We start from the raw sequence: 136,356 nt of genomic DNA on the forward strand, positions 1-136,356 counted from the left end.
CACTCTTTACATCTTTTGACATCTAAGAACCACCCACTCAATTACGGAAAGTCCCACAATGTTAGTCAAATGTCCTTTCATCACGAGGGAGCTGAGACAAATTAGTTCGTGTTCCCATTGACCGAAGATAAGTTATATGGAGTAAAGATCAATATCATAAACTTTTTAATGAAGAACAAATAAAGACTATATGTCTACTTATAATGTTACTTTGAAATTTAGATTTAAAGAGAGAAATCAAACAATAAATAATCCATGTCACTTATTAAATTTGTGTAGTTTTATTTTAAATGGCCACTCGATATGAGATGGTCACCACCGCCAATAGGTTGGATGATGACCATGTATGATCATCCCATACATGGTCAGTGCGTGTAAACTTAGGAACTAATAAGTTATGATTGCATAAGCTTTACGTGTTCTAACAACTGTCCAGTCTCAGCTCACTTGTAAGCAAAAAAATATTATATGGGAAATTATTATGAGTTGTTACTAATAACAAGGTCTTACAAAATATTAAGAACATTTTTTTATAGTATAAATAGGTGGACGAGTTACGCTTATTTGTAGTGAGTTATATAGTTCCTTATAAAGTAATTTATTTTCTATTTTTTTCAACACAAATACTATCAATCTTTGACGTAAACCGAAATAGCGAAAGCGAGCTAAATATATAATTAATATGCTTAGATCTCTTTCGCAACTAACTTCGTAGTGTTTGAAACTTCGATAGTGCAATGGTTTACGGGCCGCCCATCGATGTAAAGGTCGCAGGTTCGATCTGACCCACTCCTATGCTTAATTAGAGAAGTAAATAGGAATATCTGAAAAACGTAACTCCTTAAAAAAAGGCATTGCTAATATTATTTAAATAAAAATAAAGAGCAGAGAGAGTGAAGTTTATGACGTCATTTCCGTAACATCGTTAAATTTCGTACTAAACGCGCTTAAAGAAGTGTAATTTTAATAAATAAAACGCAACACAGTACACATAAACGAAAAGTGTATCAGAAAAATTTCATATATAAGCCTCGAGCTCAAATTTTTCCTTGTAAAATTGCTCTCGTTATGCCTAAAAGAGTTTCACTTAAAAACCTATTAATAACTTATTTATTACATTATATCCATTTCGATTAAATCAAATCGCTCGACCGATTAATCGTCACAGTGTAAAATATAGTTAAGTATCTGCGTCCCCTGTCGGTGTCGACGCTAATTATCGTCCGCTCGGGTGAGATGGCGGACCACGTGACCGGCTTTATAAAATAAATTATTTATAGAGAACTGTCAGACGCCGTCTACACGCTAGCGGATAACTGGCCAGTGGTTGTATTCTGTAAAGACAGATCTTTAACAAGACGATATTATGTTATTTAAAAATAAAAAAACAACAATAAATTTTGCTTTTCGAATGATATTATTGATGTAGTGTGCTTATTTATTACTACCGTAATCCCATGCGATAATAGAAGAGCTATTATTGAAATGTCCTAAATATAACAAACAAAGAATAGACAACAAAACAAACATAAGATATTAACTGCATTGTTTCGTTTGCTTGACCTTGTTTTGAAGAAGAAAAACGAAAATTACATTGGCGTGCTTTGAATAGGATATATTATATCACGGGCAACACGTCTGTAGAGATGCAGGTACAAGAAAAAAAAACTATAACCTTGGAAGCTAGCGCTTACGAGACACAACAAAATATATACAAAAACAATATTTTTACAGATTAGGTAAAAAAGCTTGTTCTTGACAGCCCTTGACTAACAGTCATAATGTCTGGCTAGCTTGGAAACTTTAAATAGAAAAGACCTAGATGTACATTTTGTCAATGTGATAGAGAAGCCCGGCTAGCTCAGTCGGTAGAGCATGAGACTCTTAATCTCAGGGTCGTGGGTTCGAGCCCCACGTTGGGCGTCATAATATTTTGTAGATTTGATTCAATATTTATTAATATGAGCACAATAAAATTATATATCGAACGTGATAGATTCCAAAGACACATCTGTATAAAATTAATTTTAAAAATAAACATGAAGCGACGTTCGTAATTATGTTAATCTAGCTGTAACTATATAGAATTTTCATATGAAAACGTAGATTTGCAGAATTCATTAAGAGCAAGGAAGTTCTCAATACATTCAACTCTCAAGTGTGCGACGGAAACGGATCCAGGATCCATTGTGATAGCGGAAGTAGCGAAGACTTCCTCCTTGCAATAAATCTAGCGATATTTTGGCAACCTCTCCTTTGATTCGATACGAGAAACCCTTAACATAATCTAGATTTTAATCCACAACTTTCCAGGGCCCTAAAACCCTAATGATTCCCTACATCATATTACTTTAAAACAAAATAATATTAGACGACATTTTATTTATATTTATTTTAGATACATAACTTTTTTAAAAAAAAAAACATCGTATTAAAAATGACAAAAGATTTTTACATCCCTGCCGAATAAAAAAAAGTTAATCCCCTCGAGGCGAATGGCGCCGACGTTGGCGGGAAAGTTCTTAACCTCATTAAATTCCCAATATTTCACCGCCATTTACATAAGGAAAAGATAAAGACAAGACGCCGCGGCCATTTTATATTTTAGCTTTTGAATTTCGAAGGGGAGATATTTTGGGGTCGCAATTGCAGATTATAGGCGGACCGTAACGTTCGCAAAAATAGCAAATTCGGCTTTCGATTCATTGAGTAAATATAAGGTTAGGGTGATTTCGCGCGCAAAAAACGTACTTGATAATGTTATTTTTCTTTATTGCCATAAACAGCTAAGCTGTTATGATTTTTTCAGTTTTATATGAAAAAAATCGTTAATTATCTCAATTTTTATAAATAAAATGGAAAAACTAAAATATTTTGAAAAGCTTAATCTTAAAATATTATTATACCATTCAAATTATGACAAAAGTAAGTTTTCAAAATTATTATTTTGTAATAAAATCAATACATTACAAGGGAATTAAAAAGTTCCAATGGACATTAAATAACTCGTATTGTCTTGTTCAAAGCTTATGTGAAGTCGCCGCGACTACAATTTGCTACATTTGTATATTTTTACACAAATGATATAAAACCCTTTTTTTGTAATTACAACAACAAAATATAGTATTATTTATTTTAAATTAATCAATATTTGTCTGAACATTGCATGAGTAGTTGTTTGAGCAGTCGACAATTATGTCGATAAAGATATCGATATAACGGAAGTTTGCCACAATATTGCTTAGCGCATTGAATTCAAGACAAACTATAAATCTCCACAAATTGTTCAAACTATTTGTCCAATAAATCGACAAGTTGCAAACTTGCCAAGACCGGACTTACGTTCCAAGAAAGTATTTAACTTCATCGGACGCTTATTGACCGTCTAGTGTTGACCATTTATTTATCGATATTTTATCGATGATACTATTGTACGTAATTTAGTATATAATTAAATTTTAAAGTTATAAAAAACATTGATAAGAAAGCGAAGGCGTTCGAACATTCAGGCTAATATATATAATAATAAGTAAACACTTTGGTTTTAAGCATGTTGCAAGGGATTTGGGAGCCCGTCTGGGAACTAAGATGTTATGTCCCTTGTGCCTGTTAAACTGGCTCACTCACGCTTCAATCCGGAACGCAACTACTACTAGCAAACCTAAATCAATAAATAAAAAAACTTATACTTTTATAGAATTATAAAGAAAGTAAAAATCTTTTATCTGGATCTGACATTAGTGTAACCTATATTTTTCTAATGATATATATAAATACATGACTTGTACATATAATATGTACGTTTTAAGTACTTCTATCATTCTTATATGTATGTGATATACAATAAAGCACTGTCCAGTTATCCATGTAAAACTAATATAAATGATTTGTGTAATTTTAATACATATAAAATATGTAATATACCTTACGTAATATTCTTCCTCTAACTATTTTAATTTATAATTTCAGATGCGAGTTCCACATCCCTGCTGTACTCGTATAATGGAGGCGTTGTTGTTGATCAAGTTTAATCGTTTAAGCTGAAACACTGGCTCCATACCTGAGACTGCGAAACTTACTCCAGCTTTATTTCGTACAGAGAACCTTAATTGTAAAGCCTTTAAGTTAAAATAATATTAAATTATCAAAGAATACTTTTATATTAAAAATTACATTAATATAATAAAAAAAGGTATTGTGTATTTTAATCGTTGATTAAGATTGAGAGTATAGTTTTTTTATTAAAAAAATAGATAGAAACTACTGTTGAGTTTTAGTTTCAGTCACTTGGAAATAAGTCTTAATAAATGTTACGAGACGTATCAATGGTAAGAACACGTAAATATTAATCGTACATTACTTATTAAATTCCGGACAAATAACACTAATTTTTTGTGTGCAAAGTTTTCTTTACGTTATTATATTAGTACATTGTGAGGTGCAGAGTCGGATAACAGACAGATTTCTCATCAAAAAAGTCAAGGAGATAACTTAACTCGTGGGAGTTTCAATGGCTGTTATATCTGCTGCTAACTGTTGCTGTGACAACATTGTGACTATTACTACATAGAATTTATCTTAAACATGAATTAAAGCTTAAACATTGTATTTAAATAAGCTACAACAATTCTATTAAATTTGAAAATTTCAGTAAATAAATCAAATCTAGGTTGAAATTTTCTATGTTTAAAATGTTCTACAATAACAAATTACCCACACAGCACTATCCTTTGTTAGCGTCCGCCGTAAGCCAGGCTCCGGTGATCTAAACACGCCAAAGTATTAATAACTTAAGACTGCAACTTGTTCACCAGTTGCCGACCTTGCTACATATTACTTTATACCAAGGACTAGCGAGCCGAGCTGACTCCGCATCTATATAACTAAATTTTACTCCAAAATATTAAATATATAGTTATATAGATAAATAGATTTCTGTAAATGATGTTTTCGAAAGAAATCCCCAACAACTTTGTATCGATTTGACCTAGGGCTTGAAACCAGGACCTCGCTATCTTTCGCCTTACATCTAGCCACTATATCCCGATGGTACTTTACGGTATTATAAAAGCTCGAGAGCGTACCGCTGACGCAGCCAACTTCCTGACTTCGAACTACCACTGGAAACTTCTAGTCATAATAAGCCCAATATTTTTTACCGTCTCGTCCCGCGATTAGAACCCGGATTTACCGCCTTTTAAGCTTGCCACTAGAATAATTAGTACGACTCTCACTTGTAGGGCTGTAAGGTTTGTACCCAGTACCCACCCAGATATGTCCTTAACCAGCCTTAACACCGGTGTAAATATTGCCAATGGTACTAAGCTAATCCGCGCTGCATAATTATATTTTACATAGCTTCCTCGTTATTCTTCCCATCCTAAGAGTACACGTAAAGCCATCTATCCCGTTCGTAACCACAACATCTGATAATTCATTGACTTTGTAGAACATTGATCTAAGCCAATGTATAACTGGGTTTCCCGTAAGGGTTGGAATGTACGAAATGGCACATATGAAATAATTTATTTATGTATATTTATATAGTTGTAGTGATTGTGTACGTTCAGATCGACTTCACTGTCGAGGTTATATTAACTAGCCAGCCGAGAGATAAGAACGCGTGAATCTTAACGTTTTTTTAAATGATCGAGGTGTTCAAACCCGGGCAAGCACCACTGAGTTTTCATGTGCTTAATTTGTGATTATAATTAATCTCATGCTTGACGGTGAAGGAACACATCGTGAGGAAACCTGCATGTGTCTAATTTCACTGAAATTCTGCCATATGTGTATTCCGCCAACCCGCATTGGAGCAGCGTGGTGGAATAAGCTCCAAACCTTCTCCGCAAAATGGGAGAGGAGGCTTTAGCCCAGCAGTGGGATATTGACAGGCTGTTACTCTGTCATAGTAGAAAGACTCTTCCTCAAAACTGCTCAAGACTCTTTCTCTTTCCTTTTGACATAAAAGTTTATAAATTCGCTGTAGTCATGTAAACATTTCGTATTTATGGACTAAAATAACCGCATATTTACAATATATTTATATTTCTCTACGATTGAGTTCTCTGAAAGGGTTAACTAATTAGCCACAAACCGGAGATTTCTTGGACAACACAACTATACTAATTAATCCAAAGCATTCATTATTCTAACTTTGTGGTGCACAACAAAGTAGGTATATTATTGGTAATGTATTTTGGTATAGTGCGAAAATTAAGTTCTTGTATTCATAGTAATTATTATTGTTAGGGAATCGTTCAAGTAGATAAATGCGCAGTAGCAGGACCCGTCTGGGTCGCAATAGATTCCTAATCAAAGATGCGGGCTGCACGAATCTTAGCAAATTAGTAGGGGAGCCGCCTTCGGTAACATAGGGTTGTCACTTAACATATTAATTATAAATTTAGTTAATGAATAACATAACTTTCGTCTGATTATAAGTAATATTCTTAATTTAGACTTATAATTATTATAATGTGATATAACCCTAAAGCAGCGCTACTCATCCTGCGGCCCTCAGGGCTTTTGTGGTTAGCCCACCTGGTGTTATTTTATTTTTAACTATTTTAAATTTCAAAAGGTTTTACTGCAGTGCTTTAAACGTCTGGATATTATAAAAAAATTTAAAATATATGCGATAAATTAATTCATAGTTGTTTAATCCAATTTGTAACAATCCCAAAACCTAAGAGAGCATTACTTAAATATTTTTTGTTTGCGGCCCGCGACACCTTGACTAACACGTGTTTGTATTACCTAATAAAAGGTTAGTATGGCTGCTAAGTATCAAGTATAAGTATTAAGTATCAACTGTAATAGTTATATAATATAACTCTAAAAAGCCTCATATAATGTTTTCATTTAGAGTATTAAAAGTTTTTCAATAAATATATATTTTTTTTATATATTAGATTAATTATTATTATAATTTAAATGAAATACACATTTTAGTCTTACGTTCTAATATAAAGTTCCGATGTAAATCAGGATTGGGTTAAAGGTGGAAAGTACATTCACTATTGCTAGTTTAATAATAAACGTATTCGTATAGAATATCAATTATTTATTATTATGACGTAACCTCTTTAAACGCTTTACTTTGATTGTCAACAATCAATGACGAATTATTTTTATTACTAAACAACATCAGCAAAAAAACTGAATTTCAAAATAAATAAATACAAATTGTTTTATTTTTAGTAGATATAAATATACATTGCTTAAAAACTATATATAATATTTTAAGCAAAGACTGTCATTGTATAATATTTTTATAACCAGCATGTTGAGTTAGCCTATAAGAGCATTCATGTCCTAATTAAATATATTAAATCAAATTGTTTTATTAAAAAAAAACATATATACTATTGACACAATATTGATAGAATTATCTATGCTGAATATTTTGACAGCCCTAGCAGGTGAAAGCCAAGGAGGTCGCATCAGGGCGTCTTGAGTGGACACAACCAACTTCCCTCTCAAAGAGCCCATCTATTATAAATGTTGCGATAACCACACACTCACATGATCATTTTATAGCAAAGCATATATATCTTTGAAAATTCTGTAATTTAATTGCAATATTTAAATAATATTTTTTCTAAGAAAAACAAATGTTCAAAATGATAACCCTTAACTCCACACATCTTTTGTTTAGGCCGACGATCAAATGGACCACCTGATGGTAAGTGGTTACCGCCGCATATAGACATTGGCGCTGTAAGAAATATTAACCATCCCTCACAAGTCGCCACCAACCTTGAGAAAAAAGATACTACGTCCCTAGTGCTTCTAGTTATACTAGCTCACCCTTTACACCGAAACACAACAATTCTAAGTACTGTTATTTGGTGGTTATATTATAAAAACAAAAAATATGTACCCGACATCTGGTGTCTAATAGAAAAACAAAAGCTATTTTATTAACCCTCTAGTATAGAGTTGCTGAAACTTTATAGCGCCATCTGTTAATGAATAGTAATAAGTCACAATATTAAGGATATGTTAAGTTTAAAATTTAATAGTATAATTAAGTATTTTAAAAATATATGTATATCTGAATATATTTCCACTAAAATAATTGATGTTTAATTTTTTTTTAAATTTAAACCTGTTTTTTTTAAACATCATTAGAATAAACAGCATATTCTAGAAATAAAAACAATTCTGTCAATACTTGACAGACGTTACGATAATGTTTTTATGTATTTTAAAATGAATAATAACTGTAAACCGAATATTTATGCTTGATAATAATTATAATATGTTTAGAAGTAACATAACGAGATCCGTAAGTATATAATAAATACATTTATTATAGTTGTTTGTTTGTATTAATTCAATTAAATTAACCAAATTTAACCATCCGAATTAAAACATTAACCATCAGAATTAAAATATTTCGAAATAATTACTTTTTAAATCACAATTTAATATAATATTAAATATATTTAATTTATTTAGCTTAAGAAGTAAGAAGTTTTTGCAACATATCAGTAATATGATACTTAACCGAATAATTAGCAAAAAATTAAAATATTTACGGAAGTTTTTCTTTATTAAATATTTTTGTAGATTTTCCGAGGCAAATCAATATGGAACTTATTTCAATACTTCACTACATTACAAAAACGAAAAACAATGACACATCTAACAAAGTAAGTACTTAGTTAAGAAATCATTATTATAAACGTAACTACCTCGTTGGTCTAGTATCTAGCTTATACTGTAGCCAGAGGTTTTGGGTTCAAATCCCGAATCGAGCTAATAAAACGCATAGAAATGCGCAAGCAATCCCAGCATTCAGATGGACCCCATTTTTTTTCCGACGTTGCTATCTCTCTTACCATCTCTAGCACGCTATATAGTTTTTCTCAATACCAAACATGAGATAAAAAGTAACGAAAAAGATGTAATTAAAAAAAATGAAATATATCAACAATTTAACAGTCATTCGAGAACTTTGAAGCTAGAATTCAATCATCTGAATTTAAGACGACAGTACATTCAAACGAGTTCAAAGCTCCGCGCCGTGGAAGACGTCAAGGCTCCTACGTTTCCAGACTCGATAACAAGCGGAGATGTTAAGTAAGTTTAAACGAAATCATTAAACACAATTTGTTAATTCGCAATGTTGAACACAATACATTGATTCATTCGATCTTAGGTATATTAATAACAGTCGTAAAAAATACGGTATATTTAGTTTATTTTATAAAAAAAATCCACATATAATTCGATTATTTGATAAGAGTTATGGTGAAAAGCGCAAAAAAATACCATTGTGTTATTTTTGTATTTTTCCATGCTATATTTGCATCTAATAGGATTTACTTCATTATTATTAATTAATTTTCGTGTGCTTAATTTATGATTATACTTCGTCTTACTTAACGGTGAAGGAAAACATCGTGAGGAAAACTTGCATGTGTCTAATTTCAAAATTAGAAATTGAAAATGAAATTCTGCCACATGTGTATTCCACCAACCCGCATTGGAGCAGCGTAGTACAGTAAACTCCAAACCTTTTCTTCAAAAAGGGAGAGGAGGCCTTAGCCCAGCAATGAGACATTCACAGGCTGTTACTGTGAAAATAAACTCAAATTATCCCTTTAATCCCTTAATTTTGGTCCTATTTAAGTTTTACAATAGACAATTATGTTTGACTATACATAGGTTAATAAAAAAGGAAGGTGATGCAGTAGCGGTAGATGAAGTGGTACTAGAAATAGAAACGGACAAAACAGCGCTTCCAGTGATGTCACCTGGAGACGGCAAAATTGTTAAAATGCTTGTTAAAGACGGACAATCTGTTAAATCGCAGCAAGTGCTATTTCAAGTATTTTTTTTTTGTTTTTTTTTATAGAATAAGAAGGCGGACGAGCATATGGGTCACCTGATGGTAAGTGGTCACCAACGTCCATAGACATTGGCATTGTAAGAAATGTTAACCATCGCTTACATCACCAATGCGCCATCAACCTTGGGAACTAAGATGTTATGTCCCTTGTGCCTGTAATTACACTGGTTCACTCACCCTTCAAACCAGAACTCAACAATACCAAGTACTGCTGATTTACGGTAGAATATCTGATGAGTGGGTGGTATCTACCCAGACGATCTTGCGCAAAGTTCTACCACCAGTAAAAAACATTTTTTAATATATTTTTTATAAGGAAAATTTTCATGCTTACGTAAAATATTTTTTCTAATCAAGCAGTATTCATGTTGACTTTGACTTTGAACTTAAGAAAAATAAATTATTTTATAGAAAACTGGGTAATCATATTCATACATATAAATACACATACATAGATACGAAAGTACATAAATATAGGTGATTTTAATATTCGTCATTTTTTTATAAATTAATCCTATAAGGCTAAAAGTATTTTTTAAAGGCTGAATTGCGCAACCACATTAACTTACCTTAGGTTGACGTGACTGGTGTAGCGCCTGCCAAAGCAGCAGCACATACAGCAGCCCCCGCAGCAGCGGCACCTGCACCTGCAAAAGCCCCTACAACAGCCGCACCTACTGCACCTGCCACAGTTGCAGCTAAACCAGCACAAGCTGCACCAATTGCAGCAGCTAAGCCCGCTGTACAAACAGCGGTTGTAAAGAAAGTTACACCACCAGCTGGTCCTACAGTATGTTGACTGACGTTATATTTTTTCTTATATTTGTAGTCTCCATATTTGCTCCACGATTTGTAATTTCATGATTTTTTTCATGAAAGATCTGTAAATTCCCAATCTATTCATTTAGAAGATTGACTTTCACAATTATCGATCTTCATTCAATTTTTGGCGAAGTAACAGTCTACAGCTGGACATAAGCGTTCTAGTGATATGACAAAGTTTAAATTTCAGTTTTCTGATTTAATAATATCATAAATTAACATTTTTTTCTATTTTAAGAAGAAAAATACAAAGTGTAAATATTGTAACTTAGGTCGCAGCGCAAAAAATTGGCGATCCAACTAAAGCGATATCAGGTACACGAACAGAACTTTCAGTGCCTATGAATAGGATGCGCAAGCGCATCTCTGAGAGGTTAAAGGAAGCTCAGAATACTACCGCTATGTTGACGACTTTTAACGAATGCGATATGAGGTATTAATAAACATTAAATAAACTCGTTTCCTTCTTTTATATAATATTTTCTTAAAAAGTTTACTTAGAAGCATTTTTATTACGTGACACTAAGTCTACCGTTTGTTTAATACATATTGTCTAAATAAATACTGTTTTTTTTTTGACCAATTTCGCGTGCTGTGTTAGAGAAAATATAGCGCACAAATATGTGCGCAAACAGACGAAATAACACTCCCTATTCCATCATTCTCATAACCCCATTGAACCGACTGCTTTATGTATTTTCCGGTGTAATCCAATTTCATAATTTTTGGACTGCCACTAAGAATTTATGGATATAAAACTCAGTTATTATTAGCTGACCCGGGGTGTGAACCCAAGACCTCGACCTGTGGCATTATAAGCTAGCTACTAGACGCAACGAGACAGTCAAACGCATTAACGGATAATAATTATAAATTCACAATTATTACAATACTAATGCAATAATAAACTATACGAATGGCTGCGCATTGTCAGCTTGAATGTAATAAATATCTATACAACTACGTACGTACTAATTATTAGTTATATGTTCCATGACTCCTACCCAAAAAAAAAAAAAAAATGAATACTTAATTATCAGCAAACTAATGGCATTCCGGAAAGCGAATCTTGATACATTTACAAAGAAATATGGCGTAAAGCTATCGTTTATGTCGCCGTTTTTAAAAGCATCAGCCAACGCTCTCATGGATCAACCGGTCATCAACGCAGTTATAATGGCCGATAACATTGTTTACAGGTAATGGGCGCGTAATGTTATTACTTCTAGAAAGATGGACAGGGCTTTTACACGGCCGCTTGTCCCACCCTTAGGCCTAACGACACCCCCAACCCCCCTACCCCCTGTTTCCGTTTTAATTCGATATTTGAAATATAATTTTAAATTAAATAGAACTACAATAAAAGTATGATTTTAATTTTTTTTAATAATATTTTTATGATCATTCGACCAGTAAAGCTTATCAAATAAAACCATTGTAATAAATAGAAATATTTTCTATAAGAAAGAGAACTTTTTGAAATCGACTAAGAAGTTTTTTTTGGCCAGTTTGTTTTTAATATACATTTTTTTAGAGATTATGTAGACGTATCAGTAGCAGTTGCGACACCAAAAGGCTTAGTAACGCCAGTAGTCCGGAACGTACAAACCATGGATTTCCCACAGATTGAACTAACGTTAGCTAATTTGGCGGCTAAGGCGAGAAAAGGTAAACTTAGTTTTATAAAGTTCCTCCTAAAAGTAATTATTAAATTTATATAATTTGATTTCAATTTTGAATGATAAAGAAAAAAGCAAATTACTGGTGGTAGGGCTACTGGTGGTAGGGCTTTGTGCAAGCTCGTCTGGGTAGGTACCACCCACTCATCAGATATTCTACAGCAAAACAGCAATACTTGATATTGTTGTGTTCCGGTTTGAAGGGTGAGTGAGCCAGTGTAATTACAGGCACAAGGGACATAAAATCTTAGTTCCCAAGGATGGCGGCGCATTGGCTATAAGCGATGGTTGACATTTCTTACAATGCCAATGTCTAAGAGCGTTTGGTGACCACTTACCATCAGGTGGCCCATATGCTCGTCCACCTTCCTATTCTATAAAAAAAAAAAAAACTTAATACATATTTTTCAAACTTAGATATACCGGTTTCGTAACATTCCTCATATTTCTATTTAAAAGTTCTACAACCTATAAAAATTAGGATAACTATAAGTTCTACATTTGAATAGTTTTATCGATCGATTGATATTCGACAAAAGAGTGTAATAAAATTTTACATATGCCTCATATAAATATATTATTCTTTTAATAATTCTGATCACGTTAACAAAAATAGCTACACAATGCTTTTGTCATTGTCTTAATAAGTTCATGCCAATTCAGTATTAAAACAACCCTAAAATATATATAGAGATATATACTAAGTATATAACTTGAGCTTATGTAAACGTGTATTTATAGTACTATTTGATACGCTTTAAATTATTTTTGTGATATGAGTTTATGGAGGTTCGTAAGACATTTGGTTCATTATTGGGGATACAAATCTTATTGTCACACTCAGAGATTTTACTATTAAACTCTGTACTAAGGAGTGCCTTAAGTAACGTTAATTGTAGTTACATAACTATATATACATCAATATCTGGAGTTTGAAAAGTTTGAAAATACGCTCGCACGGAATAAAGTTTTAAATTTTTAAAGGAACGCCTTCAGGGTGACATGTCTGATGCTAAAAATAGCATCCTATTCGAGCAGCCAATTTTCTATTTTCACACATTGTTAGCACGTTTACCAAAATAAACGACCCCATTTCTATGCATGTATAAGTTCCCCCCCCCCCCCTAAAATATTTTAATACTAAAATAAGTAATCGCAATGATTCTTTAGCTATTTTTTTTTTAATAACGTTATAGTATTACAAACCGATGATATTCTGCCTGAACAAGTCATCGATAATAATAAAAAAATATATATGTTCTATCTCGTTTTTGAATATTTCATTGAAAAAAACTATTTTAGACTAATAAAGACGTTTTTGACACATTTGGACTGGTCGACTGAAGTTATTTGGAGACAGATTTAAATCTGTTCCAAATAGATTTTTATAGGCGTTTATATTACATATTTTTCTCTTTTTTATACTTTTCTTTAGGTTTATTTGATTGTACTTCATTTGATTGATTGATTCGATCGTCAGAATATAATAAATTTTTATTGGTATATCTCGACTACTTATGGAACAACTGTATCCCTATGATGACCAGAAACGGTTTTAATAAAGATAATTATTTTCGATGACACATGATGTTAACAAAATATTTTAGTTATACGTGGTGGTTTTTAAATTTGCGATCATAGAAAATCTTTTAACTATGGACTGTTTGATTGAACATTTTTCAGACCCAGGCAACTTTACTAGTGGAATTCAATACTGCCTTCAATTTCGAATCCCATGTAGTAAAATGATCTATAAATGTGTATTGATTTAAGACATAAGGATTTTAAAACCGGCCCTTGGTTTGATTTGCATACACTTGTCTATAACTTTTTAAGTCTGTTCACAGCGCGCAGAAACGATGGTTGAAATTAGCCGATGTGACGTAGTAAATTTGGTCTTGGATACAATTTTTACTATTTTTAATAATATGGCATGGCATGGCAGCTATTACAGCAGCTCAAAATAAAAACTCGGTTATTTAAGAAACTAAGCTGAAACGGCACACAGTTTATAGAAAGCCCAGTTTTAGTGGTAGCTTTACGACTAATCGTCATTTAGAATCTCCTGGTTACCATTGGTTCAGATTGTACATTATATTTAAATATTCGGCAAGAATTCCATAATGATCTGTTTAACGAATTTAATCACATTGGAATATTAACTGATACATTATGACGATAAATACCTACTAGTTCAACGTATTTTATAATCGAGTCTTGTTAATAATATACCTCGTCATTGTATGATTTCTATATATGTAATATAATTTCTATAATCGGATTATAATATAAGTAACATCAAGTTAACGCTCGCAGGGAGTCTGTCGCCCGGTGACATGCAGGGCGGCACGTTCACGATCAGCAACGGCGGCGTATTCGGCTCGCTGCTCTCGATGCCGATCATCAACATGCCGCAGTCTGCGATACTGGGCATGCACGCGATTGTTCAGCGACCCGTCGCCGTACAGGGGAAGGTAGTAAAAATTGTACGCTGATTATTAACGATACGATGGGTTGTGTGAACGTAACCATTACCTCGACGGTACAAAGAGAGTCGCCTCGAGCTCCGTTTGTCGTATCTACGTCACATTGCAACGGTTACATGTATAGTTTTAGTTTTATCTTAGGTACAAATTTTGAACGACCATTTGATAACGATAAGTCTTAGTTACCTTTATCATTCCGAATGTACATACCCAGATTGGCTTAATTCACATCTTCAAAAAGGTTATAATTCATGGTGAAAATGTCTTTATTCGCACATAAAATCGCAAAAGTTATTAAAAAATTAAGATTCAGTACGTTTTACTAAACTATTTCAATGAGCAATTTTATATATACTTGCATTAGATACTACCGTAATAGAGATTATGTGCCACATAATTTCTCTTCATCGTTTAAGTTATAAGCCAACAGAGATTAGACGCGAGATACGCCCTCACAACAGTCTTTTGACCTATCAGTTGTAAGAGTTGAATTCGATTTTCGAGTTCACTTCGTTCGTTCCCGCCCCTCGCATTTAAATGCACTGCTACTATTGCAGAAATAGCTAATAGACATAGAGCAACCCTTTGTGCGAACTTATGGAACTCCCCTACTGGTTAATTAGACGAACACCTATGTTTTCATTGAAATAAAAAACTTACGCCGCATCAATTTAATATACAATTGTATGATGGAGATTGTCAAAAGTTAAGGATGTCATTGTTCATATTAGGTTTTGGTTCTGGATATGATAACTCTAGACTTCGTAAAATAGATGTAATATAAAGTCGAAGGTGTGATCTATACGGTCTAATGTACAATAACTGTAAATTGTGTTAATGGAATTTTATTGATAAATTTTATTTTACTTAGCCTAAATGTACTATACATTTCTTTAATTTAAGAAAATAGAGTTAACCTACATTTTCATACAAAATTTACAGGTAGAAATAAGACCAATGATGTATTTGGCACTATCATACGATCACAGACTAATCGATGGACGCGAGGCTGTTATGTTTCTACGAAAAGTTAAATCGGGTGTTGAAGATCCAACGTCAATTTTAGCGGGAATTTAAAAAAAGAAGTTGTAGTATGGTATTGTTTAACACCGGTAATCACAATCGTTTTCGAATTTAAATGCATTGGAATTACTTAGTTTGTAATTGTGGCTATAAATATTATATATTTTTCACAATTTGTATGTAACGCACAAACTTTATTTAATGCGAAGTAAAGCGTATTTAATGCAATTTACAAATAAGTTAATGTAGCATAGTTAAATAAACTTAAAAAACTAAATTGTAGTTTTCATTTAATATCCTTTTTAGATTGAGGTGCTCAATCCAATCCACGATCCACAATATTTTGAATAAGTAACATAAAAACACTCACTGCCGTCTACCCGAATCCGTACACAAACATATTTTGTCTGTATGCTTCACGACTCTGTTCCGAAGCGAAGAATACGAAACTAAAGAGCGAGAAGCTAATGGGGTTGGTAGCTATATATGGAATTTATTTTTATTTATTTCATTTACAAAACTTGATATAATTAGGTGGTACATACACGAACACGAAAAAATATAAAAAGTAATATTAAAAGGTATATTTTTGCACCCGACTTAAATTTAAAAAAGCAAAATATTCATTATTAAGTATACAACCAGAAACAAATGAGTCCCCAGTGAGCGCAGAACACTTTTACTCAGAGAGTGGAATGACGACTCCATAGTTTTTTTGAGAAAAATTTGCCTTAGCGACTTGCGCTCTCTATATTCCGCCCACTATAATTAGAGATAGAAGTTAGGGCGGGAATTTCGAACTATAGTGCATTTTATAGATCCTTTTTATTGCATTTTATGCACAAGCAAAGACAGTACAGTGCGTTTCTCGATCAACCGTCGGGACGGCACGGTAGTATGCGCAAGCGATCCCGTGACGTCCCCCGACAAGATGGAGTGCGTACCGCTGGTTTTTAGTGGGTATTCCGGCGCCTTCAGCGCCGGCGAGTCCCACATACCCCCCCACCTTATGTGGGGGAAACACATAAATGTGTTTTTCCAGCGAGAAAAAAAAAAAAAAAAAAAAAAAGTGCGTTTCTCGATAGTTTCCTACAAGATGGCCAATTTTTCCTCAGTCATTATATAGACATCTAACAACAAAACAGAATCACAAACAAAAAACACTGTACTTGTGCATAAAATACAAAAAATAGTCTGTAAAGAGTAGTCTAATAAAACAAAGATGAGAAGAGAAACAAGTGCTTTACTTTTTTATTTACCATGATAATAATTATAATTTATAAAATTACATATACTATTACTGATTTAACAATAATACATGAATTTGTTCACAAATCACAAGTATTTCTATGTAATGACATATAATGAATCATATATTTCAAACGTCGACAAACCTAGAACACAAATTAAACATGAAAAGAAAAATGAACAATCTATACACATTTAATTACTTCTCCCGACTAACTGATCCACCAACTAAACTTAAAATTAGACACGAAATCAAAAAAGAGACTATCTCAATACCGTGTCTATATCTCACAGGTACACATTTACCTTCACCAAAACACAGCCACAGAGGAGCCAGCTGGACTCAACGTTATCAATGTAATGTATAATAAAATAGAACTAGTAACTAGTTTATTAATTATAAATAGAATTTATTTAATACAAGATAAAATGAAACGGTGCGCAAGCGGTGGCAGACATTCTTATGACGTCACGATATACGTTAGTGCTGCCACACACATAATTATATATGAAAGGTATTTTCAAGAAAAATTTACTTTAAAAATCAATTAATAAGCTCATTATTATGGAGAATACAAGATTGTACGTTTTATGACAGCATTATATAAATGTGTATATTCATTTATTTTACTCTGATGTCGTTGTCTCATTCTTATTTACAAGGCCACCTGATAACTGTCCGTAGAACAAAGTCGAGAGGCCCTATCAGTGAGTGATCAAGTTAAATTGGTCATCTGTCACAATGTTACTGTCTGTGCCTGTGGACGAAATCCAAAACTAAGGTTAGGAATGGCCATCTCCTAAAAAACTTTGTCCCTTAAAAATAAATAAACCATAATTTTAAAATATGAAATAACTTTTATTTCATTTTAGTTTTTAAAGGAACAAAAATATTATTATAAGTTGTAAAAACCTGTCAAAATAAAAAAAAAACATTAATTTACATACCCTTCTCAAAATTCTGGTACAGTTGAAAAAAATATAATAAGTAACCTAAATCATGTAAGAAATATATTATTTCAAATATATTTCTTTTAAAGAATAAAATCAATTTGATTATATGTTTTGACATTTATTATTTATTTATCTGTTTAAATGTCATACAGAGTACAAAAGTAAATTGATCTAACTTGTTTGTTTTGTAGCAATAAGATTTAGTAAAAACATTAGAAATTAATATTGTATATATTAAGAGTGAAAAACTATTTCTATATTTCATATAATCGTGTTGTATTATGAAGTAATAGTGACATCATGAGGCGAGGTCATAATAGTATAGGCGGATGGCGCAATGAAAATCCGAGACATTATAGACCTCGGAACGACGGCAATCCGCATTTTAGATCCTCAAGAAGTTATGGCTTACTGGATCCACCAAGGTCTTATAATATTATTTGTATTCTTTACAATATTTATAGTTGTTAACGCTCAAATGATATGCACAGTAAACAGATTACCTACAACTTTATTTAAAAATATTAGTAGGTACACCAAGGCTTATTTTATAAGAAACAAAATGCAAACTAAATTTTTTACATCTATTTTTCTTAAATATAGGGTAAATATTATAGTTACTAAAATATATTACAGATTCCCGCCACCAAATTCAAGGTCAATGCGACCACAATTTCATTCTCGCTCAGAAAAATCTGATCGATCTGAATACCCAGAATGGAATAGATCCAGACGCAGTAGTGGATATCACAGATCACATCAACATGTTGATCGACCGATTATACCAATGCTACCACAAGGAAGGCATAATAATGATAATCACAAAAGCACATTCAAAGAAACTTCATCCTTTTATAAAGATATACGTGTTGATAATTTTCATGTAAATAGTATGGGGGATGTGGATCATCGTCAAATTCCCCAAATGAGGGATGCCTTTGTTCAACCAGTAACAACTTCCTGGCCAACAGAAGGTACTTTGCAGCAAGCCTGTAATAAAAATCAAGTGACAGAATCTGGTGAAGGTTCCAAACTTTCTGCAGAGTACACAGGCCATCGTCCACCTGCATCTGACCACTATGGCAGCAACCCTACTAATTTTTTTTCAGCTATCGATAACTCCCACACATTTAGTCGGTCAGTTGTTGATACTGTTGATTTAATTAGAAAAAGATTGCTGAATCGTAATGAACAACCACATTCATCTGAAAACTTTGACAATAACGAAAACAGTGGAAATGTTCAGACCAAACAAAGACAAAGAGAAAAATCATATACTTTAATAAGCAACCAACAAGACCCTCCAATTAAAAAGAAGTATCAAAGGCAGAAGACAAGTGATAAATCAAACTGTGCAAAAATTAAAAATAAAATTGTTCATCAACTATTTAAGATGGACAAAGGAAAAATTCATAAACTGATGGACAATCCAAACTCTTCAACAAAATTTGAATATGCAATCAGCAGTCTTATAACCGAGTCTCAGAATAGTTTTAACAGGCACTTAAGGTCTGCTGCAGAAAAATCTCTTTGTAGTTCAGGTGCTGAATTTATGCAAAATGATAATAATACAATATATGAGGACACGTTTATGAAACAGATGCAATGTATTCTAGATCCCCAAGACACTGTACTACTTGAAGATATTAAGCCAATTGTTTTGGCTGAACTCAGTAAAGTTTTGGAAATAGATGAATATGGACAAAACTATGATGTTGTTGAAGACGATAATACATATTCTCAACAAAACGAACAGCACTTTTTTAACACATATCGTAATAATGAATTTTCTCATGAGAACTATGATCATGATAAAGATAATGATCTTAATAATATACCAAATGTTGATAATATAAAGCCTGAAAACATTGACAACTGTAATGACAATAATTACAAAGCTTATGGAGATAATAAAGTTCAATATACAGACTCTAAAAAACTTTTTGAGAGACAATCAAGAAGGAAAAGTTATAGTGGAAATGAAGAGGGCTCTTTAAACTCAGACAATTATTTCTATAATCAATCTGTATCGGATAAATCTGCTGATGAAGATATCAGGCCTGAAGCACAACTTTTTGGTACAAGCTCTGATCATATTTCTGAAGATGATGATCCATTTGCTGAATTTGATAAACAATATCATGTTGCTGTAGATCATGATTTTATAGAACAAGATGATTTGTCAAATCCTACAAATGCCAGAAACTCGTGCAATGCAAATTTAATAACAATTAAAACGGAAATCGAATCTAAAACACAGGAAAAAGATTTAGATTACTTAACAGAGGGAGTAAGCAATCAGTTGCGGGATATGTTTAAGTTCACACATACAATAAATAAAACCTGTGAGTCTCAAGAATTAAGAGAAAGTGACAATTTTCAATATAAACAAGAAAATTTAAATAATAATGTATGTACACAGAAAAGTAACATACTGGTTAGTTGTGCAAAGGAAAGTAATAATGAAAAACCTAAGCATGACTCAAAAGAAATGACTAAAGAAAATGAAAACATAGATCATCCTACCCCTGTATTAAAGTCTGCAATGGCATCTAATTCTCGCAAAAGATCAATAGATCAAAGACCATCACATCGTAAAGAAAAACGAAAGAAAGTTGAATCATGCCAATCAGAATCGAATAAGCAAATTTTAAATAAAAATATTATAATAAATGTGAACGATTGTGCTTCAAAGACATCAGATAATTGTGAAACTTCAAAATCAATATTTAATTTATTTTTTTCAAAAGAAGATAATAAAACTACAACGAAAGAAAACAAGAAAGTCGGCTCGAATGATAAAAACTACACTGAAAAACATGTCAAGAGAAAAGAAACGCCAAAAAAAGCAACTGAAAGGGATGCCAAAGTCAGAAAGGACTCAACATCAAGTCAAGTAACAAGTCCAAATGAAAACAACTCCATTAATATCAGTCCAGTTCTAAACAAGCCCGAGGCAAAAACAACACTAAAGACCATAGATATGTTTACTGAGCAGCCACGGAAAGTTAATGTTCATCACGCTCATAGAAATACTGCTCATACTCCAGTTGTGCCTAAAATTCACACTGAAAATTGTACTAAAACAAAGGTCCCTATTGCTCACCAAGTAATTAAGAAACATGTTGCAGTACAGGCTATTAAGAAACTTAATGCAAAAGAAACTCAAACAGATATAAAAAAATTTGCTGTTAAAGCAATACAAACTGATTTTATAGTTCCTGAGAGATTAGGAATTAGAGCAACTGATGCTTTTGAAAGAATGAAAGAAATTGATTTAGAGATACAAGTTTTGCTACAAGAAAAATTTAAACTATATAATTCAATTGAAACCAAAGATTCTGGTACAAAATCTTTGCAAACATTAGGTATGACAGTATTAAACGTAGACCACTTTGATGGTGAAGAAATTATTACAACAGATGAAGTTTTAACTGAAGATGCAATTGTAGACGATTTCACAAATATACCTGTTGAAGAACTTGAACAATTAGCACTAGAGACCGTGCAAGAAAATCAAATTGATACTCCAAAAGTTGAAAGAAGGAATAGACGTCGTAAAATCTCTTACCAAGATTCTATCCACTCAGAGAGTCCAACAACAGTTGGTAAAAGAAAAAATAAAAAAGCCAAATCACCAAACATATCTCTGATAGAACAAATTATTACAGATGATAGACCCCTCGAAGACATCATATCTTTAGACGATCTAGAAGTTCCTCAAACAGCTAAAAGTAAGACACATAAAACAAGGCAAACAGCAAAGACGAAAAAGTTTGGAAGGCCTAAAATAGTAAAGTCTAACGCACCAAAAATTGAAATGAAGGAATGTTCTGTAGTTTTAGTAAGAACGGATTTAAGTCAGTACCTTAAACTAGCAGAACAGTCAGAACCTGAAAAGCCTTATGAGATTATCACCGAAGACTTATTTGAAGAGATAGATCAAAGAGAAATAGTTCAACTTGAAGATAATATTGTTGATGAATCGGTTGTAAATCATATACAGATCGATATGTTAGATGTATCTGAAGATATAGTTGTCGGTGATGATTGTGAAGTAAAATGTATAGACGATAAAGAAATAGTTGAAAATATATCAGTGCCAATCAGCGAAGAAATCATATTAGACAATAGTCAATCATCAATGGAGGAAGTCACAACACCTGCTATGTGTCAAGGAGGCGAATGCAAAATGTATGATTATTCAGCTGACGAGAATCTGCGTCGTGACTCCGTCGTCGTAACAGGCAATGGCGATGCTGTTCTTGCAATTGAGGTAGGTCTTTTGATAGTTATAATATCATGGTATACGAAAAGCTAAACCTGGTCTGTACCTTTAGCACAAGCACCTTAATGATTCCATTACTATTTATTATAACAAGTAAACATTAATATAAGTATTATAAATGCAATTTTAACACAACCATCTGTTAAGATGCGTTCTATTTCACTAACCTTGCAGTAAATAGTTGAATTGAAATGATTTTATTTACAGTGTGTTGAGAACAATTTCTTAGCTGCATGTCTGGATGGTAATGTTTACTATTTCAACCACGAGGGGCAACTTATAACGACATTGCGAGGGTCGAACCTTGCAGTGACGTGCTTAACCATTGTTAAGGAGAAATATGGAACCACAGTGTATACAGGTTCCTTGGATTCCAGGATACGTTATTACGATCTTGAGGTACAGTCAGCAATTGCATTTTTTTTTTCTAATTTAAATTTTATTTAAGAAGACATATTATTTCATAAAATATGTTCTATATTAGATAATTAAAAGCGAGGAATCAAACTTCTTTGCTTTTCATAAAGAACACGGAGAGTTTATAATTCCGCATACTAGAAGAGCCCTTCTCTCGTCAACCAAAGAAATATATCAAGTAGAAATTTCTCTTCGGTACCATCGAAATTGGAAACCCATTAAAAGTATTTACGTTTTGAGGCTATGACGTCACGCCAAGCCCAAAAAGGGTACATCGTCCTAAGAATTTTAATGTCTTAATTAGCCGGAAAGATGTTGAAACAAATATAAATTGTTTGAGATTGTGGTAAAAAGGATTTCCACACTCACTGATGTCACGTTTATGACTGAGAGAATCCATATAAGAAGAATTTAAATAAACAAAGTTTTAATACTTTTGCAACACAAAACTCCGGTTCACAGAACAAATGTTTCGATGGTGATTACTCCGTAGCGACTTTAAGTTTAAAAAGGATGAAAACTTTCATCATAATAAAAATGGAGGTTATTTCGACCCATTTTAAAGGAAAAAACCAAAAATATGTTTCGAAGGGGATATAAATTGAATTTCTTGATTAACTAAATGTGGTGAGATCAGCTCAGCAGGTGACATTAAAAAGGAAGCCGGTTTCATTATTTTATTCCATTATCCGGTTTTTTTGTCCTCTGCTCCACGAAAATCCACGTTTTGTTTTGTTTTATTGTGGTCGTGCACTTTTAACTCCATGAATAAACTGTTAAATGAATATTTTTAGTTAAAAAGTTGATTCTTGATTAAAGGCATTTCTTTTTTTTTTCAGACTGGTATAGAAAAAGGCCCTGAATGCAATGTCTTAAGCCCAATCCAAACAATGGATCGGGCATGGGACACTGTGTTCGTTGGTACAAGGACTGGTTTTGTGCTACAATTTGAGTGCAAAGTAAGTATTGTTCCTCGATGCTTATATTTTTAGTATCAAAATGTAATGAACATGTAAACGTAACGTAAAACGTAACAGCCTGTGAATGTCCCACTGCTGGGCTAAAGGCCTCCTCTCCTCTTTTTGAAGAAATGAATGAAAGAAATGAACATGTGTATAGCTGTTATTAAAATAACCAATCGATTTCATCACAAACAAAAATGATTTAAGTAATAACGACTTTTAAATACACTTATAAAACAACTATACAAGACCAGGGGTGGATTTAATACTCTGGTTGCCCTAGGCCGGTGGATGTTTGTCGCTTTTCTACTAGTTGATTTTTTTAATAATCGTACTCCTATATATGGGTAAAATTTTATGCAACATACTATATATTATATATTATACATATTTTAGTTTTCATATGTTGTTTATGTTTGTTGTGTGGTTTCACAGAGGACGTGACTTCTAAAAAAATATGTCACCAAGTTTTGCCGCCATATAGAGAAATATCTCCCTGTACTAGAATCTAGAACTATATGTTAATATTATATGGTGAACCTATTTTGTTATATTTTTTTCATATAAATAAATACGCGAGTCGTGATATCCAGGTATTTAGAAGTTGAGAATCTAAACCGATGATTACGAGTTCGAATCCAGGAAAGTTACACTGAATTTTTATGTGCTTAATTCGTGTTGATAATTCATTTTGTGCTCAGCGGTGAAGGAAAACATCGAGAGGAAACCTGCGAGTTGGTGGATGAAAATCTACCTATTCCTCAAAAAGAAGAGGAGTCCTTTGTTGGGCAATGGGACATTAAAAGGCCGTTACTTTACTTTTCCATATATAACGCAAATAGCAAATACGCGTTTTTTCGTTCACTCATCTATTTTTAGATACATCAAAGGAGTAAATGAGTTGTTTGTGGCTCTCTGAGGTCTTCTTTTTTATAATATAGATACCGGCAGATATTATATATTTATTTCTTAACTTATTGCTGTTTTAATTTCAGAACAACATGCTTATACCAGTTAGCTCGGTAAAGTTCTCCGACCAATCAATCTTGGCCTTACGAGCAATGAAGGAAGGTCCTCGTAAGGTACTCCTAGTGGCAGCAAGGTCGGAGAATGTAACAATAAAGGATGCACAGACCGGCTTGCTGCTGAGGACACTTGATGGCCCCAAAATGACCGTGTACAGCTTGCTTTATGAAGATGGAAAAGTGTATTCTGGGACCAGTAGTCATCAGATACATGTCTTTGATTATACGGTAAGCTTAATGATTTATATTCATTATTAATTTTTTATTACTTTAAATATTTACATATTCAATTTTATTATATATTTTTTTACTATCTATGTTTATAGAAATGTAATTATAAGTAATGTAAAAATGTTCTAAAAATATTGATACTGTACCTGCATGTTGTGGCTGCTTGAAGAGTCACTATATATTAAGTCAATGTGTTTTTATTGTTACATGTATAAGTGTAGTGTCTTCTGATTGTTCTTAATGAATAAATAATAAATTAAAAATGTCATCTTCACGTATCACCAACTAGAGGTGTCTAACGTTGAAATTTATGTTAATTGAAATAATTCATAATTAAAGAAAAATACTAGTTTCGTTAATAAAATAATTATTTTTGAATTATTAATATAATTAAAAAGATATATAATTATTACAGCAATTAATTGAATAGTAGGAATAGGGTAGGGAAGAGAGCGTCATGCCGTCCGCTGTTACAGCATACGATCTTACCCTAGTGCCAAATAGATGTTTCATACTAAAATAGTTTTTTGAATTGATGGGTATAATAGATATAAATATGTATGTTGGGATCGTTTTTTTGGCTGTCGTGGTTTTAAGAGTGAGAGAGAATTACGTAGTTGGTGACCCATGGACCGTGTAAAGAGTACAGTGCCAAATATTATGATGAATAAAAAGTCTACAAATATTATAAAAGATATGTCCATCCGAAATGGCTTTTTTATTTTAAAGCATTCTACGCCTAACACCTTACGTTTCATTGTCTCTGCCTGCAGATGTTATATTTTTAAACCATATATAAAAAAATATATTAAAGCTCACAGCTGAGTTTCTTACCTACTCTGTTTGTAAGAAAAATCCTTCATAATTAGAGTAGTTTTTTGAGATTATTTATTTATCTTTTATCACCAGAGTGGCAGCCATGTCGGTACTCACGAAGGCGGCAAAGGTGCTGTTTGCTTACGAGCCACTGGGGGCCTCCTATTCGCGGGCTGCTACGACGGCTGCGTGTACGTGTATCGCGAAGGAGAAGGACAACCCTTTGCTCAGATACGAGGACCCAGTTTAATGCTTCTATCACTCGCTGTAGTTGGCAGTAAGGTGGGTCACAAATAAGAATTTATGGATATTATTACTTACATTATTTACTTAAATTTTCCCTATATGCTTGGTGCTGGTCCAGTGTTTTACATTGCAAGAAAAGCTTTTGCTCTGTTGCCAATGTCAATAAAGAATGTGCTTTAAAAAAACTTATATGGACGGCTCCACTAACAACCTATGGATGTCTATGTAGAGATCTATTTACCTACACTGGAATCACCAAGTACATAATTAATTCTGTTTATTGCATAGGCACTGCCTAAATATAATTTATATTACCAGAATAGACATTACTGGGCTCTTTATGAATATGACGTTTTAAATATAACTTGATCAAATGTGTTTTTTAAATTTTAATGCAATAACTATATAAGTAAATACAATTAACGCTTGGAGGTATATTGCACTAGAATATTTATATTTTGTTACAACTAATTTACATGTTAATTTTTTTTTATTACAGATAATAGCCGGCTACAAAGACAGAAGTTTGTACATATGGAAAATACCTCTTTGTATATTACAAGAAATGATACTTTAATTTTCTACCAATTTGTTTAGATTACGCACCACTATGTTTTGTAGTTACATATTCATTAATTTTTTAGCCGTAAAAATGTATATACTAAAAATAAAAGAATTTAAATGGATTATTAATTTTATTTGTTTTTATTTCAAGTCAAAATCAGAATGGAAAAAATTGATTCTTCAGGTAAAATGGATTGTATGATGTCTTGACTGATTTCGCGCATGTCGGCCATTTTCATGCAAAACTAGCCAACTGCACGAAACATTATACTAAAAAAGTGTGTGCGCAAAAATATGTGCACGCTTTGTCCGATGAGACAACATATCCGTGACGACTGCAAAATGTTTAGGAACCATAAAGCTTTTCAAAACAGCACGGGAGTGTTACTGAGTATTTCTCGATTAAAAAAACATTTTTTATTCACACGCTCCGGGGTATGAGTCCTAGACCTCGAGATCGACCTTATATGCTAGCCACAAGACCAACAACGCAGTTAACACGAGAGATCATGTGAAAAATTTTAAAACTAATCATGTTACCTTATCTTTTGTGACAAAATGTCCAGACTTTTAAAGGAGATTACATTAACACTTAATTTTTATTTTAACACTTGTGTAAATGTAAGTGTATTATTATCAGAAAGGATGATATCTCCTTGAGAACGTAATTATATATCGTGCTTAATATGCCTTCGTTATTGTTATTTTAATAGTTATGAATACCTAAAAATAGGTTTTAAATAATTTAAGGCAATACAAAGAAGAGAAAAGTAATTTAAAAAAATGTATAATAAGCCGATAAAAATATATTATTTAAAACAAACTATAATGAACCAAGTACTCCGACGTGTACAATCAGTTAAGCTATCATTTCAAAATACTAATTTTAACAAAATAATAATTTAGTTTTGTTAATTTGATGTCATATTATAAAACATAATTAAAATAGTTAATATTAAACAAAAAAAAATTATTACGCGTTACATATCTGTATCGTTATTTCAGAACGTATTTTATTTTTGCCAAGTGGCACTCCTGCCCTAAAGTGAATTTCTGACTTACGTCAGTGTGGGTGTCTCAGTGTCGGCGGCCATTATTCTACGTATAATATTATATTTTTTGTTTTGCGCTGCACTATATTCGAAACAAAGAACTTAATTATATTCAATATACACTTGTACATAATCATTTTGGGTCGAATAAAATTATAGTACAAAATGAATCCAGAATAGTAAGTATTTTTTTTACTGTGATATGTGAAACAAGGATGGGCAAAATTTCGTTTCATCCTTAACATGTGAATTTAGAGAAATCTAATCTTATTTCCTGTCTATAACAACAGCTATAACAAAGCCTTAAATTAAGTTTATCAATCGCTACTATTATTTTATAATAAAAAAACGAATGGTGACTCATTATGTTCATAGTACCAACAAAATCGAAACGTAATCATGGAAATCTGTGTGAAGGGTGTACAAATGTTTTTTTTTTAATTTGACTTCCGTCTTTCTTACAATATTTTATTAAGCAAGTAATTGCTTTTAAAGCGTAACGCGTTACATTTTCTTTGTTTCCCGAGACAAAGATACGCCTCCCTGACTAGGTCGCAGATCTCTGTGCGTGTTTATCATTTAGTTTTTTATTGACGTCGTTCTCTAGCAGCAGGTGCAATAAAAGTACGTATCATTGTTTTCAGCGATTACCTGTTCAAACTTCTCTTGATTGGTGACTCTGGTGTGGGAAAGTCCTGTCTCCTTCTCAGATTCGCTGATGACACTTACACAGAAAGCTACATCAGTACTATCGGAGTGGACTTCAAAATTAGAACCTTAGATTTAGATGGAAAGACAATAAAGTTACAAATATGGGACACAGCAGGACAAGAGAGATTTAGAACAATTACTTCATCATACTACAGAGGAGCACACGGAATCATCATTGTTTACGATTGCACAGACCAGGTAAGTGCTCTTATATAAACAAAACATAAAAAAAAAAAAATTCATATGTCAGTAAACAAAACAATGAATGGAAGCTTAAACAATGCAAATATTTTATTAAGAGTAAATAAGTCAAATTATTAGTATCTGAATCCATATAAACCATACAATCATATTAATTTTTTGATATCAATCTTACTATTTTTTTTAAAGAAATGGTACATCAATTTAATTAATAAAACAAATAAAACTTTAAATACTATTACTATTATTGACTACTTATATCTATATACGACTAGTATTAACTTATAGTACTTATGATAGTGATCAACCTTAAGTGCTCACACATAAATGACCAATCACCCAAACACCTTACCTTTAAAACTCAGTAAAAAATATATCTGTCATACAAATAAAAATCATAATGACAGATAACTCCATAAAACTGTAATACTTTATAGAATTATTTTAATCCGCCCGTAACAGCTTGTGAATGTCCCACTGCTGGGCTAAAGGCCTTCTCTCCCTTTTTTGAGGAGAAGGTTTGGAGCTTATTATACCATGCTGCTCCTGTGCGGGTTGGTGGAATACACATGCGGCAGAATATCAGTGATATTAGACACTTGCAGGCTCTTTACGATGTTTTCCTTTACCGTAAAGAACAAAATGAATTATAATCACAAATTAAGGACATGAAAATTCAATGGGTCTTGCCCTGGTTTAAACCCATGATCATCGGTTAAGATTCACACATTCTTACCACTGGGCCATCTCGGCTTATTTTAATATCTTATTAAAATTCGTCTGATATAAAATTAAAATACTGACTTCTTTACTTGGCTTCTTACCAAATTAGCAGAAGTGTCCTAAGTAAGAATTTATAACGTATAGTGAGTCACAAAACTACTGACAAACATGATTATGTTAATTAGGCAATGATAGCACATTGTGTATTTGTTAAATGATAATTATCAATTTTATCAACTGTAAAAAATATAGTTCATCAAAGTTGTTTAATGATTTGTGTTTAATCCATTTTTGAGTTTATCTTGTCTACTTGAGAAATGTTTGAGGGTGTATATTGTTAGTTCTTATCTATTTACAATAATTAAAATTAAATACTGAAGTTTAATAATTTCGCTAGGACTCATTCAGCAATGTGAAACAGTGGCTGGAGGAGATTGACCGTTATGCATGTGATAATGTGAACAAACTGCTTGTTGGCAATAAGTGTGACCTCACTACAAAGAAAGTTGTTGACTATACTACAGCCAAGGTAAGTTATAAAACATATAAATATTATTAACAAAACACTAAGCAACTGCTTTTTTTTTACAAAATAGTTAGGGTAATAGGCAATTGAGCACATTGATTGTAAGTGGTCACCATCGCCAATACACCACAAACCTTGACAACTAAGATGTCTGTGATGATTGTGCCTGTAGTTAGACTGGCTCACTCACGCTTTAAAATGGAACACAACAATACTAAGCATTGCTATTTAGTGGTAGAATATCTGATGAGTGGGTGGTACCTACCCGAACGGACTTACACAAAGCTCTGCCCTGCACATATTTTTCAGAGCTACATAACCAATTTTTGTGATTTAATCAATCAATCTTAACATGTCTAAAGTTTTTACTATATTGAATTTTAAGATATCATTTTTATATAGACCAAGATATAGAACTACCTGACAACTTTGTAGCAGTTGCTGATGTCATAATACATTTGTTCTAAATTTCAGTTTCAACTGTGCATAGATAATCAGTCAGCACAAATAACTTAATAAGTATATATACTCAAATTATGTTTAATAAAAGTCTGTTTATTAAAAATGAATTCAATATTATGTCATCTAAATATTAATTCTTTATGCAAATTATACTAACACTTAAACTTAAATGAAATCTTAGTAAAATATAGTAATAAATGAACTTCGCTCTTGTATTCGAGTCTGTATTAAGATAAGAAATGATATGACTCAGTCGGTTATATATTACATTGCATATTAATTAAAATTAGTCTCATTGTTATTACAAGAGTTCATTTACACCTTTAATTGAACTTGAAATATTTATTACTTGATTTATTGTAAGTTACCTATTAGCATATATTAAATTATAATAATGAAATATATTGTGTTTTGTATAATTGTTATTTATGCCTCGGTAACATGTTTTTCTGAACTATATCGTCTTATTTATTTAGTTATCTTGTTGTAGTTATGTTAGGGGATTTTTTAGAACTATTTTAAAGCTGTGTATAAATAATATGTTCTGTCCACACTAAAAGGTGGATATTTTCTCTTAAAAATAAAATTTCATTACATTCGGTCGTACTTGTATATACCAAGTATTTATAGTTAGTTTGTAGTTAATGTAATTACGGGCACAAGGGCCACAATAGTATAGATGCAATGGTTCGCAGCGAGTTGGCAATGTATTATCTTTCCTCTTTGATAACTTCTAATAAAAAATATCTTTTCTTTTTGTTAAAAAGAAAAGTTATTTTTTTATATATAGTTAACGTAAAATATGAAAAATAAAAAGTTTACAATTAACGACGAAAGTAATTATTGTTAAACAAAACAATGCAAAAAACCAATAAACACTTAAATTTCCAACTAGCTACATAGATTTAACTGCTAGTAATCTTTTCATCTAATCCGAAGCTAATCTGTTTCTATAAATTATTTAACTTTATTGACACAGAATAACCTACTAGACATATCCATTATAAAGATATTACTATGTAAATTACATCAAGTAATTATAAAAGTCTATATAAAAACTAGCTATCTCGTATGAAATAATGTACTGCGCAATTTGTATTGCTTTGTTATAATATAATCTACAAGAAACATCAAACATGACCACATTGCAGCACATTAGCATTTTAAGATATATGACAATACACACAAAATACTGAGATACACACGACATATCCCCAGCAATACGCGGAGCAGCTCGGCATACCGTTCCTCGAGACGTCGGCGAAGAACTCGACGAACGTGGAGCAGGCGTTCATGACGATGGCGGCCGAGATCAAGTCGCGCGTGGGCCCGCCCTCGGCCGGCGCCGCGCCGCAGGGCGCCGCCGTCAAGATCGACCAGGGCCGTCCCATCGACACTGGCAAGTCTTCCTGCTGCTGAACGCGCCACTCACGGTACGCCTCCCTCTGTGCGACTCGGTGTCGGTGGAGGCCTCCCCGACCCCTCTAGGTGTACGGTCCGCAGCTACATGATCTCGTGTGTTCGCAGGGTGGCGGCAAGTTGCAGATCGAGAGACGAGCGCGGGTCGCTACACCCAGCTGTTGAAATGCAATTACCACAAAAAATTTCATGATCGCATCTTTATAATTAATTATAAATAATAAATAAAAGTTATATATAGTTCCGAGTGCCGTTGGTCTCGTAATGTAACACCGTAAGCTGACTCCTTTTAAGTTGCTATTGTCCGGTATATCGTTAGTTAAAACGGAACGAGGTGAAATGGATGGGTGTATGTTTATACATGTTTATATATAATGAATATTGTAGGTTAATTTCGTGCTGTATTCCAAAATATGATGCAGATTTAAAATTGATATGATCACGGTCAGAGGTCAAAGTATATAAGTATGTTTGTAATATCAAGTTTGAGACGAAAGCCTTGTACTATCGTAAGATATATACTTAAGGATAGCTCAACTGGTAGATTTATTATTAATTATTTACAATATCTCGCAGAAATAGTTATCACAGTGCACATAGTTTATCTGGCTAAGCAACCGGTTGAGCTGCCACCGTGCTGTTACAAATATCATGATTAAATACAACGTCATGTGTCTCGTGTAAATCTAACTCATGGTCCCTCGGAAGTTGTCCATTAAGTATATAGGATAATTTTATTTAATCTGCTTTACTTGCGTTTTTAATTCTGAACTTCACAGAGGTACTAATATTTTAATAATGTCTGCACTGGGTGTTATTCCATATTAATGTATTTATCATTCGCGTTGCGTACTGGGGTTGTGCTGTTTTCGAAATTTTGTGTTAGATATTCTCATTTTAAAAACACTTAGTATATTTTAACACAAAATTGTAGATATAGCAACTTTGCCTTAGGGAAATTAGACAGATGTATAGTAAACCTACGTAGCCATCGATTACACTCATGCGGGAACATAGTATTAATTAAAAGACATATTCATATACTGATATCACTGGAATAATGTGTAAATTTTAATAATATATATCACTAAGTGTTTTAAATATTGATCAAATGATATAAAATGCTAAGGTTGAAACAAATTTATGGGAGGCTTGGGTATTTAAACTTCATTGAACATATTGGATCTAATAATAAAAAAGGATCTTTAATCTGTGCTCTCCTAGCTCAACTACAAGTCGCTAAGGAAATATATTAATTAAAGTTGCATATTTTGTTTAACTCTGTTTTACTTGTAACTATTTAAAAAAAAATGTGAAATTGGTTCTAATAATGTGTTCCAAGCCTAAAATCCCTTATTAAGTATTAAGCAATGATTGATTATATTATATAAATGAGATTGATATTTAAAACATTAAGCAAATAAATTATTTTATTGTTTCCAACTTATAATAGAACTTACTCAAGTATGTCGTTATTTTTGTACTATTATGTGAAAAGTTAAGTTTACTTAATCGATCCGCTAACCCACTGTAATTCTGTATGAGGGTTTCTTAGAAATTAAAACAGTATGCTATTTAAAGATGTTTTATTTAATCCTTTTATACCAATAGCTCCTTTCTAATTAATAAAACTATTTATACATTTTTAATATTTACTTATAGGAAATTGTTAATACTTAGTAGATATCTGAAAATATTTGAGGTTTTCCTTTATTTCCTTGGAATTTTTAAAAACTACGTATCATGATTGATGTGATATGAGGTTAGGAAGTGGAGTTTTGCGATAAGGAAGGTGAAGTTTAGACGGCTATCAAAATATATTGGAGTTGAGATCTTCATACAGCGAAGGTAAAAGTTACTTGAGAAAAGAAAATTATATTTATTTTCGGTAAAACCAATATTGAAACGTTGATGTTTTTCGAAAACAATATTAACAACAACACCTCATCATGTACTCGTAGTCATGACACAGTCCATGCAAGTTCAGAGGACACTGAAGAAATTCTGGACATAGAACTGGCAATTTATCTGTAAAAAAAATATTAAAATCTATACTTTATAAAAAATTCACTTTAATTTATAAAAATTGTTTAATAATGAACTTATGTTAGCAATTTAGTGTTTTTTTATTTTTACCTGAGTAGTAATCATTATTTTTTTTAATTTATTAATATAAAACACCTAAATACATATATAATAAGGAGATGACAGAGAATATTAACGTCTTTATTATTGTAGATATATTTTAACCAAGCGATGCCCTGTTAAGGAAATCGCCATGAGCAGACTTATTATATTTCAGCATATACAACATTTTTAATTTAATTTTCGTGGGATATTAGTATTTATTGGTTTTCGCCGCACCCGGATCTAGACAGGGCTACATACAATTGGCCATGAGAAAAACAGCATTCCATTAAATCTATTCCGACATACATACTTGAATGTCTTTCCCTGTGCTTTATTTATTGTGACTGTCACGGTAGTCGGCACGTTTAACTGAAACTGATGTAGGTCCAGCATAAGCTGAACCCTATTTAATATGATCATATAGATCTGAGCTCAAACTTACATTGGAAAAATCTAAATATCTGAAACTTTTAATTTTTTAACTTTGATTTGTTCTTTTAAACTTGCAATTCCCATAATTTTAAAGACTATCATTTATAGGTAGCTAAAGTTTCAGCCAATTCAACCGAACAGTTATTTTATAGCATTTTTATCGAATAAATGTTTGACATGATTCTTTAGTGACATAACTTCTTTCATTTAAAAAGCGATTGAAATAAAACAAACACTAAATTTTAAGTGAAGTTTGCATTGCATGCATTAATTAAAACCGCACCCAAATCAGTTAAGCCGTTTCTAAGATTAGCGCACACTAACAAAAATTCTAATTATCATTGTTTTGGGTTCTATAGCGTTGACAAAGACCCCCAATAATAGTTTAACTCATGTATCTTCCATGTACAGCAATCAGTTACATTTTTATTATGTGTATAGATATGAAATTAGACAAAATTATTCGATAGAATAATATTACCCAGGCCATAAGCACACCCACAGCAGTAACCATGGATTATCGCTTCGTCGTCTTCACAGCTGAGCGGCGGACAACCATTGCACCACAGTCCCACTCCTAACCACGGCATATTCCCTAATTGATATAGATTTATGATCAAAATACATATAAATATTTAATGAGACTACGATACCAATTAAATAACTTTGTGTAAAACATATACTACACCTACCTACTCGCTTTATCATGCTCATCCTTTTTCGTATAAGTATTCCAAGAAATGACTGCCTCGTTGGTCTAGTGGCTTGATGTAAGGCCGGAGACCCGAAGGTCCTGGGTTCAATTCCCAGGTTAAGCCAATAAAAAGTTATTGGGTTTTTCAGTCAGAAAATTCGGATCGGATTATGAGAAAGCGGGAAGAGAGAGTGCACCTGTGTTTACGCACACACTTGTGCACTACAATATCTCCTACGCAGTTGGCTAATCTCTCTTCAGATAGGCCGCCGTGGCCGAAATCGGTCTGGAGGACATTATACCAAGAATATTGTCGTGAAACTAAGTAAGGCATTTCGGTAACATTTTCAAGACTTATCTACCATCTAATATATTTCACAAGTGTGTACGTAAGAACACTTGCATTCTATTCCCTAACTTTCATAGTCGGATTGGACGACAATCCGATATTATTGAAGCAAGATCAGATCCAGGACAAACATGTTTGGAACCTTCAGATCTGCAACTGTTATAAGTAAATAGAAAACGAGGCAGTAACAGCGATAATATAAAAAAAACTCGTTTACTTTCTTATTAGTTCATAATACATAAGTGAAAGTCAATATATGAGTAATTGATTATTATTATATATAATATATCGACTTTATATGAGTAATTGATATTTTTTAACTCTCCGAGAGTTAAAAATCCCATTAATAAAATTACAAATTCGTAAAATTTATTTTAGAATCTGTTTTACTATCACACTATATTAAGACGACTCCATAGACAATTACTACTTTTATTAACTAGACATATTCCTAACAGACTAATTACTATTAACAATATATTTATTTTTAGATTTACGAATCGCTACCTGTATTAAAAAGGTTGCTATAGTCAAAAAATAATCCCGAAAGCTATTTTTAAAATAAAACAATTACTTACATCTCGGTGCCTTTTTCACTGCATTCAAACCAGGTTCATGGGAGGGTAAAAATAATCCATACGAAATAATAAACAAACAATCTAAATATAAGCTACAGAACAGTATCCTTTGTAAATACATTGTCTGGAATGTTGAATAATTTTGTAACTGTGTTCTTATATAGTTTCCCATATCTTATATATGAAAAATTTTACTTTGGTAATTATAGGTCATTGTCACGAGATAATTACCGTGAGATAATATTAAATAACTTCTATTTGTATATATTAAACTTTAAAAAGAAGTTGTCGTAGCTACTTTATTACTTAACTATAAGTCGCACTTACCCTTACCCTACTGGTGGTAGGGCTTTGTACAAGCTCGTCTGGGTAGGTACCACCCACTCATCAGATATTCTACCGCAAAACGGCAATACTTGATATTGTTGTGTTCCGGTTTGAAGGGTGAGTGAGCCAGTGTAATTACAGGCACAAGGGACATAAAATCTTAGTTCCCAAGGTTGGTGGCGCACTGGCTATAAGCGATGGTTGACATTTCTTACAATGCCAATGTCTAAGGGCGTTTGGTGACCACTTACCATCAGGTGGCCCATATGCTCGTCCACCTTCCTATTCTATAAAAAAAAATATGATTTTTTTTTATTATCATATCATATCATAAAAAAATATGATTTTTTTTTATTTGAAAAAAAAAGTCTTCCTTTCTTACTTATTACCCAAAACCTCCAGTCCAATGTCGATCTAAACCGAATCGAGTCAAAAAGATCAAGAATCAGATTCAGGCGAGCACCACTTGCCGAATTTCGTGCTTAGTTTGTTTTTATAATTTATCTCGTGCTTAGGGATAAAGGATAAAAACCTAAGGGCAATTTTACTTATTTCGATACGATCTGGTCAATTCTACTAACTGTATCGCAATCGAAGCGTAATCGTTGCCTTATTTATTTATATTTAGGAATAAATTAATTAATATCGACTATTTGTATAAAAGTTAACAATTAAGTTTGGTTTTGAAAGCGGTATGTTGACATCATATCGGTTCGGATCCAATCCGAATAAATTTAAATTTAGCCATAGTTAGATTGGAATTGCATCGGGAAGGTATCGTAATCCTTACAGATCAGTAGAATTTCCTCTGTATTCTATTCCGATGCAAATTCGACCGAACCGCAACTAACAGAATATGAGAACAGTTAGGGTCCGTTCACACAGACCGGCTCGGAGAGCATCGGCCTGCTTTTTTCTTTTCACACAGACCGGGTCGTATACGCTTGGAATTGGCCGGAGCGGAGCCGCCAACTATTTCACATCGACCGGCTGGAAGAGATCTGAAAGCGGGTGCGAGCGAGAAAGAGCACGCAAGCGGAGCCGGTCGGCTCCTTTTATTACTTCACACGAAGCGCGTTCAGGCATTTTTAATGACAAAAAAGGTGCAAATGCAAAAATAAACTTTACTACAATCACTCAAAACACTGTTTCCAACGTGATAAAAATCTGCTCTCCTCTCCGAGCCGGTCTGTGTGAACGGACCCTTAAACGTCAACGATCACGTTTCGATTCGATTGCGATCCAAATTCGATCGAACCTACTTCGGTTCAGGGTTCACAACCGTACGATAATTTCATACCTACGTACGATGTACGACAGTACACTACTATCGTACGTGGATTGTACGATAATTTCTATTATGATGTAAAATTTGATAATTACACAAACCAATAACAATTACAATTGTCTTTGGTATCAGCGCCATCTATTGGCTCATTTCTTTCTTAGGAACCATGGCGGCCGCTTCATATCTTGGTTTAATGCGGAGTGTTGGCAGTTACAATATTTCCAATATTTCGCGGGATCAAAACGAAAACAATTGGAAGATGACCTTTTTTTTAGTGTTTTGGTGATTTACAAATTATTTCAAATATATTGTTGTGATTTTGTATAATATTATTGTATTTTATAATCATTATCCTGTTGTACGATAATGTACGATCATTTTAAGGGCCCTAGTACGATAACTGGCTGGCTTTAGGTGGTGAACCCTGCTTTGGCTACATGTATCTACTGCACTGCACTGAACACTGGAGCAGAGTACATTTACTTCTACATATCAGACTTTTGATTTAAAAATAAAACAATAAATGTTAAAACTTTTATTTGTAAACAAAGTTTTGGCACAAAAATGATAAATTAATACATCAATACAAAAAAAAACACTCAATTGAGGAAAAAATGAGATCAAACAATATCACAGATAAGAAATTATATAAGTACATCTACGACAAATACGCGCGATTTTGATTTTTATTTATTATTCTAAGATAAACTATTACAATGATTTATTTAATACACAATAAGTTATTAATTAAATTATTTGGCACTTTATTTGGCAATCAAACAGACTGTGCCACTTTTGGGCATCGTGTGTACCTTAACATTACTGTGTTTTTACACATTTCTTTTCCAAGGTGTCGTGTTATAAGGAGGCGAGCCGAGATATCCCTCTGGCAATTAAATACTTACCAATATTGTTTTTTAAAAAACAAATATTACACTAAATCTTTGAAAAATTAATATTCAATATAAACATTCGAAAAAATAGTGAAAATAAATGGGATTTATCCCATTTACAACGTTAGTTGTTTGTGTCTTTACTCGTCCTGCGGCTGAAATAGAATAGTAATAATAAATTTTATTGTTTAGATCATAATTAAAAAAAAAATTAACAATACTTAAATAGGACCACCTTAAAGGATAATACCGCATACAACTAATTACTTCCATTTTAAAAATGTATAATTTTTGGCAACAAACGTATTTAGTATATGAATTTACATGCTAATTTTATAATAATATAAAAATGTCATGGGAGAGAAACCCAACACAGATACTTTTAAAACATCATATTGGCACTCGTTTATTTCTTAAATCAATTTATTATGAATATAACAACAAGAAAGAACAAAAAAGCTATTTTTTTTTTAAAAATCACAAGCTTCAGCTGGAATGGAAGTCTTATATACACAAAACTGTAGTGCTATTCTGTAAGAACTCACTTTATAACTTTTCGTGTAATGCTGAAAACCGACTTTTGTTGATATACTATTTTGATGCGTATATTATTGAAATGTTATGATTATAACGATGAATGTCGTATCTGAGATTTCACGACAGTTTTCTGCGACGAGTCACGAGTTTGTTCTTAAAGAATATATCTACAACTTGTGATTATTCTAAAACTAACAATTTTAAAACAGGTAAGATTGTTTGCTTAAAATATGATACGTATCATAAAAATGTAAACAGATTTTTTTTTGTCGCAAAATCATAAGTATAAAAAACTTTATGTATAAAATATTTGTGTTTAACCAATATCGGGTTGATCATTCTTTCTTATTTTGCTCGATGCCTGTATCCATCAACCCGCATTGAAGCAGCGTGGTCGAATAAGCTCCAAATTCTTTTCAAAAGGTAGAATCTTAGCCCAGTAGTGGGACATTTACAGGCTGTTACTTACTTTTATTTCTACATAATTACCTGGTCATCAGCAGACATTAACTGTGGTCAGTCAGAATATAATATATAAAGTGGGTAACACACATCGCAAAAGTTTAAATAGAACAAAATAAATTATAATCTTTAACTTCGACTTACAAACTAGATCATAAAAACCTACCTTAGGTATATTATGTGAATAAACAAGGCATGAAGTGTTGCCATGTCATCCTGTCAAATTTGACTGGTTTCGAGATTGACAACAATATTGGCATCGATGTAATTATAAAATTAAAGTTCGATACATTAGACCGAAGCTCGTTCGACGAGTTCAGGCGCGAGCGAGGCGCGCTTCTTCAGCGCTCGCAGCGGACGAGCCGCCGGCAGTAGGGCTCCGCCCTCACACTGCTTGTTACCGAGACAGTTGCACGAACATACCTGAACCGTTCAACTTCATCATAATAATATTTTCTTTGAAGCATTTCATAATATATGAAATTTGATGAAACGCACCAATATGATTCAGGGGACGAAACACTTGGTATTGCATTAAAGGTCGCTGGCAGGACAGGCAAACAACTAATTTTCACGTGCTGCGTGTACCGAATGAAATTCTATGCCATGCAACATAATTCACGGGACAATAAGTTCTTTATATTAGAGAACTGGGTTTGCCCAGCTGTGATATATTAACGGAATGTTTGTGTATGTAACGGACTCGCTAGGATTTTACATAACTTATTACTATTTACTATCATAACGCACACGACAATTAAGAAGTCACAAAAAAAAACACAGAAAGCACATTGTAATCATGAAATTATGATAGTGATGGAAGTAAAGACATGCAGGCACATAGAACTACAACACTCGAACAAACAATAGAGAGATACATCAAAGGCACGGACAACACTTGTTAGAAATATTTAACAAAGTACTATCGACATCCCGAATCATCGAGAAGCCGAGATGGCCCAGTGGTAAGAACGCGTGAATCTTAACCGATGATCGTGGGTTCAAACCCGGGCAAGCACCACTGAATTTTCATGTGCTTAATTTGTGATTATAATTCATCTCGTGCTTTACGGTGAAGGAAAACATCGTGAGGAAACCTGCATGTGTCTAATTTCACTGAAGTTCTGCCACATGTGAATTCTACCAACCCGCATTGGAGCAGCGTGGTGGAATAAGCTCCAAACCTTCTCCTCAAACCGGTTTACTAATGTAAATTTCTTGACAAATTAATTTGTGTATTATGCAATTAATTTTCTAGTTATTAACACGCTAATAAATATTTTTAAATAGGTGGGCTTATAGAAGCTTATTCCACCAACCCGCATTGTTCTCAAAAAGAGGAGAGGAGGCCTTATGCCCAGCAGTGGGACATTCACAGGCTGTTACGGATTACGGATCGACATCAGTTGAAATAAATGTCGTATTTTCTTTTGTATATTTAACGCAGAATATCAGTCCGTTGATTCTGAAGTGTATGTACGATAATCATGTAATATGCATGCTATATCCTGTACCAATCGAGGAAGGAGTAAAGAAAAACAAACTTTACATTTACGCATTACGATTTATAAACTAAAAAAATAGTTCTTGATTCATATATCTTTATTTATAAAAAAAAAAAAATATTCGATTAAAAGTTAAGTAATCTATAACGAATACCACAGATTATTAAATATCTCGACCAATGATATCGCTTCATTTCAAGATCAATGTCGTTTATTTGTCTTTACTCCTGTGGTTGGAGGCTATACCAACTTAGTCTTATAATGTATAGGGGAGCTTTACATACGGTGACTTCAAGGCTAAGTACCTTCGAAAATTAAACGAGACAATCAAAATTTAGTAAATACAAGAAATAACGTGACAAAAAATTGTAAAATATTTTTTATCATAGTAAAAATGTATACAGTACTTCTAGATAGAAGAAATTTAATATGTGTTGTTATGAATATATGAAAATATATTTATAAATATAATAACTGTATCATTTTCGGCTCTCAAATTGTGTCGAACGAAACGCGAGAACAACCGACCCAGAAACTCAAATATAAAAATTATAGGTTTCACAACAATAAAACTGTTATATTATCATTTGAAATGGCCGGGAGGCGATCGTTTCATTCCCAAGGTGTGTAATCATATAAGTCATTGATTTTGTTATTCAATGTTTCAGTAAAAAACGCGATTCCCTCAGCTTTAATATAATTTCAATGGTTAGACTTACGGAAGCCTGGTCCTCGTGCGATCGCTGCCGCCCTGCGAGCTGGTGTCCGTCTATTGGCAACATTATTCTAGAGCCATCTTTGTCTTCATCGCGAGCGTTCTCCTCCGCTTGCCTATCGTAAAATATTGTGTTTGTATTTTTTTAATTATTATTATTATTCTTATTTTTCTTCGCAATTAAAGAACGAATTTATATTAAAGTGACCGCTATCCTTAATACGCTTACTCTGTCTATACTTATAACCGACGGTAAAGAACAAACTTTTTTTTTCCAACGAGAAAAAATGAGAGAATTTTTTTCATATTGTATTATGTAAATGGTCACCACCGGCCATAGACATCGGCGATATAAGAAATATTAACCATTCCATACGTCTTTACACCATCAACCTCGCTTACTAAGAATTTATGTCCCTTGTATCTTAAGTTACACTGGCTAACTCATCCTTCAAACCGTAATACAACAATACTAAATATTGTATGGCGGTAGGATATGTGATGAGTGGGTGGTACCTACCCAGACGGACTTGCACAAAGCCCTACCACCAAGTAAAAGTTGACTGAGACGTAGTCCCCTAACATCTCATTTCCTTTATCTCACTCACATAGTCATGAACCGCAACACCAACAGATTGATACTGGCCGCGACCACCGCCAGACCGAACAATATAAACACGAGACTCAGTGCCACGTAGCCTGGTTTGCTTGTCAATGCTTGATCGTTCTGCAATTTTAGTGTACATATTATTTTTTATTACTACCTACGTACCCATTAAATAAAACACCATTGACAAAAATTTAGTATTTTTATTCATAGCAAAGGTGGCAAATTAGGGTAACTACGTCGCCCACGTATAGACAACTTCTTAATCCAATACGGTAATGACAGGTATGACCTGTGCGCCTGTAATTAACACTGGCTCTCAAGCTGGTCGTAAGTGGTCACCACCACTGCAGTAGACCTAAGGTTTTTTTATCTCTTGTGACTGTAGTTCCACTGACTGATTCTGCTTCCCAACCGGAATAGAATGCGAAAGCGGTAGAATGTATGATGAGTGAGTGGTACCTACCCAAAGGGGCTTACACAGAACCCTATGACGAAGTAAGATTTAGAATAAGTTTTCGTCCAGTATGATGCAGAGACCAACTAATATTAACAAATTTGATGTCATATCTCGTATGTACTTCGGACTCAAATAGTAAAATGGACGGACCTAATAGTTCCTTAAACTATTTTCATTTATTTTATAAATTAGTAATAAGCATTAAAGTAATGGTAATAAACATATAGAGTGCATTTCTAAACGTTATACGAATACCTGCAAAGCAACATAATCCCCAAAGCCGATAGTTGTTAGCGTTACGAAGCAATAGTAGAAACTGTCGAAGTAACTCCAACCCTCGTAACGAGAAAACACTGCAGCTCCTACAAAAGAGATGCAAGTCATTTATTCTAGATAAATTTAATGTGTAATGTAAGGTATTTTTCCGAGGTACGGGAATACACACAAAAACTTCCAGACTTCAGGGTGCTTTTTGGATTTTTTTGACAGAAAATCCCAATATCTTTTTATCGGTTTGACCTGGGATTCAAACCCAAGATCTCGTGATCTGTGACCTTATATATAGCCACAAGATCAACGGCAAGTATTTAATATATGATATGAGTTTAATAACATGATATAGCTCACCTGTTGTTATAATGATGGATGAAAGCATACCAGTTGCAAACATAAGATTCATCTCTGTGGCTTCAGTCGTATTGCAGCGGAGGTAGCACTTAGCACGCCTAATAACAACTGAAGCGAATTTATTTAGACGCTCGCCAATACTTTGAAACATAACTAGACCCAGTGGTATGCCGACCTGAAAAAAATAAACAAAAAGTTTATTATTCTACAAATTATTTTTATGTAAAGTGAATGTACTATTCAGATAATGTTATCAATGAAATTGAAATGACACTACCTACGAGTTATAATGAATCAAACACAAAAACAATCATTTAAAACCATACACAGAACACAAAATATATATACATATACTTTTGCATACATGAACAAATGTATACACATATATTAGAATTAAGAATATCTACCTTTTACAAGTCATTTAAAAAAAAAATTGTTTTGCATAATACAACATACAGACATAAACAACTTGTTTATTTTTATTAAAATTAGGCAAGCTGCCAGATTTTCCACCCTATGGTAAGTGGTCACTTACTGTGGAAATAGGAAATAACATCTTAGTCATCAATCGCCCTTCAAATCAGAACACCACAGTACTAGTTCAATACTAATTATATACATAGAAGGAATCTGCTTCGTATTAGAATATGTAATGAGGAGATGGTACCCAACCAACCTACCACCAAGTAAACATGTATTTATGCCAATAAAATCATTAGTTGTAATTAACAAGTAAAATACAACTACAATAATCAATGTTTATTTATCAATATTACCATCGCATAAGCCATACAGAATGCCTTTCCCCCCACTGTAACTGGTGTGGAATGTCCGTAGCCAATCATCGCAAGTACAACGGTAGCGAAATAGAAGGCTCCAGCAAACTTCCATTGTGGTCCAGCCTTGTGGGGTTTGTTCTCTATAATAACTATTTCTATCATGTGGTAATCTTCAGGTGTTATATTGTATTTTCGCACAAGACCATTTTTCATATCTAAAATTAAACATAACAATACCATTATTATATATTACCTATAAGGATTATACATTTATTGGATCATCAAGTGATTCTAAGTCATACAACATTTACATTACATTGTAAATTATTTTTATATAATGTAAGTAAAATTAATAACTTAAGTTGAATTAATACAATATAAATTTATGATTCAATAAAATGGGAGAAACTGACAAGTTACTTTAAGATAATGACAGAATATTTTTGTTTTGATGGGACTTTATACATACTACTTATGCTGAAAAAATTAAAACATTTTTTTTATAATGACCATTTTTACCTGATAGTATTTCCCATCTTTTGCTCTCAGTATCAGACTCCAATGCATCAAATACTGCTGCTCCAATAAGAAGATATGTAAATGTACATACGACCAACGAAAGAGTTCGAACATTTTGTCTTTTCATGATGATTTAAGTAAATTTTCATTGAACCTTTCAGACCTAAATTATTTTTATAACTATTTCTTTTTCATTCATTCATTTCCATTTTTTTACAGTAGGAATCACAGTAATATTTATTTAAATTAACGATATGATAAATCTACTGATTTCATTACCTATTTAAGAGTTTGTTCTAAATTTTAAATTGTATTAAAAAGAATCAGTTCGACTTCCAGTTTAATTAATACTAAAATCTTCGCTTCGAAAGCAAGTGTTTCTGGAATTATTGGTTTGTAAATTATGAGAAATACTTTAAAAATAATTCTAATCGTAATCGAGGATTATTAACAACCATTAAAACAAAAACAATATTATCCTACTTTAAATTTGACACTTAAATTTGTACTTGGTGTTGGTAGCACATTCAGAGAGCTTGCTAGTGTTGTGTAGTATAGTGTACACTCGGTTTTTTGACAGATTGAACTAGTGAGTCGGCAACGTAACATTTGATTATGGATTCGATTATTTTAAATTGGTTTGGTATTTAATGTGACAGTTTATATACCATGATTATTATTATTAATTACAAAACAAAACAAAAGTTGCCGCTTTTTAACTTTAAATGCAATTTCAGGACTTTATATAACCATATTTTAAATATAAATATATCCACTTGTTTGGCGTATAGAGTATGTTTGCCATACCCATAACTTACAATTAATTATGTGCAAAAAAGTGATTGAAGTTATTTTAAATAAGACCCAAACTCATCGTTAAAAAACAGTGTTTTTAAACGTACACAATTTATGTCTCAAGGATCAATAACAAACTTCAAATTAATAGCTACTAGACTTCAAACTTCAAAGTATTTGACAGTTCTCTACATCGTGTGCGGTTTTCGTCTAAAAGTACAATTATATGTGTTAGGACTATAATAACTTTTTAACACCTATTAATAAATCTTTAACATGAAAATTGTATGTAACAGAGCTAAGCCACCATTCGGTAATTTTTCTCACTAAACTTATGTTTTTTCGTAGCTTATAGGGTGAGGTTTAAAATAGCACTTTTTAATATTATATTTCAGGTGGTGTGCTTGCCGCAGAATTTTTTAAAGCAGCTGGCAAAAAAATAGACATTGAATGGGGCACTGTATCTTTTGTTAAGTATGAAAGAGAAGACTCGAATTTCACCAAATCTATTCTATTTTCAACAAGCAATGATTTGATAAGAATGCTCGACAGTGCATTCAATAAATCAACGGACCCTGTGCAGAAAGTAACATTGAACCATTGGCTTTCTTTTAGCCTTGTTATAGAAGACGATATTCCAAAATCAATTATATATCTTGATAGGATTCTCGGTCCACAAACTTACTTAGTTGGTGAATCGTTAACATTGGCTGATTTGTCTATATTTAGTGTTTTATATGGTAAGTAAAACGCATATAAAATATCATATTGTTACTGATATCATATCTTATTTTTAATTCATATTAGATAAAAAACACTTACCCACTTACCCCATATACTTTTTTTATTGCAATGCTAGTGAATGGTACTACAAATCGTAAAATATAAATGTAATCTTTATTAAATATATATATGTGTACCGTAAATAAAATATTTGTTATTTATATTTTGCAGAATCTGCAGCATTTCATATAATACCAGATAGTGTTCCTCTACCTAACATAAAGCGTTGGATGAATCTTGTTAAAGCTCAAGCACCTGTTGTTAAAGCTCTAAAAGATATGCCCGAAGATGTCCTAAAAATTATATCTATGGCAAGCTCGAGGTATTGAACTTAATTAATTTTTGGTTTAATTACTACTAATTGTATACATATACAAAATTGTGTGTTCACTTAAATTAAATGTTCATTATACAATCATGTGAACGCACAATTGGACAGACTAATGAAATTTTAAAAGCAGACTTTGTCATTAAATAGGATATAGCTTAGTTTTATTTTAGACCAATCATGCAATAGATATTGCAATGGTAAAGTTTTTTATGGAATATACAAATAAATAAGTAAAGTAATTGAATATTTGATATATCTAATAAACTGTTTATATTTTATAGGAAATTACAGCCAGTTGTCAAAGCACCAGCATCGTCAAACAAGCAAGAAGGCAAATTTGTTGAACTGCCACATGCAGAAATGGGCAAAGTTGTTGTACGTTTCCCGCCTGAGGCATCAGGGTATGCATACATTTATGTATTTAGATGACTTTAGCTAAATGTATCTTGTAATTTAATACATGCCTTGACATTTACAGCCAATCTTAATTCATATTTGAAATGGATTTTGATAATTTTTATATAATTGAATAGATTTTAGCTTGTGTTAGGCCCGTACAAATTCGTCACAGTAGCATGCGAAAACGATCCCGTGGCGCTCCGATTTAAGACGGAAAGGGTACCGCTAGTTTTTTAGTGGATATTCCGATGTTCGGGGCGCACTCGGCGCCTTGGACACCGGCGAGCCCATAACGCGTTTTTCCAGCGTTAAAAAAAAGCCCCATACAAATTCAAAGAAAAAATGAACCTCGTATAATGGTGGATTGAGGAGTAGAAAATTATTGAAATTTTCATTTGTTATGTATGTATCACTGGTAGTAAATATTTAAAAATTTAGTTAAAATTTTTATCCAAAGCACTTACATAAATCATGCTATTCAACATTTATGACTCACTATAAAAGAGGATATATATATCTAAGTATAGGATAGTTTTCATTAGTTTAATGCACTGTCCAGAAAAGTGTAAGTTGCAGGTTTTCCTTACATCTGTGGTATTGTTGTGGCCACATATAGCAGAAGCTTTGGTTTTAGACGGAGACGAAATACTAATAATAGTTCAATTTTAAAAATAAGCATTGCTAGTCATAAAATAAATGAATCTTAATAAATAAAATGACTATTCACATCAATAAAAAAGTGAGTTTGTGACTTACAGTAGTAAAGTTACCGCTATCAGAATCAATAAAATGTTATCTGTTGTGTCAGTTTGTAATAAAAATATTTCAGTGATAGTCAAGGTGTATATTTAATAAATAATTTATGCTAGGTATCTTCATATTGGTCATGCGAAAGCTGCTTTGCTCAATCAGTATTACCAGCAAGCTTTTGAAGGGAAATTAATTATGAGATTTGACGATACAAATCCGGCTAAGGAGAACGCTGAATTCGAAAAGGTAACGGAAATTGAATTGTTTGTTATTATTGTTTATTTGTTGTTTAATTCCTCACCTCTTAATCTCTAACATTTTAAAAATATTTTATTAAGGTTATTTTGGAAATAAAATTTTAAAATTAATGTTTAACTTGAGGGAATTTATGTGATAAATATATATCGCCAAGCCGTTAAAAATTAATAATTAAATTTTCAAGGTCATCCTCGAAGATGTTGAGATGCTAGAAATAAAGCCAGATATGTACACGCACACGTCAGAATACTTCGATATGATGATACAATACTGTGGAAACCTTATCAAGGAAGGTAAAGCGTTCGTCGATAACACACCCCCGGAGCAGATGAAGATGGAAAGAGAGCAGAAGATTGAGAGCCGAAACAGAAACAATTGTAAGTCGCACGTTTATATGATATTTTTATCTATATAAGTATGTATTTTCAAAAGAAAAGTAGTATATGTATTATATCAGTTGTCTGGTTTCCATCGTACAAGCTCTGTACAAGCTTAATTTGGGATCAGATGGCCGTGCGTGAAAAATGTCCCAGAATATTATTATTATTATATGACAATCACCGTAAACATCGTGATATAAATTGATTGAGTCTTCTTTTAAGGTTCACAAATTTTGATTGTTTTTTTTTATATAAGAGTTTTTGTGTGTGTTTAGTATATTTAAAATATCTCTATTATAAGACATCACTTGGAGATCGTATTAAGCAGTCAGTAGTATTTTTTACGAGAAGGATAAACACTCAATAGAAGCATATTATGAATATTGCAGAAGATATATATTTCTAATGAGAATAAAAAATAATGTGACTGTCATCTTCTTCGTTCGTTACTTTATTATCAACTGTTTTTAGTTGACACTTTTTTGTGCTGGTATCAATGAAATTATATAAACAATTAATTTTATTGATTTTAAAATGAGACATTCGGCTAAATGTGTTTATATTATCCTATTTCCTGTGATCTCCAGTTACTGATAAATGCAATGCAAAATTTTTTGTAAAGGTTTTACTATACGCAGTATTGCGATCCGGCGCCAAAAGAATGTCATTATTCTGTCTGCTTTCGCAAAATTTATGGAAAATAATATATATATATATATATATTATTTTTATATATATATATATATATATGTTTTGTAACTTTACATTTCATATAATCTTGTTAAAAATAACGCTGCAAAAGTAGTTTGGTTTTAATATATAAATATGTTTTCCCCAGCGGTTGAGGAGAATCTGCGTCTATGGCGGAAGATGTTGTATGGTACTCCAGTGGGAGTACAGAACTGCGTCCGAGCGAAGATTGATATGCAGTCAACTAACGGCTGTATGCGTGACCCTACTATCTACAGATGCAAACCTGAACCTCATCCACGGACCGGTACCAATTACAAGTGAGTTTGCCTCTCATATACACAATATTCCAACAACAAGATTAAAGATAAAAAAAAAAAAAAATTTGGTTGGTGGATGCTTGCCATTCACGCCAAAAGTTGTGGGTTCGATTCCCACCCAGGACAGATATTTGTGTGCATGAACATATCTCTTAGTCCCGAGTCTGGGTGTAATTATCTTTATAAGTATGTATTAACAAAAGAAAAATAGTATATGTAGTTTATCAGTTGTCTGGTTTCCATAGTACAAGCTTTGTATAAGCTTAATTTGGGATCAGATGGCCGTCTGTGAAAAATGTCCCAGGATATTATTATTATTATTTAGTAATGGATAAGTAATAACTTGACGTCGTGCTATGTCCCCTTAGAAATATTTAAGTTACGTTTATTTTCTAGATAGTCAAATGATGAGCATGCATGTTTCAGGGTATATCCAACGTACGACTTCGCGTGTCCGATTGTGGATTCAGTGGAGGGCGTGACGCATGTGCTGAGGACAATGGAATACCACGATCGAGACCCTCAATTCTACTGGTTTATAGATGCTTTGAAGCTGAGAAAACCATACATATGGGAGTACAGTAGGTATGTATGATATTTTATTGTGATATTTCTTCAAAAATAAAAAACAATAATGAATATTGAGTTCAACAAAAACCAGTCATAATACATTTTTTTTTTAGATTGAGCATGACAAACACTGTGTTATCGAAGAGGAAACTTACTTGGTTCGTTGAGCAAGGACATGTAGATGGCTGGTAAGGGAAGCTAAAATATTTAGTATTTAAACATATATTTGTTTGTAGTTAAGTTACTCAGTAAGCGACAGTAGAATAAAGTAAAGCATTTCAGGCACAGCTATACTCTATCACAGCACGTAACGCGTTTTCTTTATATTTTTGTGCTTTTAACAAATGTTTGCTCAAAACAATAAATTATTTTAATGATAGCGAAATATAAAGCGAAATTGAAATCAAGTGACACTAATATTGCGTAATTGGCAGTCATTTTGGCCTTAAAAATATTCAAGTATCTTAAATATGCTATATCCAGGTACATGCGCTTCTAAGAACTTTTTGATTTACCCATATAACTAATGTCATACTTAGATCGTAGATCACTGGTGGTAGAGCTTTGTGCAATATCGTCTGGGTAGGTACCACCCACTCATCAGATATTCTACCGCAAAACCGAACCGAAGAACTTGGTATTGTTGTGGTCCGATTTGAAGGGCGAGTGAGCCAGTGTAATTACAGGCACACGGGACATAACATAGTTCCCAAGGTTGGTGGCGCATTGGTGATGTAAGCGATGGTTAACATTTCTTACAATGCCAATGTCTATGGACGTTGGTGACCACTTACCATCAGGTGGCCCATATGCTCGTCCGCCTACCTATTCTATATAAAAAAAAGATAAGTTTGATATCTGTGTGGTAACACCCGCGAGACGGCTGACGGCTGTGTGTGTCAGGGACGACCCGCGCATGCCGACGGTGCGCGGCGTGCTGCGGCGCGGGCTGTCCGTGGAGGCGCTGCGGCAGTTCATCCGCGCGCAGGGCTCCAGCCGCTCCGTCGTCTTCATGGAGTGGGACAAGATCTGGGCCATCAACAAGAAGGTAATCTTACCCGTACAGTCAATTGCTCATTCGTTCGGTTATTTACTCACTCATGCGGTCGCGTGCTTATTAGTTGCGTCACTTAGTCACTCATTCGCTTTTACGCACAATTAAATATGTTTAATATTGTTGTTTCTCATTCAAAATGTTTCTTACTTCAATATTGGTTTATTGACCTAAAAATTGACGTTAAAAATATTAACCATCCCTTACATCGTTACTGAGCCACCAACCTTGGGAACTAAAATGTTATGTCTTCGCCCGTTACGCGGTATGTTATGCCTGTATCTACACTGGCTTACGCAACCTTTAAAACGGAACGCAACAATACTAAGTATTGCTGTTTGGTGGTAGGATGTGTGGTAAGTGGATGGTACCTACCAAATGTGCTTGCACAAAGCCCTACCACGAAGTCAATGTGTTCCTGATATTCTAAACTTTACTTATGTAAATGCAATTGAGTACCACTCAAAAACACTATTTGTTGTTTAGGTGATAGACCCGATAGCTCCTCGCTACACTGCTCTGGAAATGAATCCAGTGCCTGTGAATCTTAGTGGACTTAGTGAAGACAGTAGTTTGGTTGTAGCGTTACATCCCAAGAACCCACTTGTTGGTACTAAAACACTCACGGTAACAAAAAGACTCCTCATCGACCAAGTCGATGCAAAGACATTGAAGGAAGGAGAGAATGCTACGTTTATTAACTTTGGAAATGTTATGATTGACAAAATTCACAAGTAAGTAATATCATATTTTATGTTAGTTTAAAGTTAAATTGTAAAAGAAATATTTTTTTTGATTTTTTTTTTTAATTGGACTAATAAAGTATATATAAATTCGAAAGCTGGATAGTAAACCTGGGCTAGGTTAATAGGTAGTATTAATGTCTCACTGCCGAGCTAAGGCCTCCTCAACTTTTGAGGATGTTTGGGATCTCCACCATGCTGCTTCTAGTCTTGAACCATATTGAAGAATAAAAAAACACTCATGTTTTATATATACGGGACGGGTAGCTAGTGCATCATAATTATCTTATTATTAAAATTATAACCAAAATAACCTTTGTGTTATTTACCAGGGCACCAGACGGTACTGTGACAAGTATAGATGGAACAACGAACCTCGAGAACAAAGATTATAAGAAAACAATTAAAGTGACCTGGCTCGCTGATACACCAAGGTCTGATGTGGTCGAGACATACTGCGTGTATTTCGACCATATCATATCAAAACCATTACTCGGCAAGGACGAAGACTTCAAGCAGTACATTGGTCATCCAACTAGGGTAGGTTTTTCAAGGCCAAATTAAATATACATATATATACAAAAATTTGTATTATGTCTTTGAATTAAAGCTAGTGTTCATTTGGAAAGGTACCATATTTATATATTCAATAGACTTTCTATAGGTGAGTCATATAATTTAAAAGCCTGTAATATTAGAGAATTAATATCTTAATAATAATAGATTTATATTTAATAACTCCCACGGAGAGGCGCATTACATGTAATTTTTGCTTGTCACAACAATAACGGACAATCGATAAAATTAAAGTAATTTATATATATATAGTGTTTCGAAGTTACATCTATATTTTAATGTTTTCATGCCAGTGTTCCAGTAGTTCTTCATATTTGGAAATATTTTTTTTTTCAAAACAATTCTTAAATATATATTTTTATCTTTAAAATAGTGTTTATTTTGCTTTCTAATGTTAAAATCTAAAGATAGTACAATAAAATGATCTTAATACAGTGGGAGGTCCAAATGATTGGCGAGCCGTCGATGAGCCAGCTGAGGGTGGGCGACGTGATCCAACTGCAGCGTCGCGGGTTTTTCCGGGTGGATGTGGCCCCCGCACCCCCCTCCCAGCACACCGGACGCGCCACCCCGCTCGTGTTGTTCCACGTGCCCGACGGACACACCAAGGAAATGCCAGGGCAGGTCAGTGTCTCTATGATCGCTTTGCATAACATACTTTAATCATATCATTGCCGATCGAGTCAAGTAAACGTGAAGATTGGTTTACGATGTTATTTTACCAAAAAGAAAAACTAATATCGGTAAGTTTTTAACTTTCTTTTAAATATAAACCCTACATATGACGTATACTAAACAGTACGATACGATAAGAAGGTCCAAAGAGCACTGTTGCCAATATAGCAAACTACATACCATCCTAGTTATCCTGGTGCAGTTAAAGAAAACCATCCACACCATCCAGTAAATCATTTTTATCAGAATAGTATTGCTAGTTAACGAGAACCCTTTGCATTAGCTAATTAGTATTTAATTAATACTAAAATTTTTGTGATTATAATTCATCTCGTGCTTTACGGTGAAGGAAAACATCGTGAGGAAACCTGCATGTGTCTAATTTCACTGAAATTCTGCCACATGTGAATTCTACCAACCCGCATTGGAGCAGCGTGGTGGAATAAGCTCCAAACCTTCTCCTCAAAAAGAGGAGAGGAGGCCTTTAGCCCAGCAGTGGGACATTCACAGGCTGTTACGGTAATACTAAAAGTATTGTATGTATTTTTGTTGATTTATATCGCCGGATCGCCCTTCCAAAAAAAATTTTTTTTTTCGTGTAGCTTAGTAGTTATACAAATAAAAGTTGTCCTTCTTTGATCCTGTTTCATTTTATAACCCTAAAACCATTATTTACATCCTGCTAACCATTTTAACTACTGATGCAAACATAATAAATATTTGTTACGGTAAGCATACATAGCGAAAGTATAAACTTTGTCCTAAGAATTATTATAAAAAAGCTTTTGATTAGTATCACTACACAACAAAATTACAGCTAATAATATATAACACGTCCAATAAGAAATTTAACTTACATTAAGGGACCCCGGTATCTAGCATTTGAAAAACAAGTCGTTTATTTTTAAATTTTTGTAAAAAACCTAAACAGAAATGACATTCAAGAAATAATGTCTTTACTATGGTCAGTTTTTAAATTTTCTAAGCAAATAAAATAATGTATGACAAGATATTTTTATTATTGCAACTAATATAAACATTAACTAACATAAATTCAAGATTAACAAAAATAAACAAATGAGTGGTTACTCTCATAATATAAAATATATAAAGAGTCTTAACCTTAAATCAGTAGCAATTCAACAGACATTTCAACTCTTGAGAAAACAATGAAAATTATTCAACAATCAAACATCTCATATATAAACGGATTTGCATAAACAAATTCAATAGGTAATCTGTGATTCGGATAAATAACTAGCATTTGATTAAGTAAGCTAATTAGGGAATTAATCTTTTGAACATCCATTGACTTCTGCATTTTTGTTCTGGAAGGTGCCCAATGACTGTAGTAGGCATCATGAACTGTTTTCGATATCTTTTCGCTTCTTTTAAATATGTTCTTTACCATTATCTGGAATTTACAAAATAGCTTTTGTAAAACTTAAAATGTTTCAAACATTAGAGCATTAAATGTTCAACACAAGTTGCATTTTTTTTGCGATTTCATGAGCAAGTTTTCAAATCGTTTTCTTAAAAATATACCAATAAGATAAGAGTAAAAGAAAAAATCTTTTATTTATTTATAAAATTGCACGCACAGACAACAATCATTACAACACAATATATTCAGCAGGTTCAAAGAGTGCAAAGGCAATTTAGCAATATCTTCTATTAAAATATTGTTACAGAAACTTAAATATTAAAATTAAACAAAATATAAAACAACTATTGAAGTATTTACTCAAAGTAATCAATATTCAAAAATACATACCTCGTCTTTAATACCAATGTTTTTCTTAAACATTCCATGAACAAAATATTTATTGGTAAAGTATGACCTATTTAACATTTCAAACGGTATGTTACCTAAAGTACACATTTGTCTGTATAAAATATCCCAGTTATGATAGCCAGGAAATAGTTTTTGACTAGTTGCCATTTCGTGTATTATCAAAGCAGTAGACCATACATCAATACTAAATCCAGCTGAGTAACCCAATATCACTTCGGGTGCCCGGTATGGTTTAGAACCTATATGTGGTGAGATTTCAGCCTCACATATATAATAGGAACCATCAAAACCACACAATTTCATTTTTGTGTTAGAACTATTAAGTAAAATGTGAGAAGGGTTAATATCTAAAAAAAAAAAGCATATTTTGAAAATTCTATGAGAAATTTTATACAAATATTGTTTGCAATATGTAATTTATAGTTATAACAAATATTGTTTAAGAGTTATAGTTACCAGAATGAACTATTTCATTATTCCTGAGTAATGTAACAGCTGTTACAAGCTGCCTAGCAAGATCTTGTACCATATTAATGTGAAAAGGTTTCTCTTTCAGTGCTTGTTCTAAATTTTTCGGAAAAAACTCCATCAAAAAGCACCAAAAACCATTAACGTAAAAAGTCTTTTTTAAATACACACAGAATAAATTATCTTTTGGAATATCAGTTTGAATCTCCATTAACATTTTTCTTTTTTTTACACCAAGATTAAATTTATCTGATCTATTACTGAAAAATAAATTGTATATAATATATAAAGTTCGATCAGTTCCCAGCAAACTTGAATGAATTTTAAATAATAAAATGATACAAACTTTAACATCTTAACTGAATACTGTTTACCAACAGAATCTTGGCATTTGAATATCCTAGAAAATCGACCATAATGTATTGATTCCACGCAATATTTTGTATGTAAATAATAAGACATTTTTCTTGCTAGCTCTTTGCATAGATTGTCTTTTTTGTATTGAACAGCATTTATAGGCACCGTTTTATGTTTATTGCATATTGGTGTTCCTAGCAATTCTTTTTTCTCTTTAATATCATTAGGTTTATTTACTTCTTTTTGAGTTAGTTTCATGTCATTCTCGTCTTTTTCTATAACAATATCGTCGTCGAAGCGACTAAGTTTCAACAAACAATCATTATTTTTTGTTACATTAAACTCATTTTTGTCTGTGGTGTCTTCCTTACAATCAGTTTCCTTAGACTTGCTTTGAATTTCATGATTTTTAATTATACTTGCTTCTTTGGATATTTGTTGTAATCTAATATTGTCTTCTAAAACTTGATCAGGGTGCGACTTGTGTACAAGACTTTCTATTTTATCTATATCATCTTTGTTTGTAGTTGTTTCTTTTTCTTCTACATTTTGATTGGTTTTTAGAGAAATATTTAGTACATTTTTTGTATCAGATTCATTGACAATTGCTTCATAATTATTTCCATTATAGTTATGATTGATAACTACATTTGCTATTGATTCTTTACTTAAAACTATTTCATTTTGCTCACTTGTTAGAGGTGAAGTGTCTGAGCCTTTTACTTTTTCTTGCAAAGTTCCATCATTACTATCACAATTAAATAAGCATTCAACTATTTCATCAATATTAAAGTCGTCCAAAAAAGTTAAGTCTACATGTTGTGGTGATTGGCTTTGCTGTACAAAATTAAAGTAATTACCATTAGTAGTTTTATTGCAATTTTCTATTTACAAAATTAAGTATATACTATAGTATATTAAGTATAACACACTTTTATATTTTATAACATAATTTTACTTGATTCTTGTATTTCATTGTATTTCATTGATTGATGTATTTCATTGTAAAGTATGAATCAAGTTAATAAAAGCATATTAATTACTATTAATCTACTAAATGATGTCATACATTTTGATTGAGAGATTGTTGTGACTAATTAAAATTAACACTTATCTACAAATAAACAAACACTCTTGATTATAGTAACACATTTTTTAAGTATTTATATAAAATTAAAAAATACAGCTGGTCGAAAATATTGATTTTTTTTTTTATAATTAATTTGATTTAAATTATGACATACAATTAAAATAAAAATGGTATATAAAAGTAAATAAATACATATTGATATTCACCAGAGGAACTTCCACCTTTTGTCTCTTAGGTGATGGTGGAAAACATACAGCAGTCGGAACAATAACAGTGTTGGGACTTTTATACTGAGCAAAATATTTTTCCTATAATAAAATAATTAGGACATTAATTTTAGTATATTTATTGTATAATTTTTTTTATTTAATATCTATTGACTTATTTATTTTATAATTATATAAATCAAGATATAGTTTCTCACCTTAGACATTTCATTCCTGCAAATAAAAAATGTAATTTATTGCTATATATTATATTGGTTTAAGTATCCAGTGGGCTCAGAATCTACTGTTAAACACTTTTCAAATTAAATGTTATCAGCTTAGTGAAAGTAGTGTATCAATATTTCTCATACATTGCGTACTTTACTTTTGGGTTATAAATAAAATTGCCACAATTTAATTATTTAATATCGTTACTATTACTTTTTTTAAGTTTTGTTTTTATTCGTTAATAATATACTAGAATGTTTTATTACTTTTTTACTTTCCATATAATTAAATTCCTCATCATTCTTAAAGTAAATTAAAGAGTGCACAAACTTACAATCTGTCATTTATTTGTGTAAGTTTCACAGCGTAGTTTTTCTTAAAATATGTTACTGTAAATTCTTAAGATCAAGTTGCCTTATTATTCAATCTGTATAACAAGTACTATGAGAATTATGCTTAATTATTATCAAGTAAATTTATGACAATATTTTTTCTGTTTCTATCAACAATACAATGTTTGTTGTCAATTTTGAGTTTTGACGTTGCTATCAAAGTTGCTTGCTCACAAAAAGGTAGGTAGTTATGTTAGCCCAAAGCATGAAGACAATAGAAGTGAATGCTTAATCAGCGGAATGTAATTCATTGTGTCATTCCATGTTTTGGGATCGTATGTCCTGGGAACCGTAACAGCCTGTGAATGTCCCATTGCTGGGCTAAAGGCCTCCTCTCCTCTTTTTTTTTTTAAGGAGAAGGTTTGTTAAAAGGAAAAGAAACGAATTGTTAAAAGGAAAAGAACATTCGACTAGAGCATAAACCTCTGTTCGGTCGTGTCAATTTTAATTATCATTAAATATTTTAAAATTCAAATATTATATTTTTTTTAAAAAAGTCTGTCTTGCTCCTGTAAACTTGTCTAGGTAGTTTTCATGTCAGTAAAACAATTTTATTTTGATTATATTCTGTCCATTGTCAATTTGATTATTCATTTGTTTACAAATGGAGAGAACTCGATTCATTTATTGACACTAATTGGAATGCAGTCGATTATTACTTTGAATAAAAAAAAATCTTTGTTTTGCTGGCGATTTCTAATGATTTATTAAATTAGAAATATAGATATATTATTAAATTTTGTATATTTTTAAAGCAAATAATAGCGTAAAAATAAAGTATCTACCATTTTGCCGTATCTATTTTGTAAGAATGAATACACATTAATATGGGCCTTAATAGGGATCAAAACACCGTCTGTGCATAACATTTTGTGTAAGTTTTAAAATAACGAAATAAAAAATGAAGTCTAAGGAAAGGACTAAACGATTAAATATATAATACGATTAATACTATCGAATTGGGAAAACAATATATGTTGTTTTCGATATTAATAAATTAAGGCGAAAAATCGTCATCAGACTAAAGTTGCAAGTCGGAAGACGACGAATTCTAATTATGTATTTAAGTTTATTATACTAATATATTTTATTGTCATTATATCTTTTTTTAAACTGATACGTTACGGTATTATTATTATTATATACGCAAGAAGAAATAAATAAGATAGGTATACATATTTCTTTTATTACACATTTTAAAGTTAACTTTTACGTAATTGTTACGCCTTTATTCATTCTAAAATTTTAATTTACAAATACACAAGGTGAAAATACTGTTAAATAAAATAAATTTATTTTTCTATTTTTTTTATTTTATAAAATTACATTTTTTTCAAATGACCTAAAGCTCTTTTTTGATAAGTATGTTAATATTATTTATTCAACACCGAACAATCAGCCAGCTAAATAATATACAAATTATTGTAATAAATGATTATTTAAATCTTGTATATTCAATACATGTTCCTTAAGGGAATATATATATATATATATATATATATATATATATATATATATATATATATATATATATATATATATATATATATATATATAAAATATATAACAGGACACTTTTATTACCTAAAATTTTTAATATTACTAGAACATAATATATCTTTAATAAAGTATTAAAATAAAATACAAAATACTATATATTACATTCTATATCACCATAAAGTTCCTGCTTTATGGGATAATTATTAATATTTACTGTAGTATAACATGGTGTATTTTTATATTTAAAGTTATTTCTTTCTTGTTTTATGATCATTATATTGTCTATTTTGTCATCATTCTGATAATGATTTTCATAACAATTTTCTGTCTCTTTAAATATATACATTGATTCTTTATTATTATTAGTTATAAATGACTCATATTTTGTGTCTTCGGGAGTCATTGTAGGAGAATAAGCTTCTGCTTCAAGTACCAATGTATCGAGGGAGTTTATAGATAAATTAATATCCTCACATTTATTTGAGACAGGAGTAGAAGAAGAGTGTTGTCTGGGAAACAGCTTCCATTCATTGTGTAAATCTTTCATTCTCTAAAAAATATTTAAACACATTTTTATAGTGTGTAGTAAGTATATTATTACAAAATCGAAAAGTTAATTAATTATATATTTAAGTATTTATCTGACTAACAATTTTAAAATGTTATATTTGAATAACATATTTTACATAAATATAATCATAACAAGTTAAAAACAAACCTTTCTAGTAGACTTCAGCAAAGTTTCAATTTCAACATCGGTGTAAGAGCTCAAACTATCAGAGCTAATGTTCTCATATATGAAACTGTTATTTGATTTATCACTCATTTCAATAGAGGATATAGATGACAAACTAATTCCTCTTCTCATTTTTATCTGATGATGATGCTTCATGCCCTGAGATAATAATTTTAACTTAAATTAACGAGAATACATATATAATGTATAATTTTTGACTGAGTTTATTTTAATAAGTTTTATAAACAATTCAATAGAATTGATACTCACTTGTCCTGCTTCTCTGTGTTTGTGGTCCTGTTGCTGAGGTATTTTTATATGTTTCTTTCTGGCTGTACACCTTGCTCGTAAGCAACATGGAACAATTCGCTCTCTTATTTGTGTTTTAAAAACAGGATATTTCTTATTTAATTTATATTTGTTTAGAGACTTTCTTATCTTAGTGTTGCATTGAACTCGTAATGTTAGTTTTTCCTTTCTTCTTTTAACAGTTTTAGACAAAATTAGACTTTCTTTTTTGTCTTTATATTTTAAAAGAACCACCTTCCTTTTATATCTGGTATTTTCATCTATTTTCCCCATTATTTTCGATACCAATAGAAAGAAAAAAAATGTGTCGAGAACAATTTAAATCGTACCCTCACGTAACGAAATTGTATCGATTGTGAATGATTTTATTAATAGGATTTTTGTTTATTTTGTACATCACAAATGAGCCTATAGTACTTTTCTACATATTATGAATAAAGAACTAAAACAATTGTTATATTATATTATATATTTTTAGAACAAAAAATACTTTAAACATAATTTATGCCAGTTATAATAATATAAACACAATATTTTTCTGTAAATAATCAAAAAACAAAAAATTTAATTTGCTTGACATTGAAAGACTTTTAACTTTTGTAGCATAAAAGTACGTTTAGAAATTAAAACTAAATAATCATGTCGTAAGAATATAAATGATTTGAAAATGTATAATTCAATTTAAATGATAAAAGTAAATTATTCGATGTAATAGTATATGTATGATGTACTTATGTCTATTGAAAGTAAGTACTTATGTCTATTGAAAGTAAATGTATAAGCCTGCTTGTATTTCGCACATGCAGCACATTTTCAAAGGTATTTTCATAGATACCATACAACTGATATATCGGCAATTGTTTAAGCGTTTGTGATACATATTCATTTATGATGAATGCGTTAATTAAATTAATGTTTACTTACTTATATTTGAGTAGTTAAGTAAGTTTTTTTTTAATATTAGATATTAGTTTTTTTTAAGTTACGTAATAAGTGATTATTAAATAGTAAGCATACTATTGAATAATTATTTAATACATTTAAATAACTGATATGAGTTAGGCGTCTACGGCCTGATGGTTCAAGGGCCTGCCAACGCAAAAAATTATGTATTTTTTAATCTTTTTTCCAAGATTAATAAAATCCTTGACCATTGGTACAGATCTAAAACATCATATTTATAACGATAAATTACACTGCTAGTCTGTAACTGGTGGTAAATATAAATGGTTGAAACATTTTTTTTATATACTGGTCAAACAAAATTTTGTTGGTGTTGAATATTTGCGCTTCGCACTGATTTCTTATATAAATCCGCTACCGACATCACGCAAAGCATCTCAACAATTAGATTGCGGCACAGCCATGCTATTGCACTGCGCTATGAAAATGACTTCAATTGTTATAATTAAAGATGAAGATTATATAAAGAAGAGCTGTCGTGTTTTTTTTTTACTTTAATAATATGATTTCTGATATATTTGAGTTAAATATGGGTCTCTAGTGTGTACGTAAGTAATTTCTTCGTATTTTCTTATGCATTAAAACATTAATCTTTCATCACTTTGTTAATTTGATTGATGTTTTCTGTATTTTTAAAGTGTCATACTAGTGATACGAAATTCGACCGTAATTAATTGTCAATAAAAATGAGACGACATGATAGAGGTATGTTATATTAATTTCAATTGCTTACATTTTATTCCTGGTAAGTTATAAAATTCGACAACAATTTAGAGATTAATTGCTACTGAGTTTGTATAACTTGCATAGAATAAATGCAATTATTTTCTTTAATAAATATTAAGCACCGAAATTTAACGAATTAAATATGTTAAGGTACGGATTCGGATGAACGTAGTAGGTACACGGCAGTGTAAATGTTAATCGGCTTCGGTCAGAAATCGAGCTTTGATCGGAACATTTAAATAATATGTAAAATAGGAACAATGTGGCTTAATTGGACGAAATAGATCATTATTATTTCGTACATCTCGATTTACTTACGACTTACACGCTTTATATGTCGAAGCGACGCCTAGTTGGGTTGTATTGGAGTCGCCCATAAACCAACGGCATCCTAAAAATGCTACCCCGTTGTAAAATTATTTTGTTATATGTACCTAGCATAAAATGACATAGTCGCTAATTTAAAACTGTTTTATAATTAGCACATATATAATTAAAAACAAAAAATAATGCAGATTGGTATTACGTTTATTTCCTTCCCATCGTATGATCGAACGTTTCGTTTTGGAAAGTGAAAGTAACTCCGTGTCTACCACGTCAAGAAAACGTTCAAATTTAGTCGCTATGGACTAAGAGTACACGTGTGTGTGTGTGTTTTTATTATTATTATTTTTTGCTTAACTTAATATTGTAAATATTTAAGAATTTAACTCAATAAAGATGAAAAGCTTAAGATTTAACATTGTTATTTGTTTCATATACTGAAATTAGTGGTTACATATGGTAAAGTATTCAATTTTAATTTGAAATGTAATGATGTATTGCTTAACCTGATTCTATTTTCGAAAATTTACCGGTTTTATACAAATGTTAAGTAGAATAGTAGAAACATTAAATCAAAAATGCGAAAAGATTTGTTTAAGATTTTTTTTTCAAGCATTTACATATATATATATATATATATATATGTGTGTGTAAATAATAAAAAAAAATAAATATGTACATAGTCTGATTTTATTTTATTTATCACACGAACGTTTTATTTTCGTTTTAAATTAATTATAATAAACTAATGTTAGCAAGTTACGCTTTAAATAGTACTCTATAATTATTTTTCTTTATCGACTTATCTAAAAATAATAATATTCCACATTCGTGGCCCTAGTCTAGATGTAAAGTTAAGGGTGCATAATTTAATTATAATATACTTTATAATAATTTCTAGTTGTAAAAGCATTTTTTGCGGGAAAGGGATTTTTTTTCGTTAACATTTTTTATATGTATCCTGTGATATATGTATAAGGTTATTTTATACACATATCAATAAAGTAAAGTATGTCAGATACATGACAAATTTAACATAAAATATTCGATTTATGCTTGAAAATATGTATAAACTAAATTAATATGGCGGTCACATTCAATAAACTCAAAATTTATGCTAGAATAAGTTACCTACTTAGTGTCGTTAGAAAGTACAAGTGTCCTCACAACGCGTCGTAAGTTTATAACCTGTAAAGTAACCTGTAGGTTTCGATATTGATATTGTAAATACAAAATGAACGTACTGAATAGAAGTAAAATCTAATATATTAATTTTTTTATACAGCCAAAATCCGCTCAAGCAACAAAAACAAAGCAAGTCACAGAAGCTATTAGTAAAACGAACGAAGTGGACAAGTTAATCAACGATATAGCCAAGCAGGGTGATGTTGTTCGAGGGCTGAAAGCTGCGAAATCTGAAAAAGTACAGATCGATACAGCCGTGAAGGTATTATTGGACCTTAAAGCGAAGTACAAAGCAGCTACGGGTCAGGTGTGTATCTCTTTTTATTTTTTTTAATTTTTTTAGGGATGCATACAATGAGATGACACTTTTAACATAATAATATTAAATAATACACATACCAGCTAAGTTTCCATCGATAATAATTACACAATCACAAAAACTTAACAAATACAAATCATACATAAAGTAACACAGGTAAAACATTATAAACTGACTGATTCACTCCCCGTTCAAACTAGAACGCAACAAAACTAAGTACTTATTGCTGTTTAGCGGTAGAATATCAATGCTTTTGAATATATATTAACCGGTTGGCGTGGTTGGTAGATACTTGCCTTTCACGTCGAAGGTTGTGGGTTGGATTCCCATCCAGGACAGACATTCGTGTGCATGAACATGTTTGTTTGTCCTGAGCCTGGGTGTAACTATCTATATAAGTATGTATTTACAAAAGAAAAGTAGTATATGTAGTATATCAGTTGTCTGGTTTCCATAGCACAAGTTTTGTACAAGCTTAATTTGGGATCAGATGGCCGTGTGTGAAAAATGTCCCAGGATATTATTATTATTATTATTATTAGATTTTAATTATAATGTCGAAATATTCTTTGTTCAAGTGGCAGTTTCGCACGCACATTTTTATCCTCATTTTACTTCTTTCGTTTAGAAACGATAAGAAATATTGAGTTAATGGATAATAGATAATTAATTACGTACATCCTACGTGCAAATCAACGAATAAATACTAATTTCGCGCCTTTATCATTCGGTATATAATTTTTCTCGTCTATTAATTTATATTCTCTATAAGCTTTAAAATAATTTATTAAGCAATATAATATAATATCAGCAAATTACTCAACCTTTCTGTATTATTAATGGCTTATATAATACATAAAAAATATTTTTACAAAAGGACTGGACACCAGGCGCAGCGACTGTACCTATAACGTCAGCAGCGCCCTCAGCTGCACCCTCAGGTGATGAGTCTTCGTTGAACGAAGAAATAACCAAGCAAGGGGATCTGGTGCGTTCGCTGAAATCTGCCAAGGCCGAAAAGGCTAAGATCGATGAAGCTGTCAAACTATTACTGGATTTAAAAGCCAAGTTTAAGGCAGCCACTGGCCGAGTTAGTATTTTTATCGAGTTTTCTTTTGCGTAAATATTCTGTTATTCTTAAGAATATGTAGTTATATTAATATCTTTAATTAGCTATTTGATTTTTTTGTAAGCAATTGTATGCAACCTACTCGCGCTCCATCTATTATAAGTTGATGGTACTGTGACAATACTCTTTACGTATGCGATAATAACACATATGTTTGTTGTTAATAAAGTTTCAATTAAATCTAATTGAATCGGATGAACGAAACGTGAACGCATATATGAGATTAGTGATAATTCAAATCAATTTCTTTATAATTATTATTTAATGATTTATGTTTTTTTTCTTTATAAACATTTTCCATTTAAAGGATTGGAAGCCGGGTACAACCACAGCGCCTGCTCCGGGTTCACACTCAGCACCCGCTTCGGCCGCAGCGCCCTCTCAAAACGCCGAGACAATCAACAAAGACATAATCGAACAGGGTGACTTAGTACGTTCACTAAAAGCAAGCAAAGCTGAAAAGGCCAAGATCGATGAAGCTGTAAAAGCCTTGTTGAATTTGAAAGCTAACTACAAGGCGGCGACCGGACAGGTACTCGTTTGATAAAACAAAATTTGATCGAATTGAACTTAGTTTGAAATATCCTAAAACAAATGTCCACATCAGTAGTGCTATTCTGTAAGAACTTCATCACTCACTTCATCACTTATTCGTGAAATGTTGACAATCGACTTACAGTGATATATTATTTAGATGTTATGATTGTAATGGTCAATGTCGCATATCAAATTCTGACAGTTCACGACCGTTTTCTGCGGTGAATCACAAATTTGTTCATAGAGAATAGCTCTACAGGTTAAAAATAAGAATTTAATTAAATTATCTCCATACTTTTTGGTCAATAAAAATTTAATGAAATCATCTCTATAACTCTTTTGGTCAATCTCAAGTTCGAAATTGTGAGTGGGTACGCAGTATCCTACGTACTAATCTATTAAGTATAAAATCTTAGGATTGGAAGCCTGGAGCGGCACCAGCAACAACTGACGCTACAACCAAAGAAGCGAACAAGGCTGCTGCAGTGCAGGTAGTTAAAACATATGATTACATTTTTGCCAGTTTCCGCCCGAGTTTGAGGAAGGAAGGGGTACCTCCAAGGTCCTTTTGTAACAAACAAACTTACTTTCTATTACTGCGTCCCGGTTATGTATATTCCGGTTCTGGCATAAGTTTCATAACATCTTAGTACCAATGGTTGGCGCGTTGACGGCATTAGGAATAGTCAATGTTTCTTACATTGGAAATCTCTAAAAAGTAAAAAATCTATGAGTGGTGGTGGACACTTACCATCAGGTGGTTTGTTTGTGGTATTTATTATATACTCGCAAGTTATGCTCGAATTGTATACTATTTTATAATTGTCTATGAATAAGAATAATGGATGTTTATAAAGTTATTTATTGGATGTATTTTGTCAATAAAAATTCTAATATTTTTATGACGATCGAATCAATAGTATTTCAACTTTCCAGTAATACTTGTTTAATCTAAATGTTTCCTTTTGTCGCACGTATTAATAATAATAATAAAAGCATTTATTTCGACCAAACAAGGATCAAAATACAAGACAATGTATAGTAAAAAGACAAAATTTTACAATAATAATATTTTACGGATTTTATATATTATAAATTAGATTAAATTAAATCGAATTAAATTATAATACCAAATTAAATACAAAATTAATTAAAACAACTCAAATATGATATAATGAAATAACTATTTAGATAGTTTTTACTACAGCTGTGTAAATAATGTTTAATCGATTGCCTACCAATAGAGTAATTATTTTATGATGAAAATTTATATTTCTTTTATAAACATTGATAAATTGGTTCTCAACCTGCTTGAAGTTAAATTATAAGTTAATACGAACAGGAGCCGTGTGGTGACGGCGACGAATATCACCACCCCATCTCATCCCGTGGGGCGTAGAAGTCGACCCGAGGGAATATACACCAGAGAACGGGCAGCAGCGTCTCCCTGAGTACTATGACTAACTTACTGCGATCGCCAACCCGTCTGCCAAGCGTGGCGATTATGGCATATCCCCTCAATGATTCGCGCAACTAAACCACGGCCCCTAGTCCCCGGCAGCCTTGCTATTCCTAGCCTTGGTAACAGCTGTGGTAACGGCGGGGCAGGGGGTGCTAAGAAACCAGAGATGACTTATGGATCAGAGACGTGGTCGCTCACAATGGGCCTCGTAAGAAGGCTCAAGGTCACTCAAAGGGCAATGGAGAGGGCTATGCTCGGAGTTTCTCTGCGAGATCTAATCAGAAATGATGAAATCCGCAGGTGATCCAAAGTAACATAGCCCGAAGAATTGCTAAATTGAAGTGGCAGTGGGCGGGGCACATTGCTCGCAGAACCGACGGCCGCTGGGGCAGAAAGGTTCTCGAGTGGCGACCACGAACCGGAAGACGCAGCGTGGGCAGGCCCCCTACAAGGTGGACCGACGACTTAGAGCGAGTCGCGGGAAGCCGTTGGATGCGGGCAGCGCAAGATCGGCCAACGTGGAAATCCTTGGGGGAGGCCTTTGTCCAGCAGTGGACGTCTTTCGGCTGATATGATGATGATGATGATGACGAACAGGAGAGCCGAGATGGCCCAGTCACGAACAGCTGCATCTTAATAGATGATTGTGGGTCAAACCTCGGCGAGCCATTGTATTTTAATTTTTTTAGAATTTTTTTTTTTTTTGGTATTGGTATAAATTTTTAGTTTTTTATGTAATAGGATAAAAAGCCGAAAAGTCAAACTCCGGTTTCCCAAGAGAGTGACGATTCCAAAGTTGCGCTCCTCTTGGTTCAGATCGCAGCCCAAGGGGATAAAGTGAGGAGAATCAAAGCTGAGAAGGCGGACAAAGGGGTCATTGATGTTGAGGTAAGTAGACTGAACAAACTCTAAACTCGCTGCAGAAATGTCTAATATGTCAGGAAATAATGTGCGATTATGAGGCTGTGTGAACTTGGCACCCGACTTTTGAAAATCGATTTTTTTCTTTTTGATTCTTATATATATTCGTATGTAGTTGATTGTAGTAAAATTTTTTTCGTTTGTAGTAGCTCTAAAAAAAGTTAGAGGACATCGAAAAAAACTCATCCCCCGGTTTTGTCGACACTCAAAATGAATAGTGGATTCTTGAAGTGAATCGTTTGTAGTTGATTGTAGTGGAAAAAAAAATCGTTTGTAGTTGAAGCAAAAAAAAAAATTTTTAAGTAAAAAAAAAAAATATTTTAACTAAAAAATTATAATTTTTAACCAATAAAATTTAACAATCGAAATTAACCGGTAGGACAAGGCGTAGAGTGGAGACGAATATTATTTATACTGTTTATTTTCAAACGAGATTGAATTAATTTTTAAGAGTTTGTTATTGTGTTCTTATTACGTATTTATACTTTTATCTGAGCGTAATAAGTCAGTGCCTTTTTAGTTTAAAGTGATTGGGAAGCGATCTTTGTTTCGTTTGTTTTAACCTCTTTTCGTTTGTAGTAGCGTTAATTTCGTTGGTAGTACCTTCTATTCGTTTGTAGTAGCGTTAATTTCGTTTGTAGTAACCTCTTTTCGTTTGTAGTACCTTCATTTCGTATGTAGTAACGGTCATTTCGTTTATAGTAACTTGGTATATCTCATTATCGTTCGTATTTGTTTTGAGAAAGAAAAATAACTTGTGTAAGAGTTTAAAAAAAAATATTTTTTACTTAAAAATTTTTTTTTTTTGCTTCAACTACAAACGACTTTTTTTACTACAATCAACTACAAAAGATTCACTTCAAGAATCCACTATTCATTTTGAGTGTCGACAAAACCGGGGGATGAGTTTAGTTTCGATGTCCTCTAACTTTTATTAGAGCTACTACAAACGAAAAAAAAATTACTACAATCAACTACATACAAATATCTATAAGAATCAAAAAGAAAAAATTCGATTTTCAAAAGCCGGGTGCCAAGTTCACATAGCCCGATTATGATAACAATTTAATTAATGCTCGAGAATTGACTGTATATTTGTTTGTTTTTTGTTGTAATAGCTTCAAAGAAGCAGTTCAAACGTTGAGGCTGTTATTGAGTGAGTCAGTATACAGGCACAAGGGTATAATCCTAGTTCCCAAGTTAGATGGCGCACTGGCGTTATAGAGATGGTTAATTTTTCTTACATCACAAATGTCTATGGGTAGTGACTATTTATGATCAGGTGACGCATTTACCCGTTCGACTATCTATTTTATTAAAAAGAAGCCCTTCTAAATAAGAGGTGGAGGAGGAGTCAGCCTTTATCCAGTATTTTGGACATTTACAGTATTTTGGCAGCATTTGTTGGTTTTAATTGCAGCGCTATTTTGTAAGAACTTACTATATTGCTCACTCGTGAAATGAATGTGAAATTATGTCGGTTGTTAACATATTATAGTTAAATACTGTTTTGATGCGTGGATTATTGAGATGTTATAATTATTAAAAAGCCGAGATGGCCTAGTGGTTAGAACACGTGAATCTTAACCGATGATCGTGGGTTCAAACCCGGGCAAGCACCACTGAATTTTCATGTGCTTAATTTGTGTTAATTCATCTCGTGCTTGACGGTGAAGGAAAACATCGTGAGGAAACCTGCATGTGTCTGATTTCATTGAAATTCTGCCACATGTGTATTCTACCAACCCGCATTAGAGCAGCGTGGTGGAATAAGCTCCACACCTTCTTCTCAAAAGGGAGAGGAGGCCTTAGCCCAGCAGTGGGACATTAACAGGCTGTTACTGTTATAATTATTAGGGTCAATGTCGCATATCACCTTCTGACATATCACGACCGATTAAATTTTATCTTGTTACGCGCTATTGTCAAACAGCGAGTTAGTACAAATGTGTTAAAGCTTAGTGCAACCCTGACATTCTTTCTGATAAAAGTTTATTGTTTCAGGTGAAAAATCTATTGAATCTGAAAGCTCAATTTAAGGCCATCACTGGCACCGATTGGACACCCAAAACGGGCGTCTGGGTTGCTCCGACGCAGGATTCCAACAAGAAAACCGTCGAGGTATTTATAACATATAAAATATTTAAACTGAATTATATAAAGTTCGGCCGCTAAGAGAATACCGACGTCCGTCAATTGGTCGTTTTCGACCAGTTATTTTATTTATTTTTAATCAACATGTCAACAACGAAGTGTCGATTTAAAAAAAAAAAGTCATATGTCTTTTCCACATATAATGTTATCTCCAATAGTTTTTAAACTTTAAATGCATAATTTAAGACTACACATAAACTTTACTGGTGGTAGAGCTTTGTGCAAGCTCGTCTGGGTAGTTACCACCCACTCATCAGATATTCTACCGCAAAACAGCAGTACTTGTATTGTTGTGTTCCGGTTTGAAGGGTGAGTGAGCCAGTGTAATTACAGGCACAAGGGACATAACATCTTAGTTCCCAAGGTTGGTGGCGCATTAGTGATGTAAGCGATGATTAACATTTCTTACAGTGCCAATGTCTATTGGCGTTGGTGACCACTTACCATAAGGTGGCCCATATGGTCGTCCGCCTTTCTATTCTATATAAAAAAAAACTTTAATTATATTCCTCTACTGGCTTAGTTAATTAAATTTTACAAGTACACGATTATTGTCCAGAACAGCGCCGCTGCGACGATGGGCGGTAACGGGGATGACATAGCAAGTGAAGTGACGAAGCAAGGAGACCTCGTTAGAGAACTCAAAGGGAAGAAAGCGGACAAGGTTTGTATGCAATATATACCTTTATAAATTGGTTTCGCCGAATCGCTCCTATAAAACTTATTAAGTTTTTCTATAAGCGATGTATATTGTATATGTATTGTTTACATTTATATATATATATATATATATATATGTCAGAAATAATAAATGTAAGCGGGTATACGACGTCACTTTTTAGAATAGCAACACCACACAACGTGACGTATGTCATGTAGGTTGGTCGGTTGTCAGACGTCAAGTGTGAAAAATATAAAACGGGTGCCTATTTTATTATGTAGCCGACTGATGGAAATATAAAATATAAAGGAGTATGTCAGTAGCGCTTGTGATCGTTTTGTCGAGCGACCCCCGCGGTCTCTTGGTCTCTCGCTCTCAGGACAGCGCCAGCGCCGGACGTGCGCACTGACTGATTTAATAAAATCAACATATTGGACGACAATGGCGGCCATTAAAATGGCAATCCATTTGAATCCGCGACATATATGTATGTACAATGCACTCGCCCGTTAGGTGTTGCAAGCATCTTAATACAGGGTTGTCTGGAAGAGATCAGTACTTGAGTGATAAGACCTTGCACGCATCATTTTGAGGTCCACATTTTTATTTATATAACAGGGCTTCTCTTGAACTTTTGTTTTTCTTTTTTTTTACTTTTGTCTTTTTTTTGTTGTGAGTGTGCAATAAAGTTGTTTAATAATAATAATATGTATGTATGTAGTATTTCATTGGCGATGTAAGAAATATGAACTATACCTTACACCACCGATATGCCATCAACCTTGGGAACTAAGATGTTATGACCCTTGTGTCTGTAGTTACACTGTCTTACTCACCTTTCAAACTTGAACACACGTTACTTGGTGGTCGAATATATGATGAGTGGGCGGTACCTTAGTCATTGAAATCTATCAGCATTGAAAAGCGTCAGGTCTCTAAATACAGTAAACAATGTCTAATAATAATTTCACATTTCAATGTTTTATTTCATTCAAAAAAAAAAATCAAATCAACAGCCAATCGTTGTCCACTGCTGAACATAGGCCTCTCCCAAGGTGCGCCAAAGCTCCCTGTCCTCCGCCTTCCGCATCCAGTTGGTGCCCGCCACCTTCTTAAGGTCGTCGGTCCACCTGGCTGGAGGGCGCCCTACGCTGCGCTTGCCGATTCGCGGTCTCCACTCTAGGACTCGTCTGCTCCAACGGCCATCGGTCCTACGACATACGTGACCAGCCCACTGCCACTTCAGCCTGCTAATTTTGCAAGCTATGTCGGTGACTCCGGTTCTTTTCCGGATAATCTCATTTCTGATCTTATCCTTCAAAGATACTCCGAGCATAGCTCGCTCCATAGCACGCTGAGCGACTTTGAATTTGTGGACTAGTCCCGCATTTAGTGTCCACGTTTCGGCACCGTATGTCATGGCAGGTAAGACGCATTGGTTGAAGACTTTCGTCTTCAAACATTGCGGTATAGACGACTTGAGGACTTGACGAAGGTTGCCAAATGCTGCCCATCCCAAGCGAATTCTTCGATCGGCTTCCTTCTCGAAGTTGTTCCTACCGACTTGTATTATCTGTCCTTGTTATTTCATTCACCAGGCTACAATCGACGCCGAAGTGAAGAAACTTCTAGAATTAAAGGCGAAGTTCCAAGCGGTGACCGGCGCCCCCTACACCGCGCCCGCGCAGCCCAGAGACACCAAGCAGAAGGAGAAAAAGGAGAAGCCGAAAGAAGTGAAAAAGGAGACCAAACCTAAGGAGCAGGTAAATTATTGGAAGTTAACTGCTGGCATTGTGGCGTGGCAAGATGGCGTGGACTTTATCTAATTTAATAAACTAATATTGTAACAACGTTAGCGAATTTAGAAAAAATAATTTCGTAAATAATACATGTCTCCATTTCCTAATATAATAATGCTAAGGCGTTGGTGACCACTTAACGTCAGGTGGCCCATTTGCCCGTCCGCCTATCTATAACATACATAAATATAAACAATATAAAAATCCCTACAGTAATTATTAAAAATATCACGTAAATATTGATAACAGGCATCAAAGCCGGCTAAGGAAGAGTCGTCGTCTGGCGTCAAGAAGGTCACCCGTCTCGGGTTAGAAGCGAGCAAGGAAACAGACCTGCCGGAGTGGTATTCACAAGTCATCACTAAATGTAAGAAACACACATTACTATTTACGATTCGATTTTAACATTCTTTAGGCGGGACATATAGTGCAGTGTGTGAGCGCAAACACAAGTGCACTCTTTCAATACGATACGACCGGAAAGAGTTAAGGCGCAGGACGAAAGTTTTACGTGCTTTCCGAGGCATGAGTGTAAACGCTTTCAGACTCCTGTCTGGGGACCAATTCTACTAACAAATTGACACTTTATAGCGTAATCGTTATCATTTTCCTATTCTTTAAATTATTTATCGACTATTAGCTTAAAAGTTAGCAATTAAGTTTGGTTTTGACTTAACTGTATATGTTAACATCATATAATATAGAATAATCAAAGTTGGGTTGGAATTGAATCGGGAACATATCATAATCGTTATATAATAGTAGATTTGGTCCACTATTTATGTATTTTTTTTTAAAGAAAAATCAATTATAATTTTATTGACCAGACTCGGGGTCTAACCACAAGACCAATAAATCAAATCAATCAATCAACAGCCAATCGTTGTCCACTGCTGAACATAGGCCTCTCCCAAGATGCACCAAAGCTCCCTGTCCTCCGCCTTCCGCATCCAGATGATGCCCGCCACCTTCTTAAGGTCGTCGGTCCACCTGGCTGGAGGGCGCCCTACGCCCTAAGACCAATAAGGCTGTAATAAATTATATACTCTGTACCACGTGAAAGATGTCTATGGGCGATGATTCTGGAATATGATATTTGCCAGTCTGCCTACCACATTATAAATTAAATAGTTGCAACATTAAATTTTGTCATATTTATATACATAATGGGTGTTTGTTATTTTTACAGCGGAAATGATTGACTATTACGACATATCCGGTTGCTACATCCTGAGGCCGTGGTCGTACAGTATCTGGGACGTCATTAAAAATTTCCTCAGCGCTCACTTCAAGAAGTTGGGCGTTAAAGACGGATACTTCCCTATATTCGTATCAAAGGTACAGTAATAGTAACAGCCTGTTAATGTCCCACTGCTGGGCTAAGGTCTCCTCTCCCTTTTGAGAAATAGGTTTGGAACTTATTCCACCACGCTACTCCAATGCGGGTTGGTAGTATACACATGTGGCATAATTTCAATGAAATTTGACACATGCAGGTTTCATCACGATGTTTTCCTTCACTGTCCAGCACGAGATGAATTATAAACACATGTTAAGCACATGAAAATTCAGTGGTGCTTGCCCGGGTTTGAACCCACGATTATCGGTTAAGATTCACGCTTTCTAACCATTAGGTCATCTCGGCGTATCAAAGGTAAATAAATTGTAATATATGACAATACACTAATTGTAATTTTTTTTTTATTTATCATTAAATGAAATATGTTTTTGGTTGATATATACGAAGGTTAAATAATTTATTTGAGACACTACTAACCTAACGGCTAACGGCTAGTAGCGTCTGAACACTTCGAGATACGGGAGGTATCGCGAAGTATTCGCGCTTCCCCGCACCGCGCCTCGAATCCGATACGTTTAGTACCGACAGCAAGGCTTTTATGTAACACAAGCATATCATTATTTCAATATATGCACTTTTCATTATGAAAGTGTATAAGCCTCTCATTTTTCTGTGTCTATTGTCTATTCATGTATTTGACTTTATTTTTAAATTATTTCTTACTTTTTTTCTTTACTTATATTAATAAATGCGACAGTGTGTTGCCATACGATAAAAATATAATTATTATTTTTTGTCAACAGTGCTAGTAGTTATGCCTATGACGTCATTTTGTAACTGCCGACGATGGTTTTCTCGAAATGAACGGGCAGTAAACAATAATAAACTAAGTTTTCATTTATTACGAGTAAAACACTCAAAGATGGAAAAATAAATATTTCATACAATTTATTTAAGTATATATATATATATATATATATATATATATATATATATATATATATATATATATATATATATATATTATGTACAAGAAACGTCGAGTGGAGTAAACGATTAATAAGTAACGTGTCGGGTGTCAGGCGGCGCTGGAGCGCGAGAAGGCGCACATCGCGGACTTCGCGCCGGAGGTGGCGTGGGTCACGCACTCGGGCTCGTCCGAGCTGGCCGAGCACATCGCCGTGCGGCCCACCTCCGAGACCGTCATGTACCCCGCCTACGCGCGCTGGATACAGAGCCACCGCGACCTGCCCTGCAAGCTCAACCAGTGGAACAACGTCGTGGTACGCACGCACTCGCACACTCCCATAGAATTTACTCTATAAGTAAACGATGTTCGAATTGAAATATATATTGAATGTACCGTAACCGTAACCGTAACAGCCTGTGAATGTCCCACTGCTGGGCTAAAGGCCTCCTCTCCTCTTTTTGAGGAGAAGGTTTGGAGCTTATTCCACCACGCTGCTCCAATGCGGGTTGGTAGAATTCACATGTGGCAGAATTTCAGTGAAATTAGACACATGCAGGTTTCCTCACGATGTTTTCCTTCACCGTAAAGCACGAGATGAATTATAATCACAAATTAAGCACATGAAAATTCAGTGGTGCTTGCCCGGGATTGAACCCACGATCATCGACTAAGATTCACGCGTTCTTACCACCGGGCCATCTCGGCTTAATATTATATATTATATAATTAATGAATGTAATACAATGGAAAATGATCTGTTCGTGTCAGAGATGGGAGTTCAAGCAGCCGCAGCCGTTCCTGCGCACGCGCGAGTTCCTGTGGCAGGAGGGGCACACCGCCTTCAGGGACCAGGAAGAGGCCGCGGAGGAAGTGCTGCAGATACTCGGTATGTATTACACATATTTAATATATATGCATATAGAATCTGTTTAATACGTTAGTATGGTATTATTTAAATTAAAAAAAACAGAAAATTGTTTACGTGCTACTTAAACGTGGCATATTATGTTATGGTAAATTAATCCACGGCTTCCCATACTTTTTCTGTATAGACCCTTTCTATAGATTCTTATAAAGTAAACAATATATTTCAATGTTCTCATTGAAATATATTGTTTATATTATCTTCATATATAGATCTGTACGCGCGCGTGTACGAAGAGCTGCTAGCGATCCCCGTCATCAAGGGACGCAAGACTGAGAAGGAAAAGTTCGCGGGTGGCGACTACACCACCACTGTGGAGGCGTACATACCCGCCAGTGGCAGGGGGATACAGGTACAATCGACATTATCCCTTTTTACCGTTAAATAATAGATGAGATAAGTGGATGATGATATAATGTCACGATTAAAACTCTTTGAATCCGTAACATTAATGAACATTAGAAGTCCATACACTGTATAAGTACATGCACTTTAAGTTAAAACGTTAGGTTGGTTGATTAGGTGAAGCGCCCTCGCGTCCCGCCTGCTGCGTCCGGGCCGGGTTGTTCGCTTTGGTACAATGTGAAGTGGTATCTTAATTCTCTACCGACGGTGGGGACCATGACCAATTCGGCGAACTCATGTGGTACTGGTGGTAGGGCTTTGTGCAAGCTCGTCTGGGTAGGTACCACCCACTCATCAGATATTCTACCGCAAAACAGCAGTACTTGGTATTGTTGTGTTCCGGTTTGAAGGGTGAGTGAGCCAGTGTAATTACAGGCACAAGGGACATAAAATCTTAGTTCCCAAGGTTGGTGGCGCATTGGCTATAAGCGATGGTTGACATTTCTTACAATGCCAATGTCTAAGGGCGTTTGGTGACCACTTACCATCAGGTATATGCTCGTCCACCTTCCTATTCTATAAAAAAAAAAATGTTGTAAATTATGACGTAACTGTAAGAAAATATGTTTTATCAGGGCGCAACTAGTCACCACCTCGGACAGAACTTCTCAAAGATGTTCGAGATTGTCTACGACGATCCCGAAACACAGGAAAAGAAATATGTGTTCCAGAACTCCTGGGGACTCACGACAAGAACAATTGGTTAGTGAGATTAAATGTCACTCAGCAGCCTCCGATAAATGATTAATAGTTCAAACATTATGCCCATACTGTGCATACATTATGTACATAATGTGTGATATATACACCCAAATTACACTTTGATCTTCTATTCAAGATGAAATAAGAAGTAAAAAACTTTGAAACCAGTTTTCTTTTAAACTTACAAAGTAAGTTGTGTATTTGTTTGATATGCTTTTACATTACAATTAGTGGTTAAATAAAAACAAATGTGGTCCAAAAACTAGGCGTGATGGTCCTCGTGCACGGAGACGACCGCGGCCTGGTGCTGCCGCCGCGCGTGGCCGACATCCAGGTGGTGGTGGTGCCGTGCGGCATCACCGCCGCCAGCTCGCCGGCCGAGCGTCGCGCGCTCACCGACGCCTGCCAGCTGCTGGTGGACGAGCTGGTGGCGGCCGGCCTGCGCGCCGAGGGCGACTACCGCGACAACTACTCGCCCGGCTGGAAGTTCAACCACTGGGAGCTCAAAGTACATTGAACATATGTCATACAGCTTTACTAGTTTCGTACCCAGCTACAACGCTAGCCGAGACCAACGTAGATGACCTACAAACTATAATAATAAATAAATATTTTCATACTTTCTAACACGAGCAACGGACAAAGACAAGATGATCATAGTTGCTTAAAGTCGGCGGAATGTGATGGTGTTATCTTGACGACCGTGACTCCCGCAGGGCGTGCCCATCCGAGTGGAGCTGGGCCCCAAGGACCTGGCGAAGGGCTCGGTGGTGGCGGTGCGGCGCGTGGCGACGGACAAGCTGTCCATCCCGCGGGCGGACGCGCCCGCCCGCCTGCGCGCTCTGCTCGAACAGACGCACGACGAGATGCTGGCCAAGTAACATTACTTCATACTATTTTTTTCATTGATAAGATAAGTTATCTAAGCACGTAATTAAAATGAACGATGGACATATTGAGCTTCCCATTGAATTTTATTAAATAATCCGTCCCCTAATCTTTGATAATCAAATCAAATATTTAAAGCTAAAAATTTTGTAGATAATTTCAAATTGGGTAATTTTATTTTTAGAGCAACAAAGGAACGCGACGAACGATTATCATTTGTGACTAAATGGGACGACTTCACAAACGCTTTGGAGAGGAAACATATGCTTCTGTCGCCATTCTGCGGTGAAATACCATGCGAGGATAACATTAAGAATGATAGTGCCAGGTAAATTATTTAAACTGATACTTACAGGTGATATAAAGAAATTGTAGTATAAAAAATAAGTCATCAAAAACTCTTCCTTGTACCTGTACTAAGATTTTTATTTTTTTTTTAATTTCTTTATAATTTGTCAAAATAAAACATCTATACGATTTTTTAAGTGATCAGTTTGAACCTTTTTAAGTAAAACCGTCAAAATTTATATTAGCATACATAATGTTTACTATAATTTGAAATTAAGATTTTTTGAATAACCTAGAAATATATACTTTTTGACTATTTTTTCGGTATGGACAATTGTTATTTATAATAGCTATGAAAATTTAAAACTGTTGGATAAACATTCCTGTTATATTACAGGAATGATGATGACCAAACATCAGAAGTGAAGGGTCCTGCTATGGGAGCGAAGTCCCTTTGCATTCCCTTCGAGCCACCGCGTCAACTCACAGCTGAAGACCGATGCATTCACCCAGCGTGCAATAATAAACCCAAATTTATAACACTCTTCGGTCGAAGCTATTAAATTATTAACATTTATGCAAAATAAATTATTCATATAAATGGTCTTTGGTTTTTTATTTAATTTTATATCAAAAGAAACTTGAATTATATTTTATATTACAACCAAATAGTTGTGCACAATCGACAAACTACATGCTAACCTTTGTAATGCCACTTTAAGGCAAAGAGTAGTGTAACCGGTAACGTGTTACTGTGTAGCCATTAAAAACCCGGGCAAGCACCACTGAATTTTCATGTGCTTAATTTGTGAATATAATTCATCTCGTGCTTTACGGTGAAGGAAAACATCCTGAGGAAACCTGCATTTGTCTAATTTCACTGAAAATCCGCCACATATGTATTCCACCAATCCGCATTAGAGCAGCGTGGTGGAATAAGCTCCAAAACTTCTCCTCAAAAAGAGGAGAAGAGGCTTTTAGCCCAGCAGTGGGACATTCACAGGCTGTTAAGTAGCCTATTATAACCACAAGAGGAGTTAAGACAAATAACAAATTTTATATTTAAATGTCGCGATATCATTGGCCGAGACTTTAATCTATGATATTCAATATGGATTCGCGAAAAAAATGACGTTTTCAATTTCCGCGAAGTTGTAATCGGAACTTAAATTAAAGTAGTTATAACTAGTTAAGTGGAAAAGTGTTGTAATATAAATAAAGGTAAATCATTCAAGAACGAGATGGCCTAGTGGTTAGAACGCGTGCATCTTAACCGATGATCGTGGGTTCAAACCCGGGCAAGCACCACTGAATTTTCATGTGCTTAATTTGTGTTTATAATTCATCTCGTGCTTGACGGTGAAGGAAAACATCGTGAGGAAACCTGCATGTGCCTAATTTCATTGAAATTATGCCACATGTGTATTCTACCAACCCGCATTGGAGCAGCGTGGTGGAATAAGCTCCAAACCTTCTTCTCAAAAGGGAGGGGAGGCCTTAGCCCAGCAGTGGGACATTAACAGGCTGTTACTATACTCAAGAACAAATCGCGTGAATATGTAAATCTAGGGTTTGTTTATCTTTACTCCTTCAATTGGAATAGGGTATAGGTATAGTGCGACAATAATCTTGTGGCAATTCAATCACATTTACAGGGGTCAGGTCACGTAGTTGTAATTTAAGGATTACCAGTTAATAAAATTACCTTACTTTTAGGGAATACATAAATGCTTATAATCGAGTTTTGTCTTATGCATAGAAATCAGCGTCCATGTCTTCAAAAAATTAAGTATAAGAATTAATAAGATAACACGTAACAACAGGCACAAGGGACATAAAATCTTAGTTCCCAAGGTTGGTGGCGCATTGGCTATGTAAGCGATGGTTGACATTTCTTACAATGCCAATGTCTAAGGGTGTTTGGTGACCACTTACCATCAGGTGGCCCATATGCTCGTCCGCCTTCCTACTCTATAAAACAAAACATATAATCATCATTCTTCATATTGTATACCAATAAAATCTTTTTTCTTCTATAATATGATATCTCTTATTTAAGGCTTAGTAGTAAGTAAGGTTAAGTATTAGTCTTTGTGTTCTGAATTGTTTTCTAAAAGGAAAGAGGATAACTAAGCCCTGTTATCCAAGTTCAATTCCAAAAGTGATTGGTATTGATTAGTGATTTCCATTTATTCCCAGAATAAGCATGTTAGTGGAAATAAATTGACAATTATAATTATATGTAAGTTTGCTGTCTAAAAGGCTTCTTTGGTCTAAAAGGGTCCGTTAAAGGAATAGGAAAGTTACAAAGGTATCTATATTTTAACCGTACCGTAACAGCCTGTGAATGTCCCACTGCTGGGCTAAAGGCCTCCTCTCCTCTTTTTGAGGAGAAGGTTTGGAGCTTATTCCACCACGCTGCTCCAATGCGGGTTGGTAGAATTCACATGTGGCAGAACTTCAGTGAAATTAGACACATGCAGGTTTCCTCACGATGTTTTCCTTCACCGTAAAGCACGAGATGAATTATAATCACAAATTAAGCACATGAAAATTCAGTGGTGCTTGCCCGGGTTTGAACTCACGATCATCGGTTAAGATTCACGCGTTCTTACCACAGGGCCATCTCGGCTTCTCTATATATTTTGCTATCTCTTAATTTCACATGTAGTGAAATGAAGAGATAGCAAAATATAGATAGGAGGATAGGATAGGATAGTGATAGAAAAAAAATGTTTTGTTATTTTTTTTTTAATTGAATACATTATTAGTAGTACAGTTAAAGTTTATTTTTCCAAACTTATATGATGCCTTATAATTTTTTTATATATATCTGGCTAGACATGTATTAACAATTTAGTTAAAAAAAAAACTATTTAGATAGTGATAATATCAATAAAATTTATATTTCATTATAATACCTTAGTGTCAATATTCACAAGTTACAATACTTATTTCATTATTATTTTTAGTAGCTACTTGTTTTGTACAACAGATTATTAATATATTTCAATCATTGATAATTATTATCACAAATAATATCTCAATCAGTCAAACATTCGAACCTTCAATTTTAGCAATATGGTTCTCAAGTAACTTAATTCGTCGTTTCTTAGAATTTAAAAGTTGAATAAATTTCCCATATAGATTAGATTCTAAGGATTCTTTAATGTCAATAAGCTTTTCAAGTTCACTCTTGCATTTGTCTATTTCATTATTCAGTAGCTCATTATTTTTCTTTAAACCTTCTATTGCTGATTGCAGCAATTTATTTTCATTTAATAAATAATCTATGACACTGTCTTTGGTTTCTATAGATTCATCTCGTTGGAGAGTCACAAAACCATGAACCAAAACTGCAGTAGAGTCAATAAATATTTTTTTCCAACAAAATTTTGCCTCAAAAGTATTAGATTCGGAATGAGTGAATTCATACTTATACATATCATTGGTTTTTTTTAAGGCATCCCTCACATTTTTTGCATATTCAACTGCATCTTCATGGAGACGCTCTTCAAATGACTTGGCTAGTTCCAAAGAGAAACTGCCTGACCAACTGTGATCATCGCTAAATATCTGGATACAAAACAAACTACTTTCACTTTGCGCCCAACATACTTTTGCATACAAAAAAATATTATTTATCTCAAACTTTGTAATAAATGTTTCTGAATTCATTTTCATCTGATAAATTTATTTTAAATGATTCATTCGGCTAGCACATATTTCATTTTAAAACATTTTTATTCTATTATCATACATCTGTATCTCACACCTGTTTAGTTGTTATTTGTCTATTAATAAATGGTTGAACAAATTATTATCATTTAGATATTTCGTTTATTCGTTTATTGTGCATGAAGTTAATTTAATGTTTGTGTTTGTATATTCTTTGAATTTCTTTGACACTGACAGCAACTCAATTTTTTGTTTCTGTCCTACGAACATTATACTCTGTGTTTCTGTCATTCCGTCTCCAGTCTCCACCAAAACAGCCAAAGTGGAAACTTGTACTATGTGCACCAATTGGCAATGTTTCAATTGTTTCATTTTTAGTCTGATGTACAATCAGAATACTAGATAATGAAAAGCTTAACAATCATTTAAACTAATCAAAAATATCATACATTTTTTTCTTGCTGATAAACGATGTACAAAAATATAATATATTAATTTAAAAAAAAGATACATAGCAATTTATTAAGCTATATTAATATAAAAAAGGATACTTGTATGATACAACATATATTACAATACATTAATAAAATAAAACAATCAAACAATCAACAGTTTTAGCAATGCAGTACAGTTTCTGATATTCGATTAATTTTATCTACATATATTTTATATATGTATCGAATATCGGAAACTACTGTACTGCTTAAACTTGAGGAAACTATTTATGTATATTTTTTACTTTTACTGGTGGTAGAGCTATGTGCAAGCTCGTCTGGGTAGGTACCACCCACTCATCAGATGTTCTACCGCTAAACAGCAGTACTTGGTATTGTTGTGTTCCCGTTTGAAGGGTGAGTGAGCCAGTGTAATTACAGGCACAAGGGACATAACATCTTAGTTCCCAAAGTTGGTAGCGCATTGGTGATGTAAGCGATGGTTAACATTTCTTACAACGCCATCGTCTATGGGCGTTGGTGACCACTTACCATCAGGTGGCCCATATGCTCGTCCGCCTTCCTATTCTATAAAAAAAATGAAAAAATATTTTATAATTTATATAGAATACACCTATATTATATCTATAATACACCTATATGCATTATGCAGCTTCTTATATTGCTATTATCTGTGTAAGTTTTCTTTTAATGTTTTCAGTTTTGTCGAAAGCGAAAGTTTCTCAATGGGTATTTCTGCAATTATTGACCATGTTTGTATGTGTTACTTTAAATATTTTTATTAGAACTTACAGGTTACATCATACATAATTCACTCCAAAATAAGACTTTGTTTTCGACTGGATTTTCATGAATTTGAAAAATTAATTATTGAGCCAGATATATTAAAACAAATACGATTTTATCCGAATTTATCCTGAATAGGATACAATATTAACACTTAATGCTGACTTTTATATTTTGATATAATCATAATAATTATTAATGTATAATAATTAAAATCGTCATATCAGTATGATAAATACTATACATCTAACGTTTTTATACTCGCTAGCGCCAATTTATAGGCAATAAAATTATCACTAATAATTTTAGGATATAAGTTGTACGTGAAAATAACATACATACAGCATACATTTTTAAAAATTTAGTTTATTGATCATAATAGGCTACCTTTACGACATTTCAGACAAATTTTACTACGGGATGATTAAATATTTAGTTTAGACTTTTAAATTAAACAATCAAAATTACTTAAAAATCATTTGTTTATGCAAAAATCATAACTTTTAAATTACAATCAAATTGACGGACTTTTCTGACACGTCGGATAGGACCATATAAAGTAAAAAAAAAAATCTATAAATAGGCAGTTTACATGATTGTACACATAATCTATGAGTGCGTTTTTAAACATTTGTTCAAAATGTTCTGTCAAATTTTTAATAAATCGTTCCTGGCGGCTTTTACCTCAAAATGAAGCGTTTGTCGGATAAGTCCGGCACACATCGCCATTCAGAGGTAAAAAACACTTTCATTAATCAAAAATTAAAAAGTTTATTTACGAGATCAGCTTTTAATATTTCCTAAGTAAATAACACAACAATAAATAATCAAACAAATAAAAAAAAAAACAAAAAATAGACAACATTCATATATTGATTTAAAAAGATAATGTATTCATTTAAAATTATATCGAATTCTCATCACAATTCACAAAAAAGTATTGTACCTCTAACTAATTAAATAATAAATTAATTACCTGAAAATAATATTTACTATATTTACATTCAAATTCAATCAATGGAAATTTAATTTTATTCATAATAGTATTTATTTAACAGTAGCCAAACAAAAATAAAAATGTCATTTATTTTAAGCAAACTACATGGCCTTATTTCGACAATTTAAATAATTGAATACCTAATGGTGATAATACCTGATGCTATTTAGTTAGCTAAAGTCAAATAAAAGCACTCATTGTACAGTAGAGTTTGGCCAGCAGTTAACAATAAAAACTATATCGTGTCGTTATCGATATCTGGATACGGCGAAGATCGGCATATACCGGTCTTTGCCTCTAACAACTAGACGGACTTAACCACTAATGTACTTAGAGGCTATAATTGTATCATTAGAAATAATTTCTTAAAATATGAGTTTTATTCAACTTTGAGATAATTATTAGATAAAGAAATTGTTTTATAAAATTGTAAACTAATGTACTAAGCTGCACAGATCCGAATAACATCACATAAAAATACACAGCGAATTTTTTTTTAATAAGGTGGTATCGTCTTGATGAAAGTTAACTGACAAACTAAATTTCAAATGAAATTTTTTCTCTCTGTGTTTTAACTAACGCCATGTGCTTAAATTTATAGATATTAGAACAGTAAACCGTTTTCATACATCATGCTGCTATGTACGTAGCTGTTAAGAATTAGTCGTATTCCTTAGTGTACGGCCTTACCCGCCCGACGGTCTTCTCCGAATTGACCTTATATATTTTTATATATTGTGTATTTTTCGAGTACTTTTAGTGTAATGCACAATGGGCAGTCCAATGCTCCATACAAAACTACAAAAGTGAAACATGTCGTTTGCTATTTTGCGTTTTCTAAAACGCAAAAATATGTTTTACAAAAGGCAAAAATATCTGCCTGTGTGGCCACACAGGCTGTCCGCACTTTTTTGAATAATTGTGATTTTCATGACATAATGAAAGTTTATAGTACAAATATTGTGTATCGATATTTATTAAAGAATTTGTAATAAAGGTCAGAAATAAAGGTCAGAATTAATATTCATAGATTTTATAATCCTTCTGCAAGGTTTTAATTATTCGGTATTTACCTAAAATAATTAAATGCATTTCATAAGTGTGTTGAACTCTTATTTAAAATTTAATATAATATAAAAAATATGTAATTATATATAAACGGTTAGTTCACGTTGTTTATTTCATAAATACGTACAATAATGAAGATTCTGCTCAAACCTATAAGAAAATCAGTACAAAATAGAAAACACTCGTCTTAAAAATTCACCTTATTTGGTTAAATTGTACGAATGAGATTTTGGGCATTCGATGAAACTGTGAAAATAATAAAAACCATCTTTATTTTTAAGTAATATTTATTACATAACTTATTTACATGCCTATTATTCTTTGTTGTTTTTTATTTAATTTTTTAAGTTTTAACATGGCTTGTATTTTTTCAATTAAAATACCAAATTGAAATAGGAAATCTAAATTAAAATTTAACCATCATTGTAATTTATACGACGATTTAAGTAACATAACGACTTCATTTTTTTTTATATTGAGCAAATTTAAAAATTTCTTGCTTAGTGTTTTTTCCATGTCTACTTTTAAACTTAAAAATTCTTCTGTATCGTTCAAGCATTTTTGATATTCTTTTTGAATATTTTCAAATTTAGATTTATAGTTGCTTATTTTGTTACATAAATGCCTATTCAAAGCTAGTGAAATATCAATCAAATCTAAACGGGTAATGTTTGGAGAAGTTTCTAATTCTACAGGTAAGAAGCCTTCGATTATTACTGATTCGTTTTGTTTTCTTTTCCAATAAAAGAAACCACTTTTTAACTCATAGATATAATCTTCCCTATATTCCGATAAACACCTTTTTATACTAGCAATATATTCTTTTTCAGGCATTTGCAAATTTTTACTGAATCCTGTCAGTCGATGTGCCGAGAACTTTCCTTTCCAAACATTATCATCGTGGTATATGAAAATTTCAAAGGATTTTGATTGCCATCCTATTAATATGTAAAGCGGCCCGTTGTGAGTAAGTAATTTTGTTACAGTGATGGCATCTTCCAGTTCCATATCTTCTTATTTTAGAAGGATATTAATTCGGAGAAACATTAATTTATTTAGATGCATATTGTAAGCCGGTTTTGAGTACGTCTTGATGACATTTGATGAATTGTTGTTACTTTTCAAAATTAGATAATTATATTATGATTGAATAAAAAGTTGAACTGATTGATTGAATAAAAACTAAAAGTATAAAGCTTAAAACTTTTTTCGTATATAAATGACATTGAAAGAAAATTTATCCCTTCATTCGATGCAAAATGTTCGTTTTACTTTACTTGATATTTATAAAATATTCTTAAAGTCAAAATTACATTTTACATTTTGATTGTTGCTTTTATATTAAGTCAAAAAAAAAACTGACATTGACAATAAATCTGTCGGAATTTAGGAATAGGTTAACAAAGTGTATACAATATTACTATCACTATATAATATGCGTTTTTGTTTTTCAATATTATATTGAAGTTAATAAATACCGTTATCCATTTTTTTAGTACAAGTCATAAACTCTGGGTAGTAGTTTGAAATTATAAAAAATATGAAAGACAGCGTTGAATGTATTAATAATTCTGATGAGGAACAAGACGATGAGCGTGTAAGTAATAGCCAAAGTTCGACGAACACATGATCGTAATAACTTATAAAATGCGTTACGTTAATATAAAAAGTTACACATTTCAGATAGCTATAAAAAAAGAATTGTCTTCACTATCCTTTGAAGCTCTTCAGAAACTAAAGGAGAAAGTTGGGTCGAAAGTATATAAACAAGCTATATTTGGAGAAAATAAAAAAGTTCCCAATGCACCAAAAGTCTTTAAGAGAGAAAATAAAAACAGGCCGAGAGAGATGAGCTCGAAGAGGCCGGTGCCAATGTTACAAGAGGTTGTTACTATTAAGAAAAAAGAAATTCGGGATCCAAGGTTAATATTCATATAAAACAAGGTTTTAATATAGTGCATGCAGTGCACTATACAGCAGGTTTTGTTATAATTTTTATAAAAAACTCTTTTTATTTAAGTTAAAATAGTTACACTATGTAAAACGTAACGTAACAGCCTGTGAATGTCCCACTGCTGGGCTAAAGGCCTCCTCTCCTCTTTTTGAAGAGAAGGTTTGGAGGTTATTCCACCACGCTGCTCCAATGCGGGTTGGTGGAATACACATGTGGCAGAATTTCAGTGAAATTAGACACATGCAGGTTTCCTCACGATGTTTTCCTTCACCGTAAAGCACGAGATGAATTATAAACACAAATTAAGCACATGAAAATTCAGTGGTGCTTGCCCGGGTTTGAACCCACGATCATCGGTTAAGATTCACATGTTCTTACCACTGGGCCATCTCGGCTCTTACACTATGTACAAAATGTATATAATTGATACCATAGCAAATTATATAACTTTACAGATTTGATCCGTTATGTGGCACTTTTGATAAGAAGGAATTTTCTGAAAACTATGGGTTTCTCTCCAACATTCGTATAAATGATATCAAAGCTATAAGAGCAGAATTGAAGAAAACAACAGATCCTGAAAAAGAACAGAGTCTGAGAAGGCTATTGCAGCGTTTGAATGATCAACACAAAGACAGCAAAAAGAAGAAAAAAGAGAGAGATGTATTACAAAAACAAAAGGATGAAGTTGATTCAGATTTCAGAACTGGAAAGCACCCACACTTCAAAAATAAATGTAAGATTTTTTTTTATATAAAACTAAACAATCACACAAAATTTCATGTAGCAGTTTTTGTCAGTCACTTTGTTTCTGTAAGTTTTTTTTCTAGTTAAAAGTAACCTGTATTTCTCTATGGCCAATGAACTACCTCTGTGCAAAATTACTTTGTTTCATTGCCTGTGTTGCTGTGTGAAAGCAAGACAAACCCGAGTAACACACTTCATATTCTTTAAGCAAGCTGTAGAAAAATTTCTTTGTTATTTGGTTCATTAAAAAATCCTTATTTCTGTTCATGTTTGAATATTAACAACATTATGGTAATATTAAAACAGTACAATAAAAGCTAATTGACTCACATTAATAAGAATTTTTATGCCATTTTTAAAGGTTTGGTAGCTCAAATAGAAGTAAAAACATTAACATTTTTTACATGGTTATAACAAAAAAAAAACTGACTGCCTCGTTGGTCTAGTGGCTTGATGTAAGGCTGCAAACCCGGGCCAGTAAAAAGTTATTGGGTTTTTCGGTCAGAAAATTCACAGTGGCAGCCCGGATTTTGGACGTTGGGAGTGTGTACTCTCCCGTGCCTCGTAAAGCCGTTGGTCATGTGCCTAAACTCTTTCCTCCTAAATATCACCTACGTAGTTTACGCTAATCTCGCTTGAGATTGGCTGCCCATGGCCAAAATCGGTCTGGAGGACATTATTATTATTATGGTTATAACAACAGAAATACACACAAAAAGATTACCTTAATTGTTTAGTTTTTACATTATGTATATTTACAAAATTAATATACCATATATGCATCCTATATGCTGATTAATAAAACACAAGTTTGATAATCTTATATAAATTTATTTGGTTATATGGTTGTAACATTTAATTGGTATTAACCAATATTATTGGTATAGTCATTATGAAGAAATTTTAAGATTAACATGTCCATTTTTACAATGTGTAGGAGTAGAAAAAACTTTGATGAAATCAGACCAAATCTAAAATGTTAGAACTATTAGGTCCTTACATATGAAATTGGCGTTTTGTACGGGAATAATATAAAGTCAATTTTTTTTTTGTAAAATATATTTAATTAATCAAAGTATGCACCGTTGTTACCTATGCACTTTTGCCATCTCATAGGTAGTTCATTGATCCCTTTACTAAAAAAACCGAGAGGGCGAGAATCAATAAACTCTTTGAAGGTGGTTTGGACTGCCGCATGGGAGTTGAATTTTTTTCTTTGTAAGAAGTTGTCTAAATTCCGGAAAAAATGGTAATCTGTTGAAGTAAGGTCCGGGGAGTACGGTGGATGTCTCAGATATTCCAATTGTAGCTCATCTAACTTAGTGGTTGTTTGTTGTGCAGTGTGTGGTCTTGCGTTGTCGTGAAGCAGCAGTGGCTTAGAGCGATTGACCAATCTCGGTTGTTTAGCCAACCTTTCCCCTCAAAAACAGGAGAGGAGGCCTTTAGCCCAGCAGTGGGACATTCACAGGCTGTTACGGTTGTTTAGCAGCTAGTTCTTCCTACATGGTTTCCAGTTGGTGACAATAGATATCTGCTGTCATCGTTTGGCCAGATTTTAGAAAGCTGTAGTGAACGACTTTGGCGCTAGTCGACCAAACACTCACAAGTAACTTTTTCTGAGTCAATTTTCGTTTAGGGCAGTATTTGGCTGAGTCTCCAGGGTTCAGCCATTTCGACAAGCGCTTTCGATCGTACAGTATCCACTTTTCATCACAAGAAACACAGCAATCGACGCGTGTTTGCAAGTTCGATTCACTCAATTCATCGTTCAAATTTTTTTACTTTCCCGATTTGCTTCAAGTGGATCAATACAGTTTTATCACTTACCCCGAAGTACCCTGCAGCTATCTCTGAAGTGCTTTGTGATGGATCCGCTTCCACAATAGCCTTTAATTCTTCATTTTCCACTTTGGTCTCCGGCCGTCCACGGGGTTGGTTCTGAAGGTCGAAATTTCCAGAATGAAAACGTTGAAACCAAGAACGTACCGTGCTTTCTTTTGCGACACCAGCGCCGTACACATCATTAATCCTTTGAGCTGTTTCTACAGCACTGGTGCCACGGTAGAACCCGTACTCGTAAATATACCGATATTTCATGTTTTCCATTGTGCGGTAATAAGCGACGCCAAAGAAAAAAATAATGAGGAGAAAACAAATGAATGACTGTTTTCAAAACTCAAATGTACCAGAGAAAGGAATTTATAAATTTGAATTTTGAATTCTTAAACAAAGACTCCTCTTTCCTATTTCAGATCAAAATGGTCAGTACGACAAAACGCTAATTTCATATGTAAGGACCTAATATTTCACAATGCCAACAGTAGGTTTCGACATTTTTAATGATAGCGAGATAGTTATGCTTTTGTACAACTAAATGATGTCAATTGTTTCACATAACAAAAGTTTTTCATTTATTATTATTTTGCATCAATTTAGTTATTTTATATTTTATCAATTAAAGTTTCAACACTATTCTGGTGCAGCGTTGTTGTCTATTCTTCAGCAATGGGGATACATTTAAAAGCTATCTACTGTAATTGTAATAATATAAAATTAGATCAGGACAATATAATTTCTGTCAAAGGCTAGCCAACAAGACAATGTAAGCATGTGTTTGCAGTCAGTCTTGCAGTTTTTATTCCCGTACTTCCACTGCCTGATGGGATGGCAATTCCATACGTCCAAAGAGTGACCAAGTGCAGGACCAACATACTCACGTTTGCACCAAAACAGTGAAATGTAACAATGACAACAATGGCCTGGATTTGAGCTCGAGGCCTTGGGACTTTCTACCTAAAGCAGGCCGTTAAATCGCTGAGACAAAAATAGCAACAAGATAGAAGTCAAACTCTATTTTACATATAATGCGATCAATTTCATAAACTCATCATTTGCTTTTAATTTATTGTAATATAAATATTTTTCTTATAGCTGAGTTACGCGTCGAGACACTTGTTAAGCAGTATGAAGAATTAAAGAAGAAAGGCACAGGTCGCATCCAGAGACATCTTAAACGCAGACAACAGAAGATTAAAAAACGTTCTTTTAGAACTCCAATGGGAGAAAGTTGAAAATGTTAATTTATGTTATGTACATATGCAGTTATTATGCTGCTAAAATAAAGTGGTTAAAATATATTCTTTATTTATTTAATCGATCTCGAATCATCTGATTTGCAAAGTGAGTATTTTTTCCGTTTTTGAGTGGGTAAGTCCGTGAATCGATTTTGCATTTTTTCACATTATTGATTTGACATTCGAAAGAAAAAAACACGGCATTGCTTAACATATCACCCGCACAGCAACATTAGTAAGTTAGAGTAAGTAAGTAAGTAAGAGTATAGATACAGATTTTTTAGGTAAATAAAGAGAAAAAGTTTTAAGTAACAGTTTTATATTTTAAGACTGGTAGGACTTATAGTATGCAAGTCTTATAAAGTATATTTTGTACATTTTCAGCTAAACTAAGAAAAGTTTAGGTATAAATATATAAATTAATGAGAGAATTTCAATTCTCTTCCATCCATCGAATGTGGTGGCCATTACTGGAACAGGCAGCCCAAATTCCAGGGTTTGTCGATGTAGTAAATGTGCATGGTAATTAATCCAGGGTTATCCGCCAATTTATAAAGACATTCAGGTCCGTGGGGAACAATAACCTGAAAAGTTATAAATATATATTTTTTAATTTAGGCTATTCGTTTGTTTTATGGTTTTGGCCAAATAGTAGACTTTAAAAAAAAATGATCCTTTTAAAAGTGATACCTAATTTTGGAGTTTGTCTAATACTAAACACATTTATATTGTTCTCAGCTAATTGCTATTAATGTAAACAAAGAAATTATTACAATTTCTTTGTTTACATAAGATGTGTTAAGTTTATCTATACATATAGGTGTTGATATGCTTTTTGCTTTAAATAGTAAAAAAAGGTTTTTTAACGTATTTTATTTCAATTTAATGCAGTTAATTAGAACTTTAACAAATAACTTTATTAAAGATATTTATGTATCGGCAAATCGTATTGCAAATTTTGAGAGAAGGGAAACGAGATGTTCCCTAAATTTTTGACACAATAAATAAAAATTGTGCCAGTTACAAATGTGCTAGAAGACAAAATTATTTACCTTGACAGCTAGCCTAGGAGGTCTTTCAAACCAGTCACGTGAATTTGGCTCGATAGGCAGTTTTCCGAAGACGACGAAGCCGGTTCCAACCAAATCGCCGGAGTGGACGAGGGGGAACCATGGGTACAAGGTATCAGCCTGGCAGGGGGTCGATTCAGACATGTTGTAATAGTAGTGACGACCTAAAACATAACGCTTATATTTATTTCGTGTCAGTGATGTTAAATCATTTGGCTAAAATGGTTTGATATTGGCATGATGATGGCGCCTTCCAGCAGTGGTCGAAGTCTAACTAGAAAATTAATATGTAGGTATATTTATTTCATACCCATCCAAGGAATGCAGGCCTGCTTAGTATAGATGCTGTTCTCAATGTCACTAGTCTTGCTAGATACTTTATCCAAACTTCCGTGGAACCCGGTCAACCAGACAGCATCTTGTTGCAAAAGCTTACTAGAATCGTACAATGCAAGACGATCAGCAGCGCTCAATTGAAGATACTCTGTAATTACGGGAGTCAGTAGTTAATTTCTTGTTTATTTATCATCACGTATAAGATACGAATATTGGGCAAGTAGGATTATATACATATACGCAAATCGAACCAAATCCTTCTATATTTTTGGTTAAGAAATTTAATTAGATGACATTTTCCTCGAAACAATAACAATAATGATCTCCGGATCGATTTGGGGTGTGTGTGTAACCATTTATTGTATTACATAATAATGTTCACTTACTACTGAATTAAAATTAAAACGGCTAGATAACTGGTGCTACGTCTAACACCAGTTTTTATACAAATATCAACTTATAGATATGAATAAAATGTATCTACACTAACCTTCTGATACGAAAAATTGTGAGATAGCCCAGAATTTCCTAATTTCTCCTGTAGGAATTGCAGGTACCCATTCCACGAAACCTTGGGTTGCCCAGTCATAAACTCCCTCTGTGAATTTATCTTGAGGTAGCTAAAAAATTTATAAAACATAATATTACTGGAACTTACGATTGGACAATGTTTCTTTTTCTTTAAATATCAGTAATCAGGTAAGATTTGTCGAAAGATTTTAATCGTTGGTTTAATTGATATTATCAGCACAAATACAACAAATTTATATCTAAGAGTACTTATGAACTCAAACCTAGAAAGGAAAATGTTTATGTGTACATATTAAAGGCGCAGCTACCGTGGGACAAGATTCATTCTGTTAATTTCCTTCCATCATTCACTAGCTTTATCTTTTTTTAAGGATTTACTAACATTGATATTTTAATAATGACTTTTAAAAGATTACTTCGATCATTTTAAAATAGTAAACGTTAAACTATGAATCACAATTGAAAAGTGATATAATTTACTACTTACTGCTACTTGTAATCCAGCTACAAAGCCGTTGTCATCATAGTATGCGCAGAAAATGAGATCGGAGTGGCAGTAAAGGACAAGGGATTCCCGAGCGCCGGGAGCTCGCTGTGTGAGCGTCCAGCGCTGGATGACGGCCGCAGCTATTGTGCGGGGCACGTCGAAAAAGAAGTCATTGCCAAGGTTGAAACCAACGTTGAATTTCACTGCAAAAGATAAATGAAGCACGCTGTTAATTTTGAGTCTAACTAAAAATACCTGCATATATATTTTTAAATTAACCCACGTGATAATTTCATAAACACACATATTATGTATATAAATAAGTCTGTACATAATTATACACTATTTTTTTAAATGAGAAAAAAAGAACCTTGCTTATATCAGTAAAATAATCATAAAACTCGTTTATGTATTTTCTGATAAAAACCACAAACATACAGACATATGGAGGAAAAATGAATACCTTCCTCTTTTGAAATATATTATTAGAAATAAAACAACTCACCTCTGAAGCCTACATCATGCGCTGACACTGGAAAATACAATAAGTTTATTAATATTTCATAATTTGTACATAAAATATTAATACAATAATATATTCATTTTAAAATTTACCGCACGCCACGGCGAGCCCAAGGAATAGCAGTAACCCTTTCATGATTAAGATTGGCACTGCACTGGTTGTAATGAGGGCAAAAATCAATCCTATATATACTTTTTACTAATCCCGCTTGTTAATCACGCCCGATAAAGTATCAGTACCACCGGATTGTTTGATTCTAGGATGTGACAATACGAAATGTAATTTCCGATGAGTACATTTATTTAATGATTTTGTTTATTATTGTAAAATAAAACAAAATAAAATTATTGTCTAATGTTATTTCACATTATTAACAATTGATTTCAAATTAAAAACTCATATATAACAAACAATCTATATTATATAATACTAGGTTTCAGCGGCTTCGCCCGTGTCGAATTGACAAAAATTTTTTTTTCAGCTATTTTTTGTTACTTTTTTTCAGGTTCAACTAATTTTAAAGTATAGTTATAAAATATTTGGAATATATAAATATAGCGTTTGGACTCTACTACCACTTACCATCAGGTGGAGTAGAGTCATTTGCCATCCCGGGGCATATAAAAAAAAAATTTAAATTATGATTTCAATAAGCTCATAATTACTACTTAGCAGAGACCTCAGACTTTTCAAAGTTTTTTATTAAGTAGTAATTTTTTGATGGCTTTAACGGTGAAGGAAACTCCTCAGGAAACCTGTATAGCGGCATTCGCTCTCAAGCAATATGATATATGTATGTATTTATTACTTATAAGACAAAATAATTCACTTATATATAAGAGGATAATTTAAATTAAAACAAAATGTATTTCAATTTTTTTCATTTATTGATGAATGAAATATTCTAAACTACACTAATGGTTTACAACGGCTACAAAACAAGAATAAAAATTTTCAAAACTGCTTTGCCTTGCTGTATTGAATTGCTTTATGTTTTTATCCTGTAAACGCCTTCTTCGTCATGTCCCACAGAACAGACATATACCGCTCTCCATTCAAAAGTAGCCGATTGACAACTCCAGCGGGCTTGGCTGAATCCCCATCGCTATAAGTATATGCACTATGTTACATGGTTAGTACGAACAGAGCTGTATAGTGACTACAGCTATGTACACGCTTAGATATATGTATATGTACATATTTAGCATAGATAGGTAAACCTATGCTGAATATTCATGTTGTAAATTCAGTCTTAATGTTTTCTTTTTTTCCACTAAAAACTTACCGGCATTTTATAGTCCAAGGGTTGTCGATGTAGTAAATGTGGAGAGATAAAATGGGGTAGGTCTCCGCCAATTTGTAAAGACATTCCGGGGCAAAAGGGATCGTCATCTGAAATAAAAAGTAGCTACAACTTGTATATGTTCATTGTAACTAATAAAATATTTTATACTGGTATATATAATGTACAAATGTAGTAGACGTATTCAGCGTTGTAACTAGGGGCTTGCGAGGCGGGCGGCTGCTAGGGTTTGCGCCATTCAGGGAAGCGCATTAGGCTAACACAACTGAAATAAGCTTGCACTTATTGAGGTATAGCATGGAAGAAACTCCCTTCGGCTTTCGGCTTTTTTGATTAAATTTATTTCACTATTAAAGTAATTGTATCTTTTCTCTTTCTACAAAGTAAGTATTGGGGCGCAAAATTCTGTAATGTATCCGTTAAAGTATTCGTGGGATTTTGATAAGGCATCAAACTGCCTTCATTAAATATATGTATCTAATAACTTTCCGGACGGGAAACTTGGAAAATATTTTTTTTCACTCGTGGTATTTACAAAATAAATAATATATATAATTATATTAACAAAGATACAGTATTTTTTAAACCTATATATATTAGGTATATATGGACCCATCAATCCATCAGTGCTATTCAGCGATCTCACTTCGTATTTCGGACTATATAATCTCTTTCGATGCGATTTTCTGATTTTCGAGTTTTTTTAAAATACTATTATTGCATTAATAGTTCTCACTTTTTACTCAAGTTTATTTTTATTATGTTACTATTCGTATACCAATTAAATAAATAATAAGCAGATTTATCATATGGAGCCTTGGGAGAAAAGTCAAGCATATTATTTATTTAAAATTACAGTGGCATTTACATTTACATCAGTACAATGATAGTAATTAAATAAATGATTAAATAATTATCTTTAAAAATTATTTAGCAAATGATATATAAATGTATTTATATAACTTGATATCTAAAGTTAATTAATTTATTATTAAGTAGATAACGTACAGGTTTAAGTATGTATGTACCTAAGGCAATGATTGTGATAATACGTTTATATAACAATAACAAATAAAGTAACACGTTGTAAATGACCGCTTGACTATGGTTCTCCGGGGGGAGGATTCAGAGCATAATAGTTTTATTGAAGATGAAGTAAGTGGTCCCTTACATCACCTATGCGCCACCAACCTTGGGAATTAAGATGTTATGTCAGACCTTCCATTTGTAAATGGTGTTAAAATTATTTTACAGTAGGGCTTTGTGCTAGCCTGTCTGGGTAGATATCAGCAGTACTTGGTATTGTATGCTCCAGTATAATAAAAAACGAAAAAAACAAAAAACTCACTACTAGTTCACACACTCACTAGTGCCTACGTAATACAGTAAAAGTGGAGTTTATTACCTCAGCAATCTCTCTGCCATTGAATTCTTCGAACCAATTCCTGCCCTTGGGTGGTTTGGTCAGCTTGCCGCTGATCTGGAAACCAACACCAACTAAATAGCCTTTGTTTGTGAGGGCGAACCAAGGTAGTAGGTTGTCGCATGACTTTTCTCGCGTCATGTTGTAGTGGTAATGGGTTCCTGTAATTTAAATATATTTTGTAGTAAACACACAAAAGAACCAAATGTTAAATAACTTGGTAGTTACGAAATAATATTAAATTAACGATAGAGGAAATAAATAAGTTTTGAAATTATAAGTTAACAATATTATGTACCCATGTTTGGTATACAGTTCTGTTTCTTGAAAAGGGTGGTGTTTAATTCCGCCTCGGTGCTAGGAATGCGCATGAGTTGACCGTCGAGGTCGTTGACCCATACGCCGCCATCTTGTAAAGTTGCACCATTTTCCACTTGTGGTCCGGCACCAGCTTTAAGAGACTCTGGAGAAATATTGAAGTTATATTTAGACAGTTGAATATCTATCTACTGTATATAAGTTAGTAATATCAGGACGAAGAAATATCTTTCGAATGCATTTATATTGTTCGAGCAATATTTTGTACAAAGGAGATTTTTAAGAAAAGAAATTGGTAATATGATAACACATTGCATAAGATTACGGTCTTACCCTCTGAAACCAAATACTGCGTTATCGCCCAATATTCTCTGGCAGCTTCATTTTCTGATGCTGGGGGGTTCCACTTAACAAACCTCTGTTCAGGTCTAAACGACGGTGATATCAGCTCGTCTACCGGAAACTGTTCAAGAAAAAATAATATTTATTTATTCAGAAACCATTTTAATTTTAAGTAATTCAAGTCAGTGTTACATCCATCTTCCATTTTATTTATTTAACATTTTACTCCACAAGAAAATAAAACTAAAAAAAATTCGTGTATAACATCATGGAATGACATCTATACATACATGCCAATGCTGCATGCATGTTTGTATTTTTAGAATATTGCATATACATATAGTATATAAAAAATCACCTAATGAGCCATTACATATTAGAAGCAAATAAATAACTTGGTATTTATAATTTTGTAGAATACTTAAAACTTTTTATTTGATATAAATTTATTTAATAAAAGTTTACATTTAAAAAATATAAATACCCTTAACATTCTTAAGTTAGAAATAAGTTTATAATTATAGTATCTTAGTTACTAGTTAGGTAACTATTTTAAATAATAATATTGTACTCCGGACCGATTTCGGCCAAGGCGGCCAATCTCAAGAGAGATTAGCCAACTACGCAGGACCAAATCTTTACGTGCTTTCCGAGGCACGGGAGTGTACACACTTCCAACTTCCAGACTCCGGGCTGCTACTGAAAATTTTCGACAGAAAAACCCAAGAACTCTTATTGGTCCCATCTGAGATTTGAACCCAGAACTTCCTGGTCTGCGGCCTTACATTTAGTGGTTACTAAAGCAACGAGGAAGTTGAAATAAATATATTAGTTCTATCGAACTATATTTTGAAAACCAGCGGCAACCAAGGAGATTCTGGTTTACAACCCTAAAATGGTGAAAAAATATTGTTATGCTGCCTGGAAATAGAAATATGGAGTCAAAAACGACAAATGATCAATACCAACCAAATAATAGCAAGGTCAGTTCACCTAAGGAGAATAGAAAGATTGAATATAAAAAACATATTTTAAGAAGTTATTTGAAATAAATATAAATTATGAGTCCTACGAGTTATGAGCAATCGGTCTCCGGGCCTAACGACTCGTTGATTTAAATAAATTAGATAAACGATTTCATTGTGACCAGTGATGAAAGCAACAAATTGCTCTTTCGTGCCGAATAAGAATACGTAATCTCATCATAGTAATGGTTTTGACCTTAGGTAGGTTTAGGTACTGTAAATAAAGAGTAACATAAGCGAGTCTTCATAGTTAAAGAAAGTCCAGAAAAAATGGAATTTGCTGTTAAATAAACATGATAAATATTTTTCCGATTCATGCGATTTTGTTATCGTTACATTAATACATTTTTCAAGTTTATTCATTTATTTGTTCATTTTTGAAACGTATAAGTTGATCTGATTTAAAAATCGTACAAAATATATTTGAAAAGTTTCTTTTGAAATTCTATCGGAATGGTTTCGCTTGTCCGCGTTAGGTAGAGTTTAGTGTAATAGTAAAAATATTTTGACTTTCACTAGAATTAACTTCTAGTGAAAGTCAAAATATTTTTACTAGGTTATATTCAGGAATAATACATTCATGCTTATTCGCACAAGACGTAAATTTAAGAACCATTTACAGGACCAAATCTTGTAATTTTAATATGACAATAAATCAAGGATTAGGATCGAGCCAGTTACACAGTTACCTTCTTCTTAACATATTCAGTTAAGCGGCTTATGCAGCTATTTAATATTGCCGTACTAATAATGCTGGTTTATAAATATCTGTTCTATCGTCATTGATGGTGTTAAAGAATGTGCCATTGAATTTTTCTTGAAAATATTTTACTTTTATTCACTTTTTCAATTTATCAAAATGATTGAAGTCCCAAAAGTTGGAAGACACGTCTTCAGCGTGTGGTCATAGAGAGAAAAAATACAATACAGTATTTTGGGAACTTTACCATATTAAGGTCGATGACAGATTATTTATTTTATTATGTAAATATTGTTACATATGTTACTGCATAATTGTATGGAACTAATTGAGATTGTAAGCTATCGAAAAATTACGCAAAATTTCATACGTAGATACGGCTCCTCAATAAATATATTCACTTAAAATTAATTCAGTAATATTACCACAAAAAAATAAAAATCAATGTCAACATATGTAATCGCATTACAACGCGATCTTATCAGGGATTTAGTTATAATACGAAAAAATACATTATCACTAATCTTTAAAATATATCTTTTTTATTTGTACTTTTATGTTACTAACCTATATGTTAAATAAACAAATATATTAACAATTACGTAATCTTCAATGCTTTTAAAATTTCGATATCTAAAAGTGGTGATAGATTAAAACAAAATTCGGCCTTAACATAAAGCATCAGTAATTTTTTTGCCTATAAAAATATTTTTATTTCATCGTAAATTCATTTTAGAAATATAAAAAAATATACATATTTTTTTTAACTATTAAGTTAACGTTTGACAAACTATATATATAAGCAAAAAAATCGACCCACCCGTATTTTTTTACTTACAAAGTTGTTATCTTAACTATGCGACGACCTAGGTGGATTGTTTTACTTATGGGACATACATTTAACATTTTATTACCCACTTGATATTGATTTGGAGGAGTTGTAAGTGTTATTGAGGATATTTGGAATATTTTTAAAGTATTGATAAGAAAACGTTACTTTGTGCACAAAGTGCATGGTTAGTTTATTTCCAGTTCTTAACGCGGAGTCATCTCGGTTCGATGTTTATTATTGATTAAGTGTATGAAACTTTGTTGAAACAATAATTTTAATAAGTTTAAACAAAAAAAATGGATACTACTGAAGCAGAAGCTGCTCAAGTCGTAGCTCTTATTCATGAGGGGTTAAGTCAGCGAAATGTGGCTAGAACACTAAAATCAAGTCGTTCAGCGGTGCGAAGAGTGTATAAACGCTACTTGGAGACTGGGGAGTATCGCCGGAGACCAGGATCTGGCAGGGGGCGTGTCACGAACCCGATCGATGACCGTTTTATTGGTTTGACGTCTTTAAGAAACCGACATCTTTCGGCTGTTGACGTTCAAGGTAGACTCCGAGAAAGTCGTGGAGTGTCTGTGGGTGAAAATACTGTAAGAAGAAGACTTCGAGAGCAAAACTTAACCCCTCACAAGCCAGCAACAGGACCAAAACTCACAGCATCCCATCGACAAGCAAGACTACAATTTGCTAGGCAGCACGTCGATTGGACACTGGACCAATGGGAGACAGTATTGTTCAGTGATGAAAGCCGAATGTCTCTAGTAGGCTCTGATGGACGACGTAACGTCATGCGAAGGCCAGGAGAACGCCACTCTCAGTGTTGCATTCGAGAAATAGTCCGATTTGGTGGGGGCTCTACAATGTTTTGGGGAGGTATTTCTTTGACGGGATGCACAGAGCTGGTTTTTTTCCGTAATCGTGCTGTTAATGCTGAAACTTACATAACGGACATTCTGGAGCCTCATGTGATGCCTTACGCTGGATATATTGGGGATAATTTCCAACTTATGCACGACAACGCACGACCTCACGTCGCTAGAATTGTTAAAGACAATCTCAGGGAAGTCGAAATTCCAGTTATGCAGGGGCCAGCCAATAGTCCGGACTTAAACCCGATAGAGCACCTCTGGGACCAGCTAAAACGTACGGTTCGAGCACGAAATCCAATTCCAGAAACCCTGAATCAACTGGAAGCTGCCCTAACTGAAGAATGGCAACGGACCCCACAGGAAGACATTAAAAAGCTAATCAGGTCACTTAATAGGCGTATGCAGGCAGTGATTAGGTCAAGAGGAGGAAACACTCCCTATTAAAGTAAGATTTAGGCACCCAAATTTAAAAACAAACGGCATAATCGTTTTGTATACAAAAAAATAAAATTGCGTAAAATTTTTTGTTTTCGTGTTTTGTCACATATTTACCTAAAAACCTATTTTTTGCGCACTATTTCTGTTTTTGTACAATCCTACAATTGCATTTTTTCATTATCAATCTTAAAAATATAAATATGTGGTAGTTTAAAACCATACGATAGCTTTTTTACAAAACATGTAGGTGGGTCGATTTTTTTGGAGGCCAGTGTAGTATCGACTTATGCATTTTCTTCGTTAACGCCATCAGTCCCGTAGGCAAGAGAACAAATTTAATTACCTACTTCCTTTTCTACTAAAGCGGGTCTTAATTGAAATACATCAAATTGATTTGTTTTGGCCTGAATATTAGTATTATCTATTTGAAACATGAGAAAATCGTATTATACCAGCTCACCAGCTTTTAGCATCGTATAGTCCGTGTACGACACCTTAAATTATATATTATCTACATATATAACATTTAATACCGTGCAATATAATCTTCAGCTATCTTAGACGATTTACGAATATATATTATTCTTACAATAATATATTAACATTGTTTGAGTACAATATACTGTTTATTCTACCGTTAAATATCAATACTTGGTATTGCTGTGTTCCCGTTTCAAGGGTGAGTGAGTCAGAGTAATTATGGGCACAGGGACAAAACATCTTCAGATGTTTTGAACCTTCGGCTGCGCATTGCCCAATAAGGATTGGTTTTTAAAGACAGTGTCTGTGGGTAAACGGATCCGCTAAGCAACAGGAGCTTATCGTCTCCCTTTATAAAATAATTTTAAGCTATTACAGAGTCGAGATGGCCTAGTGGGTTTCATGTGCTTAATTTGTGTTTATAATTCATCTCGTGCTTGACGGCGAAGGAAAACATCGTGAGGAATCCTGCATGTGTCTAATTTCATTGAAATTCTGCCACATGTGTATTCTACCAACCCGCATTGCAGCAGCGTGGTGGAATAAGCTCCAAACCTTCTCCTCAAAAGGGAGAGGAGTCCTTAGCCCAGCAGTGGGACATTAACAGCCTGTTACTGTACTATACTGTACACATCTTCGTTCAATGGGATTATTATGTATATTTATTTTCTCTAATATTGTGAACACGAACTTCAATAAGTACTGTATAATAATGTTAAAATAATGCGTACAGCTAATTGTATGCCAGCAACGAATCCAGTAGGATCATATAAAGGACACAGAGTTCGTCCAGATGAGCAATAAAGACGTAGCTCCTCCATTGGTCCAGGTGGACGTTCTGTTCTTCGCCATCCTTCATTCTCCGCTTGCGTGATGGTGCGGGGTATTTTATAAAAGTACTCCTTGTCAGCAAGCGCATCAGTCCAGCCAAATTTTACTGCAAATGAAAGGCATTGGTTGAAAACTGAAAAATATTATTTAATATAAATGTCCAATGTAGCTAATATTAAGAGTTATTATCTTCACATTTTATGCATATTTATTTATTTAAATAATTGATATTATTGACCTTGTCGGTCTAGTGGCTAGATATAAGGCCACAGACCCCGAGGTCCAGGGTTCAAATCCCAATAAAAAGTTATTGAGTTTTTCTGTTGAAATTTTTCAGTAGCATCCCGCTCGGAGTCACACTCCCGTACCTTGGAAAGCACGAGTTTCCAAGAGACTCCGAGATTTTTTCCGGTCGTGTGTGAGATTTATAGTTTTTGACAACTTAAAAGAATTCGATATTAAAAAATCATTATGTTAAATATTAAATGACTTAAAGACCTGATAATCTTATCTGATGGACCTAATTAGTTTGTTACGATGTCACGCCACATTATGTTTTCAATATTTTCTTTTACGCGTCATTTAACGTGAATTTGACTGTATTAGTTCCAGTAGTGATTTATTGGCTTTCTCAATATGCTTACAACCAGATATTGATATTTTTTTAATATAAGGTAATGGCCAATCAATCATAATAGTACAATTAGTGCTCATTTGCAATAATCTTTTCAAAAATATTTTTTGAAAAAAAGGACACAAAGAGACGCACGTGCTCCGTTTTATTTTACGATATTTTTTTCATTATTTGTCTGTGTTTATCCACTGCTAGACAGCGATCTTTGAATCTCATTTTCTAACTGAAAAAACAATATAAACTATGAAGTTTATATTCATCATCATGGATCACGTTTCCATATTTCAATAGCTTTTTTAAATGACCTTGAAATGGTAAAACAGTCGCACCGTGACAAACCGCGTCTCGGCTGAGCTTTACTTTAAGATTTATGCATTAGCTAGCTAATAGGCTACAAGGAATTTGACAATAAGGGTTTTAAAAAATTTCGATTGAATCCTTTTATGGACTTATCGTGGTTGTTTTTTTGCCAAGCGCAATTTCAATTGAATTTTATCAACGCGTCAATTGTATGGAAAGTTGTTCCATACAAAATTTAAAATTTTGTTTTTTTATGTTACGATTTAAACTCAAATTAAATTATGATGAAGTTCTCATATATGATTTCGACTATGGCGCTCGTCAGCGAATATCAGCACAGTTGTATTTTCCATACCCTCTCTTTCGACGTATGTTGGAACAGCAATCAAAACGGTTTTGTTTACAAATGCACTGTGAATATAGCCCGACCCATACTCGATATATACTCGAACACCTTACCTGATGATTGTCAGCTATACAAACCATAAGACCAACAAGGCATTTTATTCATTAGTACATAACTATAATTTAGGAATAAAGTTAGTGTCATATATATAATTTTAATTATTAAATCGATTAAAAGTACATTAATCTTAATTGAGATCGCCTTGGACGTCAGTGTAAGATTTGTTATTGTAAGTGCGTTAATGTGTGCGTGATATCTGTACATGAGCACACATACATATTTACACATCAATTTTCATGAGTACCTTGGCACTCACACCATTTTAATAGAAATAATAATCTTACCCCTTAGTCCATTGTATTGAATACCTGAAACGAAAAAATATGTGTTCATTATTTTATTATATAACGTATTTTCTTTTAGTTAATGTGAAAAAATCCGATCTTTCTTCACTGCAAACCGTCTTATAGATATTTGAATATCATCATTTCATAACACAATTTATTGAAATTTGTCAACTACTGACTACTACTACTACTACTAATCTACCTACACCGCTAAGTATCAACAATGCGAATTAATATTGTAAATCATAATGCTAAAACTAAATCTTCTTACAAATATAAATAGTGATTATCCAAAATTGATTACTAAAATTTTTCGTATTGGAAAATATATCCCAAATAAAAATCGGAGATTAAAGGTTTGTTTCAACACTCGTGATACAGCTATAGAAATCTTGCAGAATAAAAATAAAATACCGAATAAAGAAATAAAAGTATTCTCCGATCAAACACCCGCTCAAAAAAATTTTTGAGTGAATTAAGAGAAGAACTCGAGCGTCGAAAACAGAAAGGTGAAGAAAATCTAATTATAAAATATTACAAAGGTATGCCCAAAATAATTTCTACATCAAAAAACCCCCATTAACTCAAATCTCATCCATATTTAAGGGATCTATTGAAAATGTCACATATCAAATACCTAACAATTATCGAAACCTACACACAGATAAATCGAGATTAAATCTATTTTACGCAAATATTAGAAGCTTATGCAAACCTGGTAAAATGGATGAGTTAAGATGTATAATTCAGTCTATACCCTCTAAGGTACACATCATTCTACTTACGGAGACATGGATTAAATCCGAGGAACAAGCCATACTGTTAAAACTTCCCAATTACACGCACTATTAGAACTATAGATCTGACAAAATTGGGGGAGGTGTATCAGCCTATGTACACAATGACTTAAATCATAGACAAACGGAATCATCATACATAAACGGCAATAATTATTTGTGGATTTTACTTGAAAAATACTCTCTGGAAATAGGAGTTGTTTAAAATCCTGGTGACACAAATTTTAACTCTTTTTTAAATGATTATTATTTTCAATTACAACAACGAAAAAGAGCAATAGTAATTGGTGATTTCAATATTGACCTTCTTAATATAAACAGAAAAGCTAAATCGTACAAAAAACTTTTACAAGAGTGTGGCCATCAAATACTTAATGATATAGATGAACGTTTATGTACTAGGGAAACGACAAACACAAAATCGATAATAGACCATGTATCAACAAATCTCAGAACAAATATTTTTCATATGGCTTTACTGGATTCAGATATATCAGATCATAAGCAAATCTATCTTGAAATAAAAAAATACAATCCACCACCCAAATAACGTATTAATTATGAAGCTGTAGACTACGATAAATTGGAAAATTCTCTAAAAAAAGACACAAATATCCCCACTGAAAATTTTAGTACATTTTACCAACTAGTAACTTCACATGTCATCGCAAGCAAGATAACTAGAACTAAAACTCTTAACCTCCCAAAGGAAGATTGGATAAATAATGAAATTATACATGATATATACAATAAAAATGAACTATGGATGAAACTCAAAAACAACACAAACGATGATGCTTTAAAAACTAATTTTAAAATGGCAAGAGAAAAAACCGCAAGTAATATAAAAGCAGCTAAGGAAATGTATTACAGTAAGGAATTTGAAAAGTGTCAAAGGAAGCCTAAAAAAATGTGGACATTAATTAACGACTTAGCAAGTAATAAAACAAAAGAACAAAGTTCTGCTCCCCCAAAACTTATAGTTAACACAGTAAGTATAACAGATCCAACAGAAATTTGTGACACATTTAATGACTTTTTTTCTACTATAGGGTCAACTCTAGCGAATGATATTCCTCTAAAACTCCAAAACAATAAAACACACACTTTACCTCGTATGAACAACCATACTAATAAACTATCTTTTTTAGAACCTTGTAGTGTAGATGAAATCAACAAAATTATACAAAATCTCGATTCAAATTCTAGCGTTGGTATTGATGAAATTAACACGAAAACTATTAAACGAATTAAGAACTTAATTATTTCTAGTTTAAATTCTTGTTTTAACATGTTACTGTTGGAGGGTAACTTTCCCGATATTCTTAAAATCGCAAAAGTTAGCCCAATTTATAAGTCAGGTATAAAGACTGACCCAAGTAATTATCGTCCAATCTCGGTATTGCCAGTGATGTCCAAGATCCTTGAAAAAATTTTATATACAAGGCTATTAAATTATTTAGATTCAATTGATTTTTTGTACAATAAACAATACGGATTTAGACCCAGATCGAATACACTTTCGGCCACAATTGACTTAACGACTAAAATAAGATGTAGTATAGATAACAAAAATATAGTTCTTGGAATATTTATCGATCTAAAAAAAGCCTTTGATACCGTTAGTCATTCAATTCTCTTAGAAAAACTCGAATGTATTGGTGTCACTGGCAATGCCTTGAATATGTTTCGATCTTACCTCACTAATCGACATCAAATTGTTAAAATTCATAAGTACCAAAGTAAACCTGCAATTATAAACTATGGAGTGCCCCAAGGCTCCATTTTAGGGTCTTTGCTCTTTTTAACATACATTAATAATATTCATCAATTGGACTTACATGGTGAACTCACTCTTTATGCTGATGATACATGCTTGTTTTATTTCGGATCCTCAATTAATGATATTATACCTCAAGCGCAAGCAGATCTCAATAATCTTTATATGTGGTTCCAATCAAATCTGCTCACTATTAATATTAATAAAACATGCTATATGATATTCAAAGCGAAAAATAAAAAAATACAGCTTCATACACCTCTTACAATAAATAATATACCTTTGCAAGAGAAAAAGCAAGAAAAATATCTAGGACTAAGACTTGATACATATTTAACATGGAATACACATATAGAAAATATTACAAACAAACTCTCTAGCCTAATCGGTTCATTGAGATCAACGGTTCGATGTTTACCTCGTCGAGTTCGCTTAATGATTTACAATAGTTTAGTGAAACCACACCTTTTCTATCTCATCGAAATATGGGGTGTGGCATCAAAAAGCAATATAGCCCAACTTCAAATTGCTCAAAATAAAATAATTAAATTACTTTTTCATTACCCTTATTTAACATCTTCAGATAAAGTCTATAAAGAAACCAAATTAATGAATATTAAGCAATTATACAACTACACTACTTGTATTCTTATACGTAAAATCTTAGACAAAAAAATACATACAGAAATATCTTTCGAAAGCAAAGGTCAATTACACAAATATGCAACTAGACGTGCTGGCCATCTAATGCTGCCTAAAACTAGAACTAAGAGTGGAAAAAAGATGATTATTTTTGAGGGAGCAAAACTTTATAACAATTTACCTAAACAAGTAAAAACTCTAACAAATTTTTCTATGTTTAAATCTCGACTTTATAACCATATTCTGTGTAACGATTCTCTGTTAAAATAATTAATTGAAACTGTTATCTCATCTGTTTTGCTGATCCGAACGAATTGTTTTATTTATAAGTTAGATATAAGTTCTCATGTAAATGACGTTGTCGTAATGAGAATAAAGTTCTATAAACATAAAACCAACACCCTACTTATATAATATTGTTAAGACTAACAACAGCCGAATGGACTTTTATTAAGATAACATAAAGTATTTTTTATATTTGATGCAAAATAATGATTGTGTTCGAAGCACGTTTCTTAAAAATTGTGAAAAATTTGTGGGTACGTTCAAATTTTGAACGCATTCGACTGGTACACCATGAAATAAGAATTACATTTTATTTAAGGGATAGGTTTTATTATGGTTTTATTATGGCTCAATCTTATGATATCAGTTGAGTGGGTTACGAGTGCGGAGTGCTACTAATTGAATCACACGACATTCCCGTCCATCGAATTACCAGATGTACGAAATATAAATGGATGATATGACATTAGAACAATATGTTTGACTTACTTTACTATTCAATTTAAATTCTTAAATATATAAAAATAAAGTAGATTATGAGTATCATCACTGTGTAGTTGTCAATCGAAGTAATCGGGTGATCAAAAGATGAATGAAACAAAGAAAGTGCTTTCCACAGTTCATTTTACTATAAAAGATCTTGCAAGCTCGATTCAGCAACGCGAATCAATTAATTAGCGCTATCTACCGTCTATTTTCCATTAATTAGTACTAGACTATAACATACGCACTTAACCCTTGAATGACTATGAACAGAATTTACAAAGCGCAGGTTCATTTTAATTACAAGACAGGCAAATTGTCTGTGTTTTTATTTTCCATTTTATAGTACAATTTATATATTGAATGGAACAAATGGTTTGATGTTACGAATATCACAATGCTCTTTAGCGAGAACAAAACTTGTTCTGTGAGCTATTTATGGAAAATATATATGTAAATGCTATAAATAATACTCATATCTTCAATTACATACAGTATAATAGTATTTTATTAGAAATTCCACAACATACAATTACAAAATATTAATTAATAATAAAATTTTAAATAAAATTTTTATATTATACGCAGAACACCGAAGTCAGTTCATATCATTGAACTTGAACTTGTACATAAATTAAAAAAATGTAATAATTTATGCAAAGGATAACCTTTTATATAGCAAATGTTTTACCATCCACCATTTTTTGTATTTGAACGCTAAAAATAAAAACAAAATATCATACCGGATGTCAAACTTGCAACAGCAAATAAAACTATTAAAATTTTCATTTTTAGTTGACACTATTTTTCAAATCGCGCGTTGCTTTTATTATACGTAACCGGTTAGGCTCGAGACGCACAGACAACTAATGAATACCTACGGGAGTCAACAAAGCGATAAAAGACGAATCAAACGAGTTATTCACTAACTATTGGTACTCAACTCACGAAATAAAACATATATATTTTAATCTTTATTTCGGAAGATGAAGTAGGAAATCTTAGCTTAAATTGTATTTATAAATACTATTTTTACAAATCATAGTTGTTGCATAAAAAATCAAACAAAATTGCTTATTCAACTGAGATCACTCAGTTGTACACCCCTCTTGCCTCGGCTAGGAATTTGGGAGGCAGGGGGAGATTATAATAAAATGCTTAAAATTTCGATCCAGTAGATATGTTAGATTTATTTTGTGTTTTTTTTTAAATAGTTATTTTGAAATGGGGTGAAAATATCGTAGATCAGGGGCTGCTCTTATCTCATAAGAAAAAGGCATTATACACACAGTCGGTCAAGTTATAGCGTATCATACACTAGGAATAAAATCCGAAGTAACAACATCCTTCATCTTCTTTAAAGTCAATTAATTAAATTCAATTTATAGTTAGCAGTGATACATTTCCGTGCCTCGGAAAGCACGTAAAATCGGTTCGGATAGGTTTTAACCTAAGCGTCACGGTAGCATGCGAAAGCGATCCCGTGGCGCTCCTCGTTAAGACGGAAAGGGTACCGCTGGTTATTCCGACGTTCGGGGCGCACTCGGCGCCTTGGACACCGGCGAGCCCCACATACCCCCCCACTGTTCCCGTAAGGGAAACGCGTAACGCGTTAACTTGTTAAACGACAGATTAAATTGAAGAAAAAAACCGTTAAAATATGTATAATATATTATAATATATTGATATTAAAAGTAAGCGACCAAATCACTCACATTTTATTTACATAACTGTATTAAGTTTGCGTAATGATATGTTATATTTTAAATTTCTATAAAGTATACATTTCAGCTTTAAAATTTTATATTTATGGATAAATATGGATAATTTTTATATTTATGGATTTGATCGCTGTTTTAGCGATAAGGCCGCCTATTGTACATTTTTCTTTTCTTTGTTTTTGTTTTACTCCTATTATTTTTGTCTATATTGGTGTGCAATAAAGAGTATATAAATATAAATAAAATAAATAAATAAAATCTTTTTGTGTTTTGTTTACTATTTTTGTATCTATTACTTTATGTAAGTTTATTTGTTCCTTTATGAATAGCTCCAAGTTATTATAATCAAAATTATCATTAACTATTCTTTATTCTTTATTGAGCTGTATAATGCAGAATAAATAATGGTATTTCGCTCAAAAGGGGGTGTTTATATTTAAACTGAAAATATATTTTTTGTGTCAGTAGGTACTCAAGTAAAAGATAGGCAAAATACAATCGACGTCTTATGTTGCGAGAGGCGCCAAGCAGGCGTTATAACAACTTGGCGACGGGCCCGCTGATAAGTGATGGAACTAATTTCACTTGCTGTGTTATAAAATATAACTTTAAATATAATTAAAATAAAAAATTAAAGCGCGTTTTATTTGCAATATATTTTTTATCACTTTACTTAATTATATCTAGTGTATATATATTTTGAACCATATTTCGCTCGAACGAACAATACGCAGGTACAGAAAAAAACTGTTTATGGAATTAGTCTAACCTTTGTTTTAAGTATTGAAAGATTTGCTCAATGTTAAACAGCACAATAAAATATGGTTATATTTAGAGGATTTCAAAAAAGATACAATTTTTTTTTAAGTTTTAAATTAGTAGGATCTCCAACAAGGAATAAATATATAAATTAAAAATTAAGGTTGCACTTTTAAGCTTTCTTATATCAGTTGGTATTGGATTTCTCTGTTAAATTCATCTCCATATTTTGACCGTTTCGTCTTATTTAGATGAAAGTAGGTACTTCTCTAACACTATCATCCCAGTTTCGTTATAATTGAATCAAGCAACTTGATGACTAGCGGTAAGCAAAGGTCCTCTGGCAGGTTAGCATATCCCTATTCCAAGGCCCCGACGCCCAGAGCTTAAAAGATGTGGGGGCCTCTCATGTCTTTTTTCAGACGGCCCTGAGGAGAACGGCAAACGGGATAGCCTTTCGCAGCCGTACGCATTCGCGAAGAGTGCGGGGGAACAAAAATACCTTCGCCCCCTGAGAAAAGCTCCGCCGAGCCACGAGCGGAGCACAGCACGGGAGAGGCCGCCGATACGTTATATCAACACGATCCCGCAGCCTCTCCGATTCGGCCATCGCAGTCGTCTATATTCCAGTCTCATTATTCCTTTTACGATTTCAATACTCGCTGTCACATATGGAACTTCCTGATGCCTATTTCTAACTTCAGAAGAAGTCGTAGGATGATTTCTTAGCACGTCAATCAATCAACAGCCAATCGTTGTCCACTGCTGAACATAGGCCTCTCCCAAGGTGCGCCAAAGCTCCCTGTCCTCCGCCTTCCGCATCCAGTTGGTGCCCGCCACCTTCTTAAGGTCGTCGGTCCACCTGGCTGGAGGGCGCCCTACGCTGCGCTTGCCGATTCGCGGTCTCCACTCTAGGACTCGTCTGCTCCAACGGCCATCGGTCCTACGACATACGTGACCAGCCCACTGCCACTTCAGCCTGCTAATTTTGCAAGCTATGTCGGTGACTCCGGTTCTTTTCCGGATAATCTCATTTCTGATCTTATCCTTCAAAGATACTCCGAGCATAGCTCGCTCCATAGCACGCTGAGCGACTTTGAATTTGTGGACTAGTCCCGCAGTTAGTGTCCACGTTTCGGCACCGTATGTCATGGCAGGTAAGACGCATTGGTTGAAGACTTTCGTCTTCAAACATTGCGGTATAGACGACTTGAGGACTTGACGAAGGTTGCCAAATGCTGCCCATCCCAAGCGAATTCTTCGATCGGCTTCCTTCTCGAAGTTGTTCCTACCGACTTGTATTATCTGTCCTAGGTAGGTATATTCACTAACAACTTCGAGAGGTTTCCCCTCGACGTATATCGGTCCCGGCACGACATGCCTATTGAACATGACCTTGGTCTTGTCCAAGTTCATACCGAGACCGACACACCGGGAAGACTCGCCTAGGCTACGCAGCATTTCGGTGAGTTGTTCCAGCGACTCTGCTATGATGACGATATCGTCGGCAAATCGAAGGTGTGAGATGTACTCGCCATTTACATTGACTCCATACCTAGTCCAATCCAGCGTTTTGAAAACGTCTTCCAACGCGTTGGTGAACAGTTTCGGGGATATTACATCCCCCTGTCTCACCCCTCTGCGCAGTTGGATCGCCTTCGTCTTACAGTCCTGGATGTGGACAGTCATTGTAGCGGCGTTGTACAGACATCTCAGTACCTCGATATATCTCCAATCGATATGACATCTCTGCAATGAGTCGAGCACTGCCCAGGTTTCGATGGAGTCGAAGGCTTTCTCGTAGTCCACAAATGCCATACACAGCGGCTGATTGTACTCTTCGGTCTTCTGCACAATCTGCCGAACAGTATGGATGTGGTCCACGGTGCTGTAGCCTGATCGAAAGCCGGCTTGCTCTGGGGGCTGGAACTCGTCAAGTCGTCTGGCGAGACGGTTCGTGACGACTCTGGAGAACAGCTTATACACGTGACTCAGGAGGGAGATTGGTCTGTAGTTTTTCAAGAGGGTTTTATCACCTTTCTTGAAAAACAGTACCACCTCACTCCCGCTCCACGTTTCCGGGGTCTTGCCATGTTGGATGACGGAATTAAAGAGGCTTGCTAGCTCTTTCAGGACCGGGGTCCCGCCTGCCTTAAGCAACTCTGTTGTGATTCCGTCATCTCCCGGAGCTTTATTGTTTTTAAGCTGTTCTAGAGCCGCCCTAATCTCTCCTTGGTCAACGACCGGGAGCTCCTCGGAGTAATGGCGCATAAGAGGGGCGCGCTGGTCATCAATACTGATTCCCACGGGTTTATCCGATCTTGAAGAGAACAACTGCCCATAAAACCTCTCTACTTCTCCGATAATCTCAGGCCTAGAGGTAACGACCCCACCATTTTCAGTTTTAAGTTTTGTCAGACGCGGCCTCCCAAACTTGCGAGCGAACACTTTCGATCCCCGATTTTGCTCAATCGCAGCCTTGATGGCACGGGTATTGGAGCATCGGAGATCGCGTCGCGTCAGCGTTTTTATTGTTCGGTTTAAGGCCTTATCTGACAAAAACGATGGTAGTTCTCGTCGTTTTCTCATGAGCTCGAGTGTCTCAGCAGAGAGTTTTGGTGCGTTGTCTCTTCTCTGTGGCGGAAAACACTTGCGGGATGTGTTTTGCAGTATTTTGACCAGCGTGTCGGTTCTCTCATCAATGCTGCTTATGGTTTCCAACGCGGTGAATTGATTTTGAAGTTCCATTTGGAACTTTTCGGAGCCTTGAGCAGCTTGGAGCATGGTAGGTCGGAGAGTAGACCTCATCATTCTCGATCTTTCGGCTTTTAAGTTGATATTTAGAGTGCCTCGAACCAAGCGGTGATCACTTCCGGTATTAAACCTGTTGATCACTGAAACATCTCTGAGTATGTGCCTTTTATTCGAAATGATAAAGTCTATCTCGTTCCTTGTCACGTTATCGGGGCTTCGCCAGGTCCACCTCCTCTGAGGCTTCTTTTGAAAGAAAGAATTCATCAAAAAAAGCCCCTGCGCTTCGAGAAAGTTTACCAGCATTTGCCCCCTGTGATTTCTGCAGCCCAAGCCGTAAGGTCCGACTTTTGATTCACCGCTATCTTGTACTCCCACTTTAGCATTAAAGTCTCCCATAACAACACTGTAGTGGGCCCTCGAGGTGTCGTTGAGAGCCTTTGCGATGTCCTCGTACATCGCTTCGACCACATCATCAGAGTATGTCGAAGTTGGCGCATATACCTGTACAACCTTCAGGGAGTACCTGTCGGAAAGTTTTAGGACAAGGTACGCTACCCGGTTCGACACACTACTGATTTCCACAATGCTGCTAATGAGATCCTTTTTGACTAGAAAACCGACACCACCCTGGGAGAGGTTATCACCTTCGCGGAAGTAGAGTAAGTTACCGGACTCTAGAGTTATCGTGTCCTCCCCCTGTCTTCGGACTTCAGATAACCCCAGTATATGCCAGTTTATATGACTTAACTCTACTTCTAATTCGGCGAGGTGATGGTCCAGCCTCATCGAGCGTCCGTTATACGTTGCCATTTTCAGTCGCTTTATACGGTAGCCTGCCGTGAACCGGTGATTCTTAGCACCCCCTGCCCTGCCGATACCGCGACCGCTACCTTGGTCGGGCCTAGCGGGCTTGCCGGTAACTGGGGGCCTTTTTTTGGGCGCATCTGCCATTTAGGGAGGGGTTTGCCCATACTCGCCGCGCTGGGCAGGCGTGTTGGCGAGCGCAGTAGGGGGTAAGATGTTTATGGGAGGGGGGACGCTGCTGCCCATCCCCCCTTTTCCCCGTCCCTCAGTCGCCTCTTACGACACCCACGGGATGAGATTGGGGGAGTACTATTCTAAGCCGGTACTCCACTCTTAGCACGTTGCTCACAGTAAATCTATAATCACTCGCCGTTATTTTTTTGCGTCCTTGCCCTTTAAATGTTGGATATACTGGTGTTATCGTTAATTTTGCGAAAATTTACAGACTTAGGAACTCGCAATGTTTAAGCTAAAGGGAGTTTGAACCTTGCTGAGGTTTGTATTTACTGGAATTTGAACTAATTGAAAAAAAAAAAATTGCTACTTACGCAGAGTATTTTTCTTGGGAAATAAAAGTTGTAGAAGATTTCTGAGTAACTGTAAAAAGTAAAATAACCACTTAAATGACCCACTGCTGGGCTAGGTAGGCGACCTTTTCTTTATACGGAAATTCGCGTGTAAACGCATTTCTGCAAATTGTTTTTACGTCAAATTTGCCAGTTCTTCTCGTCAGTAATATACTCATCGGAAATGTTGATTATTTCTTAAATTTTTCTTCTATACCCTTTTGTCTTGTCAAACATCCTTAACGGTATATGGTGAAGCCATTTCTGTTTTATTATTGGTTTAGAATACACATTCCATAACAGAACGTTTCATTTACAAGAGTGGCGAGGAATATATTTATTATTATTTATGTATTGAACATTAAAAACAATACATAGGTATATAACATTTTTCCAAAATACAAGCTAGGCGGTTTTACTGTGATTGTCCAGTTAAATAGGTTAGTATAGTTATATTACCAATGTTGGTAACTAAATACTACAGTAAAGGTTCGAGTATAAGTGATAAATTTGAAACTTTATTAATTTCACCTAAGTTTATCTACTACGTCGCAACCCTTTTCAAGTAACTATCCTTTGTACTTAGTAGAGGTAAATGAGGTGTTTCTATACTGGATTATATAAACATATTTTTTTTTTTAAATGATTTAATTACACATACGTATTGGTATCATATTAAGGAGTAGCATTGCTACCATACCATACCATACTATAATTATTGATAATCTAGCTACTCGTATATCGAGAAATAGTGAAATGTATTTGATTTTCATACCATATGACAGACGAAACTAGTATATTTTGCTTGGTTACCTACAAGTAATCAGGACTTATTTCAAGCCCGTCGATTCACTTATTCTACAAACAGGAATACTTTGTATTGCCAATGTGCCAGTGTGCATTAAAAGACACAAGAAACAACACCATTTCAGTAATACTGTAGCCCCCATGGTTGGTGACGTATTAACGATGTACGCAGATGACGCATTAAGGAATGGTAATTGTTTCTTATAGTGTCAGTCAATTGAATATGGAGATCTGATATAGAGAATTCTTATAAAATTTGCTAAAGTCGACTTGTTAAAAAAGGCCTTGTGAAATGGAAAACATAATTGTTTAATTAAGTTATATAAACGTGATGGAAAAATCAGCGTTAGACATCCGGCTTCAAATTATATTATATTACTCTCAATAAAAATAACGTTCGTAATTTTACAGATTTTTTAAAATAACTACTGTACTGCTAGTTAATGGTCCCTTGGAAGGGTGATTAAACTAGGACGAGGCTGCATGCTTTTTAATCTGTACAATATTATAGACAAAATTATATTTGAAGTTAGTATTTAATGCAAGATATGTAATTCTAATTACGAAGCTAGCCGATGGTAGTTGACTAATTACACAAGTAACTTAATCACGTAAAGTTACGATTTAAGAATGTAAGAACCTAATTGCGTATTGATACATAAGCGCTAAGCTTAAAGCGGATTAAACATAATATCGCACTGTGAACGAATGTTTACCGTTAAGGGATGTTAGTTATTTATGAGCGTGTTATATTGCTGATTGCGATAGGGTTTGTTTACGCAAATTTGATGTCATAGAAATATAATGCTTGTACATTAATTTACGTTATCTATGTACAATATACATTGACATATTCGTTTTATTTTTATATATGTATATATTTTTTATTTTACAGTGCTGATGATTAATTTACAACATAAATAGGACGTGATCTGGGGTAGACTAACTACGCCGCTCGGCTACCGGGGCCAGGGTCGTCGAACAGCCGCGGGCCCACAAGGAGCACTTGGCGAAGTCGGCCGATCGACTCCGCACTGCCCTTGATGGTGTCGCCAGCGTCGCCCAGCCGGTGAAGAGAGCGGACTTTAAGGTGACGGGGCTCGACGACTCCGTCACCCCGGAGCGGCTGGTCGCAGCTGTCGAACGTGAGGGGGTCTGTTCCCCTGACTCGTTCAAGTACGGAGCGGTACAACGTGGACCGAGCTTTATGGGGATGGTCCGTATTACATGTCCCCACACGGCAGCAAGAAAGCTGGCCAATGCCGGTCGCCTTCTCGTCGGGTGGAGTTCGGCCAAGGTCACGCTCCAGGAGCAGCGACCGATGCGCTGCTTCGGGTGCATGGGCTTCGTACACACGAGGGTGCTCTGCCCCTCGAAGAAGGAAAGGGGAAGCCTCTGCTACCGCTGTGGCTCCGACGGCCACAAATCGTCGGGCTGTACGGGCAAGCTTCGCTGCGCGGTTTGCGCAGAGGCCGGCAAACCTTCTGGGCACATGATCGGGGCGCGGGACTGCAGGCCCCCCGTCACGAAAGGGAAAGTGGTCCCCGGTACCCGAACAACTCCCACGTCGGACAAAGGAGGCCGTCAGGCAACTGAGGAAGCTAATACTCAAACAAAATGAGTACACCAAGTATAAGGTTCTCGGTCCTCTCGAGAAGCGGAACGGGTCCACCCCTTTCACTCGTCGAGAGGGGCTCGGGCTACATTTTGGCGGGATGGGGGGAGTATGTGGTCGTCGGAACGTACTTCTCCCCCAACCGCAGCCTCGCTGAGTTCGAGACTTATCTCGGCTCGGTCAAAACTGCGGTAGCCAGGCAGCCGCCGAAATCTACCCTGGTTCTCGGTGACTTAAACGCGAGGTCGCGTATCTGGGGCAACCCCGCCACGAATGGTAGCACGCAGAGTGTTGAACTGGAGAGTAGAGGAGGAGGTGGAGACTCCGTCGGATCACCTATTTTTGCGGGGGCAAATGTCTATGGATGATTTCACTTACTATGAGGCCATTTACCACTGCCTATCTGTTTGAAAAAAATTATCATCAAGGCATTTAAAATAAAGAGTGATGTCATTGATTTAATGAAAACATATGTGTCTTATGTGTCTGAATATAAAATTATCTGTCATTATTTAGCTACTTTTACGTTTTCAATGCATATATTAACATTTGTATGATTGTATATAAATATATGTCAAAACATTCTCTAAGCTAAATGTATTGAACAGGACTTGCTCACACAGATAGTGATATTATAATGAAATAAAGAAACTTTTTTATTGTACACTATAGAAATAAACGAATAATTACTATTTGAATCTGTTTTTCTGACTGTCTGGCTGATTTTCAAATGGTACGTTTATCTCGGAAATTATGCAATTAATTACATAAACACCAAATAAACACAAAATGTGTTTTTAAAAAATAAAATTAAAAGAAAAAATATCTGTAATATTAAAAAAATTAAATAATACAATAAAACGATATTTATTAAAGATGTAAAGCTTAAGTATTATGCTTAGTTCATGTTTACTCAATGATAAGATTAATTTATTTGAAATGTCAGGGGAAAATACACTTTATTGTAAGGAAACAAAGCTTAAATCGATCACTATCACAATGGTACAATGAGCTTATGGGACTCGGATCTATGTCCGGTGTTAAGTATTAACATGCATGAGAATGTTTGTTGGTTCGTTTTAAGCCTAATGGCATTTTCTTGTAATCTTGTTACAAAACTATTATAAAGGTGCTTACACATCTAAGGCAGCTCATGGTCGGGGTTCACTCATGCTCAGACGCGATTGGAACTTGGAAAATGGAACTCCACGCGGTATGTGTGGTTTGTCGGCTTTTTAACAGTACTCAAAAATTCTTCGGCCTATGTAGTTCGAGTATTATGGACTTTTCGTAGTTTTTTACTTCGGTATTTATTTTCCATGATGTAGAAATTAGTCTCAGTTTTAGTTCCCTTTCAAAACTGATTTCGCGGTATAAAATAACAACGAGTATTATGGACTTTTCGTAGTTTACTTCGGTATTTATTTTCCATGATGTAGAAATTAGTCTCAGTTTTAGTTCCCTTTCAAAACTGATTTCGCGGTATAAAATAACAACGTGAAGACTTTTACCTTCATTCAACATCGTCGCAGTTTGTTCATATTATGTAAAAGTAATTTTAGCAGTTTATTAATTAATTATTTTATTGGTAACACTAAAGTTTATCAATAGCTACCGTACAAAAAAAAATCGATTGACACATAGAGAAAAAAAAAATGAACTGTTTTTCACTTTGCCTATTTATGTATATATTACTGGCTAAGCTTGAACATCCCGGCTTCGCGCCGAATGAATACGACTCTACATAAGTTTATATCGTAATATTATACATATAACTCTATTGGCTTCCGTGGTCAACGCCAATAAAGCTCCCAGTCGGCATAATTTTTTCTGACGTCATATTTCAGCCATTTAACACAAAACATTGACGAAGTGCACAACTAAGCCTTCCTCATCACTCACTTGATCGATTAGTGAAAAACATATGAAAATTCGTTCGGTACTGTTTGATTTTATCGCGTTCAGACAGACAGACAGATGCGGCTGGGATACTTTCTTTTATAATATTATAAACAAAACAAAATGAATTTTATTACATTTATTGGAAAATATAAGAATTAATACTTTTATTAAAATCTGGTTTATAAATTATTATTATAAAAATTATATTAGTGATACGCCTGACCGTATTTCGCGCTGCCTCCCGCCAAAAGTGTATTACTTTTTAAAAACAATTTGACAGCTTGACGTATGACGTTCGGAAAGATTGACTTATTCTGCTTATAATATTATTATGAAGTGATAAAGATTCTAATTATTTAATTTTCTTGTTAATTCTAAGTATTATCTAGCTAGCTACTATCAAATAGGTTTTTATCACTTTAATAATTGATATGCATGATAACGTTGGAAAAATAAAATGGGATTAACCATCAGGTTATTTTATCACGTAAGCCCATTTTATTTTTGTTGTTTACTTGATAGTAAACATTCAATATGTGCAAAATCTATATTAATTCAGTACAGGGTCACGATAGTTATTATTTCAGGATACAGGATGTATATAGGGTACAAAATATGACAAGAAACCAACCCCGAGGTTATTATTTTAAAGCGTGTGATTAATAAACCTCAATAAAAAATATTAAAATACATCGAAAATATATGAGAGAACAAACGCACGTTGTTATGGATGCAACGTATTTATCCACACGAATATGCACTCATTTAGTTAAAATAAATATTTGTGACGTTGTAATATTTCAATTCAAATGTCTTTTGACTTATATCCCGATGGGCAACCATACCATTAAATATATATTTGTATCTATAAATTTTAATATATTTTAATCGTGGCTGAAAGAGTTTTGACATATCTGTCATTTAAACAAAACTTTAAATAAGTATTACTCTCACATGAAGATTGGTTCTCAAATGAAACCTCTTAGGAATATACGGTATACTTGCATTAGTCTCGATCGTATAGACGGCCCTGAGGAGGACGGCAACCGGAATGGCCTCTCGCTGCCGTACGCACAACCGATGAGTGCGGGGGGGGGGGCGAGATTACCTTCGTCCCCTGAGGAGAGCTCCGCCGAGCTACGAGCGGAGCACAGCACGGGACAGGCCACGGATGCGTAATATCAACACGATCCCGCTGCCTCTCCGATCCGTGCTAAGGACGGCCATCGCAGTGGATTTAGTGGGTAAGAATCCTACATAACCCGGTTCCACTCCCATCGGACCCGGTACCTTTCTGAAGGTTTCCACTGCAAGAAAAAAAAGTAATTATCCGTATTATTCAAGAAACACTGTCAAATAATACTGTCAGTTTGACAATAATTTGACAAAATAAAAAATGACACATTATTAAATATATTTTCTATATTGTCTTGTAGTCTGCACAGACTTGACAGATAGATCTTATTCAGCAGAATTACAGTGAAATTAGATAAATGTGGGTTGCCTTACTATTTCCTTACCGAACATGAGATGAATTTTACACACAAATTAAGCACGCGATTATCATTAAGGATTTACGCATTATGTCCTACTGGGCCATATCGGTTACTTCTAAACTATTTGTAAGTCACAATAAAATAAACTAGTATGAGTCGACTTGGGAAGGCCCAGTGCGTTCATTGATCGCAACGCTACATTATACAAGGTCTGTAACGCAACACAATAGTCATGACACAAATTTCAAATCCGGTCTATTCATCCTCCTCCTCAGTCGTAATCAACCAATCACGAGATCACGCCCTGACGTACGTTTAAAACTAGGAAAGGTCTAGAATTTTTCCTATTAGATATGGGATAGGTGTGTTAATTAGTCTAATCAAGATTAACTAATGACTAGTTTTTACACTTCATTACAAATTGCCTTTACAAATGGTCAAACTAGTAGTAGTTGAATAGAAGTTGCCTTGATTCTATTTAATGATTTTTTTTTTTTTTATAGAATAGGAAGGTGGACGAGCATATGGGCCACCTGATGGTAAGTGGTCACCAAACGCCCTTAGACATTGGCATTGTAAGAAATGTCAACCATCGCTTATAGCCAATGCGCCACCAACCTTGGGAACTAAGATTTTATGTCCCTTGTGCCTGTAATTACACTGGCTCACTCACCCTTCAAACCGGAACACAACAATATCAAGTATTGCTGTTTTGCGGTAGAATATCTGATGAGTGGGTGGTACCTACCCAGACGGGCTTGCACAAAGCCCTACCACCAGTAACATTGTAACATTGTCACGTGTCGGGATAACAACCGGGACCGAGAGAGATGATGATGATGTACTGTTCTGTGTGGTATATATTATAGGGCACAGGTTTGTGCGTAAACACAAGTATACTCTTAATTTTCTCATTCATTATCATAATCCGATGGGATTCGACTCGATTGTCGAAAGAAAGAGTTTAGGTGCAGTACTAATGACTACGTGCTTTCCGAGGACCTGGAGTGTAAATAATGCTAACTTCAAGACAACGCGCATTTACTGAGAATGTCTGACAGAAAAAAATCAATAATTACCTTTAGTATTTACCTGGCCTCTAGATTTAAACCCTGGATCTCGGGTCCTAAAAAAGGAATGAGTTACCATTCACAGCTTAGAGTGCCCCACGCTTATTATTTATACGGAGACAAATATCATCTCACACATAAATGAAAAAAACTTTATTTTTAAAAGGAAGGTAACAGACTAAAAGTAAAGAAGGTAAAAGACTATAGTTACTTTTTGTGGATTATTCATTTTTTTTATAGAATAGAAAGGCGGACGAGCATATGGGCCACCTGATGGTAAGTGGTCACCAACTCCTATAGACAACGTTAACCATCGCTTACATCACCAATGCGCCACCAACCTTGGGAACTAAGATGTTTTGTCCCTTGTGCCTGTAATTACACTGGCTCACATACCCTTCAAACTAGAACATAACAATACCAAGTACTGCTGTTTTGCGGTGGAATATCTGATGAGTGGGTGGTACTTACACAGACGAGCTTGTACAAAGCTCTACCACAAGCAATAATAAATTAAATATTCATAATTGGCCGTGCATACAAATATTTATGCGAATTGCAAAAACCCCGTCATAGACACATTACCATTGTTTTGTAATGTTACATAACTTTGCTTAAGCGGAAAGGTCAGGAATTTCCTAATAATATGTCTATCTAGTCATTGCTAAGTTAATTCTATAAGGCAAGGTCTGCATTTCAATATTATAGCAGGACACATAAATCCGGTGTATTTTCCCAACAGAATGTTCACAGAAATCTATGACATACATACATCTTATTTTTGAAGTTGTATATACTTTCATTGAAAACAAAAGTTTATATCCGATCGTTTTAATTTTCAAGGTTCATTATAGAATTTAAATTATATTAATTCACTTACTACAAATTAGTATGAAAGGATGATTAGTATGTAAATTATATTATACTAGGATACTTTTCGAGATTAACATACTAAATCTTTACTTACTTATAAAATCGTTTGTCCTGGCTTACTATCTATTAACGCACAGCCAGGACTACTAAGTCGAAAAAGCTGAAACTTAGAATATAAGTTATTATGAGATAAGTCTGTTATGAAAATATATATTAAAATTGCAACATTAAGAGGGAAATAGGAGGGGGTAACTTTGTATAAATTATACTCGTATGAAGCCGATAATAGAGAAGAAGTATTTTGCAACCACACACGTTAACGGCATTAATTGTGACGTCATAGTCATATGGCGAAAATTGGAACGCAGGCGATAGCCATTTGTTTATTGGTAAAAGTAATTTGGGACACAAAACTATTCAAGGATTACTTTTGTTTCATTAGTTACGTGATTCAACTTCGAAACGCTCGATGTCCATTCAACGCCACGGCACATCACAAGGCCAGAAACGCAATGAAAATCATGACATAAATTTCAAATCCGCATTATTTGCCCGCAGTGTTGTACGAAATATCATTTGTGCAACAAAGGAGTTTTCTCTTTATTTTATCCAATGTCGGTTTAACTGATCGTTGTGTTTGTATAAATTAACAACAATATATTCATTATATTGTTAATGCGAAATTTGCGAGTCGTATTGGCGTACCAAAGGTTCCGTACAAACTTCCTACAAGTTAGTATGGAATGTATGTAATTAGTTCGTCCATCACGCGAATATGTTAAAAATATATAATAACACAAATAATCAATAAATCTTATTACTTAATAAAAGAAAACTTTTTGTATAAATATGTGTGGATTTAAGAACAGGTTAAAAAATACTTGTGATTTGAATTATACCTATATACTTAGTATATAGACACAAAAAAATTTGAACGAACTTGTATTAAAAAACAATGACATCAAAATATTTATTGCATTGTAAATTATTTTATACGATTGCACACCTTGGGAATGCCTCCGCCTCGCCTCCAGATAATTTAATTTTAGTATTGCTGTCAAACCTATAACTGAAATCGATTTTTGACAATGAATAAGCAAGTGTTGGGCTGCTGTATCGAATAATGATTTTATAAAAATAATTATTTATTACAAATGTAATATAGTTTCAGAATATTGTATAGTATAGTAACCGTCTGTCACTGTGCCACGGCTGAGCAATGATATTTTCTCCTCCTGAAGAAATGTAAAGAATTTCAAGCATCGCATGTATGTTCCTTCGTGATACAAGAGTATTGCCAGTATTATGTAGCTCTAGAAGATTCAATGATATAATATGTTAATTAATATAAAAATACTCCATTATGCTAGTAATAACATTAACTCTGAGACACTTCAAATCGAAAACAACACATACATGTAGTAAGTTTTGTTTGAATATGAAAACGCGTGTACTCCTCATTATTTAACGCAACGTGAGCGAATCAGGCTTGTCTTACGTATGTGTTCCGTAACTTTATTACGGAACACTGTAAACTCCTTACAGTGGGTTGAGCAAGCCAAGTTTATTTTCCGTAAATAGAAAAGGTTCCAGAGAAAATATTGCTTACCTTTTGAAAATAATGCCTTCTATTTTTAAATTCATTTATTCGTAAAAGAAACTAATTGAATATGTATAACCTGAGAACTGAATGCCAGGTTATTGAATTTATTGTTGTATGTTATTTTAGTATTTTTCGAAGGAGAATATTTTAAAAGTAGCGCTTTTTTTAATTTCAGTGTCCTGGCAAACACTAATTACACACAAAATTAATCACTTTAAAAATTAGACGTGTTTTTAAAAAACATTACAATCATAAGTGTGGGTAGCAAAATAATAATCGCTACTAATATTATAAATGCGAAAGTGAGTTTGTTTATTTGTTGCACTTTCACATCTTAACTTCTCAACCGAAATAGACAGGGTATATAAAACTTCCTCGCAGTAGCTGGCGAAACTACGTGAGAAGCCGCAGGCGGAAACTAGTAAACACTATATATAACTACAATGTAAAGCTTTCGATTGTATACCTGCTTTAGATTCTTGTTTTATTGTAATACTTATGATTTTAAAATTAAATTTAACAAATTATGTATTATTTAATTTATTTTGAGTTTTTTCATAAATAACTGTGTGGTCTCCGAGTCTCGTTCTTCGTCAATTTATTTATTTATTTTCATAAGAAACACTATGGGCATGTTCACAATATTAATAATAAAAATTTACGATAATAGTAGGCTAATACAGTGTGATACACTATTACATAACAATGTTATTTTTTTGCGTAGATTCCGTAATTGATATGGTTTTATCCTGATCCCGTGGTTTAGTCTCGATGAGTAAGAAACAGACAGAAAGAAATTTTCACGTTTACATTATTTTACTTGGAAGTGTTCAACTAACGTCTGGAAACCAGGTTAAAGGTTATTATTTAGCTGTATAAATATTTTGTTTTTGTTTTAATATTTTTTATTTTATTGAATTTTTTATGTTTTGTTGTTTGTCAATATTAATATTATATATTTGTCAATATTAATATTATATTTTTATAATGACCGTTAGTGTAATGGGTAGAAAAGGAAACTATTGCGTAAGATTGTGGGTTCACGTCCAAGCAAGCTCCATTGTACTTTCATGTGATTAATTTTTTTATCTCGTTTTTGTGGTCAAGAAAACCATCATGTGAAAACCAGCAGATGTCGGTTGAAAAGCTGCTACATATCTATTCCATTAACCAGTATTACAGAAGCATGGTGGAATAAGCTCCAAGCCTTCTTAAAAAAGGGGAGGAAGCCTTATTTCAGCAGTGCGACATTTAGAGGCTGTTCCTTTAATTTTCATACATATATAAAACAAAAATTTGTACACTTCGCCTCTATTCATCTCCAAGTCAGCTACCAAAAGGTTATCTGGAGTAGATCGCTCGTATTTTATAATAGTATTTTATCGTAGTGATCTAGAATCTACTTGTATCTACTTTTGAAACAATTATTTTATCTTTTTATGTTATCCTATTCTTTGGCTTGCAATAAAGCATATTTATAGTATATTGTATTGTAAATGTAACTAATGTATTTTTTTAAACACCTTGTTGTATCTCTATCCATATATCAGTAATTTATACATTATATGACAAATATAATATACATTATACATACATATGTACTAACCTAACCTAACCTAATTTTGTTTTTATTTTCGTAATAACGTGTCATAATATGTAATATAACTAGATATATTGGCATTACTTTCTTATTTTGCGAGACAAATTACAGACTAATCATTTTCTCATCGGCCTTGAATATATCGTTACAAACTTCGCCAAGTCTACATGATACGTGTAAGCGGATAGGAAATTATAGCGCCCTAAATAGGGGATGAGTTGGCATCTGAGGTTGCCCGCACGCAATCGGGGCCACACCGCAATATGGAGCGATTTATACATCTATTCTAATTATATAAATACGAAATTAAATCTGTCTGCTTGTTTCGTTCGTTCACGGTTAAACCATTGAACCGATTTTGATGACATTTGGAATGGAGCAAGCTTGAACCCCAAGAAAGGACATAGGCTAACTCCTATATACCTAACATCTGCCAAAACGCGGGCAAAGCCGCGGGCGAAAATTAGTATTTTTAAATGTTGAAAATAAGCCCCGTTTTATGTATAACTAGTTGCAGGGTTATTGTGTAGTAAGTGATAACTCACTTCCTATCTCACTCGTGAATTAATGTTGAAAACCGACTTACGGTGAGAAGCTATTTCGATGCGCTATAAATATTTTAGTAATTAGTATTCTGCGGTAAGTTTTTGTTTGTTCTTATAGAAAAGCGCTACTGTTACCCTTCCACTTCCCTCGGCGTAAATTTTAATTTTAATTTCAGTAATGTTTTTTTTTTATCATTAGAGCATTTTGGGGTTATTAATCATATCGAGCTCATGAATGAAACATTTTAATAATAATAATAATAATAATAATAATCTTTATTTGAAAATATAAGCATTACAGTATTTACACCAAGTCGCTTATATCTACACTAATTACTAAACATTTTTTAATTATTCATACTAATTTAACATAACATACTACAAGGATAAATAAAATAAAATTTAGTAAAACAAAAATAGAATTAAAATTTGTAAACAAAATAAGCTTAAATCTATTTAGGAACCACAAAATTAATTTTTAAAATTCTGAAATATATAAATTTGTTTGAACATAGTATAAAAGGGATCATAAAATATGTCTACATCTCGACAACGTACGAAGTCATTTAAAAGTTTAACAGCCCTAGCAGTGGGGCTGTTGCTAGCTTGGGGAGAATGCCACATAGGTGGATAGCAAAACAATCTATGTTGCCGTCTTCCAACACCACGCATATATTTGTCGGGAACATATAAATATATTGATTCGCGTACAGCAGTGCTATCCACCCTATGCACTAGAATTAAATAGTAAAATTTTATAAGTGCGGCTTCCCGTCTAAGCTGAAGTGAATCTAGACCAACCATACCTGACACAAACATTGAAGGATAGAGAAAAGGGTAATATCCATATTTACGTTTAAATAAATATCTACAGAATTTTCGTTGAATTTTTTCTAACATTATACTATACATTGCCTCAAGCGGACTCCAAACTATTGCATTATATTCTAATTTACTACGGACATAGGCATTATACAATTGTTCTATTACTTGGGTATTCTTAAATTGCGATGATATTCTAATAATGAAACCAAGGCATTTATTAGCATCTTTGCATGTTTTAAGTATATGGTCATGAAAATTTAGTTTTCTATCCATTATAACACCTAAATCCCTGATTTTGGGTACATGTTCCATTGGTGTGTCAGACAGATTATATATATTTTTAATAAGTTTACGAGATCGAGAAAAAGTGATAGTTTTACATTTTGAATTATTAAATGATAATTTGTTTCTTATAGTCCAGTCAACTACGGCATCGATATCACGTTGTAGCGCTACACAGTCTTTAGTCTCGGTTACAGATAGGTACAGTTTCAAATCATCAGCAAACATAAGGCATTTGGCATTAGAGATAACACTAGGTAAATCATTTATCATCATCAAAAACTGCATAGGACCCAAGGTACTACCTTGACTAACCCCTGATCGTGTATAATACTCTTCCGATTTATACCCGTCTAGCTTAACAAACTGTCTTCGATTTTTTAAATAGTGAGCCATCAATTCTAAGAGCGAAGTTGAAAATCCTAATAAAGTAAATTTGTTTAAAAGTACATCATTATCTACAAGATCGAAGGCTTTTTTGAAATCAAAGTAGGCGGCATCTACTTGACAACCAGACTTAACTTTAGTACTTATATAATCTACAAATTCTGTATGATTAGTCAATGTGGAGCGTCCAGGACGAAACCCATGCTGGCAATCACTCAATTGCCCCTTTATTTGTATATAAATGATGTTATTAAGAATCGATTCAAATATCTTTCCAAATACACAAAGAACAGCGATTGGTCTATAATTTGTTATATCCGTGGACGAGCCCGATTTTGGAATAGGTGTTACTCGGGACACTTTCCACTTGCTAGGGTATAAACATTGTTTAATTGAAAGATATATAATCTTTCATGAAGTAACGGCACTTCCAAAGCTGACAAGCAATCTTTTACTAGAAAGGGAGGTATGTTGTCAGGACCAAAAGCAGTTGAAGCCTTTAGTCGCCGTATTGCAAATCTGAGTTCAGCAACTGTCACTTTTTCAATGGTTACCGTAGATTGGCAACCAAAGCGATTAGCCTCTGCCTCGGCTATCTTTACGTCTAACAGAGGAGAAGAATCATGAAACACAGAACTGAAATATTTAGCAAATGAATCAATAGCTTTCTGCCCTTCTACAGCTTTATTCTTATATATCTCTATAAGTATATCTCTATAAGTATATGTTTTTATCTGCTGCCTAGTTTTACGTTTTTCCTTTACAAATTGCCAAAAACTTGATGGTTCTATATATATATTGTTTTCAACCCTAGATATATAATTTTTAAATTCTATATTTATAAGATCCTTGACTTTAGTTCTATAGTATTTAAAAAGTTCCCTATTAAACTCCAAACCATAACACTTAAACTTTTTTAGATTAAAATATTTTAATTTTATATAATATATTATTTCTTTGGTATACCATTTTGGGTAATTATATTTATTACTTTTGACTATTATTCTTGTAGGAACGTGTGTACTAATAACACTATTAAGTTTATTATATAGCATATCTACGGCTAAGTCTAAATTTAAATGATGTTTTTCAAGTAAGTCGGTCCAGTCAATATTAGCAATATCAACGTACAAGCTATGGAGATCTGCTTGCCGAAAGTTCCACTCCGTGATTAAATATTCTCCTGGTGTCGGAGACGTTGGATTTTGTTTTGTTCTAGGAAGTGTGAGCAATATCTCTAGGGGCGGGTGGTATGCATCCATGGGAACTAGATGTTCCGTATCGGATGATATTTTAATATTATTATGATCTAGAGTAGTTAGTACTAAATCTAAGATACATCCATATTTATTGCTAATATTATTACATTGTTGTAACTTACTATATTCCATAAAATTATTAAATTGAGATCTAACACTATTATTGCACGAATTTACATTGAAATCACCAACATTTCATTTACATGTTAAAACAACAGCATTTTCTATACATGTTAAAACATCAAGATATTGCTTACTGCTGTAACTGGGTGGTAAATATACTACACATATCATTAACTTAATATGTTTCCAGGTAATAATAGCAAACAATAATTCTTTATCATCAGTTAAGTTATCTACATTTGTAATTCTTTTTATATTATAACAATTTTTAGCTGCCAATAGAACCCCGCCCCACCAGACGTCGCCGGGCCGGTCTTTCCGTAGGACACAGTATTCAGGTGGAAAAAGTTCAGCGTCATTGACAGAGCTATTGAGGAAGGTTTCTGTAAGGATGACAATATCGCTAGTTATTGTTCTAATATTATTATAAAACATAGTAGTTTTCGTTCGGAGACCTCTTACATTTTGGTAATATAACAATATTTTCTTTGAACGTGTAATTTTAGTACAAATATTTTTAATCTTTTGTTTATTACCTTTCTTTGAATATTTAAAAGTACATCTGCTATAATGATTACGCGAGAAAAAGCAGAGGACTCGTATCCTCTATATCTGAAGTTTTAGGCCTCGGTAGTAAATACCCATAATACTTGTAATCAGCCAAAATTTTACATACTATATCATTGTAGACATGTTTTAATCCCGAATTAGTCAACTTCCCAGTTTTTAACGAGAACATATCAATAGCAACCGTGGCATTGGAATCATAGAAATAAGCATAAGTGTTATTTCTAAGTTCTAAATATAAAAGATTATTAAATAATTCTATTTTGCAATTGTATATAGAGGCGCCACACACATACGTAGGTGTACATATAATTATGTTTGTAGTCGAAACATATTGTATAGCTTCCCTTAAATACACAATCAAATCTGCATAATCAGTACAAGATGCCTCAAAATCTGTTTCTCCCAACATTATAATACAATAGTCTATCATACTATAATTACGTAATTTGTAGTCTAAGTTCTGAAGAAGAAGTTTTATGTTACAATTTGGTGATACATAACGAATATAATCAAATTGGTTGAATGTTGCATCAACAGTTTGTATTGTACCGCAAGCACTATTAGTTAAAATACATATCATTGTGAGGAGACCTGCATAGTTATTTGGTTGGGGTGGAATTCTGTGATAGTCAATTGTAATTTGGTATCGGCATAAGATTTTAATGCCTGAGGTTAATAAAAGGAACAGATAATAAAAAAGAATTAACTATATGACTTGACCAACAACAACTACTAAATAAGTTGTGAACAATTTTATTTACAACAATTTAAAAAAATCTTGATAATCAAATAGAATTTTTAATAATCTTGAATAATGAAAATATATATTTATATATATGTATTTATTGCCAAACTTCTTGCCAGTTGCCAGCATCAACTTACCAAATTATCAGAACAAAAAATAATATAAGACAAATACATATTACGAATATACCTACGAATTTTATGCTAATCATAATATAAAATAAATAATGAAATTCTTGAAAAAAATTAAGTGGTTTCGAATGAAAGAAACAAAGGAAAAACTTTAAAAACTATGATTATTCTTTTGTTAACTCCAAGTAGAATAAAAGACTGAAGTACGGACTAACTCGGGCTAATCAACATGGCTAATAAACACATATAACTGCAGAGTGACTTTGTTTTAATCTCGACATTGGCGCCATTGTTGAGCGTTCTCTTATTAAAAATTTGTATTATGAAATATAATAATTCTTTCGTATAATAATTACATGGATATATAAAACACTAAGTTATATTTCAGACTTTCACGCCATTGTTCTAACGATTAGTGCAGTATTAGCGTTTGGTCCGTGATATTTTATACGATATGATTTACGTACTTATGTTTCAAAAATCTTGGCGAACAAAGCGCCCGCTTTTACAATTTAAATAAATAATTCTAATGATGCTTGTATTTCGAACACGAAACGACGTGAACAAACAATAAGAGGAAAAAGCGGCGTGGTTAGATATTGTGCAGTCTTATAAAATAAGTAAAAAAATGAAAAATAATAATTGGTACCTACAAAAAATGGTAGTATTTAATTGCCTTTACAAATCCTATGAAACGTAACGGAATGCAATAATTAAGTAGAAAGACGGATATAAGATATTAGCATAATATGTAATCTTTAAATATCTACAGTTATATTGTTCAATATGAATCATTAGGTAATTATTATGTACTAATATTAAGTGCCAGTAAGTAATTAAATATTATTAGACCTATTATTGAAGCAATAAATGCAGTACAATTTAAAAGTGGTTTTTGATTGCGAAATTGTGTAATTTAGGTATTTAAATCCTCACTAATATTATAAATTCAAGTGGCAGTGGTTCAGAAAAGGACATAACTTAACAACGTGTTGTGTGGGAGTTGAGCCCCCCCCCTCACACGGGGACGAAGCCACTGGCAGAAACTAATATATATATAAATATATATAAATAACATACGCCATTAGAAAATAGCACGATATAAGTGTTGAAGTTTTTTCTTAGCTTTAAAAACTTTTCCCGTTTCATGATTGTCATAATGGGAAAAGTTATAAACGTTATGTCATTTTTGGTTCGTGTATTACAATTTCATATTTTTTAAAGTTATAATGTATACCCATCAGTATTATTAATGTTTTGAGTCGAAGTTGAATTAATGTTATAATTTTAAAAATAAACATAACAATGACAAAAATTAACATTTACTTAATTTATCTTATTTTACTGCTTTTACATATATCATATATAGGAAGAAGTGTGAAGAAGTTAATAAGCTTAAACTGGTGAGGAGCACATACACAACTTCTACTGTTTTTCAAAAGGCTACGTAACCTTTTTTCTTGCTGGAAAATGCATTAACGCGTTCCACCTCCCTCCCCATTTCATGTCGGGGCTCTACGGCTCCGAGCGTACCGGAATACTGAATACATGCTCGGCAGTGACTGATCTCTGCCGACTATAGCCACCAGAGAATGCTTTCGGGGGTTCACGCAGTACACTCCGTTAGGATGTAGTGCGCTGTGTACGGCTACGTAACCTGAGAGAGCTTTGTAATATACATACAATATAGGTATGACATTTTTTTATTACTGAAAATGAATAATAAAAATAATATATTAACAATAATTAATAAAATGTATAGAAAAATTATATCGTGTGGAACTCTACTACACATTATAGAAGTATAACTTAATTATTATTGTCCTTTTTGTCTCAAAATTATTTCTATATGTAAAATATAGAATTTTTATAATTCGACTTGAAAGAGTAGTAGTCATTACGCCCAAAGAAATTTAACTTCAGTAAGTGAGATGGAGACAGTGTCTTTACTTTCATTTCATATTATTTTTTTCATCATGTTTATCTATTAAAAAAGAAAAACGTCAAACAAGGAAAAAAAAAACAAAAGTTTATATTTATAATCTGTGATGAAGACGCATGATACTTCAGTAGTCTGGGTAACGATAGTAAGTGGCGTTGACAAATTAGGTGAGGCGGCGGAAATCTTGTGAGTCCCATCAATCTGGTGTCGTGTCCGTGATCCTGAGATCGATTGGCAACAATTCTACCTCACGTCAAGTTTGTTTCCATGTGATTTGAAGTTATGCTATTTTATATAGACGAAACTAACCAAAAACTAAAAACCTCAAACCCAAAACCTTTTTGTTTGAATACAATAAAAAAGTCCAGCGGAGATGGGTCCGTAGCTGTGTAATATATTTTTTGAAAATATAATATGCGGAATGCAGATAACATTATGCATGCGGCAAATATCACATTTTTGTAAAATTTCATTCCTGTCTGTACACGTTTGACTTAAATACCGCAGGATTTTAATAAAATTCAGCACGGATGATTGGCAAATATTTTGAATATAATATTTATATTATACTATTTTTTATTATTATATTATATCAATACATTAATAAGGCTTAGGACTTAGGCGATTAGGGCTTATATCTCGTGAGAACGATACCTATAATATTTAATATATTATTGACATATTGAGAAGTATGTTATACATAAAAAACATACTATGGAATGTAAAATTGTTGAAGCGAAATGAATGTGCCAGATAGTTCAATTATTTTTTGGACATTTATTTCTGATTGATTTGTAAAAAAAAATTCGACTAACACCATATGTTCTTTTGCAGATAGTATATTTTAATGAATAATAATTATTCGTTAACTAGTTATCGCCCGTGGTTTTACCCGAATATGAGGACGGTGCTGATGTCCGGTACTTCATGCCCTATTTCTATACCTCTAACAACGTGTACGCAAAGTTTTATGATAATCGGTTAAGTAATTAAGACGTGAAAGTGTACCAAAAAAAACTTACTTTTATCATATTAATTCGGACGTTGAGTAAGTAGATAGAATCTGCGAAGTTCCTTTTAAACAGTAGTTTAATTCAGCATAATATTTTAATCATATCATATCTCAAATGATGAAATATATAGAAATAAAATGTAAAATTTTAAAGATATAAAGAAACTTCATTTTTACTTTATATAATAACTAGTACATATTATGTAAAATCTATTAACATTTTCGCACTTCGTGTGGTTTACGGTTGACGACCTATCGTTAACCTATTAATATTATTTAGGGGATTATTAATAAAACAATTCATTCATGTCTTCTTTTTTCGAATGTCAAATAAATGGTGAAAGATAGAGAGAGAGAGAAAATAAAGAGAGAAATCAATTAAGTGGGTTTCTACTGTGTAATTAGACGCTATGCATTATAAGACCTTAAATGAACAATGGCCGATTGTAGACAAGTAGGTGGCCGTATTGATGTACATATATGGACTTACTGATATTATTGGCTCATTACGGGGTTTGGACCCAGGCCTCGCGATCTGCTGCTAATGATAACCAATAGACCAACGAGCTAATTACCTGTGCCACTAAAACAATATTAATATCCCAAAGGTTAAATAAAGGTTGTAAAGTAATATAAAAAATGAATTTAAAATTAATTAGGGGTAAGCCAAGAATTGTTTTAATCCCTAATTAGTATAGGTCTCAAATGAACTGACTAATTTTCTCCTTTTCAGTTGAGCTTTAGCTTATAAATATGCATAGATGGTTTAGAAAAACGTTTTTCCTAATACAACAATATCTCAAATAAATAATCAACGATATATATATATAATAATCAACGATATACAAACAATGTTTTTAAAATCGTTACTGCAAATGCTTAACATTTTTAACAAAATGAGTAACCACAATTAATATTTTTCGTTAAGCATTAAGCTCACAACTTCAAAGTTTCGCTTCAATCGCTAATTAAGCGCTTCAGGCGGTGCCAAGTTAACTTGGAAGCAATTTACAACTGCAGCCTGAAGTAAAACATTTTCACATTTGCATGAAAAAGAAAACTTAATATGTTCATTAGAGACCTATACCGAAAGGGTTAAACTTATTCTAAAGGCTATAATTATCCCACTACTGATTATGTTTGGAGAATATAAGTTGAAAAATAATTTATCTGGAAATACGATTTAAAATCTCAGAATTTAATTTGATGAAGTAGAGTCGTTTCAAGCGAGTACTCAAAATAAAGCTATGTTAAGGACACAACTGATGAAGTTAATTTTAAGTAGCACATTTATCAAAACGGTAACATAAAGTGTAAACATGACTGACCCATTAAAACCCATATAATGATAAACCCATTATAATGAAGATTACAAGAATTTTTTTTACTGCACTTTCGATTTTTATTTAATTCTAATTACTTATCTAATTTTTAATTGGTTTGGTTTTAAGCACTTGTAGTAGTAAAACCAGTTGATTTATTTTAGTTGAAATTATGGTATTTTATTCTTTTCTAAGTGTTTTTGTAAAGTAAAGAAATCCAGTTTTTTTTGTTTTCGTTATAAATAACTTTGAATCGCGTATTATAGAGTTCATCGACCATTTTTGCAAAGTAATTTTTTTTTCAGCCAAAGTCTGACAATTATATTTTCCCGAAACAAAACATAAGCAATAACTTGTATTGCGAATGCTTTTGCATTCAGCTAATTATTAAATTATTCGTTCAATTTTAATCTAGACACCTAAAATGTTTGTCTGGTCCGTTATTACTAGTTTTAAAATTATTTTCATCAGAACAATACCAATTCAACAAATCTTGTGGGGAAAATATATCTTTGTTCTTCATTCAAAGGCCTAGATAAATATTATAAAAATAATCATAACAATTACATTTATACAAATTCAATAATAGTGCAATATCTTCTTATATTAAATGAGCAATTCTTTTAAATTATATTTATTTTTTGTATCTCAGAAACGGCTCTGACAATTTGGCTCAAATTTTGTACTTATATTATATTATAGTATTGTTTTTTCAAAAAAAAAAAACAGGATAGTAAGTATAAGTTCAGTGAGGGCTTGACAATAAAATTTTATAATCGTATAAGTTTTGCCGTTCCCTAAATTTTGCCCTCTAAGAACTAACAAATAAGTAATGCTACAAATTATGTAACTTAAAAAAGATTTCATCTATCGATAACAACGAAGCATTTAAATACTTATTTAAGATGTATTTTTGTACTATAAAGATTTATAAAATGCTACAGTTAACTTGTTTTTTAAATAACGAATTCGTAGGTCGGAAAAACTACACACTTGGTTTTCAAAGTATTTAATGGACATGCGGTATCTCGTCTATCCCAAATCTGTGGTTCCAGCCGATCGATTGAGCTAAAATTTCGCACACATTTTGTTTTTAAAGCTACAATCTAGTATTCAGATAAAGTTCTGAAAGCCCATAGCTCTGATTAATCGAATTGGTGTATATGCATATATATGTATGTATATACATATATATATGTATAATATAAATCACTGATTATGACTATGATAAGTAAAGACCGAGGTAAAAACTATATATTATGTCTTTATGCGTAACGTAAATAAATGTAAAACGTCGACGTAGAAGAGATAATAGTCGGTCCAGTCGCTTCCGAAGCGAACGTTGCCAAAACTGTAACAGATATACAAAAATTTTATATATATATGGTTATTTATTTCTTATAAAAGTTTGTTTGTATATATATATATGTATATGTATATATATGTATGTAGGTTGGTATATTACATATTTGTATTAAGCTCCTTAAATTTTAAATATAAGTTGTTCGCACACTATGCCCGATTAGTGATCCTGGCTAAAAAAAACACAAACATTTCTCGTTACAGAGGTTGCCTGGAAGAGATCACTATAAGTGATAAGGCCGCCTTTGCATACTATTTGTTCTACTTGCTATTATATGTTACTAAATGTTTGTAAAGTGTGTGCATTAAAGGATTAATAAATAAATAAATAATTAAACTTTGTATGACGGATTTGTAGGTCTCCAAAATGTCTACAGAAAAGTTGCCAACAGCATATGTTCTAAACCTATCTCTTATATATACGTAACAATAACCACTTATTTAAAAAATAAAATAAAAAGTATAACGAATTAAATTAAATTAATGGGTTAATTATTATCACAATAAATAATATATTAATATTAAATGTTGTCGGTAATTAAATGTTGTTTTACATCTTGGAATTCGGACTAGTTGGTAGTTTTAAAAATATTACGAGGTATAAATAGATAGATGAAATTGTAAAAATACACATGTAGCAGAATTTCAGCGAAAT

General features: G+C 33.4%; 11 protein-coding genes and 1 non-coding gene across 15 annotated transcripts; 6 read left to right on the forward strand and 6 right to left on the reverse strand.

Moving 5' to 3' along the window:
- Positions 1 to 1,850: 1,850 nt before the first annotated feature.
- Positions 1,851 to 1,923, forward strand: Trnak-cuu (transfer RNA lysine (anticodon CUU)). Its single transcript has one exon. It is a non-coding gene; the product is annotated as a tRNA-Lys (tRNA).
- A 6,720-nt stretch (positions 1,924 to 8,643) lies between these two features.
- On the forward strand, positions 8,644 to 15,926 carry LOC126776183 (dihydrolipoyllysine-residue succinyltransferase component of 2-oxoglutarate dehydrogenase complex, mitochondrial-like). The gene is made up of 9 exons (XM_050498484.1): positions 8,644 to 8,660; positions 8,953 to 9,090; positions 9,679 to 9,841; positions 10,437 to 10,652; positions 10,957 to 11,117; positions 11,725 to 11,883; positions 12,219 to 12,352; positions 14,680 to 14,837; positions 15,792 to 15,926. Exons 1-9 carry the CDS (start codon positions 8,644 to 8,646, stop codon positions 15,924 to 15,926), a joined length of 1,281 nt encoding a protein of 426 aa, XP_050354441.1.
- Positions 15,927 to 18,240: 2,314 nt separating this feature from the next.
- LOC126775930 (repetitive organellar protein) lies at positions 18,241 to 26,750 on the forward strand. The gene is made up of 7 exons (XM_050498112.1): positions 18,241 to 18,499; positions 18,711 to 22,350; positions 22,570 to 22,761; positions 23,619 to 23,738; positions 24,737 to 24,994; positions 25,907 to 26,095; positions 26,559 to 26,750. The coding sequence occupies exons 1-7, from the start codon at positions 18,375 to 18,377 to the stop codon at positions 26,634 to 26,636; spliced, it is 4,602 nt and encodes a 1,533-aa protein (XP_050354069.1). The 5' UTR covers positions 18,241 to 18,374; the 3' UTR covers positions 26,637 to 26,750.
- A 918-nt stretch (positions 26,751 to 27,668) lies between these two features.
- Positions 27,669 to 32,885, forward strand: LOC126776025 (ras-related protein Rab-1A). Its single transcript, XM_050498279.1, has 5 exons — positions 27,669 to 27,854; positions 28,320 to 28,584; positions 29,708 to 29,839; positions 31,517 to 31,731; positions 31,826 to 32,885. The coding sequence occupies exons 1-4, from the start codon at positions 27,841 to 27,843 to the stop codon at positions 31,715 to 31,717; spliced, it is 612 nt and encodes a 203-aa protein (XP_050354236.1). The 5' UTR covers positions 27,669 to 27,840; the 3' UTR covers positions 31,718 to 31,731; positions 31,826 to 32,885.
- A 5,999-nt stretch (positions 32,886 to 38,884) lies between these two features.
- On the reverse strand, positions 38,885 to 45,016 carry LOC126775999 (potassium channel subfamily K member 9-like). Of its 2 annotated transcripts, XM_050498247.1 has the most exons (8): positions 44,620 to 45,016; positions 44,098 to 44,315; positions 43,322 to 43,496; positions 42,950 to 43,056; positions 42,236 to 42,354; positions 41,632 to 41,743; positions 41,197 to 41,217; positions 38,885 to 39,830 (listed from the first exon to the last, which is right to left on the reverse strand). In XM_050498247.1, the coding sequence occupies exons 1-8, from the start codon at positions 44,744 to 44,746 to the stop codon at positions 39,699 to 39,701; spliced, it is 1,011 nt and encodes a 336-aa protein (XP_050354204.1). In that variant the 5' UTR covers positions 44,747 to 45,016; the 3' UTR covers positions 38,885 to 39,698. The 2 variants fall into 2 exon arrangements, with proteins under 2 accessions (XP_050354204.1, XP_050354205.1); XM_050498248.1 differs by lacking the exon at positions 41,197 to 41,217.
- Positions 45,017 to 45,595: 579 nt separating this feature from the next.
- Positions 45,596 to 78,287, forward strand: LOC126775929 (bifunctional glutamate/proline--tRNA ligase). Its single transcript, XM_050498110.1, has 31 exons — positions 45,596 to 45,727; positions 45,810 to 46,154; positions 46,369 to 46,519; positions 46,810 to 46,929; positions 47,797 to 47,923; positions 48,120 to 48,312; positions 49,154 to 49,325; positions 49,752 to 49,910; positions 50,009 to 50,083; positions 50,799 to 50,943; positions 51,436 to 51,683; positions 52,025 to 52,232; positions 52,704 to 52,892; positions 63,323 to 63,529; positions 64,419 to 64,631; positions 64,978 to 65,202; positions 65,624 to 65,698; positions 67,411 to 67,557; positions 69,595 to 69,711; positions 70,304 to 70,408; positions 72,004 to 72,168; positions 72,454 to 72,571; positions 73,394 to 73,542; positions 74,587 to 74,787; positions 75,243 to 75,360; positions 75,612 to 75,751; positions 76,380 to 76,506; positions 76,773 to 77,014; positions 77,223 to 77,383; positions 77,579 to 77,722; positions 78,080 to 78,287. The coding sequence occupies exons 1-31, from the start codon at positions 45,691 to 45,693 to the stop codon at positions 78,243 to 78,245; spliced, it is 4,989 nt and encodes a 1,662-aa protein (XP_050354067.1). The 5' UTR covers positions 45,596 to 45,690; the 3' UTR covers positions 78,246 to 78,287.
- On the reverse strand, positions 53,946 to 57,601 carry LOC126775964 (uncharacterized). 2 transcript variants are annotated; one of them, XM_050498197.1, is made up of 7 exons: positions 57,422 to 57,601; positions 57,078 to 57,093; positions 56,860 to 56,961; positions 55,553 to 56,400; positions 55,195 to 55,466; positions 54,718 to 55,085; positions 53,946 to 54,357 (listed from the first exon to the last, which is right to left on the reverse strand). In XM_050498197.1, the coding sequence occupies exons 2-7, from the start codon at positions 57,084 to 57,086 to the stop codon at positions 54,124 to 54,126; spliced, it is 1,833 nt and encodes a 610-aa protein (XP_050354154.1). In that variant the 5' UTR covers positions 57,087 to 57,093; positions 57,422 to 57,601; the 3' UTR covers positions 53,946 to 54,123. The 2 variants fall into 2 exon arrangements, with proteins under 2 accessions (XP_050354154.1, XP_050354156.1); XM_050498199.1 differs by lacking the exon at positions 57,422 to 57,601 and having other exon boundaries at positions 57,078 to 57,202.
- A 2,210-nt stretch (positions 78,288 to 80,497) lies between the features above and the next one.
- On the reverse strand, positions 80,498 to 81,572 carry LOC126776024 (DNA repair protein XRCC4-like). Its single transcript, XM_050498278.1, has one exon. It carries the CDS (start codon positions 81,364 to 81,366, stop codon positions 80,734 to 80,736), a length of 633 nt encoding a protein of 210 aa, XP_050354235.1. The 5' UTR covers positions 81,367 to 81,572; the 3' UTR covers positions 80,498 to 80,733.
- Positions 81,573 to 85,026: 3,454 nt separating this feature from the next.
- LOC126776029 (uncharacterized) lies at positions 85,027 to 85,765 on the reverse strand. Its single transcript, XM_050498284.1, has one exon. The coding sequence runs from the start codon at positions 85,672 to 85,674 to the stop codon at positions 85,087 to 85,089; it is 588 nt and encodes a 195-aa protein (XP_050354241.1). The 5' UTR covers positions 85,675 to 85,765; the 3' UTR covers positions 85,027 to 85,086.
- On the forward strand, positions 85,567 to 90,504 carry LOC126776022 (ribosomal RNA processing protein 36 homolog). 2 transcript variants are annotated; one of them, XM_050498275.1, is made up of 5 exons: positions 85,567 to 85,633; positions 86,163 to 86,263; positions 86,350 to 86,588; positions 87,076 to 87,356; positions 90,299 to 90,504. In XM_050498275.1, the coding sequence occupies exons 2-5, from the start codon at positions 86,207 to 86,209 to the stop codon at positions 90,436 to 90,438; spliced, it is 717 nt and encodes a 238-aa protein (XP_050354232.1). In that variant the 5' UTR covers positions 85,567 to 85,633; positions 86,163 to 86,206; the 3' UTR covers positions 90,439 to 90,504. The 2 variants fall into 2 exon arrangements, with proteins under 2 accessions (XP_050354232.1, XP_050354231.1); XM_050498274.1 differs by lacking the exon at positions 85,567 to 85,633 and having other exon boundaries at positions 86,073 to 86,263.
- Positions 90,505 to 90,782: 278 nt separating this feature from the next.
- On the reverse strand, positions 90,783 to 93,530 carry LOC126776011 (uncharacterized). Its single transcript, XM_050498263.1, has 7 exons — positions 93,481 to 93,530; positions 93,371 to 93,397; positions 92,866 to 93,068; positions 92,338 to 92,467; positions 91,822 to 91,995; positions 91,494 to 91,675; positions 90,783 to 91,025 (listed from the first exon to the last, which is right to left on the reverse strand). Exons 1-7 carry the CDS (start codon positions 93,521 to 93,523, stop codon positions 90,909 to 90,911), a joined length of 876 nt encoding a protein of 291 aa, XP_050354220.1. The 5' UTR covers positions 93,524 to 93,530; the 3' UTR covers positions 90,783 to 90,908.
- Positions 93,531 to 94,254: 724 nt separating this feature from the next.
- LOC126776009 (uncharacterized) lies at positions 94,255 to 108,507 on the reverse strand. Its single transcript, XM_050498260.1, has 8 exons — positions 108,370 to 108,507; positions 103,637 to 103,660; positions 101,853 to 102,058; positions 96,766 to 96,895; positions 96,413 to 96,577; positions 96,097 to 96,275; positions 94,674 to 94,780; positions 94,255 to 94,493 (listed from the first exon to the last, which is right to left on the reverse strand). The coding sequence occupies exons 1-8, from the start codon at positions 108,413 to 108,415 to the stop codon at positions 94,385 to 94,387; spliced, it is 966 nt and encodes a 321-aa protein (XP_050354217.1). The 5' UTR covers positions 108,416 to 108,507; the 3' UTR covers positions 94,255 to 94,384.
- Between the last annotated feature and the right edge of the window lie 27,849 nt (positions 108,508 to 136,356).

This window comes from Nymphalis io, chromosome 19, assembly GCF_905147045.1.
Source record: "Nymphalis io chromosome 19, ilAglIoxx1.1, whole genome shotgun sequence".
NCBI classification, from domain to species: Eukaryota; Metazoa; Arthropoda; class Insecta; order Lepidoptera; family Nymphalidae; genus Nymphalis; species Nymphalis io.

What these genes read in the sequence shown, in the direction of transcription:
- LOC126776183 (XM_050498484.1), top strand. An exon ending in CACCACCAGCTGGTCCTACA is followed by an intron (nt 10,653 to 10,956) that starts GTATGTTGACTG and finishes ATTGTAACTTAG; the next exon opens with GTCGCAGCGCAAAAAATTGG. An exon ending in CCGTCGCCGTACAGGGGAAG is followed by an intron (nt 14,838 to 15,791) that starts GTAGTAAAAATT and finishes CAAAATTTACAG; the next exon opens with GTAGAAATAAGACCAATGAT.
- LOC126775930 (XM_050498112.1), top strand. Translation starts at nt 18,375, where the DNA reads ATGAGGCGAGGTCATAATAGTATAGGCGGATGGCGCAATGAAAATCCG. An exon ending in ATGCTGTTCTTGCAATTGAG is followed by an intron (nt 22,351 to 22,569) that starts GTAGGTCTTTTG and finishes TTTTATTTACAG; the next exon opens with TGTGTTGAGAACAATTTCTT. An exon ending in TACGTTATTACGATCTTGAG is followed by an intron (nt 22,762 to 23,618) that starts GTACAGTCAGCA and finishes TTTTTTTTTCAG; the next exon opens with ACTGGTATAGAAAAAGGCCC.
- LOC126776025 (XM_050498279.1), top strand. An exon ending in TTTACGATTGCACAGACCAG is followed by an intron (nt 28,585 to 29,707) that starts GTAAGTGCTCTT and finishes TAATTTCGCTAG; the next exon opens with GACTCATTCAGCAATGTGAA. An exon ending in TTGACTATACTACAGCCAAG is followed by an intron (nt 29,840 to 31,516) that starts GTAAGTTATAAA and finishes ACATATCCCCAG; the next exon opens with CAATACGCGGAGCAGCTCGG.
- LOC126775999 (XM_050498247.1), bottom strand. Translation starts at nt 44,746, where the DNA reads ATGAAAAGACAAAATGTTCGAACTCTTTCGTTGGTCGTATGTACATTT. An exon ending in GTGTTGCGGTTCATGACTAT is followed by an intron (nt 41,744 to 42,235) that starts GTGAGTGAGATA and finishes ATTTTACGATAG; the next exon opens with GCAAGCGGAGGAGAACGCTC. An exon ending in TACTTAGCCTTGAAGTCACC is followed by an intron (nt 39,831 to 41,196) that starts GTATGTAAAGCT and finishes TGAACGGTTCAG; the next exon opens with GTATGTTCGTGCAACTGTCT.
- LOC126775929 (XM_050498110.1), top strand. Translation starts at nt 45,691, where the DNA reads ATGAAAATTGTATGTAACAGAGCTAAGCCACCATTCG. An exon ending in TCCCTATATTCGTATCAAAG is followed by an intron (nt 73,543 to 74,586) that starts GTACAGTAATAG and finishes GTCGGGTGTCAG; the next exon opens with GCGGCGCTGGAGCGCGAGAA. An exon ending in ACTCACGACAAGAACAATTG is followed by an intron (nt 76,507 to 76,772) that starts GTTAGTGAGATT and finishes TCCAAAAACTAG; the next exon opens with GCGTGATGGTCCTCGTGCAC.
- LOC126775964 (XM_050498197.1), bottom strand. An exon ending in TAATGAAATAGTTCATTCTG is followed by an intron (nt 55,086 to 55,194) that starts GTAACTATAACT and finishes TTTTTTTTTTAG; the next exon opens with ATATTAACCCTTCTCACATT. An exon ending in ACATTGGTATTAAAGACGAG is followed by an intron (nt 54,358 to 54,717) that starts GTATGTATTTTT and finishes TGTAAATTCCAG; the next exon opens with ATAATGGTAAAGAACATATT.
- LOC126776024 (XM_050498278.1), bottom strand. Translation starts at nt 81,366, where the DNA reads ATGAAAATGAATTCAGAAACATTTATTACAAAGTTTGAGATAAATAAT.
- LOC126776029 (XM_050498284.1), bottom strand. Translation starts at nt 85,674, where the DNA reads ATGGAACTGGAAGATGCCATCACTGTAACAAAATTACTTACTCACAAC.
- LOC126776022 (XM_050498275.1), top strand. Translation starts at nt 86,207, where the DNA reads ATGAAAGACAGCGTTGAATGTATTAATAATTCTGATGAGGAACAAGAC. An exon ending in AGGAACAAGACGATGAGCGT is followed by an intron (nt 86,264 to 86,349) that starts GTAAGTAATAGC and finishes TACACATTTCAG; the next exon opens with ATAGCTATAAAAAAAGAATT. An exon ending in CCCACACTTCAAAAATAAAT is followed by an intron (nt 87,357 to 90,298) that starts GTAAGATTTTTT and finishes TTTTTCTTATAG; the next exon opens with CTGAGTTACGCGTCGAGACA.
- LOC126776011 (XM_050498263.1), bottom strand. Translation starts at nt 93,523, where the DNA reads ATGAAAGGGTTACTGCTATTCCTTGGGCTCGCCGTGGCGTGCG. An exon ending in TGGGCTCGCCGTGGCGTGCG is followed by an intron (nt 93,398 to 93,480) that starts GTAAATTTTAAA and finishes TGTATTTTCCAG; the next exon opens with TGTCAGCGCATGATGTAGGC. An exon ending in TAGCTGGATTACAAGTAGCA is followed by an intron (nt 92,468 to 92,865) that starts GTAAGTAGTAAA and finishes TAAATTTTTTAG; the next exon opens with CTACCTCAAGATAAATTCAC.
- LOC126776009 (XM_050498260.1), bottom strand. Translation starts at nt 108,415, where the DNA reads ATGAAAATTTTAATAGTTTTATTTGCTGTTGCAAGTTTGACATCCG. An exon ending in GAACTGTATACCAAACATGG is followed by an intron (nt 96,276 to 96,412) that starts GTACATAATATT and finishes TTTAAATTACAG; the next exon opens with GAACCCATTACCACTACAAC. An exon ending in CCTTGGACTATAAAATGCCG is followed by an intron (nt 94,494 to 94,673) that starts GTAAGTTTTTAG and finishes ATATACTTATAG; the next exon opens with CGATGGGGATTCAGCCAAGC.